We start from the raw sequence: 144,179 nt of genomic DNA, 5'->3' as shown, positions 1-144,179 counted from the left end.
GGCGGGGGATATCCCGGTCCCCACGGGACACACTGGGGTTAACTACCTTACCTACTCTGTACTCCACGTGGAAATAAGCAACACATAACCCGCACTGGGAAATCAAAATGGCGACTGCTCAATCGTCCGGCCAACAGGGCCTACAAGCGCATCAATATCACTCAACTGACCTCAACTCGCAACGCCTGGATGCAATATTCCAACACTTCTGGCAGAAGTTAGAGGAGCGTATCCAAGCATCTGAGGCAGAGCGGCAAACGGCTGCTCACACCACCAAGCCACCAGACTGGAGTGTGCCTCCGCAGGGAGAGAGAGCACAGCAAGCTCCCAGGCGCAAAGCTGCCCGCCTACCCGTGCCGAGAGCTACTCGAGACCTCCCCGCCAAGCATCAACTACCACAGCGGAGCAACCACAGTAAGCTGCATAGACCAGCCAAATCCCCTACCTGCTCCAGGGCCAGACAGGCAACTCACTGGCACAGAGCAGTGAAAAGGAGCACACCGCTGACACCAAGCCCCATGCCTAGAACACCTTCCATACTAAGGTCATCCACGAATCAAATAAATGACTCACCTCAAAGACACCCACCGCGCCCGGAGACTCATTACATCGAAACCCCACCAGACGGACACACGTGGCGGGTCGCTGCACAGCCCCAACAAGGTATCGGATGAATAGCCCAATGTATACTACACCCCTGGCTCAACGACCGGGAGACCTGACACGGCACGTTAAACCACGATACCGGAAAATGACCATCGCACTGCTGAACTGTCCAGAGAAGGACCTGAACCTGGGGGACCCCAGGGGACTTTCTAACATGGTTCCAGCTTCTTATTCCGCATATGCATGTAATTGTAGCTACTGGTAGATTAACTAGCCTGATAGGTACAACCATTACCATAATTGCACTGCATAGTCTCTGTGTAATAGTAATGCTTCAGTGATGCTCTAATGACATATCAGACCAAGCCTGCTTATACGATTTATTGTTGAAGTAGAAACTGCTTGCAAGTCAGAACCGACCTAGTCTGTATATAATGTGAAACCACTTTAAACGCTGCAGCAGCGGTACTGACATAACTGACCACACCTACCTAGTAAGTTGACCCACAGTTACTGTTGCCGCTCTACCGACTTAACTAGCCAAACTTACTTACCTGTATGTATATGGGCATTACTTGTGTCGTTGATAGACTAGACTATACAGTAACTAAACTTAACTATAACTAAACGTAACTACAGTTGCTACATGTCCTTAATACCTCACAGCACATGTACTCAGGGCCGCCACCAGAAATTTTGGGGCCCCTAACTCAGCTCAGGGTCTGGGCCCCCTCGGGCCCGCCTCCAAATACCGCCCACTGGGTCCACACACAGACACACACTGATACAAAAGGACACAGATACATACTAACAGACACACATACTGAAACAGACATGCACGCATACAGGCATACATACTAACACACACATACTGAGACATACACACAGGCATACATAGTGACAGACAGACACATAATAACATACATACAGACACACATACATACAGACACTGACATACATACATACATACGCACACACACACACACACACACACATTCATACAGACACGGACATCCATACACACATACATTCATAATGGCATACAGACATACAGACTGACATACATGCATATATACAGACATACTGACAGACATACATGCATACAGACATCCATACACACAGACCTACGTTCATAATAATATGCAGACATACATTCATACTGACATACAGACATACATATATACATATATAATGACATACATATATACATACATAGACATACATACAGACATACATGCATACAGACATACATGTATGCATACAGACATACACAAACATACATAGACAGACATACATACGTAGACATACATTCATGCAGTCAGACAGACAGACAGACATACATGCATACAGACAGACATACATACACATACATGCATACAGACATACATACATACATACAGACACAGACATGCATACAGACACACAGACATACATACATACACATACAGACATACACATACATGCATACAGACACACAGACATACAGACAGACAGACAGACATACACATATATGCATACAGACACAGACATACATACAGACATACACACAGACATACATACATACAAACAGACATATACATACATACAGACATACATACATAGACATACACACAGACATACATACAGACATACACACATAGACATACGGACAGTCATACATGCATGCAGACAGACATACATACACAGACAGACATACATACACATACATGCATCCAGACACACAGACATACACGCATACAGACAGACATAGACATACAAACAGACATGCATGCATCCAGACAGACATACATACATAGACATACATGCATACACATACAGACAGACAGACATACATGCATACAGACAGACATACATACACATACATGCATACAGACATACATACACAGACATGCATACAGACACACAGACATACAGACAGACAGACAGACATACACATACATGCATACAGACACACAGACATACAGACAGACAGACATACACATACATGCATACAGACACAGACATACATACAGACAGACAGACACACATACATACATACACATACATACAGACAGACAGAGACAGACATACACATACATGCATACAGACAGACAGACACAGACAGACATACATACATGCACACACACACAGCTCATTTTCCAGCCACCCTCCTGTCTCTTACCTTTTCTTTGCAGGAGGGTGGCTGGGGATGATGGGAGTCGGCGCTGCTCCCTCTTCATTGCCGGGCTCTCCCTCTTCACGGCTGGGCGGGCGGGCGGGCAGGCGCGCTCCTCCCGCGCGGAGTGAGCTGGGAGGAAGTGAGCACTTCCTCCCAGCAGCACTTGCGGCTGCTTTTTTTTTTTTAATTTTTTTTTTTATTAAAGGGGCCCGGTCGCGCTATACAACGGCCACAGCGCTGACCGGGCCCCTGAAGGAGGGGGCTCATCGGGTGGCCTTAAGTGTGTGGGCCACCCGATGGGCCCCACACGTGGGGCCCGGGCGGCCGGGCCCCCCAGGGCCGCCGGGCCCATGACAACTGTTATGGTTGTCATGCCCTGATGGCGGCCCTGCATGTACTATCTCACTATCAAGCTTGTTTTTCTTTTTAAAAAAAATAAAGTGCAGCCCATCTTGAACTTATATGTTAACACATTGTCCTTACCATTGTAACTCCTGTTATAAGTCATTGCAAAAGTTTGTACTTAACACTGCACGCCTAAAATAAAGAATTTAAAAAAAAAAAATCCTTTTTTGGGTGATTTTTTTTGTGCTTAGAAGGGGCCGGGTGCTCGGTGTTCTTCATGGATGTGACGCATCCAGGGCCGGATTAACATAGGGGCTGATGGAGCTGCAGCTCCAGGCCCAGGCCCATGGAATAGGCCCATTGATTTAAAAAAAAAAAAAAAAAAATTTTATTTTTTATTTTTTTTACACACACTACTCTTAGGTTTGCCACCTGACTGGTATTTTACTGGCACAGCCGGTATTTGAGGCTGCCTGACTGTGCCGGTATTGCAGTGATACCGGCAATACAAATGCAGGTATTTTTCTCAGAATAAATGGAGATTACTCTGCAATACCAGCACCGGCCAGTAGGGGTCACTGTGTGTGGAGAGAGGCAGGGGTAGGAAGTTACAGCATATCCCTGTCTCTCTCTACTACTCACTGATCCGTGGGGGAGCAGCTACACAGCAGAGTCCAGACAGCAGCTCTACAGTAAGTGAGGGATGGGGGGAAAGGCAGCAGGGACACATGGAGACACTGACACAGTAGGGGACACATGGGGACACTGAGGCACTAGGGGACACTAAGGGACATATGGGGACACTGAGACACTAGGGGACACAGACACTAGGGCACATGGGGACACAGACACTAGGACACATAGGAACACTGAGACACTTGGGGACACTGGAAAACATAGGGACACTGAGACACTGAGACACTAGGGGACACTGGGACACATGGGGATGCTGAGACACATGGGGACGCTGAGACACATGGGGACATTGGGAGACATTGGGACACGGAGACACTATGTCCCCATTTCTCCCAGTGTCCCCATGTCCCCCAGCCAGTGTCCCTAGTGTCTCAGTGTCCCCAAGTCTCCCAGTGTCTGTGTCCCATGTCTCTACGTGTGCCTAGTGTCTTAGTGTCCCCAAATGTTTCAGTGTCCCCATGTGTCCCAGTGTCTGTGTTCCTAGTGTCTCAGTGTGCCTAGTGTCCCCATGTCTCCCAGTGTCCCTATATGTCCCAGTGTCCCCATGTCTATGTCCACAACTGTCCCCATGTCTTCCAGTGTCCCAAGTGTCTGTCTCCCAGCCAGTGTCCCCTAGTCTCCCAGTGTTCCCTAGTCTCCCAGTGTCCCCTAGTCTACCAGTGTCTGTGTTCCCATGTCTCTGTGTCCCTAGTATCTTAGTGTCCCCTAGTGTCTCAGTGTGCCTAGTGTCCCCATGTCTCCCAGTGTCCCTATATGTCCCAGTGTTCCCATATCTATGTCCACAACTGTCCCCATGTCTCCCAGTGTCCCCAAGTGTCTGTCTCCCAGTGTCCCCTAGTCTCCCAGTGTCTGTGTTCCCATGTCTCTGTGTCCCTAGTGTCTTAGTGTCCCCAAATGTTTCAATGTCCCCATGTGTCTGTGTCCCTAGTGTCTCAGTGTCCCCATTTCTCCCCGTTTCCCTAAATGTCTCAGTGTCCCCATGTCTCCCAGTGTCCCCATGTCTGTGTGTTCCCATGTCTCTCAGTGTCCCCAAATGTTTCAGCGTCCCCATGTCTCTCAGTGTCTGTGTCCCTAGTGTCTCAGTGTCCCCTTTTTTCCCCCAGTTTCCCTAAATGTCTCAGTGTCCCCATGTCTCCCAGTATCCCCATGTCTGTGTGTTCCCGGGTCTCTCAGTGTCCCCATGTCTCTCAGTGTCCCAGGGTCTCTCAGTGTCCCAGGGTCTCTCAGTGTCCCAGGGTCTCACTGTGTCCCCAGTATCCTAGTGACATGGGGGGACACTGAGACATTGGGAGAAATGGGGACACTGAGACACTGGGAGACTAGGGGACTGGGCGACATGGGGACACTGACACTGTGATACTGTCAGGGTACCTGTAGTCTCTACCTCTGATAAGAGGAGAGACTTAGACGTTTTCCCGTTCAGAAGGGCTGTTTCCTCCGTTCCTCGCGGTTCCTCCGGTCGGTTACACGCCGGCCGCGAGGGATCCACGCCCTTTTATGACGTGACGCTCAGTAGCCGACGCCATGACGCCAAGCCTGCTCGACCTGTCACTCAAACCCTGAACACGAACCAGGACTCGTCGCAGTGGCGGATCCAGAGCCTGATCTCGGGAGGGGCACTTGTAGATTATTTAAATAAATAATCCAGACACAATAACCACTACAGCTCAGTGTAGTGGTTATAGTGCCAATAATGCCAAGACCCCCTCCCGGAGTAAGTAGTCAAACTGTTTAAGAACTGTTTGACAACTTACCTGAGGTCCTCTGGGAAATGGGGCTGTAGTAGGGCAGAGGAGCAGTGGTATGTGTGAGTGGTGCAATGTGTGAGGGGTGCAGTGTGTGTGTGTGTGAGGGGGACAGTGTATTAGCAGTGTGTGTGTGTGAAGGTTGCAGTGTGTACGTGAGGGCGGCAGTATATGTCAGGGGTGCAGTGTGTGTGTGGGTCAGTATGGGTGTGTGACAGTTACAGTGTGTGTGTGGGGCAATGTATGTGTGTGGGGGCAGTGTGTTTATGGGGGGCAGTGTGTGTATGTGGGGGCAATGTGTGTATGTGGGGGCAATGTGTTTATGGTGGGCAGGGGCAATGTGTGTGTGTGTATGGGGGGCAGGGGCAATGTGTGTGTGTGTGTATGGGGGCAGGGGCAATGTGTGTGTGTATGGGGGGCAGGGGCAATGTGTGTGTGTGTATGGGGGGCAGGGGTAATGTGTGTGTGTGTATGGGGGGCAGGGGCAATGTGTGTGTGTGTATGGGGGGCAGGGGTAATGTGTGTGTGTGTATGGGGGCAGGGGCAATGTGTGTGTGTGTATGGGGGCAGGGGCAATGTGTGTGTGTGTGTGTGTATGGGGGGCAGGGGCAATGTGTGTGTGTGTGTATGGGGGGCAGGGGCAATGTGTGTGTGTGTGTGTGTGTGTATGGGGGCAGGGGCAATGTGTGTGTGTGTGTGTATGGGGGGCAGGGGCAGTGTGTGTGTGTGTATGGGGGCAGAGGCAATGTGTGTGTGTGTGTGTATGGGGGGCAGGGGTAATGTGTGTGTAGAAGAAGGATAGGGGGGAGGGGCGGGGCTTTTTTTTTGTTTAATGTGTGTGTGTGGTTTTCTTTTACATTTAATAATTAAAATTAATATAGAATTTATGTCCCCCCTCCCTTCTTACCTTTACTGGGAGGATTCCCTGGTGGTCCCAGTGGGGATTCCCTGGTGGTCCCAGTGGTAGGAGTGAACTCTAGCCCGCGCTCCAGGGCTAGAGTTCACTCTCGCGAGATTTGGAGCGTTGCCATGGTTACCGCGGCAACGCTCCAAATCTCGCGAGAGGAGGACCCGGAGGAGCTGCTGGTAACAGCTCCCGGGTCCTCTCTCCCTCCCCTGCCGGTCGGCTGTCAGTAATGTGCCTGGGGAAAAAACCATAACACCCGAGGCCGACCCCTCTCTAGGCCTTAGGTGCTGTAGTTTCCCTGCAAACTAGGACAGTTACTTCGGAGATGCCCCCTCTTACCACAATAAAGGCACAAACCCTCCCTTCTGCGGTATGTCCTTTCAGCTTCAGATAAGCCTACAGCACCTAATTGCATGGGTTCGGGAGGTGGTTGAGTAGGGGGAGGTAACGCTAGTAGTGCAGTACTGGGTAAAGCAGGTAACCCCTGTGTATTCATTCTTCTTTGACTACGCCTCTCTCTTATACGGTTGTCAATTAGAATGATATAATCTATTAGATCATCCAGAAGAACAGGCAATTCCCTGGATGCTATTTCGTCTAATATGTAAGTGGCCAAACCCTCCTGAAAAGCTGTTACGAGGGAGTCGTTATTCCAAACCACTTCAGCTGCCAGAGTGCGGAATTCAATGGTATAATCCGCTACTGATCTACTGCCCTGTCGGATCCTGAGCAGAGCTTTGCCAGCAGAAGCAACCCGGCCGGGCTGATCAAACGTACGTTTGAAAGCTGTTAGAAAGTCTGCAAAGGACATTGGGGACGTGTTCTCCCACATGGGGTTGGCCCATGCTAGAGCTTTTCCTGACAAATGGTTGATCAGAAAAGCAATCTTGGCTCTGTCAGTGGGGTATGAGCGCGGATTCATCACCAAATGAATATCAATTTGGTTTAGGAAACCACGGCACGATGCTGGATCACCGCTATAGCGCTGAGGTGGCGTCATGTGAACCACGTGAGCAGGAGCGGTTACCGGATCAGGGCTGGGTTCTGGCCCAGCAGCAACAACTTCTTGAACGGCAGGTTGCAAGTGGGCAGTACGAGCCAGTATGGTTTGTAAAGCCTGGGCAAACTGATCCATACGATGGTCTAAACCATCCATTCTAGCCTCCTGATTAACTAGGAGCTGTGGAATGTCAGCAGGTTCCATAAAGGCCCTGTTGTAATGTCACGATTCCGGGAACCCAACACGCTAACAGACACACACACACACAGAAAAGATGCCGTACCGGACCTTAGAGTGGCCGGGCTAAGCACCCACAGAATAGTCAGGAGACAAGCCGAGTCAGGGGAACCAGAAAACAGGATAACGATAAACAAGCCGAGGTCAAAGGGTAGGAGAAAGTCACAGAGTCAGATTAACAAGCCAGAGAGTACGTAACCAGAAATCACAAGTTCAGAATCAATACTATACAGCAAAGACCACAACAGGGCAGGGAGGAACAGGAAAGGTGAGTATAAATACCCTAGGTTAAATTCTGATTGGATAACTTCCAATCAGAATTAACAATCACACGTGGGAGATATCTAAGCCTCCCACTGTGATTGTGGTACTGTTGCTTTAACGCCGGGTCACTCACGTGACCCCGGCGTTTGCATAAATCAACGACCTTCCAGCGTGCAGCGTTATACATGCTGCCGCTGGGAGGCGTGACGGATGCGAGCGGCGAGCGGCGGAGAGGAGACGCCGCTCGCCGACAGGTAGGAGGAGGGGAGACCACGGGCGGCGATGGACTGAGGGTGAGTGCTGCGAGCTGCGAGCAGCCTCCCCTACTAGCCGCCCGCGGACCCCTGACACTTAGCGCTACAGGCGTTATTATCTCGTCCTAATAATCCACCAGAAGAGATGCGTAATAATTCTATCTCTCCTGTAAGTTCAGGTTTAGAGGTAGCCACTGTAGGTGCCTCCTCCCGTATTACCCCACCTGTACGTTATGGTGGTTCTCCTGAGAAGTGTCGAGGTTTTTTAAACCAAATCAGTATCCACTTCGAATTACAACCCCGTTCCTATCCTACAGATAGGGCAAAGGTCGGTTTTATTATCACCTTACTCGTTGAGAGAGCTCTGAGATGGGCCAATCCCTTGTGGGAAAACGATAACCCGTTAGTATATAATTATAATGCCTTTGTAGCTGCTTTTAGAAGAACTTTTGACCCTCCTGGTAGAAAGGTCAATGCAGCCAGATTACTGTTGCGCCTTAGACAAGATAACCGAACACATGTGGATTATGCACTAGAGTTCAGGTCCTTGGCGGCAGAAGTTAAGTGGAATGAACAGGCTTATATAGACGTATTTTTAAACGGATTATCAGATGTAATACTTGATGAGGTTACTACTAGAGAGCTTCCTGAGAATTTGGAGGATTTAATTTCTTTTATCTCTCGCATTGATGAACGCTTAAGAGAGAGGCAGAACACTCGAGATAGAACCTGTAGACCTTCCTTCAAACTAGCTCCCTCATTTCTAAGTCCTGAGACCAAAACCTTACCTTTTCCAGAACCTATGCAGATAGGCAATACTCATCTCTCAGAAGAGGAGAGACAGTACAGGAGAAGGGAGGGGTTGTGTATGTACTGTGGAGTCAGAGGTCACTTACGCCTAAATTGTCCTAATCGATCGGGAAACGCTTGCACCTAAGTTTCTCTAGAGGACAGGCCTTGGGTGTTTCTATTTTGTCCTCTACTCATAATTATAAAGATCATAGGCTTCTGCTACCCGTTTCCTTAACTTGGGAGAGGGGAGTAGTAGAGACTGTGGCATTGATAGATTCCGGAGCTGCTGAGAGCTTTATCGACCAAGTTTTTGTCACTAAGCACAGTATTCCATCTCAGTTAAGGGAGACGCCCTTGGCCGTTGAGGCCATAGATGGTAGACCTTTAGTTGAGCCTGTGATTTTTCGTGAAACCATACCCGTTAACTTAACTGTTGGTATTTTACACGAGGAAGACATATCTCTGTTACTCATTTCATCTCCTTCTGTTCCCATAGTCCTGGGGTATTCTTGGTTAAAGAGACATAACCCTATTATTGATTGGGAATAAGGGGAGATAATCTCATGGGGTCAGAATTGTCAGAAGAACTGTTTACAGAGAGTCTCACCGCTTTGCATAGTTAATACACCCACTCAGTCTACCGACTCTACAGAAGTACAAATACCGCCACTGTACCTGGACTTAAAGGCGGTATTTGACAAAAAGAAGGCCGATACTTTACCTCCACACAGGACCTTTGATTGTAAGATTAATCTACTCCCTGGTACTATGCCTCCCAGGGGCAATGTATACCCTTTGTCTACTAAAGAGAACTTAGTCCTAGAGGAGTATATTCGTGAAAATCTAGACAAAGGATTCATTAGGAGATCTTCCTCCCCTGCCGGGGCTGGGTTTTTTTTTGTTAAAAAGAAGGATGGTACGCTGAGACCTTGCATAGACTACCGAGGTTTGAACTAAATAACCGTTAGAAATGCCTGCCCGATTCCTTTGATTACCGAGCTCTTTGATCGTTTAAAGGGTTCCAAGATTTTCACCAAGTTAGATCTCAGAGGGGCATATAACTTGGTAAGGATTCAGCAGGGTCACGAGTGGATGACGGCGTTCAACACTCGATATGGGCACTACGAGCATACCGTAATGCCTTTTGGTCTCTGCAATGCGCCGGCAGTATTTCAGGACTTGATCAATGAAGTTCTTAGGGAATTTCAACATGACTGTGTTATTGTATACCTGGATGATATACTTATACATTCTAGGGACATTGAGACTCACCACAGACAAGTCAGAAGGGTTTTGCGCAAACTTCTTCAACATGGCTTGTACTGCAAACTGGAGAAATGTAGTTTTGATCAGTCTCAGACAAACTTTCTTGGTTATGTGATTTCTGGGGAAGGGTTTAAGATGGATCCGGATAAACTCCAGTCCATTTTAGACTGGCCCTTACCTAAGGGTCTCAAGGCCATTCAGAGGTTTATTGGATTCTCCAATTATTATAGGTGCTTCATTAAGGGTTACTCGTCAATTATTGCTCCTATCACCAATATGACCAGACAGGGGGCTGACACTAAGAATTGGTCTACTGAAGCACTTCTTGCTTTCAAAACTCTCAAAGAACTTTTTGCTTCCGCACCAATTTTAGTTCACCCTGATACTACTCTGCCTTTCCTACTCGAAGTAGACGCCTCAGAGACGGGTGTAGGCGCTATCCTGTCCCAAAGGTTAGGTGTGGATAAACCATTACATCCATGTGTTTTTTTTTCCAAAAAGCTATCTGGCCCGGAGAGCAGATATGACATTGGCGACAGGGAACTACTAGCAGTTATCATGGCTTTAAAGGAGTGGAGACATTTATTGGAAGGGACCTTACATCCTGTTACTATTTTGACGGACCACAAGAACTTGTCCTATATTGGGGAGGCCAAGCGATTGTCCTCCAGGCAAGCTCGTTGGTCTTTATTTCTCACCCATTTCAATGACGTACTCACTTATAGACCTGGTTCTAAGAATTCTAAAGCCGATGCTTTGTCTCGCCAATATGAACCTTCTACTGTATCTGAGCCAGTGTTATCCTCTATAGTTCCCAAGTGCAATATTATCGCCAACACAAGTCTTAAAATTCATTCTCCACTGCTTGACCAAATCATGAAGTTGCAACATCTGGCACCTGGGCAGACTCCTGTGGCAAGACACTTCGTTCCTCCTGAACTCCAACGGGAGCTCTTACAGTGTTTTCACGAGAGTAAGGTGGCAGGCCATCCTGGCATTCGCAAGACATATTCCTTAATCTCTAAAGATTTCTGGTGGCCTTCTTTACGAAAGGATATTAAGAATTTCATTGCAGTGTGTGAGATCTGTACTAAGACTAAGCAACCTCATACTCTTCCATGTGGTCTATTACAGCCCTTGGGCATTCCAGAGAGACCATGGTCCTGTTTGGCCATGGACTTTATTGTTGATTTGCCTAGTTCTAAAAGACAGACTGTTATTCTCACTGTAGTCGATAGGTTTACTAAGATGGCTCATTTTGTGCCTTTACCTAAATATTCGCTAAAGAAATTTTTCGTTTACATGGGATACCTTCCGAAATTATTTCCGATAGAGGTTCCCAATTTGTTTCACGTTTCTGGAGATCCTTCTGTTCTCAATTAGGCATCAAATTGAATTTTTCTTCTGCTTATCACCCTCAGTCTAACGGAGCTGCTGAACGTACCAATCAAAAAATTGAACAATATTTGCGTTGTTTTGTTTCCGAACATCAGGACGATTGGGTCGGTTTGATTCCTTGGGCAGAGTTCGCACACAATAATCTTGTTTGTGATTCCACTCGCTCTAGCCCCTTTTTCATGAATTATGGCTTTCATCCTTCCATTCTTCCCTCGGTCTCTCCTTCCCAAGGGGTACCGTCGGTTGATGTTTATGTTGCCAATCTGAGGAAGTTGTGGGATCAGACTCGACAAATTCTCCTACATAATTCCATGTTGTTCAAGAAACACGCTGATAAACGCAGAAGGGCGGCTCCTGTTTTTGTTCCTGGTGATAGGGTATGGTTGAGTACTAAAAACATTCGTTTAAAGGTTCCTTCTATGAAATTCGCTCCTCGTTACATTGGTCCTTACAGGGTCCTGACTCGTATTAACCCGGTTGCGTATCGCCTAGTACTTCCATCTGCCTTACGCATCCCTAATTCTTTTCATGTTTCCTTGCTGAAACCGTTAATTTGCAACAGATTTTCCTCCACTGTTTCCTCCCCTCGCTCTGTTCAGGTTGAGGGTCAGGAGGAATACGAGATCAACTCCATCATCGATTCTCGAATTTCTCGAGGGAGGTTACAGTATCTTGTCGACTGGAAGGGATATGGTCCTGAGGAGAGGACTTGGGTACCTCAGGAGGATGTACATGCTCCTCGCCTCCGCAGGGCTTTTCACTCCCGCTTTCCATCTCGTCCCGGTTGCTTCCGCCCGGTGGGCGTTTCTGAGAGGGGGGGTACTGTCAGGGTACCTGTAGTCTCTACCTATGATAAGAGGAGAGACTTAGACGTTTTCCCGTTCAGAAGGGCTGTTTCCTCCGTTCCTCGCGGTTCCTCCGGTCGGTTACACGCCAGCCGCGAGGGATCCACGCCCTTTTATGACGTGACGCTCAGTAGCCGACGTCATGACGCCAAGCCTGCTCGACCTGTCACTCAAACCCTGAACACGAACCAGGGGGTGTCGGGGGTGTGATTACCTCCTAGAACCGGGGTATTTAATAGAGCTTCCCGCATTTGCTCATTGCCCTGTCGTGGTTCTAGCCAGTCTAGTCACTCAGTGCTCTTGTATGTCTATTGTCTCTTTGGTTCTGACCCGGCTTGTTTGTATTACTCTGCTTATCCTTTGACCCGGCTTGTCTCTCGCTTACCTGTCTTCTCGTTCCCTCGACCTCGGCTTGTCTCGGCATTCTCTACTTACTCCTTACGTTAAGTCCGGCCATTCTAAGGTCCGGTATACGTACCTACTACACTTTGTACTCTGCGTGTTGGATCCCTGTCCCGATCCTGACAGATACATAGGGATACATAGGGATACTGAGACACTGGGTGACTTGCGAGACTGAGACACTGGGAGACAGGGAGACATTGGGAGCAATCCATCTATACAGCAGAATCAAACTGTGAGTAGTTTGTTGGTGATTTTACAGAATTTTCTCTGATGTCACTCCTTGTGATTATACAAATGATTAAGGCTGGTATTTTTTCCCAAGAAAGGTGGCAACCCTAACTACTCTTCACATACTCTTGCTTAAAGGAGCACTATAGGGTCAGGAACACAATCCTGTATTTCTGACCCTATTATGTTAAAACCACCACCCTGGCCCCTTCTTGCCTCCCTAAGTATAGTAAAATATAACTTGTATTCAAGTCTGCAGCTGCTGGCTCTGCCTCTGAACTGACTGTCTGCTGACATCATCAGAAGTGGTGGTCTGAGCAAATTACAATACTTGCCCATAGGATTGGCTGAGACTGTCAACTAGGCAGATCAGGGGCAGAGCCATCACAAGTCCAACATAGCCCTGGCCAATCAGCATCTCCTCATAAAGATAAATTGAATCAATGCATGCAGAGGGTGGAGACACTGAATGGCAGTGCTGCACAATAGGCAGTACTGCCCCAGGAAGCACCTCTAGCAGCCATCTAAGGAGTGGCCAGTGGAGTTATTTTCTCTGAAAAGACAGTGTTTACTGCAAAAGGCCTGAATGGAATTATTCTACTTAGCAGAAAACATACAATAAGCTGTAGTTGTTCTGGTGACTATTGTGTCCCTTTAAGTTTGGAAGCTTAAAGGAACACTATAGTCACCTAAATTACTTTAGCTAAATAAAGCAGTTTTAGTGTATAGATCATTCCCCTGCAATTTCACTGCTCAATTCACTGTCATTTAGGAGTTAAATCACTTTGTTTCTGTTTATGCAGCCCTAGCCACACCTCCCCTGGCTATGATTGACAGAGCCTGCATGAAAACAAAATGGTTTCACTTTCAAACAGATGTAATTTACCTTAAATAATTGTATCTCAATCTCTAAATTGAACTTTAATCACATACAGGAGGCTCTTGCAGGGTCTAGCAAGCTTTTTACATAGAACTTTATGCTTCAATCTTAATTAAACAGAACTTGCAATAAAGAAAGCCTAAATAGGGCTCTCTTTACAGGAAGTGTTTATGGAAGGCTGTGCAAGTCACATGCAGGGAGGTGTGACTAGGGTTCATAAACACAGGGATTTAACTCCTAAATGGCAGAGGATTGAGCAGTGAGGCTGCAGGGGCATGTTCTATACACCAGAACTGCTTCATTAAGCTAAAGTTGTTCAAGTGACTATAGTGTCCCTTTAAGAGGGATGTATGGGAACAAAACTTGTGTGGACTGGCTGACAATAAAATTAGTTTAGGTAATGCAGACGTTGGTCTCTCTAACACTGTGGCATGTCCCCTTTCTTCTACACTCACTACATACACCTTTTCTCTCTCTCAGGAATTTCTGCCTGCTAGTAAGAAGGTAAGGAGACAAGTGGACCAGCGAGTGCTAGGGGACAGTCCTTAGAAAGCATGGAGTGAGTGCATCATTAGACACATTTATGTCAAGCTCAGGGTGCTGCCTGCATAGTATGCCCTTAGTTGGACAGCCTGCATGATTGGCGGGCAGCCTGACATGCATTCATGCCAGACTGTCCTTCAAATTCGTTGGACAGACATGCCCCCTTTTTGGGCATGTTCTCCCCTTTTGGCAGGTCTGGTTACGTGATTCACACCAGTGGTCCACCCTTTTACCCCACCCATTGACTTCCTGCTTCACTGGACACAGCTGTTAGGGGGTATGGATTTACTTGAAAGATGATAGCATAATTTAGAGAGAGATTAGCATAGAGTATGTGTTTTCTTATAGCTGAATCCTATGAGTTTCCCTCCAACACCATCTCCATCAGATACATGACGTTTGGGAGGTATGACTGTTTTTGTGTTTTTGGTCGATAAGATTCCGTAATTAGGCCCATCATAATTGTCAGCACCAGGCCCACTGTGCTCTTAATCCGGCCCTGGACGCATCATCCCAGTGAAGAAACTCTCCCTTATAGGCAGCCTAAGCTTTTGGGGTGGCATCTCTGCCTTCATGGCACTCCCATGTCTAAATTCAAGCCCACGACAATCTGCTCCTTGAGGTGTCCTCTTTTTTAATTACCAGAATATGGTCTGTATATCTACATGTGTGTCAGTGTGTGCATATGTGTACCTGCGTGTGTTTCAATGTGTGTGTGTCTGTACACCTGCATGTGTGTCAGTGTGTGTGTGTGTATCTGTGTGTGACAGTGTATGTGTATATGTTCAAATGTCAACAATACACACAAACACACTCCTGCATTCAAACGTCAACACTACATACAAACACACCTCTGCATTAAAAATGTATTATATATATATATATTTATTATATATAAACACACCACTGCATTCAAAAACCATTCTACAGACAAATGCATGGTTGCACTCACACTACACACAAATGCACGCTTGTATTCAAATGCCAACCCTACATTCACACAAACATACTCCATATAACAACATGCTTACATTTACACACACTGCTCAGTGCTAAATGCAACCCTGCAAGCATGGGAAGTGGTTGACCCTCAGCTGTCAAAGTATTGTGGGAATTGTACGACAGATGGGGATATACTTTTGGGCTATCCTTGTGATGGGGGGGCCCAAAAAAATTCATGCACCAGGGCCCTCCACTGTGTGTGTGATTGTTCCTTCCCCCATCTCCTCTGCGTGTGTCATATTTGTCCCCTTCTTAGGCCCTCTCCGTGTCATTGTCCCCTTCCATGGGCCCTTTTGTGTGCCCTTCTTTTTCCCCCACACATATGCGCCTGCTTACCTGCCTCCAAGTAGTGCAGCCAAGGTGACTGCAGTAGAGGAGCTTCTGTTTCCTCTACCCGGACTGACAGGAAGCTGTTCAGTTCTCTCACTGAGCACTTCCTGTCAGACCGGGTAGAGAATAAATATCCTCCACCACGGCACAGTCTGCTCGGCCATGCAACGTGAAGTGACCGGCAGGAGGACGAGCGCTGAAGCTTGTATATTGAGCCCTCGAGTAGGATCACCCAAAGACCGCCACCTGTGCAGCCTATGCAAAACGCCACCCCTGTAAAAGTGCTCCTGGGGCCAAGGCCCCCCTGTAGGCTATGGTTGGGCACTGACACTTTCTTATCCGTGCCTGTCTGGTAGCCATGGTGGCCCACATTGTTTTAGTGAGCCTTGACAAAAAACAATTTTTAGTGGAGTGTTTCCCAGTTTCAAGACCTGTGCAAATATTGCTTACTTTCTAGCACGAAGTCCATTATTTATAGAGCTTTATGCTTCAGTTTATGTATAAGTTTGGAACTATCAGGAAATGCCATATTTCTGAATAACAAGGTAATTCACCAAAGTGTGAATTGTTGCAGTTTCAAATGAATTTCAAATTTCAGGCTAAAATAGCTAAATTGAAAACCTGGCAGACACAGAGGCTGTTCCCATTTTGGCTATTTTTGCCTAAAATGTTCAAATTAACGTGGAATTCCAGCAAAGTCACGATATAGTGAATAACTCTATACATCTCGGGAATGTGCACTTACTGATTTTTTTAATGCCCGTAATATTTGTATTGGTTTTGTCCTCTGTGCTTCTTCTTGTGATTTTGTAGGCTCCTTTACTCATGAGCTTAGTCTTTGCCACAAGGAGACTTCGCTGGCTGATATCTCTCAGTCTGCCTAGACTGCTATGTAAAGCAATGCGTCTTCAAAATCAATAGGGATAGGAATATTCTCATTTGTATTCATTTGTGTTCCCTTTCTGAGGTTAAAGCTTTAGAAGATTTGAATCCTCTTGTGTTCTTGCCGATTACCTATGGGACTTGCACGTCTATTGTCACAATGTTCACGGGTGTTTCTTAGGAGTCACACCTTACTCACAGAGCAGCGAGCTCCCTGCCACAATTTATCCCACAATTTAACACACGGTCAAGCGAACAGGAGAGTCTAGATTATCATGGGACGCTAACATTGTCGGCTCATAGCCCAATGGAGATGGTGTGATATACATTACTGAATGTCCCTGAGAAACAGTGTGTCGTTATGGGTAGTTTAATAGAATTACGAAATATATACAGACAAAGAGAATGGATTTACCACGAAAATCAAAATATATTTAAAAAAAATGGTAATATCCATTTATACCCAAATATAATCTATACTTTCTATTTTTTTAAATATTATTTTATAATGTTGTATTAAAGTACAACTTGGTATAAGCTCATTGTGGATTATTTGAATATAATGAAAAGCTAAATAAATTTTTCCTGGTAAAACAAATCCCAAATAAAATTAGTGTTGCTTTTTAATTTCATTAACTAATAAATGAGTATATCCCATCATACCATTTCTTATTGCTTAATATTTGTGGATATGTAGTATGTTTAAAAATACATTTACCAACTTTAACAAAAAAGGAACACTAAAATGTACTGGTTCACATTTGATGTACCTTTTTTTTCGATTTAAAAATAATATGATGCTTTATTATTCTAATTTGGACATGTATATGCAATTTCACCATTAGTTATATTTATCTTTAAATTTTATGGCAAAAGTAGCAGTAAGGTTGCTGTGATGAGATATGTCCAAAATAGTGGCTTTAGATGTTTTAAGGATTTGTTTTCACAGAGCGGCGCACTGCCACAATATTACTGACAGTACAGTAGGAAGTTGATGGAGGTGGAACTGTTACCACACTGCTCATGCTCAAGCAGAAGACAAATGTTTCTTCTCTTTTCCCAACTTAGATCAACAAATCGGCCCTGACAGTTAGCTCATTGCATGGCTGCAAGGGGATTTATGAAGGAGGAAGTGTGTACATGGAGCCGCTACACACAACTCTCCTTTTACTAACATGAAGACATCTTATGATACATTAAAGAGTTACTCCAATCAGCATGACAACTCTCAAGATGGTGACTATCCAACAAAGGGATGCAGAGATTCCATACAAATGGAGATCACCCTGTGCATTTATAGTCGACAGTGGAGGGCAAACAAAGAAGCTGATGTCAACATCAGAGGCCGATGGCTTTTTGCAAGCCTTGCGAGACCCTGCTCCTTCTTTGTTGACCAAAGAGCCACAGTCATCACTTACCTGTGAGGTGTACATTATACCAGATTTTGTTCCAAGCGGTTCCTGTGCTCCTGGCTAAGAACAAGCTACAAATCTTACTTGAAGGACCATTGTGCTCCAATCCGCTTCCTAGCTGCTTGCAGGGACCCAGGAACACCTCCGCCCCAGTCGCCGAAGCTCGACTGGGGTCTCTCCGCAGCTTTTCCACCCTACCAGGCTGCAGCTCTCCTTACAGGCAGGTATCGCCCCCCCCTGCCTATTCCGCTGCAGAACCTCTTCCAGGCGGTTATCCACCTCTACCTGCAATGTGATTTCTATTGCCTTTACAAAGGCACTTGCGGCTCTCTGGTCTAGCTCTCTTGATTTATCCCAGGGCTAGAGGGATCGTGCAGCCAGCCAACAGGTCCGAAGACTCTGTCACTGGGATTCCTAAAAATCCACACATAACGCAAGTTCCAAAATAAACTAATATACAAACCACTATAGTCTTTGGACTGGCCCAAATGCTTCTTACATGTAACTAATTGTGACAATTCAATAAAAATACAATTAATCAAAACATATTAGAAAACATACAGGGAATTTTAATAACACAATAACATACAGTTGCAAGAAAAAGTATGTGAACCCTTTGGAATGATATGGATTTCTGCACAAATTGGTCATAAAATGTGATCATCTGATGATCATCTAAGTCACAACAATAGACAATCACAGTCTGCTTAAACTAATAACACACAAAGAAGGAAATGTTGCCATGTTTTTATTGAACACACCATGTAAACATTCACAGTGCAGGTGGAAAAAGTATGTGAACCCTTAGACTAATGACATCTCCAAGAGCTAATTGGAGTGAGATGTCAGCCAACTGGAGTCCAATCAATGAGATGAGATTGGACTTGGAGGTGTTGGTTACAGCTGCCCTGCCCTATAAAAAAACACACACCAGTTCTGGGTTTGCTTTTCACAAGAAGCATTGCCTGATGTGAATGATGCCTCACACAAAAGAGCTCTCAGAAGACCTACGATTAAGAATTGTTGACTTGCATAAAGCCGGAAAGGGTTACAAAAGTATCTCCAAAAGCCTTGCTGTTCATCAGTCCATGGTTAGACAAATTGTCTATAAATGGAGAAAGTTCAGCACTGCTGCTTCTCTCCCTAGGAGTGGCTGTCCTGTAAAGATGAGTGCAAGAGCACAGCGCAGACTGCTCAATGAGGTGAAGAAGAATCCTAGAGTGTCAGCTAAAGACTTACAAAAGTCACTGGCAAATGCTAACATCCCTGTTAGCAAATCTACAATACGTAAAACACTAAACAAGAATGGATTTCATGGGAGGATACCACAGAGGAAGCCACTGCTGTCCAAACAAAACATTGCTGCACGTTTACAGTTTGCACAAGAGCACCTGGATGTTCCACAGCAGTACTGGCAAAATATTCTGTGGACAGATGAAACCAAAGTTGAGTTGTTTGGAAGAAACATACAACACTATGAGTGGCGAAAAAGAGGCACAGCAAACCAACATCAAAACCTCATCCCAACTGTGAAGTATGGTGGTGGGGGCATCATGGTTTGGGGCTGCTTTGCTGCGTCAGGGCCTGGACGGATTGCTATCATCGAAGGAAAAATGAATTCCCAAGTTTATCAAGACATTTTGCAGGAGAACTTAAGGCCATCTGTCTACCAGCTGAAGCTCAACAGAAGATGGGTGTTGCAACAGGACAATGACCCAAAGCATAGAAGTAAATCAACAACAGAATGGCTTAAACAGAAGAAAATACCTTCTGAAGTGGCCAAGTCAGAGTCCTTACCTCAACCCAATTGAGATGCTGTGGCATGACCTCACGAAAGCGATTCACACCAGACATCCCAAGAATATTGCTGAAGTGAAACAGTTGGTCAAGAATTACTCCTGAACGTTGTGCACGTCTGATCTGCAACTACAGGAAACGTTTGGTTGACATTATTGCTGCCAAAGGACGTTCAACCAGTTATTAAATCCAAGGGTTCACATACTTTTTCCACCTGCACTGTGAATGTTTTCATGGTATGTTCAATAAAAACATGGCAACATTTCATTCTTTGTGTGTTATTAGTTAAAGCAGACTGTGATTGTCTATTGTTGTGACTTAGATGATGATCCGATCACATTTTATGACCAATTTGTGCAGAAATCCATATCATTCCAAAAGGTTCACATACTTTTTCTTGCAACTGTATCTACAAAGGGATGGGGAATTCAATAACCAACACAAAATATCTCTCCTGCCTGCAGAAATAGTAATATGCAAACCTACCTGAATATGCAAATTAACAAGGTTTGCTATTCAGGTAGTACATATAGCTGTTGCTACCAACAGAGGGCGCTATACAGGCTCCATAGCCAAATCCACTTAGTTAGTAACAAGGAACAGCAGGACTACAATGGGCACAGGGTGACTTAGACATAGGAACAACTTAGGAACCTTTGTAAAATGTCCTTCTGCTCCCAGTGACTACTGTCACGCTCTTACTCTTCCTAGTACTGGGAACCTGTGGTACTCTTAATTTTACAACTTACACCCTCTACGGGGTAATGGAGCATTCCTGATTTTAAAGTACCTTCTACATTTCTACAGGGAGTGCAGAATTATTAGGCAAGTTGTATTTTTGAGGATTCATTTTATTATTGAACAACCATGTTCTCAATGAACCCAAAAAACTCATTAATATCAAAGCTGAATATTTTTGGAAGTAGTTTTTAGTTTGTTTTTTGTTTTAGCTATTTTAGGGGGATATCTGTATGTGCAGGTGACTATTACTGTGCATAATTATTAGGCAACTTAACAAAAAACAAATATATACCCATTTCAATTATTTATTTTTACCAGTGAAACCAATATAACATCTCAACATTCACAAATATACATTTCTGACATTCAAAAACATAACAAAAACAAATCAGTGACCAATATAGCCACCTTTCTTTGCAAGGACACTCAAAAGCCTGCCATCCATGGATTCTGTCAGTGTTTTGATCTGTTCACCATCAACATTGTGTGCAGAAGCAACCACAGCCTCCCAGACACTGTTCAGAGAGGTGTACTGTTTTCCCTCCTTGTAAATTTCACATTTGATGATGGACCACAGGTTCTCAATGGGGTTCAGATCAGGTGAACAAGGAGGCCATGTCATTAGATTTTCTTCTTTTATACCCTTTCTTGCCAGCCACGCTGTGGAGTACTTGGACGCGTGTGATGGAGCATTGTCCTGCATGAAAATCAAGTTTTTCTTGAAGGATGCAGACTTCTTCCTGTACCACTGCTTGAAGAAGGTGTCTTCCAGAAACTGGCAGTAGGACTGGGAGTTGAGCTTGACTCCATCCTCAACCCGAAAAGGCCCCACAAGCTCATCTTTGATGATACCAGCCCAAACCAGTACTCCACCTCCACCTTGCTGGCATCTGAGTCGGACTGGAGCTTTCTGCCCTTTACCAATCCAGCCACGGGCCCATCCATATGGCCCATCAAGACTCACTCTCATTTCATCAGTCCATAAAACCTTAGAAAAATCAGTCTTGAGATATTTCTTGGCCCAGTCTTGACGTTTCAGCTTGTGTGTCTTGTTCAGTGGTGGTCGTCTTTCAGCCTTTCTTACCTTGGCCATGTCTCTGAGTATTGCACACCTTGTGCTTTTGGGCACTCCAGTGATGTTGCAGCTCTGAAATATGGCCAAACTGGTGGCAAGTGGCATCTTGGCAGCTGCACGCTTGACTTTTCTCAGTTCATGGGCAGTTATTTTGCGCCTTGGTGTTTCCACACGCTTCTTGCGACCCTGTTGACTATTTTGAATGAAACGCTTGATTGTTCGATGATCACGCTTCAGAAGCTTTGCAATTTTAAGAGTGCTGCATCCCTCTGCAAGATATCTCACTATTTTTGACTTTTCTGAGCCTGTCAAGTCCTTCTTTTGACCCATTTTGCCAAAGGAAAGGAAGTTGCCTAATAATTATGCACACCTGATATAGGGTGTTGATGTCATTAGACCACACCCCTTCTCATTACAGAGATGCACATCACCTAATATGCTTAATTGGTAGTAGGCTTTCGAGCCTATACAGCTTGGAGTAAGACAACATGCATAAAGAGGATGATGTGGTCAAAATACTAATCTGCCTAATAATTCTGCACTCCCTGTATAGCCTTCTGTGTCTGATAGACTCCTCATTACTAATAGGTTTTCTCAATTTCTAACACATTGACTATTTCCTTATGTGTCTATATACAAATTGGTAGATTATCATGCAGAACCCATGTTGATTGGAGCAATTGTTACTCATCCGCATAATATTAAATTAATGAAAGTGCACTCTAGTGGTTATGGTTCTCAGAGTGTACCTTTAAACGGTATTGACTTAGATGAACATTATTGCTCATACATTGAACATGGCTTAAAATAAGAACCTTAATTGAATAGCTGTGGTATATCAGATCCAGTGCCCACGTGGATTGGTATACATTGGTTAAGTAATAACAATCTATGAGGGTGTATTTAGTGACAGAGATCCTCTATACGCATTATAATCGTGTAATTGTAGTGAGACATTTTCTTGAGGCGTGCAAATCCCTACCCTCCCAAAAATCCATGGGCATTAATCATATCCCTATATTGCTTAGAGGTGGTAGCCATGCAAAGGAACTGTTGACGTTAGTGGCATACTAGATCTATAGACTTCACATCTTCAGTCCAAAGGGGATAAATAAAAAAATTGTAACAAACCTTCGTTGCTTTCTTGATAAAAGATAATTATTGAAGTGATTCCCTATATATTAGATGGTTGTGATTTAGTAGGGCATAGATGTGTTAGCTTTTAAGCATTTTGCAACCTTGAATTTTTGTTTTTTATTTTAATTTTATTCAAGTGCCATCCTGTAATCTACATTCAGCATAGTAGTCCATTTGGGCTAGCTCAGTTTGGCCAGACTGACAGGGTTCTTTACTGAAGTCTGAATGGCCTTGTGCCAAATGGGGCAAAACCACGTGGCTGCGAACAGGACCGTTGAGACTGTAAAATCAGGAATTTGTTCAAAGTATTCAACAGTGTTCAAATATTGCAATTCAGGTACACAAAGAATGCATCAAATCCAGCAGTTTTGCACGCTACAGGCTAACAGTTAAAAACCCTAGCAAGCAGCAACAAAAAAGTGTTTTGTTTTTTTAAATGAATCAATCAAAAAGCGGGGGTCAATAAACTGGTGACTGTCGTTGCTGCCCAGTTTCTAGAAATGTCCCATCACACTGAACAGATAATTGCCCACATACTAATGCCCACCCTGCAATTGGGGGTTGCTAAATTTATACTAGGGGGAACATAGAATCCCCTCAATCCCCAGCCATTAGGTTCTCTCCATATATTATTACAGCTACCAACCTGCCACCAGTGGTTGGGGAATGGGGTGGGGGCAATAGGTTCCCCCTTAAAATTATAATAGCCCCTAGCAGCAGCTAATGGTTGTAGCCTGGGCTAGGCTCATAAGGTCCCTGGACAAAATAAGTAGCCGCTACCCACTAACTACCAGTGGGGGCATGTGGCGATATAAAGATGTCTTCTGTTTTTAAATTTAATAGCTCCCAACTGCTGACCATTTTTTTTACTTAAAGTCTCAATTCTTATAGGTGGGGGAAAATAGGGGGACTATGTTCCCCTCATAATTTAACAGGACCCATTCCCCTGGCATGAAGTCTTTCTAGTAATTGGGCTTGACTGATTTTGGCTTTAGTAAACATGAGAATTGCTGTTGTAGTTGGAATTCGGTCATTTTCCCAGATTGTGTCCATCCATCTGATTTAATGAATAACCCTATAGGAGTCTAAACTTTGATTTCCTGCTTTGTCAAACGTCTAGCACAGGCTGCTTTAATTTATAGTTTATGTATATCGTATCTTTTTATATTGGATTTCTTTAGCTAAGCATTGTGTACTTACATTGCCCGGAGCTACAGATTTCAATATGATGTGGTTGCCATTTATTGGCATGCTGTGAAGTAACTTATTTTTTTTGCACAGTGTTTAGTTTACATATGTTTACACTTGTTTCTAAGTGTTCCATTTTTCTAGACACAATGTATCCTGGGGATAATATTTCAGCACACCTGTCTCTCCAGTCTGATTCTTTCCCTATGGCTATGGTTTTGCTGTATATTGCAGATCACAGTTTTTATTTCAGCTCACTTTAATAGGGTGTCCTCAAAGGGCACCGGGACCAAATATAATTTTTTTTTTATATATAATAATAAAATTTAAAAGATGCTCCCCTCAGCACAAATCCTAAACTTCGAAGTGTCTCTCACACTACACACACTGCACCCCTCACAACCACACACACTGCATCCGCTCACAATCACACACTGCATCCGCTCACAATCACACACTGCACCCCTCACACTCACACACACTGCGTCCCTCACACTCACACACACTGCGTCCCTCACACTCACACACTGTACCCCTCACAATCACACACACTGCACCCCACACACACTGCACCACTCACTATCACACACCCTGCACCCCTCACAATCACACACCCTGCACCCCTCACAATCACACACTACATCCCACACACACTGCACCCCTAACAATCACACACACCCCACACACACTGCACCCCTCATTATCACACCCGGCACCCCTCACAATCACACACTGCACCGCTCACAATCACACACTACCCACACACACTGCACCCCCACAATCCCACACACACTGCATGCCTCACACACACACACCCTGCACCGCTCTCACCCACACACACACACACACACCCTGCACCCCTCACAAACACACACACACACCCTGCACCTCTCACACACTGCACCCCTCAAACATACACACTGCAGCCCTACCTACACTACACCTCCTTACCTCACACTACTGCCCATAACCCCTAGTACAGGCCCAATACCGGAAGACCCCAGGTAAGTTGTCAAACTGTTCTTAAACAGTTTGACTACTTACTCTGAGAGGGCACCATGGCACGTCTAGCACCATAACTACTACAGAGGGCTGTAGTGGTTATTGTGCCTGTACTGTTCCTTTAAATAATCTACCAGTGTCCCTCCCGAGATTAGGTTCTGGATCCGCCCCTGTATAGTGTCAGTCACAACCAGAAGAGGTGTGGCCAAGGCTGCATACACAGAAACAAAAGTGATTTGCGTAACTAATAAATGGCACTTGTACAGTGAGACTGCAGGAGCATGATCTATACACCAAAAAAGGCTTTATTAATCTAAAGTTGTTTTAGTGACTATAGTGTCTCTGTAATACTGCTCCTTCCCCTTCTAGGTATGATGTTGTCTGGCTATTTAATGTCACCCAAGTCTTTTTTTCACATTGTCTTTACCTCACTGTTCATCGTCTTACCCTCTCTAACATTCTTCTACACCTATATATTGTTTGAATTCACCTTTTATGCCATGCAGATGAAAGTCCCTGTGAGTACATTCATGTACTTGCACCTTTCTGCTTAAATAACGCAGTAATTACATTTTTCAAGCACAATTCTGGCTTGAGTGAACTCATTTGGACTTTATACATTTGACTATGAAATAGTATCTTGTAATAACAATTTTTTTTTTTTAACAAACATAATTTTGGAACAACAAGCTATCAGGAGAAACTCCCTTTCTTGAGCCTAATAATACATTTCTGAGCAAAATGACACATGCAGGGTTATTCGCCAAAATGAGAATTCAAAGTAAACGTCAAATTTAAGCTAAAAATAGCTGAACTGGAAACATAGGCGTGTGCCGGGTGTGCCTGGGCACACCCTAATCCCCGCGGCACGCCTATGGATTAAGTCCTGTAGGAACGGAGTTCCTGCACTTTTTATGAGCAGGAACACCGTTCTTGCAGGCACTCAGCGCCCCCAAATGCCCCCCTTCCTCCCCCTGTCATGGGGAGGCAAGAGGTGATGGACCCCAAACCCCCCGGTCGGGCGCCTGTCTTCATCTCAGCCGCGGTGAGGGAGGTGTGTTCTCTCTGCTCCCTCTCACCGCGCGCGCCATTTGCTGATGCCGGAGCCGGAATATGATGTCATATTCCGTCTCCCAGCTACAGCAGACAGCCCGTGCGGTGAGAGGGAGCAGAGAGAACACAGCTCCCTCACCGCGGCTGAGATGAAGACAGGCGCCCGACCCACTGGACCCCAGGGACAGGTCCACGCCAGCACTCCAGGTAGGGAGGCTAGGTGGACATTTTTTAATTAAAAAATAATAATTTGTGTGTCTGTGAATGTGTGTGTATACGTGTCAGTGTATGTGTGTGTGTGTGTGTATGTCTGTGAATGTGTATGTGTGTCTGTGAATGTGTGTGTGTATATGTGTCAGTGTATGTGTCTGTATGTGTGTGTCTATGTGTGTCTGTGAATGTATGAGTGTGTGTCAGTGTATGTGTGTGTGTGTATATGAATGTGTGTGTGTATGTGTATCTGTGAATGTATGAGTGTGTGTCAGTGTATGTGAATGTGTGTGTGTTTATGTGTGTCTGTGAATGTATGAGTGTGTGTGTCTGAATGTGTGTGTCTGAGTATGCGTGTCAGTGTGTGTGTGTGCACATATATATATTATATATATATATATATATATATATATATATACACACACACACACATTGGAGTGTATATTATTTTTTTTGGGGGGGGGGGGGGGAATCTTGGGAGAGTTCCCACACTTTATTCCCCAGGACTTTATTCTCCCCTGTCGGCTCACACAGAACCGGCGCTATCTGAGTGCCGGCTCTGCTCTAAGCCTCCATGGTCCGGCGGGGAGATCAAAGATCTACCTCACCGGCCCACAGCAGCATGGAGGGAGGCAGGAGAAGACCCGGGGAACTCCAGACAGCAGCTCCGCCAGGTTCCTCTCGCGATATCTTAGCGTTGCCGTGGCAACGCTCAGATCTCGCGAGAGTTAACTCTAGCCCCGCAGGCTAGAGTTAACTCTCCACTGGACCACCAGGGATGGCACATGGCAGCAAGGATCCCCCTCCCTACATAAGGTACGAAGGGAGGGGGGATATTTACTAATCTGCCCCCACCTCCACAATCCCTCCAAACATACAGAACACACACACAAACAGCACCTACAGAAATACAGCACCCTCACACAGCCCCCACACACATACAGTACACATACAGCACCCACACACAGCACACTAACCACACTCTCACAAACACACAACACCCTCACACACAGCACACTAACAGCACCCTCACAAATACACGACACCCACACACATCACACAAACAGCACCATCACACACACAGCACACTAACAGGACCCTAACAAACACACACACCCTCACACCCAAACAGCACCCTCACAAACACCCTCACCCACATAGCACACTAACAGCACCCTCACACTGTCAGGGTACCTGTGGTCTCTACCTCTGAAAGAGGTAGAGACTTAGCTGTTCCTCCATCCAGACGGCCTGATGGCTCCCTTCTCCACGGTCTATCCGGTCATGCAAGGCCGGCCGCGAGGGAGTGACTGCCTTTTACAGCATCTAGGCAGGAAGTTGTCATCAGGACACTCCTCCGGAACGACCTGTCACTCAATTGCTGCAGGACCAATCAGGACGCCTCGGAGGCGTGGTTACTGCTCTGAACAGGGTATTTAACAGAGCTTCTTTCATTAGCTCATTGCCCTGTCGTGGTTCTAGCTTGTTCTAGTCACTCAGTGCTTGTGTATTCTATTATTCCTTTTGGTTTTGACCCGGCTTGTTTACCTTACTCTGCTTATCTCTGTTACCCTTGATTCGGCTTGTCTCTCGCTTACCTGTCTTCTGTTACCCTCGACCTCGGCTTGTCTTTGACCATTCTATACTGTACTAATTACGTTAGTCCGGCCATTCTAAGGTCCGGTATACGTATCTGGCTACTGTTTGTACTCTGCGTGTTGGATCCCTGTCCTGATCCTGACACACACACACATCACACTAACAGCACCCTCACACATACATCACACTAACAGCACCCTCACACATACACACACACACAGCAGCACCCTTACACACAGCACACTAACAGCACACACACACAGCAGTGTGTGCATACACATACACATGCGGCGTATGTTTGTGCTTTAGGGTGCACACCTTAATGCAATAGGCTGCGCACGCCTATGACTGGAAATAGTTGTCTATGGTACCAATTTGGCTACTTTGCCCTTAACTTTGAAAATAACTTTGAATTCCCTTCAGTGAATAACACTAATACAATTTAAAGCTGAGTTGTGGTACAGAGGTTAAAGTGACATCAGTGCAGATAAGTACAAAGTCAGATTAGGGTATGAAGGAAAAAACAAGACACCAATATACTTATAATGTGTAAGGATTTACAGAGTGTGGAGGAAAAAAAGAGAAACAAACAAACAATAAAACAGGACAGGAAAAGATACTACAAAGGGGAATTAAAAAATATACCTATATTCAAGCATCCAGAATATGCATATACACACACACACACATATATCTACACAAACATATACATGTTTATGCATATATATATATATACACACACACACACACACACACACACACACACACACACACACACACACACACACACAACTACAAATGTAATTATATATATATATATATATTGTATTTTTTTTTTTTTTTTAAAGGACCACAGCTTAATGAAGTGGTCTGGGTGCCAGTTCCAGCTAGGGTTAACCCATTTTTTTTTTTATAAACAGCAGTTTCTCTGAAACTGCTATGTTTATAAATTGGTTATAAACATAGAAGTTTCTCTGTCATTGACAGCCGCTAGAGGCGCTTGTGTGATTCTCACTGTGCACGCAAGCGTCTATAGGAAAGCATTGTAAATGCTTTCCTATGCGACCGGCTGAATGCGCGCAGCTCTTGCCGCGCGTGCGCATTCAGCCGACGGGGCGGAACGGAGATCTCCCCGCCCAGCGCTGGAAAAAGGTAAGTTTTACCCCTTTTCCCCTTTCCAGAGCCGGGCGGGAGGGGGACCCTGAGGGTGGGGGCACCCTCAGGGCACTCTAGTGCCAGGAAAACGAGTATGTTTTCCTGGCACTAGAGTGGTCCTTTAATGGAACATGCATAAACAGCTTAAAATGATAGCAAGAGTTTGCTTGTCTAAACCATAGACATCCCAACGCACTGTTCTTTGAATTGTTGTTCATAAAGCTTTAAAAAAAAAAAAAAAAAACACAGCTTTGCTCTGTTGTTCCTTTGTAGTGTATCAATAAAGTTACTTGAAGCTCCCCCTTGCTGAATGATCATGGGGAAGAGCCGGGCTCGCAAGTTTAAGCCTCCTTCATTCTCTCCCACGGTGGCAGCTAAGAAGCAGCCTGACAGGTCCGGCGATACCGAGGATGATAAGAATGTGGATGCCGAGGAGCTCCTGCAGAATGTGAGCACACACACTCCATGTTGGAGAGGAGAGACAGACAGAGGATAGGAAGCATGGCTGGGAGTCCATGTTGGGGGAGGTAGTATCCCTTTATAGCAATGCTCTGCAAACTATGGCTACCACGTGTTATGGTCTGACTTTACCCAACACTCTCAGACAGCTCAGTGGCTGGCTGGGCATCATGGGAAATGCAGTCCATACCAGAGTGGCAAAGGATAGCCAATACTTTTATAATGTGTTCTTAAATATTGAGGAAAGAATACACACTGAATGCATGTAACAATAAATATAATAATAATAATAATTATAACAATACTGGGACATAATTGGTGAGTTCTATCGGTGTTCTTATACATGAGATAAAATGTCATTTATCCCACAAAATACACATTTTATGTTATGTGATAGAATTAGTGTGTGATTGTTGAAGTTAGAAGTAGTCTATATAATGTAAGCGCGATTGAGCAGGGTCCTTTTCAACCTATTCTTCCCTTAAGTTTTTTGTAATTGTCCCATTTATAGTTAAATCCCCCCTCTAATAATATTGTAAAGCGCTACGGAATCTGTTGGCGCTATATAAATGGTAATAATAATAGTCTGTTAAGGCGGATCTATCAGTTGGTGGGGTCTTTGTATATTTCGTAAAGATTTAAAACTGACAGGTCCAGTGGCCGCGGCGTGCAGGGGGTAGGTGAGTTTTACTTATCTCAGGCAGTCGCTGCAATTCTTAACGGCATTTTTTCCCCAGCTGCTGGAGATTCAGTTGCAGTGAGCCATGTCTGTGTTGTACTCTGACGCATACCGATGCCGCGAGATACTCCATAGACAGAGACTGAATCTTATAGCAGGTGGGATTTGACAGCAGAGTTCCACCTTTTGTCTTCTCAGGCTTTACCATAAGACAATGTAGTCCCTGTTTTGTCTAATGGTATATTTGGAATTTTGTTGGAATTTCAAAGACATTCCAACACAGTCTTGATCAGTATTTCATAAAGATTATATCTTTGATCTCCTGAAAAGTGACAACCTGCGTTAAAGGTATCCTAAAGTGCCAGGAAAACAAAGCCGTTTTCCTGGCACCATAGGGTTATTAGGTCCCGCAGGGTTAAATTCCCTTTCAGCCACTTACATGAATCGGTGCTGGGTCAGGCTCCTCCCCTGCTGACGTCAGCGTCATGCGCATGTGCGGCAATGGCTGCGAGCGCATTAGACCTCCCCATAGGAAAGCATTATCCGATGCTTTCCTACGAGGAAAATCTGACACTGGAGGTCCGTGAGGATGTCCAGCGGCAGATAACGGACAAAAAGTCTGTTTGAATTCCAGATGCGCCCCCAGTGGCTGTCTGGTAGACAGCAACAGAGGGCAGACTTAGAGCTGCAATGTAAACATAGCAGTTCTCTGGAACTGCAATGTTTAACATTGCAACACTAAGTGCAAAAGGGTCACAGCACCCAGACTACTTCAATTAGCTGAAGGGGTCTGGGTGCCTACAGTGTCCCTTTAAGGTGATGTAGGTTTAGAGTGTTAATTTTGGGTAGTGCTAGGGCAGCATTGAGATCTATGTAAGATTAGTGGTAGTTACTGTCATGGCGTCAGTATGACCTGATCTGTCCTGATTAGGGCTTCCGAACTGCATGGAGGTAGACAGTGCATTATTCCCCCACCGTACAGGAAAACTGCAATATGCTAGCTGGTCACTCCATTTTGTGCAGCTTGAGTGATGTCTAGTTTCAGGTCAGTTATTCTCAGTCAGTTAATAATTGCAATTAAAGGAATAATGTTCTAAACACATATGTATTTTTAGATCCCTAAGCCCTTTCGAATGTAAAAAAAAAAGTGACATTTATCTTTCATCCAGCAGCATGGCAGTCTTGCTGTGACCGCCGCTCCTTCTTTGTGTGAGATCGTGCAGAACAATGACAGATGAAATGCTCTAACTATTGCACATGCACTACAATTGCTGCTTTGCACCAATAGAATTATTCTGATGGAAAAGCATTACCGTATATACTCGAGTATAAGCCGAGTTTTTCAGCCCATTTTTTGGGCTGAAAAACCCCAACTCGGCTTATACTCGAGTCATAGTCTGTATTATGGCAATTTGCATTGCCATAATACAGACTGGGGGGAGGGGGGTGCTGGCAGAGCTGTAACTTACCTTTCCTGCAGCTCCTGTCAGCTCTCTCCTCCTCTGCGCCGTCCGTTCAGCACCTCGGTCAGCTCCCAGTGTAAATCTCGCGAGAGCCGCGGCTCTCGCGAGATTTACACTGTGAGCTGACAGAGGGAGCTGCACAGACCGCGCGGAGGAGGAGAGAGCTGACAGGAGCTGCAGGAAAGGTAAGTTACAGCTCTGCCAGCACCCCTCTCCCCCACTGAACTGCCACTGGACCACCAGGGAAGGAGAGCCCCCCTCCCTGCCATATATCAAGCAGGGAGGGGGGACGAAAAAAAAAAATATAAATAAAATAAGAATAAAAAAATAATAAGAATAAAAAAAAAATTAATAATAACAAAAAAAAAAGGGGTATAAGGACCACTATGGGAGGGAGGGGGGGGATAAGGACCACTATGGGAGGGAGGGGGGGATATAAGGACCACTATGGGAGGGAGGGGGGTATAAGGACCACTATGGGAGGGAGGGGGGTATAAGGACCACTATGGGAGGGAGGGGGGTATAAGGACCACTATGGGAGGGAGGGGGGTATAAGGACCACTATGGGAGGGGGGGGGGGGATAAGGACCACTATGGGAGGGAGGGGGGGGATAAGGACCACTATGGGAGGGAGGGGGGGGGATAAGGACCACTATGGGAGGGAGGGGGGGGGGGATAAGGACCACTATGGGAGGGAGGGGGGGGGGATAAGGACCACTATGGGAGGGAGGGGGGGTATAAGGACCACTATGGGAGGGAGGGGGGGTATAAGGACCACTATGGGAGGGAGGGGGGGGTATAAGGACCACTATGGGAGGGAGGGGGTGGGATAAGGACCACTATGGGAGGGAGGGGGTGGGATAAGGACCACTATGGGAGGGAGGGGGGGTATAAGGACCACTATGGGAGGGAGGGGGGGTATATGGACCACTATGGGAGGGATGGGGGGATAAGGAACACTATGGGAGGGAGAAGGGGGATAAGGACCACTATGAGAGGGAGGGGGTGGGATAAGGACCACTATGGGAGGGGAGGGGGAAGTAAGGACCACTAGGGGAGGGGAGGGTAAGGACCACTAGGGGAGGGGTGAGTCAGGACCACTGGGGGGGGGGTGAAGGAACACGGGGGTGGGGAGGTAAGGACCACTGAGGGAGGAGGAGGGGAAGTCAGGACATATGGGGGGGGGGAGGGGGCGGCAAAAAATTTTTTGCCTACGGCGGCAAATATCCTTGCACCGGCCCTGCACACACTGCATTCACACACTGCATTCATACAAACACACACACTGCATTCATGCACACACACACTGCACTCATACACACACGCTGCACTCATACACACACACATACGCACACACTGCATTCATTATACACACACTGTAAATAAATATTCAATTAATATATTTTTTTTAGGATCTAATTTTACTTAGAAATTTACCAGTAGCTGCTGCATTTCCCACCCTAGTCTTATACTCGAGTCAATACGTTTTCCCAGTTTTTTGGGATAAAATTAGGGGCCTCGGCTTATATTCGGGTCGGCTTATACTCGAGTATATACGGTAAGTTGTTTTTCTAAAGGAAAACTTAAAATTGTCCGGCATCGTCATGACACCAAACGTACGTTTTTCTAGTCCTCACTAGGAATTGCCTCAAGTGGCAGTTTGCATACTTTTGTCACAGTGCAGGGACAACTTCTAACACCAAGACCACTACATTTAACTGTAGTGGGTTTGGTGCTTAGAATGCCCCTGTAAAGGTAATCTGGTGTTTTATTCTTTTAATATCCAATTTATATGATATTTTCTTTTACTTAAAGGAACACTATAGTCACCTAAATTACTTTAGCTAAATAAAGCAGTTTTAGTGTATAGATCATTCCCCTGCAATTTCACTGCTCAATTCACTGTCATTTAGGAGTTAAATCACTTTGTTTCTGTTTATGCAGCCCTAGCCACACATCCCCTGGCTATGATTGACAGAGCCTGCATGAAAAAAAAAACTGGTTTCACTTTCAAACAGATGTAATTTACCTTAAATAATTGTATCTCAATCTCTACATTGAACTTTAATAACATACAGGAGGCTCTTGTAGGGTCTAGCAAGCTATTAACATAGCAGGGGATAAGAAAATCTTAATTAAACAGAACTTGCAATAAAGAAAGCCTAAATAGGGCTCTCTATACAGGAAGTGTTTATGGAAGGCTGTGCAAGTCACATGCAGGGAGGTGTGACTAGGGTTCATAAACAAAGGGATTTAACTCCTAAATGGCAGAGGATTGAGCAGTGAGGTTGCAGGGGCATGTTCTATACACCAAAACTGCTTCATTAAGCTGAAGTTGTTCAGGTGACTATAGTGTCCCTTTAAAGCAAATGTGTAGAGTTACAGATAAATGTAAAATATATGTTTATTTACTAAGAAAATTAAAAGTGGCAATGTTTAACCCCTTAAGGACACATGACGTGTGTGACACGTCAAGATTCCCTTTTATTCCAGAAGTTTGGTCCTTAAGGGGTTAAGGCAAAAATCAAAAATATCCATAGCTTGGATATTTTAGCTTTCATTTTTGCAATTTTGATTTTAATTAGTTACAGTTTGCTGTATAGTGCACACACCCCACAGTATTTAATCCATATCCAATTCCAGCTGAACTCTAAATGGTAGCTGCACAGACACTTCATGTATATTTACACCTTGCTTTGCAAAACTCTCCAAAATGCTAAAATCATCTGTGTTCTTTCCCAGCTCCAAAGTCCTTCTGCAGAAGTAAGGGAGTTTGCATGTGCCAGCATCTCTACTCTTGTCCAACAGAAACAAGTTATCCCTGCCTTTCTGCAGAGAGATGCAGTCCGATGCCTTGGTCCATTGCTACTTGATAAATGCTTGTCTGTCCGCGAGACTGCTGCTGGTGCCTTACGGTAAAAGACAAAAACAGCTATAAAATGTTGGTGTGTGCTTCTTGTGCTAATGCATTCAGTTATTTTATGTTTTTTTTTTTTAGGAACCTAAGCACTTGTGGAGGGTATGATGTATGTGATGACATGGTAACAAGGGACATCATGACTCCATTGGTGGCTTTGCTAAAAGAGGTAGGCTATATTCTTCTGCAAAATAATTGCTCTTAACACCTTCTAAAATTTGTGTGTTATGCGTTGTTATTGAACATTTAAAATGTAAGCATTAAAAGATGTCCATGCACACTATTGCACAATCATGCATCACGGTCTTATTTGTGTGTATATATATATAAGTTTCTGGTCTGTGCCTGTTGGCTTTTGTAAGGAAATTAACTGTGTGAACGGGTAATAGGGGAAGGACATAGAGGGAAGCTAGTGTAGTCCCACATTCTTACTGCTGTATGGCTCCTTCATTGATGCCCTACATCTACTGTGTAAGTGAAGCAAAGCATTTTTAGGGTAAAATTGTCCAAATGTAGTTATGGTATCTGAAGTAAATGTTTAGGTAATTGTGTGGTTTATTTTTTTTAACCCTTTTCTAAGCACATCTTTGTGCTTGGGTGAGGAAAATTGGATAGACTGAAATTGTAGCACATTCACTGCACACATAATGTGTGGGAGATTTGGAAATTATAGTAGAAAAGATTTACTGGTCCTAATATACCTAAAACAATGACTTCACTTGCCTGCTTGCACTTGCCATAGTGTGTTTTGTAAAGTAAAAGTCAGATTGGTGAGGCATTTACAGTTAGGATAGAGTTGTAGGGTGATTTGGGCTTTGCTGGGTTTAGTGTTAAAGGTCCAATACCCTTGATCTGTATTAAAGCAATTGATCCATTAATGGGATTTGATTATAATCTGGCTGGCTTTATATGGTTGTGGTAGATATGCATAGCAAATGTGCTGCTTTTAGCAGCAAATCATACAGCATTGTTTGAATGTTAGGGCACACAAACTGAGATACCAACATTTAATTGCTCTTCTGTGTTTATGAATAAAATAAAGATATGTTTTTAAACTTTTTTTTTTCTTTTCTTTTTAATGACTATAAACAGTGCACTACAGGCTTAGATGCAAATATGGAGCCTACAATAAACACCAAAGACCTGTCAAAGAAATGTGTGGAAGACATTGCAATCCAGGCTATTAATGTACTTTGGAATGTTTGGTAAGAATTTGTATTTGTATTTTTTTGTTGTTTCCCTCAACCCTTTTAAAATAAACCTGCTTTTTAGTTCAAACAGCAGAAAATTTGTACATATATTTTTAAAATTCTGCAGATGTTTTTATATTTTTAATTTAATTTTGAATCACTGTAAGCACTTTTATTCACTTAAGCTTATTTTGTTTTAATTTGGCAAACCGACAAAATAGGGCTTTAAATTGTAGCTGGTAGCTGTGCTTTAAAGTTCTGTGAGAGCGTTGATGTAGCAGGAATATGGTGTGACTGGTCCTAAGCTTTGTATCCAGAGCTGCCCTCTTATATCAAATACCCATTCTTCTTTGGTTTTGCCGTCTACTCATACATCCTCCATGCCTCCTCCAAACACATTGTTACAAAACACACTTTCAGCCTGAGTAATAGCTTTCTGCTAACAGGTTGTCAGACTCTGTAGTAAGTCCTCACTGCCTCCAGAAAGTAGCCCTAAGCTTGGTCAATGGAATATCTGAAAGAACCAGTCTTAAACTGCTATTTCTAAAGGGTCTTTTGTCAAATTCTTTATTTTACACTGGGACTAGTGTTTTACGACTCTCCCATTCCATTTGTGGTTAGAAATGTAAGTAGTGCTAGGGTTGCAAAACTGATTATAAACCCAAGGCATTATGCCTGTATTGCCTGTGGCTTATCAATATACAGTATTCAAACTGTTCAACTGGAACATATAGGCCCAACACTGCAGCAAGGTACCCTTCAACCAACAGATGGCGCTGCACCAAATTAAATCAATGTTACAGGTTACAAGTGTGCTGACTGCGTCCATAGAAGTGCCCATAATCTATACCCAGGTGGCTAGCTCTCAAGCCCTTAAACTAGCATCTAGTATTTTTACAACATTTCTGAGATGATCAGAAAGCTGGTTATGTGTTCTTTGTAACATAAAAGGAACCGCAACAGGAGCATCTATTATGAAAAGGGAGCTTCTGTTATATAAGGGAATTAACAACTCCTGTCTATGACTTGGTAGGACTTGAAGGTCCTGCTCCTTGAGACTAGAGATAGCAAGTACCAATGCTATTCCTGTCTCTTTGGTGTTTGGTGCTGAGCATGGATATCCATGCATAGCACCAGTCATTACAAAAGCAGAGACAGTCTTTCAATTTTCCTGCATTTGATATTGTTTGCCTATAAATTAGGGATCAACGATTATCGATCTGGCCGATTATTGGGTATTTTCGGCAATAGCGGTATCGGCCAATAAATATACCGATATTGCCGATAATACATACCAGGACCGCCGGGCCCATTACAAGCATGGCGGTCCTGGGAGGCCCAGCACACTCTTACTTACCATCCAAGCAGCTCCCTTCAGCTCCCCTGTCTAAATCTCGCGAGTCCCGCAAGATTTACACAGGGGAGCTGAAGGGAGGTAAGTAAGCGCTTGCTTGGCCTCCACTGCACAGTACATGCCACCAGACCACCAGGGGGTGGCATACTCCCCTTCCTGGTCAAGTAACAAGCAGGGAGGGGGGACTAAAAAATAAATAAAAATAATTATTTAAAAAAAAAAAAATAAAAAAATATTTAAAATAAAAAATGCCTCCCCTACCCCCCCATTTTACCCAAATGACCTACAGAAACACACACACACTACACAAAGACACGGCATTCACTATATACACACACTCTGCATTCATTATATATACACACCACACACACACACACACTGCATTCATTATATATACGCACACTGCACTAACACTCTGCATTCATTATATACACACTGCATTCACTTTACGCACACTACACAAACACACACTCTGCATTCAATATATATATGTCCAGACTCTGGCACTCAACCCAAAAATGAAAAATCAAAAGTATATTACCCGGGTGCCTCAAGGCCAATAGGTACACAAATTCAGACAGGAGCACTCACTTGGATTTTCCAATAGTGTATTCATCAGTCTACATCAACGTTTCGACCATTCAGGGTCTTTATCAAGATCTTGATAGATAGATAGATATATATATATTGAATGCAGAGTTTGTGTAGTGTGTGTGTGTGTATATAATGAATGCAGAGTGTGTGTTTGTGTAGTGTGCGTAAAGTGAATGCAGAGTGTATACAGCTCCCCTGTCTAAACACACTGCATCCACTACATGTGGCATGTATATTTTCTGCATTTACCTTTAGAAATAGTTTATTTTTCTCTTTGAATTCTGATTTATTAAAGACTCACCATCTGACTAACATAGACTATTTTTTCCGCGGTAATGCTATTTTATCGTTTGAAAAACTACAATTCAAGCATACATTGATGGATGAATGTATGATGGTTATTGAGAAATTGAAGGAATTATACAAAGTAACAGACACCGACAAAAATGACAAAATATTGGAAATTTCACCACTGGAAAAATTATTTTTACATGACCCAAATAGGAAAGGCACGATATCATTGTTATTTATTGCACAACGCCAAACCTTCTGTTAAACTCACACATGCTGTCCTGGGAAGCGGAGCTGGGTACCCAATACAAGTTATCTTAATGGTTTCGCTTTTTTTCAGCGCTGAAGGGAATTTCTTTTTGTTCCGACCATTTTGAAAATAATTTAAAATTTTGATATCGTTGGTACTTGGCTTTGTCCAGGCTACATAAAATGAATAATAAATACACCAACCGGTGCTGGAGAGACTGTGGCGGATTGGGCAACATGGCCCACATATGGTGGTATTGCCCAAAAATATCCACATATTGGAGAATAATATATGACTTGATCGCCAAAGTAGACAGCAGCATTGACATTTTAACATCAGAATTAGCTTTATTTAAAAAAAAAAAACAAAAAAACCCTGTGTCCGTCAACAGAATTAATAAAATAATAGGCCACATCCTGATAGCCGCCACTTCGTGCTTACCTAGGTACTGGAGAACTTAACATACTCCTTCGATTTAATGAAGTGCTAAAGCTGGTCATAGACAATAAGTCACACGAACTGTCACACAGAAACAACTCGCACATCTTTGCTACACTAAAATACCATTGGGATTTATGGGAAGTTGGAATTAAATGAGTTTACATGCCTTGTACATTATTTTATTGATTGTAACATTGGATGGACCTCCCCTTTCCTCCCAAGTTTCTCCTTCCTTTCCCCTCCTTTATTATACTGTTCTTATAATTTTTTGTAAAATTTGCAAAACTTGCAATAAAAACTATTTGAAAAGAAATTGTTTATTTTTTCAAAATGGTAAATGTACAGAATATCGTTAAGTTATCGGCTATCGGCCTGAAAGTTCAGTGTCGGCTCTAAAAAAATCAATATCGGTCAATCCCTACTATAAATCTACCCATGGCTTCCCAGCTGTTAGTTTGAATAGAATTCCTTTGAAATAATGACTGCTAGAGTATGTTTCGAAATGTAGAACATCATCTGGTGGGATAACTGTTGCACAACCCTGTTACATATTATACACGTACAATATTGAATGCTGCTTTGGAGTACAGCAACATTCCTTATATTAAGTATCTGAAATGAAATCAAATTTGAGCTCATTTTAAGCTGTGTGGTTGAATACTTCGATTACCTTTTCTTTTTTTTTTTTTCTGTTTCGTCTGTGTAGTGAAAGCAGCAGTACAGCGTTAACAATTTTCAACAAAGAAAACTGCGTTGAAATTGTTCTTCAGTGTCTGAGCAAGTTCCCAAATAACATGGAGTTGGCTATTTCAGCAGGTGAGCATTATGTGGAAGTATTATGCTATGGAAGTATAGAAATGAGATGCTGCACAATGTACACACAGACAGACAGAGACAGACACCACCACCCTCCACCAAATGCTATGTCTTCTTATGTGCTGTTCCACCACACACAAGGTTATGAACGGCAGGGGGGAACAAAGGAGGAATGGAATTTGTTTATCTGTGTGTGTGTATTACATTTTAACCTCTTTGAGTTGAGGTGGGCCCAACACATTGCTTCGCAATTCAACTGCCACTCAAAATGTTATAACCCTTTTATTTTTATATTTTATTTTATTAAATCATTATGTAGATAATGCAATAAGAAATGCTAAAAAACATAAAATTAAAAAATACCCCCAAAGTTCCTAGTAGAATCTCTTGTCTGGTGGGTCTCCCAGTAGGTTAAGCAACTTCCTATCTAGGAAGAAACCTCCAGTGAGTCTCTCATTTTGTTCTGTGGGGTCTATTCATATCCCATAAAGCTTTTTGCAGCAGATGTTTATGGGATAAGTAGTTTATCCCTGACATTAGATAGGCGAAGTGCTCTAAAAAAATATAGAAGCCATAGTACGGCTACTATTAAACTTAAAGATAAAACAATTTGCTGTTTAACGAACTTGACTACATGTAGCAATCTGTGGCTCGGCTGTCTCTCTGGAGAGAACTCATATTGCAGCCACCGACTGAGAAAGAGTAGGCCAGGAAATGCATAGAAATTAGTGGTTTAGTTATATTAATAATTTGCATAAATACACAAGGATATATCACACACAAAGTAGTATATTTTTTCATAATTAAGATGAGTTTTTTTTTTGTTTTTTTTCCCTTTAATCCAGTGACTGGAAGAGAGGCAAGACTATTAAATAGCCTTTTAAAGGAAATTGAAAAGCCATTTCATTTATTTTTTTTTTTTTGAAACCGTTTCACACGTGTACGAAGTTAAATATTTCTATGTGTCTGCCTATGCAATAGTGCATTTAACGGTTTCTTATTTTCCTGCATTATGATGTATTTATATTTTGGTCTCCTCTCAGCAATTGTTTTTGTTTATCACAGCATATTGTTTGCAAACGGTCACAGAAGACAATCCTGAGCTGCTGGCCTCTTTTGATGCCAACTCTCTGAAGACCCTGGAGTCTGTGCTGTTATCTCCAGCTGGCAACATGGAAATGAGACACCTTCAGACATTAGTCGGTGGTAAATGGAAATCTTTGTCAATATTGTGGCTACAACCTCAGCCAGTCAATTGTGTATTAGCACATCTCTGTAATTTTTCTGCGAAAGTTGTTTGTTTTTTTTTAGACACCAAAGTGGTCAAAGTACAGAAGAATTTCTGTAAATAACTTGAACTTGCTTTTGTTCTTATCAGATTGTGATTATTGCTATTAAAGGGATACTATAGTGCCAGGAATACAAAGCTATATTCCTGGCACTATGCCTGCCCCCACCTCCCTTGTTAATAAAGGGTTAAATAAACCTTTATTTACTTACCTAATGCCAACGCTGATGTCCCTCGGCGTGGGGCTGACGCTCCGCCCCCTCGCACAGCCTGTTACGAGCGGACTCTAATGCACGCACATTAGACCTCCCCATAGGAAAGCATTGAATCAATGCTTTTCCATGGGGGAAAAATCTGACACTAGGTGTCCTCATGCTCTCGTCCTCAAAATACTGGACCTAAGGTCCGTTTGAAACCCGGAAGCCTTCTAGTGACTGTCTGGTAGACCGCCACTGAGGATAGATTTACTGCTGCAGTGTTAACATTGCATTTTCTCTATACCTCAGATATCTGAAATATAGAAATAGTCTTGATCGCTTAACCCCTTAAGGACCAAACTTCTGGAATAAAAGGGGATCATGACGTGTCACACATGTCATGTGTCCTTAAGGGGTTAATCTATTGCTACCACCTGTGCACTTAACCTTGTAATGTGCCCAGACCGAGGAACAAATAAGGGAATAATGGTAGCACACCAACAATACCTCACATAAAATGCTTCAAATTAAGAAGTACAGATATTCAATGACATATATACAAAAAAGAGGACCTAGAAAACAGAAATCTAGTGTAATATTGGTAAGAACTCATGATATTTACAAAAAATCCATATATTATACTCGCACAATATTACACAGACTCAAAGGTATGTGCAAACATAATATGCCACAAATGGCTACTAGTAAAGTTCACGACTCAGTCCACCATTCTTTAAACCAGCTAGATAGAGGGGGTTCTCCACACAACAAAGTCTATCCTGGGAAATGTCTGACATCAGTCAGACCATCAGCGAATAAGAAATGAAATTGCCAAGTTAGCTGTGTCTCGTATATTACAAAACTCTCCAGGAGCACTGCATAAAATGTCCATTATTAGCCCTGAGCCCACTTAAGTAATTAAGAACAAAGTCAAATCTCTCATTGCAAAATTTGGGACAATGCATATTTAGAAAATTCTAAATCACTGTGTGTGGATATTGCATTGGATTCAGGTTTGGGGTGAACGCTACTTGTATGGGGCTGATACAACATGGTGTAGGGTTTTATAATACTCTGAATTAATGTAACAATTTGGTGTTCTAATCTAACTTATAGAACATTGTAGGCTTGGAAATAGGGTGGCTTTTAAGATGGTTTCAAGTCAGTATATGTGGAAGGGCATATCATGTATCTTTGAGAGGAAGTCCCCAGTCCCTTTTTTTTTTTTTTTTTTTTTTTCCCAACCCGCAACACCCACTCCAAACAAGTAATGTTACCTAGTTAATCATTTCATTGCTGGCTAGTTCATATCTGTGTATTGAATAAATGTATAAATTTCTATGGTGGTTTTTATGATAATTATGGACTTTATTTAATAGGTGCTTCCTACTATTATTGGATAAAAACAGGGGGGTAGATGCAGCGCTTCAGTAATCCTTGACAAGGTATATGTGAAGAGAACCAGAGAAGGAATAATAGTGTAGTATTTAAAACTGTAGTGGTGATAAATGAAATAAAATATGTGCACTCACACTTTCCTGGAGCTTCAATACAGCTCCAGTGTATGCGCCTGGGCAGAATAATCCCCGCCTATGGATCAAGTGCAGAGGCAATTCTTCGAATTATAGATGTGGTAGGGGGTATCGTGTAATGGAGCCGTAAAACTTGGCTCCTCTGATAGCGCTTGAAGTGGTATGATCCCCACTCAAGGATACAGGTGTAAAAGCAAATTCTTCCCTCCGTGTATATTTGGAGATAAACAAACAGAACCACAGTAGTGTACACCGTAAAAAAGGAGTGTAAGCAGAAATAAATAATTTAAGCCTACTCACATGCTAATGAGCAAGTTCCGGTTTGCTCAATCCAAAGCGCTTGGGTGGTATGATTCCCCCACCAGGGATATAGCTCCAAACAATCCGACAGCAGCAAAGTATGGTCCAATTAAAAAAGTACTTTAATGTTAAAAAAAATATATAATAAAAGAAATACAATATATAATAAAATAGTGATTAAAAAGTTATAAACAATACACTTAACGCGTTTCTCCTTGGATAGGCTTTATCAAAAGTGTACTGAAGCGCTGCACCTACCACCCTGTTTTTATCCAATTTTCTGATCGGAAATGAGAGACTCCGTATTGGTGTTCCCACTGCTTTTGGACTATTATCACTTTGCTTCTGCGCTGAATTTATTTTTGTGTGATTGTGTACTTCCTACTGTTATACTTTAAGTCATACAATTCAAATGTGCATATGGTAAATATGCTTGTTCTAATTTCCAAGGTGCTGTTTGGAATCTGAAAGAGAAGATTCCTTCCTCCAGTCAGGCTGACACCATAAATGCTATTTTAAGGATTCTCGCTGAAGTCCTGTCCGTGGATTCAGGTGTTTTCATAGCAGAGATGAAAGAGACAGAAACCCAACATTTAAGTGCATCTGCAGCAGAGGCCGAAACAGAGGAAGCAGCCGCAATCCTTGAAGAGGCCACACTGAATGAGGAAAATGGGATGGTAGATGGTGCAATTAAAGAAAAGAAACCAAATGACATTTCTGACTTCATTCCAGTGAGTAAATCAATATTTTGGCAGTTATTATTTTGTGTATTTCTGCAGTTAGATCTTTCCTATAATGTTCTTTTTAGCGATCTTGGATTAAGTTTCTTTTTATTAAAAAGCTCCTTTTTTAAGTCTCTCCACAATCCCCAGCCATGATACAAAGGTGTCAAGAAAATATTAAACAGAAGGATAGACCATGTCAAACTTAATTTATTTTTTTTCATGAGAAATTGTATAAATCAGGTTTTTTTTTTTTTAGTGGATGCAATCTACTTGTAGTATGCTGAAACATTTTATACGGTTCCATACAGAAAGCTTGCTGTTACTGTGAGAGGTTTATAGGAGTGGTTGGTTGAATAGAGAATGGAATATTAAAATGTCCCTTTTAGTTATGGACAAAAAAAAAAGAGAATTTCTTTTACTGGTTAGTTGGCCATTGGTAAATGTAATCCATTATCCTGGGCCCTGCAGAAACATGCTTGACACCTTGTTTATGTCTCAGGTCAACTTCTCTTAAATCTGGTTATAATTTTTTGACATAACACAGGGGCAATAATCATAAGGCAGAAGAGACCTGGTAATGGAAATTGCTGTCGCTGTTAGGAAACAAAATGTGCATTGATAACTATACTTTTCTAAAATCTATAAGCTACTGAGGAAGAAAATAGCAGTTAAAAAAAAAAAAAAAGTTTTCATAAGAATGCAAGTAAACTTACGTAGCCTCCGAAGTGACCTGTTTTAAAAGTCATAATGATTTTTGTAATGGCTTCTGATGTTGATGAGAACCTCTGTGTCATTCTGACCTTTCTCCATGATAAGATATCTGGGTATAACTCATTGGCAGTCAACTCCAGAGTGCAATCAGTTCACCTTCCAGTAAAAAGTGAGTTGGTTAGGTTTAAATGTGAGTGGTGTTTTGTACCTCACAGCAGACATTGTTCTATTTTTATTTTTTTGGTAATGGACTATAACGCCCCTCATGGCAATTCCATGGACTTCCAAGGGGAGAGAGAGAGTATAAATCCCACCCAACAGGGCCCTACAAATCATAGGAGACAGAATAGAGTATAGAAGTCTCCTATGACAATATTATAGTTCACTTATTGTCCCACATGTTTCAGCATTGTGCTTCATTCTCTTATTATTCCACTGTGGCTGATTAGGCGCCTAACAAATGTAGCTTCACACCTATAAACATCTTATTGCCATGAATGTGTAGCACAACACTTTCCTTAACCACCTTAGCTCTATTCCTCAATGTGCAATCCTCTGGTCCTTTGACTTAAAAACCACCAGGTCGGCTTTAAACAACTGCTGTAAACAAATGTTGTTTCCTGTTTGATTTCTAAAGGAAAGTTCAGAGAGCATTTCCATCTAACTGCCTAACTGTACCATCTTTTTGCGTAATAAGCCGCTGCCATTGGGGGCTTAGGAATCCACATGATATTACTATTCTTTCTGGTCCCTTCAAAAAGATTTATACTTCTAGTTTGTAATTTTTCCCCCCACACCATCCACAAAGAGTTTTGTAACAATGGTGCTGGTTCTGAGAGCCAGAAAAATTGCATAAATCTAAAAGTGATTACTAGAGCTCAGTCCAGATGCATCCACTTGGCTGTGCTGCTAGTGGTTATGGTGCGTATACTATTCCTTTAATTTCGTAAAAGGGGCATATATTTCATGACTATTCTCATGCTGATTATTTAGGCTGTTACATGTGTCCTGTTTCTTTGTTCAGCATCTGGCATTATGACAAAGTATAATGCGGTTATTCAATAAAGTGAATTTCGAATTTAAGTAAAAATAGCCGACACAGAGAAATTGTCTATGCTTTCCGTGTGGCTTCTCTGGCCTTGAATTAGAAATTCAATTTGATTTTTGCAATTTAGTGAATAGCCCTGTAGGTGTTTTGTCTAAACTCTTTTTTTGGGATGTTAATGTTAGACTGTTTTTTTCCATTGAATAACATGTTTAATCTTCGGTTGTTTATTTATTTTTTTATATTGTATCTGCTCTTTTTTTTTTTTTAATTAGCCTGCAAATGAAGAGGTGAGGCAAGTTTCAGCTTTACTGGTGGCACAAAGAACTGCATTAGAGATGATAGTCAACATGTGCTGCAGTGAAGGTTTGTGTGTTTTTTGTTTTGTGTGTGTGTGAATATATGTAATTTGCACGTTTTATAATCTATTATAAATGTTAGCCATGTTTTCATGGACAATTCATGTAACAGGACAAAAATCTTTACCCTTTAGACCCTTCAGATGATGAATGGGAAGCAATGTCAAGCAGTGATGAGAGTGAGATGTGCATTGAGAATTCTGTGACCAACATTGGAGGCCAGCTACTAACACCATTGTGCTTGTCTGATGAAGTTCATTCTGCTCTTCTGAACCACACTATTCCAAAGAAGGTAAAGGGATCTTTTTATACTACAGAGTAGCATCATTCTATCATTCATGAAGTTTGTCCACAAGGGGCTGGTTCTTCTAAATTTGCTACATTATTTATAAATCATAATGTGACAGCTTGCATAACATATCGTCTGAAATACATAGATAACTCTGTATTAAGCACTTACATTTTTGTTTTGTGTTGGTTAATTCTTTAAAAAAAAAAAGAAAATAAATTCACACCTATTTTGTTCATTTAATTTATTTTCAGGTTTTTGAAAAGACTGCTTTTCCCAGTAGCTCCGCTGTCGAGATCTGCAAACAGGCTTCAGCATGGAAACCGTTAATTGCAAAGTAACATCTTGATTTATTTGTTTTGAGAACATACCTTTTTTTTTGTAGTGTGCCTATTGAGTTTCCTTTTATAAAATTGTGTTTTTTGTTTTTTTAAATAAATGTTAAAAAACACTAGCTATGATTTTCTGTCGCCTTTCTGCTTGCATATAATAAGGTGTCGTCGATCAAATGCGGCAGTGTTATGTCTTTGGCAATGTCCTGCTTGGAAACCTTGGGTCCAGGTATAGAGCAACTAAATCATTAGGATTTCTGTCATCTGTGCAATTTTTAGTTGTTGTTGTTGCACTCTAAGGAACATGGCAACTACCGCTCCATCAAGCGGTTAAGTTACCAAGAGTCTATGGGTGCCTCCCTTATTTTTGTCAAACTGCCTGTAAGTGGTTTGACAAAAATGGGGTCTCCTTGAAATTCAGAGACCACTCGGTCTCCAGGCTACCTGAGTGACATGGAATTTACACTAACTTGCCTGAGCGAGTGTTGGAGGAGAATTGATGTTGATAATGCAGAAGTATAAATTCCACCCCCTTACAACTGGGAAAGGGGCTGTCTCAAACTTCTCCTTTTTCCAAATACCTTAACAAAAACAAACAGGATTCTGGCATGGTTTTTGGCCAGGAATTTTCTGTGTTCGTGATATGAGGTCCTGTCATTGTTTTGATTCCTTAGGCTGTGCTGGTTGATCAGGTATTCTATTTGGTTGTGTTTGCAGGATGTACACTGTGCAGCTCCGAGCACTGACCTGCCTGCACAATATCCTGTCTATGCTCGACATAGAAGACTTGGGAGGGGCCTCTGCATTACAAGAGCTGGCTCTGCACCTCTCTGGGGTAGTCTTCACTCAATCAGGTGGGTAAAATTCACACCCGTTTAAAGATTTCTAAGGCAAAATAAAACTGACCTGGCAAAATTCTCCCAAGGTCATTTTTGCTTTCAGTTTTTATAATGTCTGGCATTAAATTTCAAATTCACTTTGAATTCTTAGTTTAGTAAATAACCCGGCTTTTGTAAATTTACCTTTTAGACTGTTGTTCTTAATAATTTACCTTTTAGACTGTTTTCATTAATAATTGGTGCTGAATATTCCTTATACCTCTGCTAACTAATGGTTTAATAACTGATAATAATGATATGGCTAGTGAGTGAGTCGCACATCATTGACTATGTATTATTAGTGTAACAGTTCCCAATAGAAACAACACAATGTTGCATAAGATTTCCTTATTTCATAAGCTTTTAAAAGAGGAAAATGTAACCATTTTTGTTTATGACCTATCCCATAGCTTCCCCGTTTTTAACGCCAATTACGTCCCCAGATATATGTGATATTTTGATTGAATGTTTCAATAAACGGGGTAATTGGTTCTGCAGATCTTGCACCACAACACATACACCACAAAATTCAGCTGAAGCAAAAGCCCCCTAAGTGAAGGTGATTAATTTGAAGGAAAATAATTGGCTTCTTTCTGAACCGGATATTTGAGAATGAGTTGGGATCTTCAATATATCACTGTAGGAAGGTTAATTTGAATATAGCAAAAATGTTCCATCAGTTTTCACATTTACTAAAAATAAAGACTTCATTGCAAGTTTTTGCGTTTGAGAGAAGAGTCCCCCAATTAATGATCACATTGTCCTAGATGAATTGCTCTGAACGTGTTATGTTTTCTTTTAAATTTTTCTTCAGATATTCCAAAAAAGGATGATTTTTTGGAAGCAGCAAGTAGTGCTGTACGTGCCTTGCTTCAGACTATGGCATCCAAAGGAATACCACAGGTATGTGTCTAAATCAAGCCATGGTTATCCTTAAATGTGCCACTAAACTTTTTTTAAACTCTTTTGTGAAAAGAAACATAAAAAAAAAAAAGTTTATTTTGTTTGAATGCATAATGACTGTTGGCTTGGAGATCTCTTGTGGGAATCTTAGATATAAAATGTGACGTGGCAGGTGGGCATTTGAGTAATTAAATAACCTCCATTTGTTTAAATATACATAGTGATTTGGGAGCGAGCACAGGTAACCTTTTTTTCTTTGGTTTTTACTGTATGTTTTGGGGCTGATGTTTACTATGGTCATTGTTGCTGCCCAGGAGTGATGGGAGTTTGAGCGCAGGAGTTGTTGATTTTTGTTTTTGTATTCACTTTTGTATCACACAGCTATATGGGCCGCCCGTCCCATACATTCCTTATTAAGGGTTAATAAGTATGTAGGGCTGGATATAAAAAATACCCCTCTCTGTCACATTAGAGATATCTTTGCCAGAAGCTCAAGGAAGCAAGGTGAAAGGTTAGTGTAGGACCCACCTGAGAGGTTTGCCTTGACATGGCAGGTGGGCTAAACTCTCTCATGGCCACCGGAGAAACAAAATAACCTCCATTTGTTTAAATATATAGGGATTTGGGAGAGAGAGCAGGTAAAAAATGTCTTTATTTTTTACCGTATGTAGTGGGGCTGATGCCAATTTCAAATTCGAAATGCAAATAAATGAACCCAAGCTGGAAACTTTATTATTTTTTTTTTTTTTAATTTTATACCAATATTTGTAATAATACAAAGAAATTAAAAAACTTAAAGGGATGGTATAAAAAAAAAAGAACTTTATATAAGTAGTTAAGATATAGACCAAGTAACTTAACACTAGCCCAATATAGTGGATCCACAGCAGTAGGGAGAGTTCTTGTGGAACGGCCGTTAAAAAGGATGGTCACGAGTGTAGGCTTGTAGTCCAATGGAACATGTGGGGAAGAAACAAAAATAAGAGACTCCAATGGTACCGTATATAGATGCACTTAAATATTAGGATTATAATAAGGAACTACTCACAATATCCAGAGCTAAAATCCAGCTCTGATGTGGAATGATCCCCACTCAAGGATATATGGAGTACTTCCGATATTTAAATGTATATGACAGTACGGTAGTCCAACAGCAGAGTCGTCCAATCCAGAATAAAAGAAATAAAATATAGTGCTCACTGTATCTTTTTAAAATAAAAATATGAAATATACTCACAGTATATTGAGCAGGCTCATGGCTCGATAAATAGCGTATGCGTGGTATTATCCCCACCTAAGGATTCTTTGTGCTTCTTTTAGGCGATGAAAAATAATGTAGTCAGGTCAGGATATTTAAAATAAAATATAAAGTGAAAGAAAGGAATATGACAACCAAAGTATATAAAGCCAAAAAAATACTTTATTAGCACAAATTAAAAGGTTTCTAGACTCATTTCACCTGAACAGGCTTTTTCAAGTAGAAACTAGTACAAACCTAGACCTGACACACATGAGTTTATATAGGATACTTTAATTGCATTGAGATTTGAATATTCCCGCCATAATTACATCATCATAATCTTAATAGAAAGATACATAATAAAAATTTAACTTTGCAACATGGTTAAAGGTAAGTAAACTATTAGGGTATATTATAGAAGGTTTCTTTTAACGGACCAATATAGGCACCCAGACCACTTCAGCTCAATGAAGTGGTCTGGGTGCCAGGTCCCTCTAGGGTTAACCCTGCCTTCTGTAAACATAGCAGTTTAAGAGAAACTGCTATGTTTACATATTAGGTTAATCCAGTCTCTAGTGTTTGTCTCATTGACAGCTGCTAGAGGCTCTTCCGCACTTCTCACTATAGTGGTCCTTTAATATTGTTTAATAAAAACTAGACTTTAAAATGCTTAAAATAGAGTATAAAGAGAATCTCGGGTGGAACGCATGCGTCATAGATCGGTGGGACGCATGTGTGTTAAGGAGGAGGGAGCAGGAGCTGAGCCGTCGGAGAGAGAATCGTTGCGTCACCACGGGAGAGGAGCCTCGTGGTGATGGCGATGAAGAGATACATTTGCCGATATACTGTCTAGTCAACTTGGCAGAACAGACCGCATAGGCAAGCATATCTCAAACGGGTCACAGGATCAAGACCCGAAGGAAATGCAGAGAGTAGACTGACGCTCGCCTTCAAGACTTCTCTAGGGCTGCACCTATTCTGTGGAACTCCCTTCCCTCCTCAATCAGACTTTCACCCAGCCTCCACTCCTTCAAAAAATCTTTGAAAACTCACTTCTTCGTTAAAGCGTATCAATTAAACTGTCAGCAGGCTTTTCATCCCCCACCCCATGACTCCTTTCCTGCAACTGTCAAAAATGACCTACCAAGCACTCAATAAACCCTTCTCTAACAAACTATTTAATTCCCCTACTTTAACCCGTTTGTGTCACTATACCCCACTCCCTCTAGCATGTAAGCTCATTGAGCAGGGCCCTCAACCCCCTCTGTTCCTGTACGTCCAGTGGTCTGATTATGTGTCTGTTAGTCCACCCATTGTACAGCGCTACGGAATTTGTTGGCGCTATATAAATAATAATAATAATAATAATAATCTCTTGCACAATTAGTAAAACTAGGCATAAACATAGGACCCAAAGGCACATACATAAAAAAATTATGCAATAACAGATTTGACAGACTTGTATAACAAAATGTAAATCGAAAAGGCTTATACATAAGCAGATATATGTAGTGCCAATGATATAGGGATATGTATAATAAAAACAATAGAATAACATGAAATATTGTGTGCATTTTGGTGCAAAAGGATTAAATGAGACATTATTATATTTGACATTTGTGAATAGTAACAAATATAGATATGAGTATAACTGAGAGTTTTAAAATTAAAATATATGGGTAAAAATGAATAAATAGTAAAAATGAAATGTAATAAAAACACTATTAGTAAAATCTATAATCGATATTATTATAAAAAAATTAAAAAGGTCAAAGTCTTTATTTAGACCTTGTGGGGCAATAGTCTTTAGATTATATGCCCATTCCTTTATTTGCTCCCTAAAAATTTTTTTTATATATCTCCTCCTCTCCATGAGACACTGCATGTATCTATGCCTATGCATTTAAGATATTTAGGATTTTTACCGTGTTTTAAAAAATGTTTTGATACTGAGTGGTTCTCATAACCTTTTGTAATATTCCGGCAGTGTTCTGCCAGACTGGTCTTAAGATTTCTGGTGGTCATGATGACATATTGGAGCCCGCACAGGCATTCCATTAAATAATATACATTTTTTGTATTACAATTGATGACTTATTTTTTTTTTTTTACGGAGTGTTTTTTGTGATTGACTTAAAAGAAGTGTTTATTTAATGGTATTGTCTGTACATTTACAGAATACACATTTTGTTGCATTTAAAAAAAAAAACCTTTAGGTTTGGCCATAAAGGAGGAGGAGCATAGGGAAGGAGTAGTACAATTGTGTTTAGTGTAATTTTTTTATAAGGATATATTTAAAGCTGGGTGCTCCTCTAAATATAACCTGTGGTTTGTCTGGAATAATTCCAGCTATAGTATCCTGTTTTAATATAAGACAGTGTTTATTAATGATTTTTTTCATTACATGGCTTTTGTTATTAAAATCAAAAATAATTGGCAATGGTGGGACATTTTTGTGTTTTTTTTATCTCTATACTCTAAAACAGGCTTCCCCAAACTCCGGCCCTCCAGATGTTGCTGAACCACGATTCTCCCACGATTCTCAGCCTATCCATTTCATTCATAGAATCATGTTGTAGTTAAGCAACATCTGGAGGGCCGGAGTTTGGGGAAGCCTGTTCTAAAAGATCTGGACTGATTTTTTTTTTTTTTTGATTTTTTTTTTTTCTCTAATACTTTTTATCGTTTGGTTTAAATTATTGATGGGGTAGCTTTTTTTTTTGTTTTTTGTTTTTTTTTGGGTGAATTGTTTTTAAAACAGGTTATGTGATTGTTTCTCAAAATCCTTTTTTTTTTTTTTTTTTTTTTTTTTTTTTGAATTCTTTATTTTTGTTGTGCTTAAAGATATAACAACGCGTATGTGGTACCCCAACGGCATTCCACAAACTTTGCAATGACAGTTATAACAGTGGGGTACATGGTAGGACTTGCACAATTTTATATTAACATGAGTGGTTCGTTCTAGTACTAATAGCTTGTATGTGGGTAAATTACGTGAGACAATAGATGTAGTCAAAGTCATGTATAGTGTTTATGGAGTTACAACCACAGATTTATTCGTTAATAAGCTCACTTCTAGACAAAACGATAAGCGTTCAAGTGTTGCATGAGTCAAGTTCAGATTAAATGAACTAGCACTATCCTGGTATTACAGTACGATTCATACTTTGTTGAGCCCCCAGCATAGACACAGGTTAACTAACTCGTCTAGGGTATGTGTAAAGGCTTGTCACTGCTAGGTAGTTAGACACAATGCTATGCATACACAAGTATTTTGCGCTATCTGGATGCAGGAAAAAGCCTAACTTAAAGCCTAAATATGACTCCTCCACTCTTTAGACTAAAAAGCTAAGTCAATGCTCATGAGAAATAATTAGCAGTAATAGATTACGTTGTGAGCTTATTTAGTTTCAGTTACATCTTCCCCTTCGGCTGCCCCAGTCTCTCCGATGGCAGGAGCTGAGAGTCGTGTAGGGATCTGCATGGTTGGACTGCTTGAGGAGGCAAGGGGTTAATTCTGTGTGGAAGTCCTGAATTGAGGGGAGCGATAGTCTGCCACTACCGGGGGCTGTGTGTCCCATTCCTCCTGCCCCACGTCTCACAGAGTCCTCCTCAGCCTATGTCTTTAAGGGTGTGGGCGGACCGTCCTGTTCCCAGGTATAATGTGGGTCCCTCGCGGGTGCGAGTGCTGGCTCTTCCCCGCTGCTTTGCCGGGACGTTGTGTGGTAGAGCCTTGCTGACATGGGTAGGCAAGTCTGCGATGGTGCCGGGCTGTGGATTGGATGTGCTGTGCCTTGTGCTGGGTTGTAGTCGCTGGTGTACATCTCCTCACCTGTGTTCTCTCCGGCGGGGGAGCGTGTCGTTTGGGGCGCCATTTTTAGTGCGCCTGGTTCGGATGAGTGAGCCGCCTGGATGGGAACTGCAGGATAGAGCCATGGGTGCAATTTTAACCTGAGCTCGTGAGTTGTTTAGTCTCTCTTCCAGCTTTTTCAACATGCTTCTGCGGTAGGGCGCGCATGTGGCTGGCACTCGGAGGCCATTTTGGGGGATTCCGTCGGAGTGTTCCATGTAGCAGGGTAGTAGCTTTTTGGCCCCGCGTGTCGTGGTCTGACATGAGCCGCCGCGTGTGTGTGCAGACCGGGGACACGCCAGACCCCGGCCGGAGACCCGGGAGAGCGGCCGTCTCGTCCCGGCTCAAGCTCCTCACGCCTCGGGTCGTAGTCGGGTTACAGAAGGCTGCTTTAAGGGTATCCCCACGTACCTCAGGATCTGGGGATCGGGGTGGGTGTTGCGGGTAGATTTGCCTTCAGTTTGCGACGTTTTCCGACCCCAAAGCGGGAGCTCAGACAGACGCGTCTGATCCCGTCGGCGGTCCGGCCCCACCCCAGTTTCTCAAAATCCTGAGTGCGAGAGCAGTTCATTCGAAGATGAAGGAACTGACTCTTTAGTGTTCCATGGAGCCAGGGTTTGTGGTGGCAGCTGGACATATCTCTAACATTATTGGTGCACACTTAAATACAAAAACTTTTTTTTTTTTTTTTTTTTTATTTGATTATTTTGGATACATTTCCAAGTCTAAAAAATATATAAGAGATTGACTATATTCCCAATTTAAAACAACACCTTTTATTATTCAGATTTAAGTATTGTAAAAACTGGTTAAGATAGTTTTCACTGCCCTCCCAGATAAAACAAAATAAAAAAAAAAATTATTTTGTCAATGTTTCTAAAATATGTGACCAGGTTTGCCTTCCAGTCATGCCCGCCCAAAATGGCCGTGGATTCCCACTCTGCCATAAAGAGGTTGGCAAACCTTGCGTATAGCTGTACTGTTGTGAGAGACTCTGTGATCTCTCTCAGTTCTATGTTATAACAAGCTATTTTTAACTTGTTTGCCATTCTTATACATGTTTTTGTATTCCTCTTTCTGCATTACAGTCTGTGCCTTGCAGTTTACGTCCAACTTTACATTTTTACTTTTTGTCTTTTCTCGTGTTTTCTTGTTTGCAGTGTATGACCCCAGAGCAGATAATCAGTCTTGGTGAAGCTTGTGCCCAAAGCAGCCATACAAGTGCAAGGGTGAATGCTGTCAGTATTATAGGCATCACAGGAAGTGTCCTGGCAAAAGCAGATAGTACAGTAGACATACTGAAGGTAATAAAGCAGAGCTCCACAATGAGAAGAAAAATGTTTTTGAAATGTTTTACTATTAAGATTAAAAGGGAACAGTGACTTCCCAGGATTCCCACGTTTTAATATGTTTGTTGCTATAGTTAACAAATGTTGGTGTGAAATATAAAATGCAGGAATTCACACTGTTTATCTCTGTCTTGGAGCTGAGTGCCTTGATCTTGACCCCTGTCAATCAATCTGCCCTTTGTACCTGATAGTCCGCATAGAGCAAGAAACAGAAAAATATTTGTTACTCTTCCAAATTAACGTGTACCTGGACTGACTAACACACACGATAAAAAAAATATATAAAAATGTATGTATATTTACACTGATTGCTACAATATTAAAACCACTAACAGAGGAAATGAATGCCATTGATTACATGTTACAGTGGCACCTGTCAAGGGGTGGATTATATTATACAGCAAGTGAACAGTCCATTTCTGAATTTCATGTGTTGGAAGCAGAAGAATTGGGCAAACGAAAATATCTGAGTGGCTTTGACACGGACCATATAGTGATGGCTAGATGACTGGGTCAGAGCATCTACAAAAACATCAATTCTTGTGGGGTGTTACTGGTATGCAGTGGTTAATACGCACCAGAAGTGGAGCATGGAAGGACAACTGCTGATCCGGTGTCAGGGTCGTGGGCGCCCAAGGCTCATTGATACATGTGGGGAGCAAATGCTATCCCCTCTGTTACAATGAAGAGCTACTGTAGTTCAGATAAAAAAAAGTAATGATATAAAGGTGTCAGAACACACAGTGCAATGCAGCTTGCTGTATATGGGGCTGTGTAGCCACAGACCAGTCAGATTGGCCATGATGACCCCTATCCTTGGACAATGTCCTGCTTGGAAACCTTAGGTCCTGGCATTCATGTGGATGTTACTTTGACATGTGCTACCTACCTAAGATTGCTGCAGACCACTATACCCCTTCATGGCAGTCGTGTTCCCTGATGGCAGTGGCCTCTTTCAGCAAGATAAAGCACCCTGCCACAGTCTTGGCCTCCAAATTCCTCTTCAACCAACTGAGCAAAACTGTTGGATTTGCTAGCTGGAACAACAAATCCAATCCGTGGAAGCCACACCTTGCAACTTGAAGGACTTAATGGATCTGCTGCTAATATTTTGGTGCCAGATACAACAGGACTTGTTCAGAGGTCATGTGGAGTACGCCTCAACACATCAGAGCTATTGTGGTAGCACAAGGTCAACCTAATCAATCTGAGGCAGGGGTTTTAATGGTTTGTGTGTAAGTGTTACAATTTAAGCAAGTATTTGAGCTAATTAGAGATTCTATAATAAACACAACAAACAAGGGGGTAATCCCAAACAGCAAATGAAGAGCTAAACAAAAAAAAAGTAGTGTTTTTTTTTGGTTTTTTTTTCTAATTTGAAAGTTTTCAAACATGCATGTTTACAGTGATAGTACACACTTCATAAGATAAACTGATCCATATAGACCCCTTTTTCTTAATTCTCTGTTATGTGATCATTTCTACCTGGTTTTTGGTTCCCCCTTTAGTCTATTGGAAACTTCCTCCTTGGAGTTGCTACCAATGACTCCTCTCTGGTTGTGTCTGGTGCTGCACTGGATGCTATTTTTGATGTGTACGCCGATGGTGAAGTAGCCGAGAAGGCAGCTGTAGAGATCAAATTGCTGCAAAACTTAAAGAAAATTCAACCTGCATTCAAAACAAAGGTATGCTTAATGAATACATGTCACATTAAATATAAATAAACCTCCTACTTACTCATTTGCATGTGTCTTCTTTGTGAAAATTTGAAAAAACAAACAAAAAAGCCCAAACCAACTAAAAATAGACCAGTACTTGTTTTAAATTACAGTAACCATGACCACTATTTCCAGACTGGTTATTTCTTTAGCACTTTGCTGTGATACACTTACTTTTTTTGATTTCTTTTTTTTTTTATAATATATACACTAATCTGAAACCTGCTCAGTAGCTGTAGGTATTTTCCACTTGTAGTGATATGTATGCTGACTATGGACTACAATGTAGGTTGTTTTTTTTTTGGGGGGGGGGGGGGGGGAGGTTTTGGTTCTGGGTTTTTCGGTTAGATTTTTCCCAATTTTGCCATTTTATGGTGGCATGTAGAAGATCTTGCCAGGTGTATTAATAGAAAAGTGACCGGTCTTAGTTCTCTTATCCTACAAACGTACATTTTAAATATTCTGTTCTGTTTGTTCACACAGTCTTTATTCCTGTCTCCAACAGATACGAAAAGAAGGCAAAGAAAAATATAGCATGGACCAACTGTGCGTCTTGGACAACGTCAGGACAAATTTGAGGCGCTTCATACCTTATTTGGAAAATGTAGAGAAAAAGTTTAAACCCTGAAAAGTATGAAAGATTAAAAAGCCCATACATTTTTCATAGGGAGAGCTAAAGCAGCAAAAAAAAAGACCTCTATTTGTATAAAATATATATATATATTTTTTATGAACTTATGTGACAGGTGACTTTTTTCTTTTTTTCAGTTCATAACAGTGCCCATCTGAATCTAGGATAGTACTCTGAGAACTTCCTGGTTTATTTTTATTACCTTTGGAAAGGGAAGCTGCCCTATCAAACCTCTTGGTTTTATATTTGCATAGTTTCATAGCTGAAAAGAGATTTGCGTCCATCAAGTTAAGTCTCTCACATTTGTTTTTGCTGTTGATCCAAAAGAAGGCAAATAACCCAGTCTGAAGTGCTTCCAATTTTGCAACAAACTTGGAAAAAAATCTTTCTTGACTCCAGAATGGCAGTCCGATATCTCCTTGGTTGGTTTGTTGTCCATTTTGAATTTGAGAAACGATATCAAGACAGCACCGGAACTTAGCAGTGTTTGGAATCAGGGGTTTTAAACATATAGCATTTATGTTAAAATTATTAAAAGGTACAAAAATTAAAAAATGCAGGGATTATAATTGCTGCTTTTACCAACTATACTCCTAAGTGAATCAGAAACCACTGAAATTTGGTGAGGTTCTTAATGAAGACTGTATTTGTAATTTCGGACTATTTGTAGTTAAGAATTTTGAATGTCCTTTGCAATATCAAGCTTTTTGGGTTGATGCAATATGAACTTAAGATTTATTGAAAAACCTTATAAGAATAAAGATTTTATTTGGAAATTTAAATGTTGTATAGTGTATTCAAACTGCTGAAATATAGTACAAGAGCTTCCCATAGTTTTAGAACACTGTAATCCAACGAAGGTGACTAATTCTGTGGCGTTATTCCCTACAATGAACTGGGAATTGTACAACGATCACCTCAGTGCAGCTCAGGTACCAAAATATCTGCCTGAGCCCAGTGGGTGTTCCAATCCTGAGTAGCTGCTGAAATAACTCTGCTCCCTTCACAGTGAAGACACCACATTAAACACTACCGTCACTCTAAACCTTAACCCCTTAAGGACCAAACTTCTGGAATAAAAGGGAATCATGACGTGTCAGGCACGTCATGTGTCCTTAAGGGGTTAAAGGGACACTATAGTCACCAGAACAACTACAGCTTATTGAATTTGTTCTGGTGAGTAGAATCATTACCTTCAGGCTTTTTGCTGTAAACACTGTCTTTTCAGAGAAAATGTAGTGTTTACATTACAGCCTAGTGATAACTTCACAGGCCACTCCTCAGATAACTGTTAGAGATCCATCCTGGGTTGTGGCTGCCTAAAATGAATCCAAACATTCAGTGTCTCCTCCCTCTGCATGCAGACACTGAACTTTCCTCATAGAGATGCATTGATTCAATTCAGAAGAAAAGAAAAAAAGGTGGAAGCTACAGGAAAGACACTCAAAAGATGGGGTTAACCCACAATGGACTACCAGGGTAGTAACAGGAAAGAGGAGACAAGCTATGAGTGCCCTTAGTGGATCAAGATATCATTAAAATTTAACTTTTAATAGTACGAAAAATATAAAAAACAATTGGAGGAAAAAATAAGAAATATTGAAAATAACTTTTAGTGAATTTACAGTAAGTGTAAATGTATGTACAGCAAAACAAAAGAAAAGAACCAAAAAATAAGTGCTAATCAAAATCTGTAAGCTAGATGGTGAATACACGTATACCTATATTATAATGGTATATTTGTGCACATAGTATCGCGGCACATCTGCCCCAAATTGCAATGTGGGTGACATTCGATACTTCAAGTAGTGTGCAATTCGGAGAACACTGAATTGGGGTCTAATGGGCAGCTGCTGCCGAGTTTCTGCGCATGAATCAGCCCTGTGACCTATGTAAAGAGATCTTCAATCGCTGATAAAATGTCCAGCGTATTTGACAGGCCTGTTAAACGATCACAGTCAAGATGAGGATTAATCTTTCTAGTGATAAATCATAATTAAATGAAGTGCTGTACAAATATACACAGAAGATATGGTAGCTGTATGCAACTGATAGTCCAATAGCAATCAGTGTAACGTGTGAGCGACCAAATAGACAAAAACAATCAAACACTGAAAGTGCTGGTAATCAAACCTGTGACCTATGCAGAGAAAGACCTATACTCGCTGTTAAGATATCCAGCATACTTATTGACAGGTCTACAATGGTCACAGTGCAGATATGGTTCCTTCTTTAAAGTGATAAATTATACATAAATGAGGTGCTAAACAAATGTACACTAAAGATATAGCTACATTAGATACATAAAAACACAGAGGACCTGTTCATAAGTTTTCAGGATACCTCTGGTATAAGTAACTTGCAACAAAATAAAGTTGCAGTTAGCTTGCAACAAGACAAAGTTGCAGTTTTGTAGTGATAAATTATACATAAATGAGGTGCTGTACAAATATACACTAAAGATATAGCTACATTAGATACATAAAAACACAGAGGACCTGTTCATAAGTTTTCAGGATACCTCTGGTATAAGTAACTTGCAACAAAACAAAGTTGCAGTTAGCTTGCAACAAGACAAAGTTGCAGTAAGAACTGAAATAGTAACAGTAATGATTTACTTGGTAAACGGAGTGGAATGTTGCCACCAACTGCATATGAGAAATGGAGCTAAAATAGCCCAAACTAAACCACAATAACTGTTATAGCCAGCAGACACAGAGGGAGGGGGTAGTATCACAATCGAATGTGTACTGAAGGTGAAAGAATAATGCACAATGGCATAGATCTACCCCACAATATAGTCTGCACCAGTCATAACAGGAGTGGTGAACAGGATCCTTCAGAGAGTGCAGTCATGTTGATCTAAGGACCACACACTGAGCTGTTGCACTGAATCCAATGGCCCCTACGTTGAATTTGCTTCAAATTCTTACTTTATTGATTAGTTTTGCTACTTTTTTTTTTTTTTTTTCTCTTTGCAATGCTAAACAAAATCCTGTATATATACAGGGTAAAGATTAGATTGGGTTATTCTATACCAGGGGTAGACAACCTTCGACACTCCATTAGTGATCTATCTCTCCCATAATGCTCTTACCGCCATAGCCCTGGCAAAGCATCAGGGGAGATGTAGTCCACATCTGGAGTGCCAAAAATTGTCTCTCTCTGTCCTATCCCAACGTGTCAGTTAAAATCTTGCTGGGCTGGCCAATAATAACAAGGAATGTCACCATCAACACAAGCCTTATAAAGACAGTAATATGTTTTATCATATTGCTGTGATATTGTATTATATTAATAATGCAAACTTTAAAGCTGGCACTCGAAGCACGATAACTATTACAACGTGCTTTAATGCTTATGGTGCCGCCATTACCCACCATCCCTCTGGTTCATTTCCAAAAGGCATTGCACAAATTGAGGGTCCCTCAGGATATGTGGCATGTTGGTATTGTGAAGTAATACAATATCAATTTGTTCATATTTGACAGCACTTATTGGCAGAGCTTAGTCAACCAATAAATCCAATCAAACAGTTTGACACAGAACCAGGAGACATGATGACACCACAACCACTACAGTAGGCTATAATAGTTATGAAGAAAAGAAAAAAAAAAAAAAAAAAAAAGTAGCAAAACTAATCAATAAAGTAAGAATTTGAAGCAAATTCAACGTAGGGGCCATTGGATTCAGTGCAACAGCTCAGTGTGTGGTCCTTAGATCAACATGACTGCACTCTCTGAAGGATCCTGTTCACCACTCCTGTTATGACTGGTGCAGACTATATTGTGGGGTAGATCTATGCCATTGTGCATTATTCTTTCACCTTCAGTACACATTCGATTGTGATACTACCCCCTCCCTCTGTGTCTGCTGGCTATAACAGTTATTGTGGTTTAGTTTGGGCTATTTTAGCTCCATTTCTCATATGCAGTTGGTGGCAACATTCCACTCCGTTTGCCAAGTAAATCATTACTGTTACTATTTCAGTTCTTACTGCAACTTTGTCTTGTTGCAAGCTAACTGCAACTTTGTTTTGTTGCAAGTTACTTATACCAGAGGTATCCTGAAAACTTATGAACAGGTCCTCTGTGTTTTTATGTATCTAATGTAGCTATATCTTTAGTGTATATTTGTACAGCACCTCATTTATGTATAATTTATCACTACAAAACTGCAACTTTGTCTTGTTGCAAGCTAACTGCAACTTTATTTTGTTGCAAGTTACTTATACCAGAGGTATCCTGAAAACTTATGAACAGGTCCTCTGTGTTTTTATGTATCTAATGTAGCTATATCTTTAGTGTACATTTGTTTAGCACCTCATTTATGTATAATTTATCACTTTAAAGAAGGAACCATATCTGCACTGTGACCATTGTAGACCTGTCAATAAGTATGCTGGATATCTTAACAGCGAGTATAGGTCTTTCTCTGCATAGGTCACAGGTTTGATTACCAGCACTTTCAGTGTTTGATTGTTTTTGTCTATTTGGTCGCTCACACGTTACACTGATTGCTATTGGACTATCAGTTGCATACAGCTACCATATCTTCTGTGTATATTTGTACAGCACTTCATTTAATTATGATTTATCACTAGAAAGATTAATCCTCATCTTGACTGTGATCGTTTAACAGGCCTGTCAAATACGCTGGACATTTTATCAGCGATTGAAGATCTCTCTTTACATAGGTCACAGGGCTGATTCATGTGCAGAAACTCGGCAGCAGCTGCCCATTAGACCCCAATTCAGTGTTCTCCGAATTGCACACTACTTGAAGTATCGAATGTCACCCACATTGCAATTTGGGGCAGATGTGCCGCGATACTATGTGCACAAATATACCATTATAATATAGGTATACGTGTATTCACCATCTAGCTTACAGATTTTGATTAGCACTTATTTTTTGGTTCTTTTCTTTTGTTTTGCTGTACATACATTTACACTTACTGTAAATTCACTAAAAGTTATTTTCAATATTTCTTATTTTTTCCTCCAATTGTTTTTTATATTTTTCGTACTATTAAAAGTTAAATTTTATTGATTCAATTCATCTCTATGAGGAGATGCTGATTGGCCAGGGCTGTGTTTGAATCATGCTGGCTGTGCCGCTGATCTGCCTCTTTGTCAGTCTCAGCCAATCCTATGGGGACACATTGTGATAAACTCAGGCTACCACTTTTGCTGATGGCAGTGGGCAGGTCTGAAGGAAACCGGGACAGAGCCAGCAGCTCCAGACTTGAATACAAGTAAGATTTCTATATTTAGGGAGGCATGAGGGACTCTGGGTGGCTAGATGGTGGTTTTAACCCTAATGGGTCAGCAATACATGTTTGTGTTCCTGACCCTATAGTGCTACTTTAACCCTGTGCACTACCCTAACTTTGTACTGTCCCTTAAAACCCTTATTCTACAATAACCCTAGCCTAAAATGTAATCTAAAAGATGCATGTCAAAGCATGTTTTTTGGGGGGGGGGGCAATTTACTGCTTTCTCTGAGTTTTGAGGAACTTTAAAAACAAAGATAAAACCATTGAACTGTTAGCATAACTAATTAAGATACTTTGAGAATTCCTCAATAGTGCAGGTAATGAAAGTGTTTCTATATTGAACAAAATGGACATACATGCGGGTATCTGTTTGTACCTGGGTAATTCTTAAACTATGCTAAAATAATATGACAAACTACACTGAGACAGTGCCAATGCAGTAGTGGCACTGATAACCACCAGTGAGCTGTTATGTTCTAGTGACAGGAGTTTTCCTTTACGATAAATGCAAGAAAGAATTTGGAACACTTTGAAAAGTGTCTACTTTGGGGAGTTCAAAAACCTGTTCCATTTTAAAACTAGTATGAAAATTTTCCATTTTTCTTTGTATAATGCAGCAGATAATTGTGCCATCACAAGTATATTCCGCTAACTAAGAAAGTTGAATATTCTGCAAGTATGATGGCTCACTTTCTATACCAGAATAAAAGTGGTGGAAGAGACCAGTCAGAAAATACCGTTCTGGTGTCAAAGAAATGTTTTGGTTTTTTTTTTTCAAAAAATTGCTAATATTAATAAAGTGTACTATGAAAAGTATCAAAGTGGCAAAGTCAGTCAGAACTTGCATGCAAGAAAAAGATATCACTTGCAGTGTTTCAAAATCGGGTCTTATAACTTTAATACCACAAAACACTGAATAAGTATGATTCTACATAACTGGATATTAATACACAAAGTAAAGAATCTGGAGTAATGCCTTGCCCTGGAGACACCTGACTGGCAAGGTTTTTGAAGCCCACACAATTTAGGTGCAGTACAGCAATGAAATTAGAAAGATGAAACTGAAAGAGTAGGTTGTTGAGAAAATCTCAACTTGTGATCGAAAGAAACATCAACCGTGCTGGCAGTGTGTAGCAAGCGGGATCAAGCAAAGCAATGTCTTGAAGGCGAGCATCAGAGGTGGGACTACGGACAAAAGACAGATGTAAATCTTCAGCAGATCATAAGGGCCTAGACGGGACATACTTGTGTATTAGGGAGGATAGATCAGTGGGAGCGGCATTATGTAGAGATTTTAAAGCAAGAACCAGAATTTTAAATTGAGCCCTATATCTTACAGGAAGCCAATGTAGTGACTGACGGATGGGTGAGGTGCGGCCGGACAAGAAGACTAGCCTCGCCGCCGCATTCATTATGGACTGTAACGGCCCAAGTTGGGAGCACGTAAGACTACTGAAAATCGGATTACAGTAGTCAAGGCAAGAAAGGACAGTGGAATGGACCAACACCTTAGTCGCATCTGGTGTTAAGTAGGGTCGGATGCATGCAATGTTTTAGAGATGGAAGCGGCAGGATTTGGCGATAGACTGAACCTGAGTAGTGAAGGAGAAGTCAGAGTCAAAGAGAACACCTGGGCAGCGAGCCTGCGTGATGGAACTGATGGTAGCACCGTTGCTTTGAAGGGAGACAGGCACAGGAGTGTCAACACTTGAGGGAGTAAAGACCAGAATTTCAGTTTTGGTCAAGTTGAGTTTAAGGAAGTGGGCAGCCATCCAGTTAGAAACCTTGTTATATGTGTAATTTCCCAAAAAAAGAAAAAACACAATTTTCAAAATAAGCTGAAATCCTATACATATGATGTACTCTATAAATCAAGACACATAAATGAATTTATTTTGAACTACTTTTTCTAAGCTGGACATATCATGCACACACTATTATTGCCAAAACTGTGGAATTTTTTTTTTTATATTTTTTTTATAATTAATGAGAATGTATCTATGTATATGTGATATCAATTAAAGCCCTGTTTGCCCTCTAAAAAAACGATATATAATACGTGTTGGTGCAATAAATGACAGAGATGTAAATTGCGTTTGAACACAAACCGCAAAATATGCAAAAATGGCTTGTGTCCTTAAAGGTGAGACAAGCTTCTGAAGCTGTGTCCTTAAGGGGTTAAGGACTGAGACAAATGTACATGTTTTCATCAAGATAAAACATAAAAAAACTTTGAATTTTACTATGTCTGTTCAACTGTAATTCACCTATTTAATATTAAGTGCACCCAGACTTATTATATATCATTTTTTTGAGGAGAAATAGGGCTTTCATCTAACATCAAATATTTAGCTATGAAGCATTAATTAATATGAATAAAATATAAAAACGTGAGAAATTAAGAAATGTTGTAAATTTTTTTGTTCTGCATGACATTTTAACTGTGAATGTCATAATACTGTTTGCTTTTACTGCAATAAAATACACATATTTGTATTCAGCGATGTCAAACGTGTAAAACAGTACCCCCCTATGCATGGCCGGACTGGGAAGAAAATTCGGCCCGGGTATTCTTTAATTACAGCGGACCACTAAAAAGGAGGTGGGGCCAGATAGGGTGTGTCTTGTCATCACCAATGACAAGCACGCCCCATCACAAAGTGAGCATGTTGGTTCAATGCTCTTCCAGGGTAGACCATGCGCAGAGCTCTGTTGAAGAGCTCTAGCATGAGAAAAAGACCCTGTATTTGTTCTGCACAGCGCCAGCAAATTTAATAACAGGCTTGCACTGTGTTTGCTTGAAATTTGTCTCTGGTGTCTCCAAAGATGGGATACCAGGAGACAAAAATGCTAGGAAAGCATTGAGTGATGGGTGCTGTGTTTGCGTGAGGGTACTATGTGGGCAGGGGTGCAGTGTGTGTGTGAGGATGCTGTGAGTGTCAGGGGTGCAGTGTGTGTAGGTAAGTGAGGGTGCTGTGAGTGTCAGGGGTGCAGTGTGTGTGTGAGGGTGCTGTGAGTGAGGGTACTGTGAGTGTTAGTAGTGCAGGGTGTGTATGAGTAAGTGAGGCTGCTGTGACTTGAGTGATTATATCCCCTCTCCCATATTACCTTATGCCTGGGAGGGGGGAATCCTGCTGCTGCCATCCATAGATGGTGGTCCTAGTGGTGAGTGAACTCTAGCCTGTGGGGCTAGAGTTCACTCTTGCGAGACCCGGAGCGTTGCCATGGCAACGCTCTGAATCTCGCGAGAGGAACCCGGCGGAGCTGTAAGTTAGAGCTCCGACGGGTTCCTCTCCTGGCTGTCTCCCTCCCTCTCTCCCCGCCGGCCGCAGTATACTGCATGTGGGCCGGTGAGGGAGATCTTTGATCTCCCCACCGGCCCATCGTGGACTACTGCAGGGGCGGCGCTCGAATAGTTCTGGCCCTGCAAAGACCGGCATGGGAGATTCTGTGATCTCCCTGCTGGCATTGTCCCATGGCCACCGCGGCCCACCGGGCATTTGCCCGATGGCCAGTCCGGGCCTGCCCCTATGTACAGGTCTTATGGTGTTTGGAGAGTTATAGGGTCAAATATAGCACATTACATTTTTCAGTTTATACACATTGAAATTTGCCAGACTCGTTATGTTGCCTTTGAGACCAAATGGTAGCCCAGGAATGAAAATCATCCCGTTGATGGCATACCATTTGCAAAAGTAGAAAACCCAAGGTACTACAAATGGGGTATGTCCAGTCTTTTCTAGTGGCCACTTAGTCACAAACACTGGCCAAATTTAGCGTTCATATTTGTTTGTGTGGGAAAAATACAAAAAACTAATTTGAACTCCAATTTTGGCCAGTGTTTGTGACTAAATGGCTACTAAAGGAGACTGGAAATCCCCAATTTGCAATACCTTGGGTTGTCTACTTTTGCAAATGGTATGCCATCATGGGTGTATTTCTCATTCCCGGGTTACCATACGGTCTTAAAGGCAACATAACCAATCTGGTGAATTTTAATGCGAAAAAAATTCAAACACAAGCCTTATATTTGACTCTTTAACGTTTGAAAACACCATAAAACCTGTACATGAGGAATACTGTTATACTCAGGAGACTTCGCTGAACACAAATATGAGTGTTTCAAAACCGTGTAAGTAACACAACAATTATATGGTCAGTGTAAGTGCCGTTTGTGAATGAAAAATGCAACAAAAAAGTCAATGATGATATCATCGTTCTAAGACATTTTACTGTTTTGAAACACTAATATTTGTGTTCAGCGAAGTATCTCGAGTAAAACAGTACCCCTATGTACAGGTTGTATGGTGTCTTGGAAAGTTACAGGGTTAAATATAGTGCTAGCAAATTAAATTCTCTGGACTTTCTGCCTGGGTTATCAGGCAGGTCCCGCAAATTGTAATTAATAAACAAATAAATTAATTATGTAAAAATATTACATAAATATATACATAGAATAAAAAATATATAAACGTATACCATATTATGCCACCCGCCGGCGTTTAGAGCCGGGTCCACAAGGACGGCATAGTACGCCCGCCGTCCTTCAGGGGTTAAAAGAGATTCCATGTGTTTTTTTGGTTTACAAGTTAAAGGACCACAATTGAGTGGTCTGGGTGCAGTGCCTCTGCAGTTTTAACCCATTAATGTAAAACACTGCATGAGTAAACATATCTTTAGTGACCATTGGAGGCACTTCCACAGCAAAAAGTCAGTTTCACTCAGTCACGTGATCAAATGCAGCTCATAGGAAAGCATTTAATTGGATGCAGGTGCGATGCTTGCTGCATATGCTCAAAGAATGCTAAATTAGTCGAAGGCAACAGAATCCAGCTTACATGTCCGAGCCATAATCTCTTAGCCAAAGGCTGCCTAAACACCATGGGAGCTACATTTTTATTTTTTTAAATTTTTTTTATTCTTTATTTTGGTTGTGCATGTGGTTACAGGTTATTAACAGACGCCACAACAGCGTATTTCAAGATTAACAGTAGTTACGTAGTGGCATAGAAATTCGCACATTTTTTGTTGTATATCATGCTTGACTAAACGGTTATGTCGTCGAAATATGTTTAACTCGTATAAAATAAAACAAAATAATCCATGCTTAACGTTGAGTACGTTGGCATTTGTAGTAGGCATACTGATGAACACATTCTTAAACTTGGGGAGCCCCCCTTCCCTGTATTTGGCTACAGCCTGGTTCTGCTAGTAGGTTTGTGGGTTTAAGCTCCCTCTAAGTTTCCATTAGGCTGCGATTTGCAGGAACCGGCTGAATTTGCACTTAAACAAGATCCTGATTCATGCAGGGGTTTACCGCTCAAGACAGATTATGCACGTGTAAGTAGTGCAGGTTGGGGTGCGTCGCTTATGTGTCAGCACAGGATGGATCACTTAGCGTGTATAGGCTTGTGTATGTCAAGTTAAACTAAACTAGGCTGACAAAGAAACAAACGGTTAGGCAAAATTATGAATATTAATATCATTACCAATATTAACTGGAGACCTGCTGAAGGTGGGCATTGCAATGTCCTGCATGGTGTAGGCTGTAGGCACAGGACCCCAGCTCCACTATTCATTCGGGTTATTTCCGTTCAGCCGGTGCCTACCGGGTATACAGAGCTGTCCAGTATGGGGGTGGCTTGCTGTCGGCTCTGCTGTGGTTTGGTCGTGCAGCTTAGGACTGATGTTTGTGCGGTGGTACAGGGCACTCCACGTGAGCTTTGTGCAGGACGAGTGTCCGCCGCCTGCCTCCTCCGCCCATGGGAGCTAAATTTTAATTCACAACCTGGCTACAGACAGTCAGAGAAATGACAATTGGTAGTGGTATCCTTACTTTGTGTCTCCCTGGGTGTCCTCTCTTTCTAATGCAATTTGCTTTGTAGTTTAGGTCACACTTGGTACTCTCTGTGACTAAGCTATGTGCATACATTTGATAAGGAAGTATTTTTCTGGCGTGAGGGGGCATGGCTAAAGAGGTAAACTTATGGTTCAACATTTTGCAAAAACTATAAAAAAAATACAGCAAGTTAATGAGGCCAAAACCTATCAAATGCATTTAAGGTCAATTGGTGCCAGGAGTGTCCCTTTAACACTCATCAACCTCTCTGCTTACTTTGATACTGTTGGCCACTCTCTTCTTCTGCAAGCCCATCCACAACTTTGGACTCTATGACATAATACTTTCCTCTTTTGCAACCCATCTTTCTGGGCACTCATTTAGTGTCTCCTCTGGTGCCACCTCCTCTCCTATACCTTTCTCAGTTGGTGTTCCCCAAGGTCTTGTTTTTAGTCTTTTATTTACTTATATTTGCCCCCATCAAATAGTCTTCATCTATCTCCCTGCACATCAATGGGACAGCTATTGGGACACACTGGATACCTGTTCCCTTCAGGATCCAATTCAAACTGCAAACACTACAAAGTCCTCATTAACTCCTCTCCTTACTACATTTCCGATATACTCCATAAGTAGACTCCTTCTCATTCCTTTTTCTCAGAAAGCAATCTTCTCCTGACATCCTCTCATTTCCTCACTGCCAACCGTCATCTGCAGGATTTTTCAGGGGCTGCCTCATTGCAAAAGAATTCCCTACCCATGCTATCAGATTCTTCCCCTAGCATCCAAGACACACTTTTTAAGATAATGTACCATCTTCATAGGTGATGTTTCTCACAAAATAATTGGCTACCCAGTTTCCTCACCTCCATTTTTACTCTCTCTCTCCTTCTATTGTTCTGTTCTTCCACACAAGACGTTTACTAGCTTTATTGACACGCATTTTATCCATCAGTCCCTCTAACATACTGTTATTCCTCTTGCATGTTTATACCCCTTTTTTATACATTATAAGCTCCTTTCAAGAAGATCTAATTCAACTACAGCTTAATGTAGTTGTTCTGGTGTCTATAGCATGTCCCTGCAGGCTTTTTTAATATAAACACTGCATTTTCAGAGAAAAGGCAGTGGTTACATTATTGCCTAGTAACACCTCTAGTGGCAGTCATGCAGATGGCCACAAGAGGTCTTCCTGGGTCAGTGCACGTTCAGCATCTCCATGCCCTGAATGAACATTCCTCATAGAGGTGCAGTGATTCAGTGCATCTGTATGAGGAGATGCTTACGGGCGCAGCATGACATTTTGTCGCACATGCGCAATAGCCAAAGCATTTGATTGGCTGAGATCATCAAAATGATCCAGATGATCTCTGGCAGGGCCAGATGCGGTGAAAACGGCATGATGTGTGAAAAAGGTAAGTAAAATATCTTTGCAAAGGGAGGTAATAATTTGCCAGAGACCATTCCCAGAGCAGAATCCAATTTAAGCAATTGAAGTCCCTCATTCTAGTCGTCGGGCATTTTTTTTTCTTACCTCCAAAACCCCTGTTTAGCAAGAAACCATCTGCCCCCTTTCACATTCCTATGCAATTTACATTACCCCTTATGTCATCTGACCTTGCAACCAAGTGGCCAATTCATATATGCACTACACAAATTACGTTAAATGGCAATATTCTATTGTGCAACAATGAATTATGCACACTTGGGACAACCCCCTCCAGCGCCATCATGGCCAAAAGGTAGATGTGGCGGAAACAGCCACCTACTTGGATTATTTGCTCTTCTTTTGGATTGTAGATTTAGCTAGTTCGGTAATTGGGGTCCGCCGAACGACTTATAAGTGTGGTGTTCGTATACTGAACAAACCCCCGAACAGTTGGACCACCCAAGGGAGTCGTGTGCTGCCAATTGACCCTTTTGACCTCATTAACACTTCAAAACTTCAACGTTCTAAATGGTCGGTTTGTATGGCCGAACACGTGGCGGTGGCCATGTCTTAGCCGCAAACACATACAGCGGTGTTTGGTCGTCAAGACCATGGAACTATAATCGGACATATGACGGCGTGAACACCGCTGAGACGTCCACCGCCACGTATGTTCGGTTCCATTCGTCTGAGAAGAGCAGCGTTCGATGGGAGCAAACTTTAGTACGAGGGGCACATAACCAGCTTATATACGAACTGTTATATATTACTTTTATATATAACAGTTCGTATATAACGTATATATAAAACGTTATTTTATTGTGTTTCGTACTCCCAAAAGAGACCGACCACTCAGCCTGAATTCAGTGAACACTTTTGGGCAGGCGCCTCGTGTGCGGTCGGTCTAAACTATACCCCAGTGGCGTTTCGTCTGCATTTGTGGGATCTGAATGCTTTCAGGATATGTTAAGCGCTCAGATCCAGACTATCCGGGGATATAGGACTTGAGGGTGTACCTAATTGTTAAGGTATGTTTTTGGAGTGTCCTTTATGTATATGTCCTGGACCTGAGAGTTAATGTAATTATGTGTGTATTTTATAACAGTCTCCTCTCAGGTCCAGTGGGGAAATGCCCCTGGAATATGTTACATGATACTCCTTACATGGGGACACACATCAAAGGCCATGTGTGGCTCCCATTTAACAGTTGACTCCCAGACCTGTGTGTCGGCCAGTAACTGGGGGATTGAGATTCTTCTGTTGAACAACGCTTTCTTTCATGCTTTACAGAACACAAGTGGAGATATTGGTTTTATTATTTCAGCTCCGCTGAAATAATAATGTGTTTAGTGTGTTTAGTGATGAGGTACTAATGTGTTTAGTGATGAGGTATGTGTGTGAGGGGTGCAGTGAGTGTGTGAGGGGTTCTGTAGTATAAATATATATGTTTGTGTGTGTGTGTGTGTGTGTGTGTGAGAGTGGTGCGGTGTGCAGTGTGTGTGTAAAGGGTGTAGTGAGGGGTGCAGTGTGTGTGGGGGTGCTGTGTGTGTAAGTGGAGGGTGATGTGTGTATAAGTGGGGGTGCTGTATGTGTGAGGGGTGCTGTGTGTGAGTGGGGGTGCTGTGTGTGTTTGTGTGTGTAGTTGATGTGTTTGTGATGTGTTTTTGAGGATAATGTGTGCGTGTGTGTTTGTGAGGGTGCAGTGTGTGCATGAGAGAGCGAGAGAGTGATGTGTGTTCATGCATTAATTCTCAGGATGAGAATATAATTTTGCCTCTTTATAAATCACTGGTAAGACCACACCTTAAATACGCTGTGCAATTTTTGGCACCTGTTCTAAAGAAGGATATTATGGAACTAGAAAAAGTTTGGTGGTGGGCTAGAAAACTAATAAAAGGAATGGAAAGTTTTAGTTATGAAGAAAGGTTAACAAAATTACACCTCTTTAGTTTAGAGGGAAAAAAAGCGCCTCAGACGGGATATAATAGCATAAATATATTCGGGGCCAATACAAACCATTGTCTGAAATCTTAAGAAAGGAGATTTAGTCAAAGGCAAAGAAAAGTTTTTTGTTTTTTTACAGTAAGAACAATAATGCTGTGGATTTCTCTATCTGAACAACTGGTTTTACCAGACTACGTACAGATGTTTAAACAGCAACTGGATGCATACTTGCAAAAACATAATATTCTGAGAGTTTTTTTTTTTATTTGTTTGATAATAGCATTTTGATCCTAGGATATATCCGACTACCATGCATGCGCGGCAAAACGCGTTGCTGTGCCAATCAACATCTCCTCATAGAGATGCATTGCATGAATTCATCTCTATGGGGATCGTCAGTGTCTCCACATTAGGCTGTAGTTACCATAGTGTCCCTTTAAAGTGTCACTGTCCCAAATTATGTAGCTGTAGGGTTTTTCTCTCTTTAAGTAGTTCAGGCCCTGTCAGTGCCCCCACTAGCAACACCCCTGCATGCAATATTGAAGGGACAGTAGTCTTAGTTATCTTATATGCATGGAATTGTCATCATTAAAGGCCTAAAATTATTAAACTGTTACAGCTAATCATATTGTACCAATATTTTCTGCATTGTAGTCAAAGGAACACGTTATATTTTTTTCTGTACTGTGGTCAAAGGAACACATGATATTTTTGGTTTTCACTGAATGGAGATTTTTTTGTTTTATTGTTTTTTGTAACTTGAAAATGTAATGGGCAGTTGCAAGTTAGTGCAGTGTGATTACCTCAATGCCTAGACTTGCTGAATACATACAGTGTATCGGACAGAAATTAAAATCTGAATGTTGCTTCTTTTACATCTTCACCAGCATTTATTGAACACCATCGAGAAGGAAACTAGCGCACATGACAGGTGCATGAATGCACAGATCTGTTCCACTGTGCTGGGCATATGAACACCCCTACAGGTCCTAACATAAAGGGGATGTGTGCTGCAGTCTCTCAGCACCAATCTTCTGGAAATTGGAAATCCGAGGAGATATGTTGAGAAGTCTGTAGGTAGACTACTATAGGAGCAAGGAAGCCATGTTGGTTTGTGTTTGAGATAGTTAGACAAGAATGCAATGTTTTACAGGCCTTGGTTAGCCTACTGGGTTATTTCCTGGGAGATTGCAGTACCTAATGCATACTAAGCTACCAGACTAAGACAAACATGTATGTTGTGCTGGATGCATTTGTAAATGGCCATGGAATGAGATCAGACAGTGTTCAAGGCACATGCTAATCGAGAAACAGAAACTCTGATCAGCGCAGGAAATATTGATGGAGGATGCAGGAATATATAGTGTCACACATTGCAACTGCAGCTGTCTCCATCTCTCAAACCCAGGTGAGTAGGACCACCCACATAGATCTGCAAGCTTTGTGTGCAATAGATGGCCTTTTATTTGTGCCTGCCAGTGTTTTCCTATGGGACGGTTAAGGTGCAGGTGTTATATTAAGCTATATTAAGCTGTTCCACTGCGGCACAATTTGTCAAGATTTAAGGCTGTCAAGGCAAATATTTAAAAAAAAATTTAATTCTTTATTTTTGTTGTGCAGTAAAAGAACAATATATCAGTGATCATGACATTGCTTAGTGACAGGAGAAGTATCCAATATTACATGTCTAAAAACTGCACAAATTACTGTGATAAAGACAGGCATACGTCATATGTTTAAAGCGATAAGTAGGTACTAGGTTAGCATGCAAGCTAGAAAATCTGGATGTGAAGATAAATAACAAGGAAATAGTTCATAAAATATGCTTATTTACGCAAAGTAGCTATGACAAGGTAATGTTATAAATTATAAGTGCCCCAGCTCTATTGTAAAAAAGCTATGATTAAACCTAATATTAGAGAGATGAGTCATACACCCAGAAGGCCACCGATTAGACTGTGAACGCCAAATTATCAAAGATATGCCCACACCCAAATCAACAAAGCATGCCTAGTTAATTAAAATAAAAGAGAATAAAAGCAAATAATACTATGCATTGCATATGACACCGGTGTAGTGTGATTAGTTCCACAGGAGACTCAATCTCAGGCCACCCAATGTCTATCTGGGGTAGATCATGGGCTCGTTACAGTGTGGCAATCTTTTCGCATTGGGGCCAAGGTGGAGGTCTCAGGAGCATCAGGCTAGAGCTGCAAATATGCCTAACTGCGACTCCAAGGATTCCTCTGGTAATTTGGCTTCTTGGGATGGAACAGAATAAGGTCGCTGCTTGACCAGGCCTGATGGTTCGTTGCACCTGGCTGATTAAATTTTGCATCGACCCGGGCTTCTCAGCCATGTTCAGATTCACCTCATTCCTAGAGTCAGGTTATTTCGGGGAGGATGGGCTTGCAGCCCCTGTAGGTCCTGATGTTGCTGGCGTTGCACCAGTACAGCTGAGTGGTGCTATGTCTGATACTCCCCTTCTCGGCAGTCGGCACTCTGCACCCCAAATGTCTTGATACACATGCACAAATGTACCTGGAAATAAAACCATTTTATGCCCACAACCAACAGCCCTCCCAGAGAAAGTAAATGACCCTGACGCATTTATCAAGTGTTCATTGATTTTGCCAGGCTCTGTCCGTAGTGTCAAAATGACATGCATGATTATTTCTTGCTCATTATCAATTGGTCATTTCGCACTGTACGTGCACACAGATGGTATTCATTTCACATATTATTATTATTATATTTAGATAGCGCCAACAAATTCTGTAGCGCTTTACAATGGATATATTACGTCTATTTACACTGACTTGTTCTCTTATAGAAAGTTACAAGGAGAAGGGTTGCAGCCTATAACAAAATACATATGTACAAGTTTCAAGGCTGCATTTAAAAAAAAATAAAAAAAAAATAGTCTTATCGTATTTTAGAAAATATATACAACATATGATACACAGAGCTGAAAATATAAAGAGTGAGTTATACAGTGTTCTAAAAAAATTACATTCTGGAATGATATGCTACTCATTGTACGGATACAGAAGTACATTTTGAGAGAATATTTAACAGAAATAACAGTCATATAATAAACAGTAGGAGATAGGGAAAGGAGAGGGGAAGAGTACACCAGCCAGTTGTCCCAATGGAGCTTCAGATAGATACAATGTGAGTACCAATCCAGCACTTTCAAAGAGAAACAAACAGGATTGTAAAATCCAAACATCCCATGCCTCTCTCCAGAAATCATTTCCCAAATGAAGGGACCTGGCCATAGTTTAATACTTGCAAAGCCAGTTTTTGACCAAGGGGGAAGGATGACCAGGAACTGAAAAATCATTCCAATATAGAAATTAAAAAACAAGTAGATAGTTAAAGTCCTGGAGATGATATTTACAATGAAAAAAAAGTAGTCTAGTCAACCAGTGCTGTGGCGACAAAGAATTTCTAGATTGAGCAGAATAACCATTTAGCATATTGTAGCCAGCCACTAGAGGAGGCGTTAACCCTGGCAGGTAATTATTGCAGTTTATAAAAACTGCAATAATGACATGCTCAGGGTTAACGGTGATGGGAGTTTGCACCCACACCACTTTAATGAGCTGAAGTGGTCTGGTCACCTACAGAGTCCCTTTAATAATAAAAAACAATATATATTTAAAAAAAAAAAATCTTTCATTAAATATAATAAACTTTTAGAAAACGAGAAGTGAAAACGTGATGACCGTTGGCCTTTAAAACACATGTACCAAATAAACTTTCAAGACTGACAATGTATTCTAGGAATCATAGATTTTCTACAGGGTAATGAGCAGCACATGAAAAGTGCTGTGCTGTAGTATGTTGCAGACATAGCTTGCAAGAAAGAAACCAATTAACTAATTATGGCAGCTCATTTGGGAACTCTCCTCTATTGATTAAGTGATTTTCCTTCTGCAACATATATATTTTATATAGTGCTAGCCAGCACTTTTCAAATTTTCTCCTTTAACCTGGTGATGTGAAATCTGTCTAAGAATAAAAGTGATTGCGCTAAACACAATATCAAGCCATTACCCCTTCAAAATTTCAAGAGGCCATTCGAGATGTTTTGGACTCCATTACCCAGGAAGGAGAAGCAAATTCGGTAATTAAAAGTTTTGGGTTTTTTTTTTTTTTTATCCTTTTGATTGTTTGTATGTCTAGGTTCATTTAACTTCCAGATTGAAAGTTATTTGCTAAATTAAAATCCACTCGGCAACATTCTGGCAAAAATAAAGTTAAAAACAAGCAAACCGCAGTTCTAATTTTGGCTATTTCATCCGAATATGTTTTCTATTTTGAATTCAAATTGGAGTTGACTGCCTAAACTCCGGAGTGAATTACACATTTTAGGCCAAATTAGCTGCTTAGCAAAAAAATATCGAAGTCCGCTACTAGGGCTATTCTTTAACGTGTGAATTTGTCAGGATTTCAAAATAAATTTCAAACTAAACTTTAAAGCTAAACTGAAGACATTTCTGACTTGATACATGTGTCCACTCTATCTATCTTGTCTTCAATTTTTCAAATTCAACCTAAACTTCTGTCAATTCACACTTTTTAGTGAATAACTCTGTAGGTTTCCATTTTGTGCCTTTTTTAATATCAAATTTACTTTAATTTCAAACTTTATTGATCTTTGTCTGTAAGGACAGCCCAATGACCTCTACCCCAAGTATAGTGTGTATTTTTTTTTTTTTTTTATTGCTGTCAAAAAAAAATGAAGACAAACTGTGCTTGCCCTCACTTGACGTCACAATCTCCTTCCCCCCTAGCCCATAGCTTCGTTTGAGCAACCCTATTGGTTAGCCGCTTACGTCGCCGTCTCTCACGTCCAACGTAAGCGCAAGAGCCAACTAACGTGACGCCCATTTTGTGGGCGGGCCTGCGAATGAGGCTGGCGCATGCGCACTAGGAGTGAAGAGGGAGGAACCGCCATTACTGTGGCCGGTGTGACAGGGGACAGACCTCATCAAGCGGGCATGGGACCCCCACACGTTGCCGGGCCGTAACTCCTTGGGGGGCCAGCGTTAACTGTCGCCAGAGTTTTGGATGGGGATCAGTCGCCTGTCCTATCAGTTTTAATCCATATTTAAAGGGGCAGTATACTGAGCAGGAGGCAGTCACACAGTGAATGAGAGTTGGTATCGGGTTAAGGGAACAGAGGGGTGTGGGAGGGGTAGAAGGGACGTTTAATTGGGAGTGGAATATAAAGGGAGGTAATTTATTCACTAGAGGTAACTAGGTGTCTGCTTTTTAAGGTTGCTTAGTTTAAAGCAAAGGCAGTAAAGAAGGGGGTCACCCCCAAAAAAATTCCTTGGGTCCACCACCACCTGTGTATTATATTTGGGGGTGTTGGAAAGGGATTTGGACCGAGTTTGGGGTTTGAAACCAAAAGGTGTTGGTGGCATTGGGGCAAGGTTGGGTTCATTAGTATTGCAGAGGTAATAACAGGCAGCTGCACATTGGGCAGCCCAGGGGGAGGTAGGACAAGGGGCCTAGGCTCCATTTGATGGATCCTCGGATTGCCTGGTTCCAGCCAGAGCAGCTTGGCCCCTCGAACAGCCTGTGGATGCAGATCTGGGAGACCACGCAAGGCCTGAGGAACCTGTACTTCAACCAGAACAGCCCTGCTTCTCCCGCACACAGCGGATCATCATCCAATAGCTCCTCAGGGTGCGAGGCCACCATGTATCGGGACAATGGGCCAGCTCAGGCGTTTTCCATCACCGCCACTCAGCCACTGGGTGAACAAGGAGACTTTCTACCCCTGGAGACCACCAATAACAACAACAACCAACTGCTGAGCCACAGTCCTGGGGGTTGGAGGAAGGGTCAGGATCATAACCGAAACAAGAGGAAAAGAGACAACAAGGCCAGCACATTTGGACTCAATTACAGCCTGCTACAAGGTCCAGCTGGGAGTAATGTTGCTGGTGGCTCATATAATGGGATCCCCTGGAAATCTAGGAACTATAGTGACGAGGTCATAGGGTGAGTTGTGTAACATCTTGCTCTTACTCTAGGTCAAATGTGGTGTTTTAAAATGGAACTATGGGAAAACTATAAGGCTGAAAGTCTGCTGTATTCTTTCAAAGCTTATGTTCGGGTACATGTGTGTGACACTGACTGAATGTCGGCAATGCTTGTAATGTGTATGTAGGCAATGGGTTACTAGAGCTAAGATGCCCGTTGTAATTTAAATGTTATTTTTTAATGTAATTATGTAATTATTTTTTAATGTAATTTTAAGCAGCATATGCTGGAATTCTTTTTTACACATTATGTCAAACCTATAGAACAATGTACAACTAATATTTTACTTCTGGTCTCGTGACTTTAAGTTTATATCTTAATGACTAGCTTAATTTTATATAGCAGAACCATAAAAAAAATCTAAACTGAAGCAATCACACATTCTGTTAAAAAAATAAATTAATAAAATGCAGGGTTGTTTAATCCCAGACCACTAAAGCATTCGTGACATCTGGTATGGTCCTGTTTGGATTGCGTCAATTGGTGGAGATCGTTAGCTAGTTTTCGCAGCCAATTAATTTCACCTAAAGAGGCATGGCATTAATATAATCTATTGCAGGAAGGGAACCTTTAAGGGACACTAGATTTAAATATACAAACGTGTATTCCTAATGCCATATTTTCCTTAATATTTAGAGTCAGGGGCCCCCTAAATTAAAAAAAGCTTTTTTTTTTTTTTTTTAAAGGAACACTATAGCGTTGGAAATACATCTGTATTCCAAATGCTATAGTGCCTGGATAGCTGTTTAGGCCTATAGCCCCAACCCACAATATTTAAAATAAAAAAAAATCCTATGTTATTTTTTTAAAACTAAAAATATAAATAAAATACATTATGTTGGGGATAGACTGATCTGCTGTGGCAGTTTTTATTAGAGCAGATTATCAACATATTTTTGAAAATTATTACTTCGTTTACTGTTGGTACTAATAACTTGCTTCTCCCAGTCACCGCATGCTATCTTACACATCTGTAAACTCCAGCTGCCAGTCAATAGAGGACCTACATCATCTCATCCCTCACCATGAGCACCTCCATGTAGAGCTTAGCTGAAGACAGGGAGGTGAGACAGTAAGTAATATATTGAGCTTACTGAGAGTTGATGGCAATCACACTCCTATCAGAAATAGAACTGTGCATGCTTGGATCTCACTGATCCCAGCATACACGTCTGCCTTAGAGTGATAGCTGTGTCATTGGTCAGTATGTTCAGTTTTTTTGTAGACGTTTGTTGCTTTTTCAAAACTTTAAATGTACAGAATATTGGCGTTAGCAATTGGCCTAATTGATGACTAACTTGCTTTTGGCTTTGGGACAAAATATCGGGTAATCCCTAATTGTTACCTTTTCTCCATCATGACGTCTGTCTGTGTTGCTGTACTTCCTCTTTGGCTGACGTTGAAAGAGATCTCCGACAATATAGTACTTCACCATAGAAAATCATTGGGAGGCTTGTGTGCATGCCTAGTAAACCTTCACCAGTCAGATGGTGTCTCTCTGAGACCATGTGATTGATATAGGAGTTTATCGGCGGAAACTTGTCTAGTGACGGTCTGAGCAGCATTTGATTGTATAAGACGAAGACGCGATGTAGTGGGAGGAGAATCAAGCGGCTGGGACGGTCAGTTAAAAGAGATCTGTCACTCTTTGCACGTCTTTGCATATGCTGCAAACATACCCAAAGTTTAGATTTGGTGTGGGTCCATTGTCTGCAAAGTTCAGGGTAAGTTAAATGGACACTTTAGGCAGCCAGACAGAAGTGGTTTGAGTGCACTGTCCCTTTTCACTATGCAATCTAAAATGTTGCAGAGAAATTACAATGTTAGTATTGCAGGATTAGCCAGCCTCTAGTGCAGACATAGGCAACCTTCGGCACTCCAGATGTTTTGGACTACACGTCCCATGATGCTTTGCCAGCATTATGGGAGATGTAGTGCCGAAGGTTGCCTATCCCTGCTTTAGTGGCTTTCTACCAGACAGCCAGTATAGGCGCTTACTGCTTTTTTACATGGTAAAAACACAGCTGGATGTCCTCACACTTTGCATGAGGATGTCCAGTGTCTACAAATCCTCTCCCCACTCCCCCCACCCATAGGAAAGCATTGAATCAGTGATCTAAAGAAGACCTAATCCGCACGGTTCTCTCCACACATGTGCATTTGGTTCCACTTGAGCTGCTGCCATTTTTGTCTTGCATGTTTTCTTGAGCTGCGTCAGTGCTGTACTTTCACACCTGTGCAGCAGTACAACACTTAATCTATGGATGGTGCCACGAGAGCAACCATAGATCGATACCTTAATCCCACAGCTGTCACTTGTGCCATTGAGCAAAGGTTGATGGCAAAGCTCTGCCATTTGTTTGACTACTTATCACTGCCAAGGAACTCCTATCTCCATAAAAAAAAAAAAATATATATATATATATATATATTGCACCTTAATGGTGGTGTTTGCACTATAGGGTCAGGAATAAATGTTTGTATTCATGACCCTATAGTGTTCCTTTAAAGTGTTACATTCTTGGCAAGATCACCTCTAAATTTAAATTTGGTTTGGACCTGCTGTTCTGGTAGGTGCGACTAGTAACTGAGCAAGATAACAAGGCTTCTTAAAGGATAACTATAGTGTCAGGAAAACGAAGTGGTTTTGCTGACACTGTAGTGCCCTGAGGGTGCCCCCACCCTCAGTCTCCCTCCCGTGGCGCTGAAGAGGTTAAAACTGCAGCTTACCTTTTTCCAGTGCCGGGCTTCCTCGGCACTGGTGACCTCTCCTCCCTCGCCGACGTCAGCTCCCTCTGTGCCGCGCGCATTCAAAGTGTCCATAGGAAAGCCTTTTTTAATGCTTTCCTATGGACGCTCTGTGTGATTGAGGCTTTAAATGACTCCAGCGTCGCAGATGCGCCTCTAGTGGCTGTCCGGAAGACAGCCACTAGAGGCTGGCTTAACCCTGCAATTTACATATAGCCGTTTTTCTGAAACTGCTATGTTTGCATCGGCAGGGTTAAAACCTGGGGGACCTGGCACCCAGACCACTTCATTGAGTTGAAGTGGTCTGGGTAATTATAGTGTCCCTTTAAACTTTAAGCCGATTCAAATTCTCAATAATGCAGATACCCTGCACATCATTGAATTGGTGATGTTGCTATTATTCATTTATGCCTACAGGTACATTGTAGCTTATTTCTGTCTAGTAACAGAGGGCATGTACGATTTATGTTCCTACATAATCCAAAGCTTGCTGTCCTGAAAATGGAGTGGAAACTTCTCTGAAAGTGAGTTTCTTTTGGAAGTTCTTTCCTTCGCTTCTGTGGCACGATTCAACCGAGAACACAATTCTTTGGTGTTTACTGAACACCTTTTTTACCTCCACAGCACTTCTGTATCAAGACTGATTCACGCTTGGGCATTTGCAGAAACTTTCTGTATGAAAGCATACATGATTTTGTTGTATTCCTTCCATAATGTTTTTTACATGCTTGTATATCCATGTGGAATTACTTTGCATTGTACGCTCTGGTTATGCCAGGGCAGCCATAATTAAAATTAAACTGTGTGTTTTTAATTTTAAATTGGCTATTGGGTTGTGCAAAAGTCTTAGTTGTGGCTGTCTGCAAAGCTAAAGGGATGCGCTTGGCTGAAGTTGATCCACAGAAACACACCGGGTGCTTCTATCTTGTGTGTGAGTTGATGTATGCCGCCTCTGCTTACTTGTTTACCTCATGGTATCCGTACCGTCCTATCTAGGTATTCCTCCCAAGGTTGCCACACCTTGGAAGAGGTGGCCGTAGTCTTCCGTACCTGCGCTGTATAGTTGTCTTCTATTTAATGTATCACTTTGTGCATAGGAGGGGTGTCTGGGCTGAGCAATTGTTGGGTCAGTGCTCTTCTGGCCGCTAAGGTCAGTTTGTTAACTAATTTCTGTTCTCTTGTCGTCAGGTTGTCCTGTGGTTTGGCTAGAAGGTATGTCCATGGGTCTTTATTTATTGGCCGTTCTAGTACTGCCGTCATTAAGGTCTCTGTCCGCCCAGTGTCTTACTACCTTGGTGCATGTCCACTACATGTGGATGTATGATCCCCTCTCTCCGCATCCCCTCCAGCATGTGTCTGTGATTTGTTTTTCCCATTCTATATAGTTTGACCGGGGTGGTGTACCACCTCAGGAGGGTCTTGTATGCCTGTTCCTGAAGTGTTACGCATATGGACACTTTTTAGCTGCTGCTTCCCATATGTCCCTCCAGTCCTCCCCTTCCAGTGTTTGTTGTAGGTCCTTTTCTCATTGGGTAATGTAGGTGAGGGACTCTGTGTCTCTGTCTGGGGTGCTAAGTTAGGCGTATAGCACGGTGATCAGGCCCTTACATGTTGATTCTGTCATGCATAATTTCTTATAGGTCAGTCAGGCCCTGGCTGCCTCTTATTCCAGGGTGTTTAGCGAAGTCCCGTAATTGGATATATCTGAAGAGGTCTCTTGTTTGTAGTGGCGCATTTTGTTTTAACTCCTCAAATGTCTTGAATGTGTCCCCGTTGTATAAGTGGTAGTACCTCTGCAGGCCTTTGTATTCCAGCACTTTAAAGTCTCATGCCAGGCGTAAATGCTCTGTTTCTCAGATACGGGGTGAGGGCGTTCTGACTAGTGCGTATTTGTGTGTTGGCGTCCCATATTTGGTCCTGCCTTTGGTACCCATATCCAGTACTGGGGGTGGTCTGTTATAGATTCCAGGTCTGCCCACCTTCGTGTATCTGGGGGTGAGTGCCACTCTATTATCTGGGCTAGTTGTGCCGAGAGGTAGTATAGGTGAAGGTTGGGCAGTCCCTTTGGTTGTTAGTGTGTCGGGCTATCCTGTGTCGTTTGTGTGCCCATATAAACTTATCTATTGTGGTTTTGTAGGAATTGGAGATCTTCTTTTGTGACTTTTATTGGAAGTGCCTGGAAAAGGAATAGCATCCTCGGCAATACATTCATTTTAATAGCGTGGAGTTGTCTGATCCAGGAGATCGTTTTTTCATGCCATTTTTTTAGGTCCTTTATTAGTGTTTTTATCCTTGGCGTGTAGTTTTCCGTATATAGTTGCGTTGTATCAGCTGTTAATCTGACTCCCAAGTATTTCATATGTTGTTGGTTTAGTTTTGTGTGCCGTCAACCCCAGCGGCATGGCCTCCGACTTTTCTAGATTTATTTTATAACCCGATACCTGGGTGAATTCCCCCAGCAGTAGGATCCGATTCGGGAGGGATTTTTCCCAGATCGGTGAGCAGAATTTCGTCCGCATACTCAGACACTTTATATTGTTCTGATGCTATTGTCAGTCCTGTTATGTTTGGATGTTCCTTGATCATGCATAGTAGGGGCTCTAAGGCCAGTATGAAGAGGAGTGGCAAGAGCGGGCAGCCTTGCCTTGTGCCATTGCTTAGTTTGAATGGCTTCGGGGTCGCCCCTGGAAAGGCTGTTTGGGCCTGTGGATTTGTGTATAATGCTCTAACTGCTGTGATGTAGTTTTCTGGTAGGCCTATGTGTTGTAGTAGAGCAAAAAGATAATGCCATTGGATCCTGTTGAAGGCCTTCTCTGCATCCAGTGATAGGACGAGAGAAGGCGTTCCGGCCCACGAGATTAGGTCCACTGTCCGTCTAATATTCTCGTACAATTGTCTTGTTGGTACGAAGCCCACCTGGTCTGCATGGACCAGCCTGGGTAGTATATGTCCCAGCCTGGTGGCCAGGATTTTGGCGTAGATTTTAGAGTCTATTGATCAGGGAGATGGGGCGATAATTGGTCACCTTCGTTTTTGTCTCGCCCCGGCTTCGGGATTAGGATGACGTTAGCCGTGGGCAGCTCTGCATTGGGCCGTCCCCCCTCCATCCACTCTTGATACATAGCTGTCATGTGTGGCGCCAATTCTTCCCGCAATGCTTTATGGTATGCCCCATCGAACCCGTCCGGTCCCAGGTCCTTATTGCCCTCTATCATCCCTATTGCTCTTTTTCTACTTCTTCAATTGTTATTGGAGCCTCCTGGTCCGTTCTTCCTTGGTGGGCCTCGGGAGGTTTACCCTCTCCAGGAACTTTGCGACTGCCTCCACGTGTTCCCTGTTTGTCCCATCTTTCCCTGGGGAATGATTGTATAGTTGGTGTAAGAAATTGGTGAATTCCTTGTCAATATCCTGTGGAGATGTGGGGGTTCTGCCCTGGTCGTTTATGATGGACGTGATATGTTTGTGTCTTTGTTTGGGTCTGAGGGCCCTAGCTAGTAACATGTCCATTTTATTGGACTTTTCGTAGAACAGTCTCCTTAAACGGTTGATATGTGTGTGTCTGATGTTCCGTACTCTGTCTAGTTTGTCCTGTGTTGGGTTCTTTTTGTGTTGCATTTCTGTTGTATGCAAGGCCTTCTGTAATTCTGTTATGGCTTCGTCTTTATTTCCCTGGTCCTTACAGTGTCTCTTTTTAAAGGAGCATTCTGCTGTCGTGGTTATTGTGCATTTGTGCCCTCTATACATTTGTAGTAGATTGACAACTTCTTTGGGTCCTGCTGGCTTCCCACACCCTGTTGAGATGGTTATGGCCACAACATAGACCCCTTCAAAGCTGTCTGGCATATGCCATTCAAGAACTCCTCTTGTGATATAGTTGAATGAGGTAGTGCTTTTATAGCTGCAATGGGTATGCATGTTTCTAAACTTGGTAATAGACTGGAACAATGGATCCTTGCATCATAACTTATGCAAGGGGCATAGGTTGTTCTAGTGTTTGATAGAAAATCTAGAATGTTATTGTAGATCATATTGTGAAACCACCAAACTGCAACCTTTGTTTAAATTGTGCGGTTGTGCTGCTTTTCTCTAGGTTGAGAGAAATTCTAATACAGTTTAACAAATTACTCTGGGATGGTGACATGGCACTCCTGCTACTATAACTAGCAGGATGTAGTGGTTATGGTGCTTTAAGTGTTCAGTTGACCTGTAAAAACATTTGGTTAAGAGCTCCATATAAAAATTGTGAATTTTTCTTTTTTGGGATGTTAAAGGAATACTATTGGCATCAAAACAACTTTAGCTTAATGAAGCACTTTTGGTGTATATATTATGCTCCAGCATAAGGCAACTGTGGCACCTAATGCTTCTCCTGTTTAATACATTTGATCACCTTCTTTAGTTATCTGGCATTACTCTCAAGTATCGATCTGCAAGATCCTTGTTTTCTTTGACACACCCTTACTTTTTAGCATTTATCTCATTCCCTTATCTCCCTTGTAAGGGAGAGAGGTTGTCAGCTCATTGAGAGCTAAGGTTAGGGGGTGCAGGTGGCTGACTGAGGGATGGAGGGGTGGCCAGGCTTGCTAAGGGATGGGGCGGCTGACTTATTGAGGCCAGGAGGGAGATGACAGCAGTCCCACTGGACCCCAGGGAAAGCCAACCCACTCCAGCTCTCCAAAGGTATGGAGACTGGATGGATTTACATTAAAATAAAAAAGTAATTATTTGTGAGTGTCTGTATGTCTGTGGATGTGTGTTCCCTCCAATCACATGGGAAAGGTGTATTTATTTACCATTTTTTTCACGCCGTGCTGGTGATGCTGTGGCTGAGCTCATTAACCCCTTAAGGACACATGACATGTCATGATTACCTTTTATTCCAGAAGTTTGGTCCTTAAGGGGTTAATCTTGACGATCTCAGCCAATTCAATGCTTCTCCATAGGAAAGCATTGGGAAACTATTGCGCATGCATGACAAAATGCGTCAATTTAACTTATCGTAGAGATGCATTGAACCAATGCATCCCTATAGGGAACATTAACGTAGATACTGCAATGTGATTCGCTGACCCAGGCAGCACATCTAGAGGCAGTCTCAGTGACTGTCGCTAGCGGTGTCACCAGGCAGCAATGTAAACACTGCCTTTTGTCTGAAAAGACTGTTTACATTGAAAAGCATTCAGGGACAGGATATAGACTTTAGAACAGCTACATTAAGCTGTAGTGGTTCTGGTGACTATAGTGTCCCTTTAACCCCTTAAGGACCAAACTTCTGGAATAAAAGGGAATCATGACATGTCACACATGTCATGTGTCCTTAAGGGGTTAAGAATCGTATATGTGGTGATTTCTCTGGCTCCTAACTTTTCTAGCTTGCTCCTAGATTCTAAGCAAATGTGTTAAGCCTTAATGTAAAATGTGAGTAGAATAGGAGATGAAATGGCAATATTATTGTTACTCTGGCTGTATATTTGCATAGACAGCCCAATAAATCTAAAATCTCTCTATCGGAGCTAAGCTGGTACCAAAGGGCTTGGCTCACTTGCCAATGAGTTAGCTGTGAATTAGGGATTATTCTAGCCCTAGTGACTGAATAATCTAATCTAAATTTTTTTTTTTTGTAATTCTTTATTTTTGTTGTGCAATATGGGTTACAAACATGCCTGTTATGCCACGACAGCAGTCACAGGTTCATCAACGCAAACATTGTCATGACAAGATTGAGCTGCACATTTTTATAGGTAGATAGGTCTAATAGGTGAGTATGTGTGATCATTGTTATAAGTATGCAAGTTGTTATAAGTTAGGCTTCTTAACATGCGATGTTGCTCTATGCTTGGTACACTTTAAGAAACATGCGATTTAAGGGAAACAAGCTTAGTCTAGTTATAGGGTTCAAACATCAGAAATACAGTTTAGTTCAAGCTTAAATTGTTAACATAGTGAGTTTTAGATATTATAGCATGGTCGAACTAGTGTTGTTTAGCTCAAAGACATCGGGTAAACTTCATTGCCGAGCATAGTAACCGGTGGCACTAAGGTACAGCCTGCACATTGTGTGTTATGGTATGTTTAGGTTGTAGGCTGGCTAGTGTATGTCTAGGGTGAGTGGGTCTCGAGAGTAAATGTTCAGGCAGAGGTGGATAGCCGGTGTCCCAGGTAACCTTAGGGTGGGCCTCTCTCCCATAGTGCCAGTCAGCCGATGCCACGTGTGGGCAAAGTATAGTCCTGTGCCAGTTGCTGGAGCTGCTTGCTCCACGTTCTGGGTGTGTAGAGGAGAGGAGCGGCAGAGAGGGTTGTAGGGTCTCCTGGTGGGTATCTTGGGGTCCTGGCAGTGCCTTGTGCTGATCGGCATTGTCGCTCACCTTTGCCGGTTCGCTGTGGCAGTGTAGTGGTATCTGAATATGAGTAGACCTTAAAGCTGAGGCGTGCACATAAGCAAGATTACTTATGCTGTTTATCTGTCAGCATTTCCTGACATGCATTCACTCTGTGAGAATAGCTGCAGGTGGAGGAAGTGCCAGTAAATATCTGATCCAGACCTCTCCGGTCAGTACGGAACAGTGAGGATCCAAAGTTAACCGGAAAATGCAGTATCCATGCTTGCACGCAGTAATCCCTTCAGTCTGCTCTGGCAAGGCACATACTGAAAAGTCCCATGGGGCCTTGGCATCGCGGAACATGGATGCTGCAGAGACTTCTCCAGTGCCGCTGTTGCTTGTTAGTGGCTGCTGTGTGGGGATGAGCTGCTGGTGCTAGTCGCTTTGAAGATCAAGCCCGATGGTGTCTACAGTCCGCTGTCAGGCACTGCGGCTTGGCTCCCGCGCACATGGCCACCGCCATCTTTGATCTAGGCCCTAAGCCTGTCTGTCGGTGCGGCGGTGTTTCTTCGCGTGGCTGTGATGCCGCTTGGTGGGTACCGGGATCACCCCCCCGGTCCAGAGGGGGGGGGATTAGGACCGGATCCGCCGGTTTTCCTCGGGTTTGCGGGCTCCAATGGGCAGGATAGTGGAGTGGCGGCCGTCCACTCCACTCACCGCCATGTAAGGTCTCGCCTGATGCCACAGGGACCCCACATCTGAGGGACTAACACACTGGAGCAAGCCTCACCTCAGCTCCGGTAGCCCGTGGATAGTGAGGGTCGCAGTTGGTGGTCATTTGTCCACTCCAAAGGTACACTTTTAAGGCTTAGCAGGACATTTTTGGCAGGAGCTGAGCTGTCCTGCGACCGCTCAGCTCGGCGGTCCGGCCCCGCCCCCTAATCTAAATTTTATTAACGACAGGAGGCGAATATTTGCTTGCTTTCTTTCTTTACTGAACCTCCCAGCAGCAAATAAATAGTTAACAGTAGTGTAAAACAATTCAACCAATCAGTGTACAACAGTATTATATGATGTCATGAAGCTCCTCCCAATTCCTCTTTCCTGCTGTAGCCAACGATATCTGAGTATCAACCATGTAAACCATAACTATAACTGTGGACTAAGTCGAGGTCCTGATGTAGTCAACCATGTAAACCTTGAACGGGATTGGTGGAGCCATATATTAAAAGCGTTAGGATTCTTCACACTAAAGGGAAGTAGAGGACAAAAACCATGAGAGTATAGGTTCTCATACTAGTTGAGTGCAAGTTTATGGCATGCTTACTAGGAAGTAACAAATCTTTTCAATGCATTTCATGTAAATGATGTGAAGTGTATCAAACTCCTGGTTAGTGTTGTAGTGTAAACCTATGACAGATGATGTGTGAATGTGTCTGAGACATATCGACTAGGAGAGAATATATAGTAACTTACCTCAGGGCGGGTAGAAATGATACTGAAGACAAGGGTGGGAAAATATTCGCCTCCTGTCGTTAATAAAATTTAGATTATTCAGTCACTAGGGCTAGAATAATCCCTAATTTTATGGCAAGACAGGAGGCTTCATATTTGCTGTTTTAACGCTCCTATATGATAGAAGATGCAGCATGTGGAATAGGTTTGAAGTAGAATGTACAAAAAGTAGACTCCCTGGTCCAATCTGCCGACGACAAAATGTCTGAGAGGGAGCTACCCGCACGAAAGGCTGAGGATGCGGCTGCTCCTCTGACTGAATGCGCACCAAAGGAGGAGTCAATGTTTGCTTGGGCTAGTATCCATCTGATCCACCGTGCGACTGTGGGAGCGGACACTGGTTTGTGTGGTTTGACATAGGACACGAGAAGGGGTCCTGTAGGGGGACGCAGAGTGGTTGTGGCAGCTATATAGTGCCTTAAGCAGAGCGCCACACAGAGTGACTGTCTATTCGGAAAGTAAGGGTAGAATACAGTGGAAGAATTAGCCTTTGTTCGCCTAGTGATGCGAAATGTAACGCCTTCTGGCGAGAAAGCTATAGCGTGGAAATCGAATGCTTGAATGTCGGAGACCCTACGGAAGGATACTAGACATAGGAGTAAGGCTAGTTTGGCAGAGAGTTGGCGGAACGTCAAGTTCTCATTAGAGAGATTCTAAGAGGGAAAAAACCTGAGCGACATCCCACGTAACAGTCTACAAACTGAAGGGTGTTTTCCTATTGATGCTTTGTCAATAGGGTTGTGGGCCGCAGACATAGCTGATCTAAAAACATTAATCGATCTATAGGACTTGCCCTGATCAAATGTAGACAGGAAATTTAGAATTATAGTCAGAGGAGCTGAAAAGGGACCGGTATCCCTTTCCAAACACCAGCTGACCCATGTTCGCCATGCAGCGAGGTAAGCTCGTCTAGTGCCTGGTGCCCAGGAATCCCATAGGAGCGCCTAAGCTGTCTCCGAAAGTCCCGAGACATTCCAGGATCCCCTGAAACGGTCCAAGCTACAAGCTGGAGCCGCCCTTGGAGGGCGATAGGGTGACAGTGCCCTGCTGGATTCCTGAGGATGTCGGGGGATCAAGGCAGTAAAATTGGACAATTCACAGACATTTCTAACAGGGTTGGAAACCAAGTCTGGGCTCTCCATAACGGAGTGACAATGACTATTTTCACTACTAGGGCTTTGACCCGGTAAAGGGTGCGTTGGATCATGGAGAAAGGCGGGAACGCATAAGCTCCTGTCATCGACTGCCCGGGATTGGGGATCTGGGAGCCAGCTGATAAAGGCTTCGGTCTGGCGATTCAGTCGCGATGCAAACGGGTCCAGTGTGAGGGGCCCGCGAAGACAAAGAATTTGATGAAACAAGAGGGGGTCCAATTGCCAGTCGCTTACATCCCTCTAATGGCGAGAGAACCAGTCTGCGACTAGGTTGTCCGTGCCCGGGAGATATTCGTCCAAATATATAATGGACCGAATCCCCTGAGATCGGAGTAACGCCATCACTGGTTTCATCAGTTTCGTGAAACACCATGGTGCGGAGCAAAGACCGAACGGGAGGCATGTGAACTGCCAGATTTCGTCCTGCCAGAGTTTACCTGGAGCAGTTCGTTCGCGTAAGGAGGCAGATCCACGTCCCTGGATAGATCCTCTATTTGTGAATAACTGTGGTAGGGTCGGGGTTGTCCCGAGTGCCAATAATTCTCTGAAGGGTGAGGCCTGTAGCCTGTGAAGGCAACTCTGCTGTTTGTTCGGCCTCGAAAACGTCCAGCTCTCCCAGAAAAATGACTTGACTGGGAACGAAAAACAAGGAGTATTGGGCCTTATTTAGGGTAGTGAAAAACGCTACATGTTTAGAGAGATTCTTCATAAACGAGTCTCCAACTAGAAATCCATTGGCTTCTGGTCCCAGTTCTTGGGAGCTCAGATCGGCTAGTTTAGCATCTAGCTTTTATAGTGCCGCCCTGCGCCTCTCAGTGGATATAGCCACATTTGCATTGCCCAGGAAACATAAGGCTCTCTGGGCCCATTCTCTGACTGTATTGGGGTCAAACTCCCCACAAGTTATGGCTTCGTCAGCTAGAATGAAAATTTGAATGATTGGGCCAGCGATGTCCAGGAGTTTATCCTGGGTTGTCTTGAGGCCCTGCTCAATTGCCTTGCGGGGATCTTTCCTCGTCTTGGTGAGGAAGGTCACAAATAATGGGTCAAACTCTGGTGTGAGAGCCACCTTGTTTGGAATGGTTGGTCGAGGGCACTCGGCTCTGAGTTTCGCCCTGATTTCTTTATCAAGTGGCTTACGTAACCACATCTTGCAGAAGCTAGCAATATGGTCCGGTGGGGCCCATTCGGCCGACCGTGGATGCCTGATGACCCTGGGGTCAAACAAGGGGACACCCGAAGCATCCAGAAGGATGTCTGAGTCAGGTTCCTTCTGCATAGATACTTTAGCATCAGTGTCCTTTGGTATAATGAAAGTCTCCTTGACAAATTCCGATGGGGTATCCCCTAGCGCATTCGCCGAGGGGTCCTCATCAGAATAGCCAAGATAATAATCTTCAACCCTGTCACCCGTGTGGGATGTAGAACCCTCTAAGGGATCGGAGATAACGTGGGCGGGGTGAGAAACAGACAATTTCAGGGACTTGGCAGGAGCCTTACCCTTGCCTGCAGACCTACTATCCCCTTTCCAAAGGCGCTTGCGTGTGGTCTCCTGATCCGAGGGCTGAGAATCCTCGGAATCAGAAAGCAAGTGTGCGGTAGGATTGACTTCGGTAGAAGTCTTGTCATGGAAGGCTGCCAACGCCTTGGGGATGGATTCGGCAATGGTTGAGACCAGCCAAGCTCTAAGTTCTTGTGAGATTGCTGGCTCAGTATTATCAGACATGGTGGGTCTTTAGAGTGGTCTGACCAATAGTTAAGTGTTTAGAACAAATCTGGTATAAAATTCTTATAAATTGGGGGTCACCCAAGTTATTTGCGTAGTTAATATGTAAAGGGCGGCACAATAATAATTAGTGGGGTTACCACTAAAATACACAAGTGGGTTGTATTACTACAATAACAGCAAGTGGGGTTCACCACTAAATTTAATTAGACAGATGGTTATGTCTTATAATATAAATAAGTGTGGTATCACTTTAAGTTACTTTATTTGTAGGAGTGGGGTTCACCCTCTGTAATAGTACTGTTAAGACACCTGTTATAGATTGATTGTAAGGAATGGGTAGAGGGGTAGGGGTCACCCACAGCGAGCACTCATGAACAGAGTAACAAAGTAAAAAGGTCAAGAAAAACAGATGGGCGAAATGAGTAATTGAAAAAAGGGTGTTAGCACTTTAAAAGTGCTAAAAACAACAAAGAAATAATGTACTTACCGGATCCGACGATAGAGGGAGCGAGCGCACAGAGAATAGAAGAAGACTGCGATTTAAAATGGCTGCTGCCAACAAAAGGGCGGGAGGAAGCGCGTCTGGTAAGATACAGACGCGGGAGGGCGGGGAGCCGAAAGGGCGTGAAACTGAGCCGCGGACTCCTGGGAATTTGAGTCCGCGGCACTGACAGGAATATGTGATAGAATTGAGCCGCGGTCTCCTAGAATTGTGGGGGGAAACCGCGGCCACTAAATAAAATCATAAAAACAAATGGTATAAGAAGAAAATAGCGGAAGCATCCGACGATTAAAGGAATATCAATATAAATAAAAACTTAGAAAATTATCTTGGAAAATACATGTGTAATATACATGTTGTGTGGAATCTTGATGGAATAAATGTGTTGAAAACATGAAATGACCATAAATGCTGGGTTTACCAGAGAAAAGTTTATTTAAAGTGAGAGATGAATGTATGTTGTTAGAAAAACTATAATAAGAACAATTATTCAAATATTGTATTAAAGGCATAAACCATATAGCAATATAATTGGAGTAGACTCACCTGGGAGGCAAGCGGCAAAGAAAGAGGAATTGGGAGGAGCTTCATGACATCATATAATACTGTTGTACACTCTGGTTGAATTGTTTTACACTATTAACTATTTCTTTTTTGCTGGGAGGTTCAGTAAAGAAAGATAAAGCAAATATGAAGCCTCCTGTCTTGCCATAAAATTGCAGGGCTGTGCACAGGTGAGCTAATGTAAGCTCCTGCTTAGGAGCTGCTTGCAGACTCCACCTGCAAGGTAAGAGTAGTTGCGTCTGTTGCCAGAGTGTAGTGCGGGCTGATGTCAGACCCCTTAAGGACACATGACATGTGTGACATGTCATGATTCCCTTTTATTCCAGAAGTTTGGTCCTTAAGGGGTTAAAAAAATAAAAATAAAATAATGCACAAAATCTACTTTATGCAGCCCGGAACAGGATTCTGGGCTGCGCAAGTTGTCCTGGGAATGCACCTTGCCCCAGCACACAATTAAAAATATCTGGATGGATGTGCAGTATCAAGCTGAAACACTGCCCATTTAGTCTTCTGCCACCATGACCACTTCAAAAAGCAAAAGTGGTCATGATGTTTGGCGTAATCATTTAAATGAACTTGTTAAAAGGCTGGGGGCGTGGCTTCGACACCGACTAAGATGGCTGCTTAGAGTCTGAGCTCCGCTACACCTCACCCCTATGAAGCGATCTCCCATACGCAATAGAACACAAATGGGCCGTAGCCGCCGCACAGATAACCCACAGACCCCCAAGAACCCGCACTCAAACCCACAGCAGGGGCCGATGGATGGTTTTCTGCAGCCGCCTCGTGAACCACCGGGTGAGACTGAGAACCCGGGCCCAAGCCCGACCACGCGGTTACCTACCTCGATGGCAAGTGGCGACTCCCCAGCCTTGGACCGGATCAGCAGCGAACTGAGGACCATGGCAGCTGCCATGGCTGCCATGGCTACTAAGGCTGATCTCCTCACCCTCACCACCACGATCCAAGACGCCATGAGAGCTGAGATGGCTGGGCTGCGGTCGGAAGTGGGAGAGCAGGCAGGCCGTATACAGGCCTTGGAACACTCTACTGCCTCACAGGCTGCACAGCACGCGGCTACCGACCTTGCTGTCTCCAGACAGGGAGACTTAATCCTCCACATGCGACGGCACTTGGAGGATTTGGATAATAGGGGCCGGAGGCACAATATCAGGATCCGGGGGATCCCGGAGACTGAAGGGAGGGAGAATCCCCAAGACCTACTCACGGAGCTCTTCACGAGCATACTGGGCGCAGAAGCTCCTCAAACGTTTGCTTTTGAACGTGCACATAGAGCATTACGACCACGGGCAGCGGATGATGGCCCAAGAGATATGATCTGTTGCCTCCAATCCTTCCCTGTTAAGGACATGATCATGAAAAAGGCTAGGACACAGCCCACATGGCTCTTCCACGGTACTCCTATATCCCTATATAATGATCTTTCTCCACTCACTCTGGAAGCAAGGAGGGCGCTCCGGCCGGTGACAACAATGCTCCGCGCAAACAACATCACCTACAAGTGGGGATTTCCTTTTGCATTGATGGCACGCCACCACAATACCTGGATATCGGCTAGATGGCCTGAGGACGTTCCACGGTTCCTACAAGAGCTTAATCTACCACCTACTCCGGTCATGAATTGGATCCTAGGCCCTCAAGGGCAGGAACCTAGGCAGAGGGGTGCTCCCCGCAGACGCGGAGGCGGATCTCCAATGGGTCGTCCATACCAGCGTCGTCGACAGGGCTCCGGGGACCAAGCTGAGTAAGTACTGTCCTCCCCTACCTGGGTCACCCCTTGCGCCTACCGAGCTGGGTCCGCACCACCCCCCCCCCCCCCCCCCCCCCCCCGTGTGACATTGGAGCCTCCTGGGCCAAAGGTATCATCACAGGGCTGATGTGGTTACACTCTATTTGTTTGGGGGGGTGTGGGTACTGGGGGTTCCGGGGCACCGTCCCTATGCAGTAATCCTTATGCCTGTATTGTACCCCTTGCCCCCTGCCAAGACAGTGTCAACGTGGGGGCAACTGGATCCTGGAATCGCAGGACTGCACTTCTGGACGCTGGGGGTTTTGGGAGGGGGTCTTGGGGCGGCATGCATTGGACTATAATTGCAGGCATGGTTGATGTGGGGACTTATGCCTACGATGTGTTTTACTCTGTGATTGGGTCTCACCACTCCCCCATATGCTCTTGTTTGCCCCCCCTCCCCCCCCCCCACCTCTTTTTCCTCTCCCCCGCCTAGACAAAGGTATCAAACGTCAGGAATAAAAAATACAAGCCACATACAATACGTATAAAAATAAATAAATAAAAAGAGGAATACAGAGAAAAGATAGAGAAAGGGAAGGAAAACAATAATAAATAAACGACCCCTCTATAAAAATTCACACTGTAAGCAAGACTTAGGATATATTATTCAGAGCGATAAAGGATACGCCAGAATATGCATGTCTCCCCCCCCCCCCCTTCCCCCCCCTCCTATAAATAAATAAAGCAAAAAAAAAAAAAAAAAAAAATATGCAAAAAAGGAGGAAAAAAAAATAAATATATATATAAAAAATAAAAATCAATAAATATTCCCTGTATATTCCCCCCCCCCCCCTCCCCCAGCTACCGCAGTATCAGCTTACCATCTATTGCGCACTGTACTTTCTATTTTTACATTTTGTAACTAGGGCTGGAGTGCCCCCTACACGGGCGTGCTTGCACATGGGTCTCACTACTTTCCACCCACCCTTTTATATCGTTATTGTTTCTTATTATGCTCACAGTACCATGTATCTAGCGGTACTCACAGCGTTGTATATCCAGCGACACTTTGAATACTGTCACCAATGGTACTCACGGTATTGTATCTTCAATGACACTCACAGTGCTCTGTCTCCAATAGCTTTCACAAGGTTGAGTCTCCAGTAACATACTCAGTACAGTGTCCCCAGTAATACTCGCAGTATTGTATCTCCAGCAATGCTCACAGTAACATGTCTCCGGTAATGCCCACAGTACTGTGTCTCCAGTAATACTCACGGTAATGTGTCTTCAGTAATACAGCAGTGTATAGCCAGTAAAGCTCACGGTACTGTATCACTATCTTCTTTGTACTGTTCACAGTATTGTGTCTCCAGTAATGCTCACAGTAATGTACCTTCACTAATACTCACAGTATTGAGTCTCCAGTAATGCTCACAGGATTGTATCTCCAATAATGCTCATAGTAATGTGTCTCCAATATTGCTCAAAACATTGTACCTTATGTAACACTCACAGTTTTGTGTCTCCAGTAATGTTCACAGTAATGTATCTCCAGTAATACTCACAGTATTGTGTCTCCAGTAATGCTCACAGTACTATGTCTCAAGTAACACTCACGGTAATGTGTCTTCAGTAACACAGCAGCGTATAGCCAGTAATGCACACGGTACTGTGTCACTGTATTGTCTGTAGCACTCACGGTATTATGTCTCTAGTAATGCTCACAGTAATGTGTCTCCAGTAATACTCACAGTATTGTGTCTCCTGTAATGCTCACAGTATTATGTCTCCAATAATGCTCACAGTATTGTGTCTCCAGTAATGCTCATAGTAATGTATATCCAGCAATTCTCATAGTATTGTGCCTTCTGTAACACTCACACAACTGTGTCACTGTATTGTCCGTAGCACTCACGGTATTGTGTCTCTAGTAATGCTCACAGTAACGTGTCTCCAGTAATACTCACAGTAATGTGTCTCCGGTAATACTCACAGTATTGTGTCTCCAGTGATGTTCACAGTAATGTGTCTCCAGTAATAACCACAGTATTGTGCCTCCAGTAATACACACAGTAATGTGTCTACAGTACTAATCCCAGCATTGTGTCTCCAGTAAAGTTCACAGTACTGTGTCTCTAGTCATACTCACGGTATAGTATCTTTAGTAACACTCATAGTAATGGGGCTCCAGTAATGATCACGGTATTATGTCACAATATTGAATCTCCTCCCCCCCCCCCCCCCCCACCTTGGACACCGGGTCCCCCGACGACGACTATGCATATGACACGGGGCAGGCTAGACCTCTGTGGCTATTTGGGGCCTCACCTGGTAGGGATGCAGGACAAAAGTTGTGGCGCTTTGTTATTAACACCGCTTAAATTACATAGTTACTGGCTTTTGAATTATTGAATTATTGTATTATTATCATCCATGGGCTACGGTTATGCCCTTATGGCTGTTCTATTATTCACGCATACGAAAAAATTTTTTACAGATCGCGCTAATTTGTACTTCACGTAACACACTGTCAGGGGTTGGGGTGTGGGGACCATCCCAATCCCATACATACTCTAACACTCTTGTCTGGTGCCGAACCGCACATCCCAACACGCACTCGTGCTTACCCTACACGGCGGAACCTGGGGCCTCCTGATACCTGGCCTAGCTGCCGGTACGGACTCCCTGTGCCTCCGACCGTAGCACGAGTCACCCCCCATAAGGGGGTGGATCTTCTGAGACGCCTTCTGTCTCAGCTGTAACACCCGTTACCACGGGCATTTACTTCTCTTCTCTAATCTTCACTCCTCGTTCTTGAGTCTCTCCCTCCTCTGACCTACCCCCTCCTGCCCTGCACCCGGGGTGGTCTGTCCCTCTGGGCCTCTCCTTGACCCGCGCTAGGGCGGTTGTGACCCCCCCCCTGGATTTGCCCACCTAAGGTGACGGGAGGGTATACTTCATTATAATGGATCCCGGAAAGGGGTGTGCGGAGCCTGGTGCTTATCGCCCTGCTCCCTTGTCTGTCCGCACTATTAACTGCAGAGGCCTGAACATACCTGAGCGACGGACCCATCTACTTCGAGAATTAAAAAAGAATCATATCTCGGTGGCGTTGCTACAGGAAACGCACTTCCGAACTGGGGCAGCTCCCAGATTACATAACAAACATTTCCCGATCAATTATTTCTGCGATCATCCAACATCGCGGAAAGCAGGGGTGGCCATCCTAATAGCAGCGCACCTGGACTTCCAGAAGCTGGACAGTCAGCTTGATTCACAGGGACGCTATCTTTTTCTGAAGGGGACGATCTCGGGCATGATGTACACGTTTGCCACGGCCTACGTACCTAATGCCCGACAAGCTCAGTTCCTCAGAGGAATGCTGAATAAACTAAACAACTTCTCGGAGGGTGCGCTCATCCTGGGGGGGGATCTCAACGCATCCCTGGACCCCATCATGGACACCTCCACGGGACATAGCAGTATCTCCCATCTACACTTGCGTTCTATGAAACGGTCGCTGGGAGATATGGGTCTGGTAGACTGCTGGAGGGCCCTTCACCCCTCCACCAAAGACTACACCTATTATTCGGCGTTGCATGATCGGTACTCCCGCATCGATTATGTTTTTATTCGCCAACTGGGTCTACAGAGGCTCATCTCCGCTACCATAGATCCAGCCACGTGGTCAGATCACAACGCGGTCACAGTGGACCTTGAATCTCCTCTCTATCGGCCCTCGTCGTGGTCGTGGAGGCTGAATGAAGCCCTTCTACTCGATCCTGGGACACGGACCCAAGTTGCCCAAGCTTTGGAACAGTATTTCCAAGAAAACGACGTGCCGGAAACCTCTCCAGTGTCGATTTGGGAGGCACATAAAAGCGTTATTAGAGGCACACTCATCCGAATAGCGTCCCACAAAAAGAAAGCAGCTGCACTCGAAATGGCGGATCTATACAAATCAATCTCAGCTCTAGAACAGCAACACAAACACTCTCACCTAATGGAGACATATGGGAAACTCATGCAGGCCAGACGACAACTGAAGGATCTTCTCACAAAACGTTATCTCAATTCCCTACAACGCAATCGGGGGTTCTTCTATACTCACGCCAACAAGGGGGGGAAATACCTAGCTCATCTCCTGAAGGGGAATGCCCCCCGCTCACAGGTTCGCAGCCTACGCCTCTCTTCGGGCACCTCCACGATCTTCCCGGCTGAGATAGCTGAGGAATTTAAGAAATACTATCACTCACTTTACAATATACACGCGACAGACGACGATGTTGCTGCACTTGACGAAGGCATCCTGACGCGGAACTACTTGCGGGAGTCGGTGGAGAGGACGATCGATCCCGATACAGCAGAGACGCTGGACGGGCTGATCACCGAGGAGGAATTAAAAACGGCCTTGAAATCGACCAAGACGGGCAAGGCACCGGGCCCAGACGGATTTTCCGTGGGGTACTATAAAGCATTCTCGACCATACTGTTACCTTGGTTCACGAAAGCTCTGAATGCGATAGCTACAGGGGAGACCTTCGGAACGGAATCCCAGGCTGCTATTATCACTGTCCTGCCGAAACCGGGAAAAGACCCCACGATGTGTAGCAATTATCGCCCAATCTCCCTTCTAAATGTGGATGCTAAGCTATTTACTAAGGCACTTGCAACAAGACTCAGATCTGTTCTACCGGCACTCATACATATGGATCAGACAGGATTCATCCCCGGCCGAGAGGCAAGAGATAGCACCCTGAGGGCATTCGCAATTCAACATAGAGCACGCACGCAGGGACAACCTCTCCTCCTCCTCTCCACCGACGCTGAGAAGGCGTTTGACAGGGTGAAATGGCCATACATGCTTACCACCCTTGGCGCTATGGGGTTGGGACAGGGGTTCCTCACATGGATACGGGCGCTGTACCACAATCCGCGGGCCGCGGTTCGTGTGAACGGGGCGCTAACGGCGGATTTTGCAATCTCCAACGGCACAAGGCAGGGATGCCCGCTGTCGCCCCTGCTCTTTGCCATGTCCTTAGAACCCCTACTTCAAACTATTCGACAACATCCTGACGTTAGGGGATACTCGTGGCGAGGGGTGGAACATAAAGTGGCCGCATATGCGGATGACCTTTTGTTCTTCATTTCCTCACCTCGCGTCACCATGCCCTGCCTGATGGCCGCGCTTGAGCGATTCGGCAAAATATCAGGTTTCAAACTTAACCTGTCCAAATGCGAAGTACTTAATATTACCATTCCGGAAGCTGAATATTGGGCCTTGGATACCCTGTTCCCCTTCCGCTGGTGTCCCAGTAAAATGAAATATCTTGGGATATGGCTCACGTCGGACCCGAGCGACCTATACCCTCTAAACTTCCCTCCACTCTTGAAGACGATCCTGGCGGACCTGGAAAGATGGGCATACCCACACGTTTCATGGTTTGGACGAATCGCTGTCCTTAAAATGAATGTTCTACCCAGGCTCCTGTATGCATTTCAAACTCTACCCTGGGCCATTCCTCCACATTTCTTCTCCACACTGAGATCGGCAACTCTCCGCTATGTCTGGAAAGGCGAGAGACCGCGGCTCCGCCACGATCTACTTTGCTTACCTCGATGCCGTGGAGGACTGGCATTGCCAGATTTTAAAAAGTACCACCAGGCCACGACCCTCCAGCGCATCCTGGAATGGCATGCAACCACGCACCAGAAACAGTGGGTGACACTGACTAAAGATGGGCAGGAGGCACAACTGAAATACGCCATCTGGGCGGGAAGACCTATGGCAGTTGACAAGGGGAACTCGGTAGGCATCATAACACAAACGCTCATCAGCTGGAAACACGCGAGAGAACAACCGCATGTCTCGCCCACACCTAGTCCCTTAATCCCCATCATCCATAACCCGGCGATAGGCGGGGGCATCCCACCAAGCGCATGGCCCTTTGCAGAGAGCCGCACCCATGTTCCCATATCCACAGTCCTGCGTAATGGCGCCCTGAAATCCCTGGACTCCCTACTAGGACAATCGCCACGGACACCTCTGCTCACACTACGTTATATGCAGGTACAGCACTACTACAATAATGTACGCAACAAGGAGAAACTACACAGAGACCTCACCTGGTTTGAACTGCACTGCGGAAGGGGCTCATCGCTGGGAAAACCTATATCCACCCTCTACCAACACCTGGTGGTGGGACACCTGACAGAGAATAATGTCTTCCGCAGGCAATGGGAGACTTTGTTAAGTACTGCCTTTACATCCCAGCAATGGGAAACTGCGCTGCTCTGGCAGCACAAAAGCTCCGTCTGCACTCAATACCAGGAAACGAACTATAAACTACTGGCCCTATGGTACCGGACACCCATATTACTCCATAGGATTTTTCCAACGACGCCCCCGACATGCTGGAGGTGTCTTGAGGAAAGGGGCACGATCGTACACATTTGGTGGGACTGTCACCTTATAGTCCCATTCTGGGACATGGTCAGGGATGCGATCGTCGAAATCTTGGGAGCGACGGCGGAATGGACGGCGGCGCTAGTCCTCCTACATATTTCGACGCTGTCAATTGCTGGATACAAAAAATCGATCCTGCGCCATCTCCTCAATGCGGCCAAAGCATTGATCCCCCTATACTGGAAGAAGACAGAGATTCCCAAGAAGGAAGAATGGATTCGTAGGGTGGAGGAGATTCAGGGAGCGGAAGCCACTCGGGCCTCGTTGCTTGGTAGGGGGGACAGACATGCGGAGCAATGGCAACCATGGTTTGCATTCATATCTAATGGCCATTGAGAGTTGGAAAAAAGGGACACCTGGCCCAGCGGGATATGACCACCCCTACCCTCCATATCCTCCCTGAACCGTCTATAACTGAACTTGGGAGCAACTCTCCTATCCTATCCTATTCTACTCTCTCTCTCAATTCCTTTTCTCTCTCCATCTATATATTCTCGATTCTTCTCTAGGATCCTCAACTGTTACAAACACATGACTATAATACACGCTAGATGTGGTGACACATTTCTATTAATGTAGGGGCCGGGCGTTTCGGCCAGGTGGACATTGGGTTTGCCTCACACTGCCTCTCACGGAATTGGTTGAGGGTTTAGGGTCTCATACACAATTGACTTGAGTGGCGATGTGGTGTTTGGTAGAATAGCGGCGGTCCGCATGACCGCTAACGCACGCACATACCCCTACAAGCGGGTGACACAGTGCCTCATAGCCACACGAAGACCCATGATATCTAGCTATACCCGACCTGGACTGCACCTCGCTATAGCGACGCCAATCACCATGCCTCACGTACCCCACCACAACTAGTAGGGTACACTTCAGATAAGTAGCGCAATACACAAAGGTGACTTCTAGCTGTCCGCTCTGTTATGTGGCGCATTAGGATGGTGTCATTATATGTTGAACGCTGTTTATAACACTACGTCTTACTTGCCGAATATGTATATGTCATGTATAATTCTGCATGTTAACAATTCACTTATTTTGTATAATACTTTTTCAAGTTTCGAGCAATTAGGACCTGCGAGTCCTCGCTCACGAATAAGCCTGTACACTTGAACCCCTGACCTCGTATCATACTAATAAAACAGATTTATAAAAAAAAAAAAAAACTTGTTAAAAGGCTGCTGAGAGCGTTGGCTGACAGTCTCAGCAAATTACTGGCAACCTATTTTGAAAAATAAATAAATGCAATGAGCAGGCAATAATAAGCTGAGTGTGAGCTAGATCTTACAACTGATCACTGACCACTATTGGTGGTATGGAATAGGGTGTTGTGTAACCAAAGTGATTGCATCATGACATTGGGAGATTGCAGGCACTGTAACAGCTTGAATTCAAGTTATTGTGATGCATAGTGTCACTTTAGGTGACAAGGAAGATTAGGAGAACTTCCTACAGCAGATCTCCTGCTCTACGTCACAGAAACTAGAGTGAATACAAATGGTCACTGTGGAAGAAGGACCTCCAATTCCTTTGCAGTTTAAGTGGTTTATGTTAGCAGGAGATATTTATACAGCGCCATCAGATTCCATAGCGCTGTACCATTTATCTCTCCTGATCGGTTGGGAGATGGTGCACATAGTATGCTTTTGGTAGCAGCTGGGTGTATTATCTTGTATCGTACATGAAGTGCAAATATTTACCAAAATCACTATGTACCTGTACACTATTATTGGGGACGAGATTAAAACGGTTTCCCCCTTTTTTGCCAGATGGACATGAGATGCTTTTAAAAAACTTAAAAAACTGAATACAGATGTTGCCATTGTTAACCTGATAAAGGTAGTTACTATTTGAAAGCAAACTTTTTTTTATATTTTTTCTTGCCAGTGTTTTCGGCAGAAGTAATATGTACCTACCTCCTAGTAACATAAAACACAAGACAAACAAAAAACTGGTGTACATCAGGCTTTCATGGCAACTGTAGATCGTAAACCTCTTAAAGGACCACTCTAGTGCCAGGAAAGCATACTCGTTTTCCTGGCACTAGAGTGCCCTGAGGGTGCCCCCACCCTCAGGGACCCCCTCCCGCCCGGCTCTGGAAAGGGGAAAGGGGTTAAATCTTACCTTTTTCCAGCGCTGGGCGGAGAGATCTCCTCCTCCGATCCTCCCCGTCGGCTGAATGCGCACGCGCGGCAAGAGCTGCGCGCGCATTCAGCCGGTCACATAGGAAAGCATTCATAATGCTTTCCTATGGACGCTTGCGTGCTCTCACTGTGATTTTCACAGTGAGAATCACGCAAGCGCCTCTAGCGGCTGTCAGTGAGACAGCCACTAGAGGACATAGGGGGAAGGCTTAACCCATTCATAAACATAGCAGTTTCTCTGAAACTGCTATGTTTATGAAAAAATGGGTTAACCCTAGAAGGACCTGGCACCCAGACCACCTCATTAAGCTGAAGTGGTCTGGGTGCCTAGAGTGGTCCTTTAAATCTGAGTCCATGGTGCCTGACGACCTGGGTTATCCCATCACTGACTGCAAGATCAAATTTTTTTTTTTTCCTTTTTGTGGCAACTTGGCAAGTGTGTAGATATATATGTGGCACTGGTTTGAAATAGAGCAAGGGGGAATGAATCTTGGTGTATGGACCAGTACAATGTGCGGAATAACTTCATGTATCTATATCTCCGCAGTTTTCTTGAGTGAAGCATTTAGAAATTCATATGTAACGCTGTAGTGATTAAAAGCTCTTTATATGGAAAGGTATTTGGTCTGTAGACTGTCAATTCTGACTGTTTGCTTGTTATGGATTGCTGTTAGAAATCTGTAAGAAATCAAAGGTCCTTTACAGAAACACTCCAGCATTACCAATACAATATTTAAAAAAAAAAATTAAAAAAAATAAACATTTCTTACATTAGTATTTTTTTTTTTTTTTAATATATAATTGGAATACTGATGATCTTCCAAGCCTACGGTGTTAGATAGCAGGGCACATGCACAGAAATCACAGCCCTGTGCTTGCAATGCTTTACATAGAGAAACATTGAAAGGAAAGCTCTTCTGTGTGATTTTTGCTTTCCATTTTGTACTAGGGCACAAAGCAATCAGGAAGAGCACCAACAGTAAAAAGTATTTATCTCTTGAAATGGACAGTTTTATAAAGTATGAGAAAACGTGATATACTGAAGTGATTTAGGACTTTAATAGTGTTCATTTAAATGTAGTTTGCTTGTTAGATTGATTGCATGGTAAAACCTTCTGCCCAATGCGTTCTCCGACTGTCGTGCGTATTTATTGGACACGTCTGAATGTGAGCATTGAGCAGGTTCAGCTAGCTTTGTTTTTCCAGGATGCTTGGTTTGTGCTGAATGTTGTAATGTTAGAATTGTGTGGTACCCTGATATTTCCAATTATTATTGGAGTAAGGTCTAAAGACCATTTTGGTCATTAAAATAGAGTTTTCAGGGCTGCTTCTCCTGGTACCTCCCATGGCTCAAAGTAACCCATTTGGAGAATATTTTGGTGCTTTAGTCGCACTTCTTTCAATATAGTAAAATGTCTTGATATGGAGAACTACTAACATGTTAATTTTCTACTAGACCAACATGTATCTACTGTTTTTAATGTAGGAGCCAAATCCCTTAGTTGGGGGAAACAGGTCTACCCTCCAACTTGATGCCTGTGGCATTTTTGTATTTTTTTATATGCAATGTTTTTTGTGTTCTGTAAATATTTTCAGCAGTCAAAATGCACTATATGAATCTTTATAATAGGATGGTTTACCTTTTGAATAGCTTCCAATGAGTTGTGCATTTTCATACTAGGCAAAATGGCATATTGTGGCATGTGCCGTCATGCCACAAACTCATAGTGACAGCTCCAGTAATGTTCTGAGCAGGAAGAGAACAATAGTTGGATAATCTCAGATTGAAGGGGCATAAGAGGTGACCTCATAATTAAGAGCTAAACATGTATGGATTTCATTGTTTTTTTTTGTTTTTTTTGTTTTTTTTTTAAACGAGTTTCCCTTTTGTGCTGGTGCTGTGGAAGCACCTCTAGTGACTATCAAGAAGTCAGCCATTAGAGGCATATTCAACCCTTCATATTATGCCCTTTCTGCAAAATAAAATGTTTTGTTTAAAGGGTTAAACTAAACCACTGCACCAGACCGATTAATTGCAATAATGTGGTCTGGGTCATTTTAGTATCCCTTTAACTCCAGTTTTGGGTTATCTCTTTCTGGGTATGTGCTTGTGTGGATGTCTTCTTGTTTGGCCTCTGTCAATCCTTAAAGGGCACCCAGACCACTTCTGCCCATTTTACAAACTGCAATAATTACCTTGCAGGGTTAAGTCCTCCTTTAGTGGCTGTATCAGACAGCCACTAGAGGGACTTCCGTGTACTTCGAACACGAAAAGTGTGTTATACAACGCTGGACGTCCTCGCGCTATGTGAGGACCTCTAGTGTCGCCAAAATCCCCATAGGAAAGAATTGAATAATGCTTTTCTATGGGGAGGTCTAATGCACGTGTGCGGCAACTGCTGCGCATGCGCATTAGGTCTCCCCTGCCAGCTGACATTGGCTGGGAAGGAGAGTAGGCAGAGCCTGACCCCGGTTTTAACCCCTTCAGCATGGGAGGTGGGAGGGAGAGGGGCACTGGAGAGTCCCTTTAATGCTGTTAGGGCATTCTGTCCTACTACATAAAGTGGGTTTTGAAGCATCTCAAGCAGCATAGAACGCCCTGCATATTTGGAGTGTGCAGGGATAAATCCCTTCTGTCTGGTGTGGACATTTTATGTGGCGCCTGACCTTTAAATACCTATTAAAAGATTGTAATGTGAGCAGAGTTAAATCCCTCCTCACACCACTAACCAATTTTTGGCCCCAGACTTTGATGAGGTGCTGGCAGCCAGCACTCCATGTAACTCTTTAAATAGGCATTTAAATGCCTATTTAGAGATTGAGATGTGAGCAGGATTAAATCCATGCTCACACCACTAATGCCAGGTATCAATGGGTACCTAGGCCTCCTGCAAGTCAGTGGTCCCAGATTGACAGACAAGCTCTGTTCAGCACTAGAAGTCAACACTGCACAGAGCCCTTTAACTCCACTCATAAAACCATGGCTGAGCGCAATCACGCTAACCTGCATTTTTTTTTCCTGGGGTGCAGGCAGCTTTAGGGAGACCTCAAGGGTCTGAATGGACACTGGCTGGGTTTCCCAGTTGATCTGGATTGTTGTTGCACTTTGCCAGCTTCCTATCACCGATCTCTATATAATCTGATATCAATTCTTATATTATATATTTCTGGAGTGGTTTACCTTAGGGTTAGATTTAGGGCTAATAGTAGGGTTGGCTTAAGGTTAGATTTAGGGGTCATAGTAGGGTTGGTGTAGGGCTAGGGAAAGGTAATGGTTTGCATTAAAACCGCAACACCCAGCAGTAAAGATGATGGGTTCAAGTTAAGGGCGAGATTAGGTTATGCATAGTGTAAGCATTGGGTAATGGGAATGATTGGTATAGGGTTAGCATTGACTAACAAAATGAACGTAGGTCCACTCCTAAACATATTGGGTATTTAACAATCAGGACTGATGTATGAATCTAGCTTGATTTTTCTTTTCTTTTTTTAATGTGTTTTCTTGCTTTAATTCAATAAGCTGTAGTTGTTCTGGTGACTATAGTGTTTCTTTATGGTGTCCTGTCTTTCAGATCCAAAATATAACTGGGTTATCTGTACCTATGGATTGCACTTCTAGGGTTAATTTGCTTTGACTCATTTCCTTGCTGACATATGCTAGATTATCCTGAATGAATTCCCGATGTCTGAAAAGGATTCTGCTATTATTCCACAACAAACGGACATTCAGCACTACCCATTGGTCACATGCCAAAATAGTGTTTGGTGGACACATCCCTCTTTCAGCCTGTGCTGTGCTACTTCTATTTGTTTTTGTCTTGAACAAACTCTCCAGGGATAGATCCAACACTGCTAGTAAATAATAAAAAAAAAATATGCAACACCCCTCCTCTTTATCTCCCTCTCCTGTTCATTTATCCCACTCTCCATTCTGGATCATGCCTTTTCCCTCTGCTTCTAATGCCGTCTCCTTTCTTCCACAAAGTCTTCACACCCACAATTTATTTACATTTTCACATTTATTTCCCCTAGCCATAACATTGTCATAACTCCACTCCTAATTTTTAAAGATTGCAGTCATATCGTAAACTGTTTTAAGGCTGGCCACATTAAGAGTGGCAGGAGGCCAGAGTGCTGCCTGCCAAACCAATTTCCTTCATGCATTTGCTATGTTGGAGGGTATTGGTATGCAGCAGGGATGTTTTGCCACATCTCTCCTGCAACCTTCTATATATGCTCTTAACGCCATTTGAAGGCCTTAATTTTGTTATGAATCCAATTCCTGAATGTTGCAGTTTTATGTATCCTCTTTACATCAGAGGGTAAAGGGAGTTGAGATACAGTGTGCCTGACCTGGTGTATGTATTTGCAATATCCCCAGGAAACACAGCACACTTGTAAGAAAAGGAAATTCACAGGCATTGCAAATAAGTTTTAAGAACCACCTTGTGTCATGTACTTCAGTTTATATTGTGTGTATTTGGAGTCGTGGAAATGTAATCCGACTCGCTGATCTGTACATTTTTCCGTTTTGGGTAGACTTGCTACAATATAATGGGTTATGATCTTTATTGTTATGCTTTGTAGATGGAATTTTGTTTTGAATATATTTTTGTTTCATAATATAAGTGCACATTGCGAACTGGTTCATATGAAGGCAAGTGGTTGCGACGCAGGGGCTAAAGCGGTAACATCCAACAAGGTGAACAGTTGCCTACGTAGATGCTTAATTGTCAGCATATAAGGAGAATTGCAGATTATCGCCTGCGCAGAGGCGTATTCGATCAAAACATATAAGCGTATTTGTACTTTGCAGGATATAAAAAATACTAAAAAGCACAACCTAAAAAATACAAAAGGGAGACCAATAGTGCAGACTGAAAATAAAAATACGTAATATAAAAAGCTAAAAATACACTCACAAACAAACGTAAAAAATAGGCAGGGTATACTCAGTCCTCTTCGGATGCTTCTTCCCTTTTCAGTGTGGGAACAGTTGCGTTATGGTGAGGTCTTCTCTCTTTGCAGCATTACCCTCTTGCTTGGGATTATTATTAGCTCCTGGGAAGTCAAGAGCCTTTTCAACGTTATGGCTCTGAACGTACTCGCTTCCTGTGCCTTTAAGGTTGCAACAGAGACCTTCTTGATTTAAACCCCTTCACAGACTCCAATGTAGTAAATGCATACAGGAGACATAAAGTGCAAGACAACAGTAAAGGGTGTTGGTAAAGGTTCACAACTAGTAGTTTAAACTACTAGTTGTGAACCTTTACCAACACCCTTTACTGTTGTCTTGCACTTTATGTCTCCTGTATGCATTTACTACATTGGAGTCTGTGAAGGGGTTTAAATCAAGAAGGTCTCTGTTGCAACCTTAAAGGCACAGGAAGCGAGTACGTTCAGAGCCATAACGTTGAAAAGGCTCTTGACTTCCCAGGAGCTAATAATAATCCCAAGCAAGAGGGTAATGCTGCAAAGAGAGAAGACCTCACCATAACGCAACTGTTCCCACACTGAAAAGGGAAGAAGCATCCGAAGAGGACTGAGTATACCCTGCCTATTTTTTACGTTTGTTTGTGAGTGTATTTTTAGCTTTTTATATTACGTATTTTTATTTTCAGTCTGCACTATTGGTCTCCCTTTTGTATTTTTTAGGTTGTGCTTTTTAGTATTTTTTATTTCCAATATCAGAGACATTGAGGAGTCTTTTCCACTTCCTGAATTGGGGTATTTATATTATATATATATTTTCCCTGTTTTATAGCCACAAGGGTTGTTTTGCATTGTTTGCAAACCACTTTTTTCTTCTGTGTACTTTGCAGGATATATTAACATGCATTACAGCGTAAATTGCAGAGTGTGCTAGTGCTATTACATATATCTAACACATTATTAGGCGTGTAAGTAATGGTTGTTCGTCATGTAGCAGCGCTTAAACAGTCACAGTGCAGGCATGCAGCAATAAAAAAGGTGTTATAGTTACGAATCAGCACCCATACGCATAATTATGTTAGAGCAGGCTGGTAGCTGCCCTTTAATTGCAGTATGTGAGCTGGTTTGTGCTAATGTTTTGTGTTAGCTGGTTTATGCCATCGCATCTGATTAGCTGGTTTGTGCGTTGCTTTGTGTGTGTGCTGGATTGTGCAAGTGCTTTGTGTGAGCAGGTTCGTATTAATTATGTAATTGCTGTGGCTGTTTGGGCAGTTACCTTACGGTAGCTAATTCATGCAGTCGTTTTGTGTTTGCTGATTCCCGGCAATGCTTTATGTTGGTTGATCCGTGAGGTGTCTCAGGCATAGTAGCATGCAACTCAGTAGTTAGGCAGGTAAGTAAGTAGTAAGGAAACATGGGAGGCAAATGATAATTGTTCCAAAACTTATTGTCATGTCCTTGTTGCTAGCTGTTGCTTGCCTGGCTTATTATGCTTTAAATAAAACTCAAAATCTACGTAGCAGAGTGAACATATCGTTACTGTGTAAGGTTGCATATCGTCTGGTGTAAATGCTCCATTTACTGAACTTAGATATGTGGTGGGAAAGTATAGCATGTAACAGTATGTGCCCTTGGGTTGTCACTGCGTATTTCCACGGGTCGGGGTGTGGCTCAGTCTTCGGTCGTGCTGTTGCTTTTAAGTTTCTGGTGGTTCTGCTAGTGTGAGAGTCTGGTTCAGTTGTTTGTTTATTGTGTGGGAGAGGGGCCGTTATTGCGGTCCGTGCCTCCTGTGTGCATGTCAGTGGTGTGAGGGTGTTTGTGTTACGTTGTCTCCTCTTGTTCAGTCTGTACTTGTTTGCTGTAGTCTCTCGGAATGTTCCCTGGTGTTTGTGTTGTGTGGGATTGGCGTGACATGCGGCTGTCGCCTTGGCTGGTGGTTGGTTGCGGTCGTATTATGTGTCTCTTTCTTTACATTCGGTAATGTGTTTGTCTCTTGTGCCTGAGGTCGGTTTTTTCGAGTGTTAGTGTATGTGGTTGTGTCTTGGATGGGCGGGTGGGGGGGTTGTGGGTTGGCGGTCTGCTATCTAGTCCCCAGTCGCCGCCCCGATCCGCTCAGCCCCTGGGTCCCTCGGCTCCCCGTTCGGGCCTGTCTTTCTCGCTCGTTCCTCTCGGGGGTGTTTGCTGCGAGGCGGCTTTGGAAGGGGTCTGACGTGGTGTGGCGTAGCCAGTAGAACCAGCGTTGTGTGTAGCGGTCCCTTTGTCGCGTGGTGATGGCTTTCATGTCTTAAAATTTACGTGTCGCTTCCACTTCTTCTACCCAGCGTCTCAGTGGGGGTGTAGTGGTCTGCTTCCAGTAGATGGGGATGGTCGCCTTGGCCGCGTTGAGTAGCCTGGGGATAATGGATCCGATGTATGTCCGTGTTGGTATGGTAGTTTTGTGTAGAAGAAAGGCGGCTGGGGTCTCTGGCAGTAATTCATCTGTTACGTCGTGTATAGTTTTCCTGATCGTCTCCCAATATGGGCGGCTCTTGGGGCAAGTCCACCAGATGTGTGCGAACGTTCCCACTGCCTCCTCGCACCTCCAGAAGGCGCCTGTTATCTCCGGGTTCCTTGCGTGGAGCGTTGATGGTGTCAGATACCACCTGGTGAAGATTTTGTAGGAATTCTCCTGTAAGCGTGCTGAGCCCGGAGTTTTCTGTATCAAGGTGATGAGTGTGTCCCATTCTGCCTCTGACATGGGTTCGTCCAGGTCTTCTTCCCACTGTCTGATGCATGGGGGTGCTAGTAGGTATCTGCTCATGATTAGGATCGAGTAGATCTGTGATATAGATCGTGGTGGTTCCTCATCTTGCATACAGAGGTATTCAAACGATGTCGGTTCCCTCAGGAGGGATGGCTTGGGCATATTGTGTCATCTGCGCTCTCTGGAGTGTGTGTGCGAAGGTAAGAGGTATATCTGGGAATAGTTCGTTCAGTGGTCGGATGTCGAAGGGGTTCTGGAGGATGTCCTTCATGCGAACGATTGGCTTGTGTCCTATTGGGTGCGGGGTTGGGCCCATGTCTCCAGCCGGGAAGTCTGGGTTGCCTCTCAAGGGGAGGAGTGGGCCTGGGTCCGTCGTCAGGTACTGTTTTGTGCCCTGTCTGTGCCAGACTTGCATGGTGGCCGCCACGAATGGGTTGTTGACGCGTTTGTGTTTGTATGTTGCTTTAGGGATCCAAGGTAGTGTTCGGAGGTCGCAGTTGGTCGTGTCCGATTCTAGTTGGGTCCATGGTTTCGTGCCGCTGGCCACCGTCCAACTGATGATTCTTGTGAGGTGTGCCGCGTGATAGTATTTTTCAAAGTCCGGCAGTGCCAGTCCCCTGCGGAGTTTGGGCAGAATCAGTTGGGCATGTGCTACCCGAGGAGACTTGCCCTTCCATATAAATTTACGGACTTCCGTTTTCAATGCCTTGAAGAATGATGGTGGGGCTGTTATCGGGACTGTTTGAAATATGAACAGTAGTTTGGGAAGCAGTGTCATTTTGATCGCGTTAACCCTTCCTAGCCAAGATATGTAGTAGGAGTTCCATTTGTGTCGTTCCTCCGTTGCCTTGTAGATGGAATTTTGTACAGCAAGTGTTAATTACATATTCTGCCCCTGTTTTCATATGGATAATTAATAAAAAAAAAAGCTAGAATACATTCATATTAAATTTGCCCAACTGCCAGCACCTATTCATGCCCTCAATCGTTTGTTCCTTGGTTTGAGTCACCTAGTGTAATTGTTTGGTTTTGCTAAATATCTCTGGCTTCATTAGAAAGTATGTTTGATGACCCACAGTCATTGGTAATCCCATTGCTCCTTCTACCCTTTGATGCATAAAACCAAAGTATATTCCTCTCTGCCAAGATAAGGGTGCAGGAGCAAAGGTGAAAATATCAATGTATGCTTGCCATTTTTTCCTATAGCTGATGAATGTATAGTTTTGTTACTTAAATGTTAATGAATATTTGTTACAAATTCTTTTATATATACATATATTACATAATATCTGGTATTCTGCTCTAAGCCTTTTTAGATTACCTACATTTATGTTTAAGCTCTCAGAAGGCTTGAGGCATATCGTGAGGTTGGCGTTATAAATACACCTGAAATTCACTGGGACAACCCTTGCAAAGTCCACAGGCATGCAAAAGCTGTTTCGTTTCCTGAAAAAAGGAAACTGCTGTGTTTCCTAAAACAGCATTCATGACTCAGTCCATTGGTATTTTGGTGACTGGTTGGTTTACTTTAGAATGCTGCAGTCAATAAAACTCACTCACTATCAGTTATTTTACATGTGCCACATAGGAAGATGGTGGTGTGTTTTTTTTTTTTTTTTTTTTTTTTTCGTTTTTTGGTAAAAGCTATGCTTTTGAAAGAGTGGGACAAACTTTCTTGGCTGGAGACATATTAACATTCAGAGTTTATTAAATATAAGTGCTGCACAGTTTATGGTGAGGATGTGTGTACAGGTACATGCCTCGGCTCTAGCATTATAAGGCCTCAGGGATGCATGACTGAATCTGTGCAGGGTCAACCAAGCCTTTAGTTAGAAAGATTATTAGTGTACAAACCATCTATGCTTCTTTGCATACATTTGCAGCAATCTCTAAAATGTCTACAGCTATAAGCAGATATTTGTAAAAGCCTGTCACTCTGTCACAGGAGGGTTCTTATGCTTCCTTGGGGTGGGCAGGGGGGCTTTTATGATACTATTTTCATACAGGAGAGCTGTACCACGTCCGCCTCCAGTCCACAATGCAGTCAGGTTAAGGAAGATCTGGTTAAGGAAGTGGGCTTTGGAATGGAGTAACTGCTGTCACCCCCTGATGGTGGCCTTGGTGCTTCCCCCATGCCTGTAAAATGTAAGTGTTTTACACACAGCATACTCTATGCAAATGTACAGTTGTGGTGGAATCTCGGTAAAAATAAATTTAGTAGGCCGAGATTGCCACGTGGTATGTGTACGTGCATATACTGATGTATCGGTCGGTTGGTTGCACGTGGCAACGATACAATCAGTAGTGTACGGAGCATGTGCGAGAATACCAGATGTAGTATTCCCCTCCTCCATTGTGCTGGACAAGCCATGTGGTCAAACCGGAAGTTAGTCTTTGTTCGGTTGATTGGGTAAGAATGTGTGGGTGGAGCTTATTATGGGTGGAGTTATATGCCTATATAAGGGACTTACACTGTTGTTCGGGGCTCAGATCTTGTTGTATTTTGGTGACATTAGTCCCTCTGAGTCCCGGTCGGTGAATCGAATAAAGAATCTCTTCCTTCCTGAAGAAACCTGTGTCCATCTCTCTGTGCTCGGCTTCCGTCAGTTTCTCCGGTATCACAGTGACTTACAGGCTCACTGCTTTCTTTCAAAGAATGTTTGCCTGAATCAATTAAGTAAACTTACAAAAGCAAATCTGCAACATGTATTGGCATGCACAAGGGTTTCATGAATGTTCTTTTACATAACATAATGGAGTACAAACTTGTATGACCGTTGTACGACTGAATATCTGGGGAACATCCTTTAGACCAAGAAAATAAGTTCAGCGGGTGTGGGAATTTTCATTTAGTCGTTGCTCAAACGTACAAGAACGTAAAAGCACATGGTCTCTTTTAAAAGGACACATGCCATGTGTGCCATGTCATGATTCCCTTTTATTCCAGAGGTTTGGTCCTTAAGGGGTTAAAGGATCACTATAGGGTCAGGAACACAAACATGTATTCCTGACCCTATTGTATTAAAACCACCATCTAGCCCCCATGGCCCCTCATGCCTCCATAAATATAGCAAAATGTTACTGTATTCAAGCCAGAAGTTGTATATCTGCAGTCTGTTTACCTAAATAAATAAAGCAGTCTGCTGACTTCATCAGAAGTGGTAGCCTGACCCAATCACAATGCTTTCCCATGGGATTGTCTGAGACTGACAAGTAGGCAGATCAGGGGCAGAGCCAGCATGATTCAAACACAGCCCTGGTCAATCAGCATCTCCTCAGCTGAATTGAATCAATGAATCTCTATAAGGAAAGTTCAGTATCTGCATGCAGAGGGAGGAGACACTGAATGTTTGGATGCATTTTAGGCAGCCATGACCCAGGAAGGATCTCGAACAGCTATCTAGGGAGTGGCCAGTGAAGTTATCACTAGGCTGTAATGTAAACACTGAATTTTCTCTGAAAAGACTGTTTACAGCAAAAAGCCTGAAGGTAGTGATTCTACTCACCAGAACAAATTCAATAAGCTGTAGTTGTTCTGGTGACAATAGGGTTCCTTTTAAGAAACTACACAGAAATTGAAAGCATTAACCCTGCGCCCGAAGAATACAACATTCAACAGTATTCTTTGTGCAATGAAGTTTTTCTAGGATTCTATAAATGTGAATGGATATTAGGATAAACACTTGTAGTGTGTATTTTGTTTTATACACTATAAAATAACAATGGCTTTGCAGTACTTATTAGGTCCACAATTGAGTGTTTCTCCCCTTAACAAGTTTCACATCTCAGCCTCTATGGCGGGCTGGCCTCTGCTGTCATTTACCAATCAGTACTGTAGTTTATTTTTTATTTTTCTGCCGTACCGGATTCAAAAGTGTAAACTACAGTGTTCCAATACTGCCAAAACTTCCAACGTGTTTCAACTGTCCCAGCAGCTTCCTCAGGGCTGTAATGTACAACCTTAACAAATTTTATATTTTGTGAGTGCAAAAAATCCCAAGAGAATACTGAAGATGGACAACAGCTCAAATAACTTGCCCTTCAATGGGTTCCCTGCTCAGTTCTCAAATAGGTGTTGGCTCCTTTTGTGCCATTACAGAGAGAACCTAAATCATTTTGTAAATTGGACAAATTCAAAATGCAGGCTGGCTCCCTCTGCAAAAGAGACACAAACCCCAGTGATTTGTTTCATCCTTTACCCCTCTATGGACCGTGAGCAAGGGGTCCATGTCTAGATACCCCTACTACCTTAGAGGAAAAAAAAGCGGAGCACAATGGAACACTGATAATTTACATATGGCTTGCCTTTCAGTGGGTCTCTGCTCGAATATCAAGCTGGTATTTGGCACAAGATGAGCCAAAACCAGTTTGAGAACAGTGTGGACCCAGCAAGGGGCAAGCCATTTGAGCTATAGTCTTCAATTTTCTTCTCAACTTTTTTATCAACATGTGTGCTGAGCTGCAGTATGAGGCTCTATTGAGAGCTTAACCTAACCAGTTTCACTAAACTGTGAACAGGGCTAGGTGTAAACTGATATCAGCCACAGTACAGCTGCTGTCAGTTCATTGTGCAGCACAATCTTGCTACATTTATTGTGCAGCACATCTGCTAATAAGGGAGGTGATGTAAGCATGGTTATAGAGCGCTTCCTCAAATGGTCCACCTCCATCAATCTCGTTGCAAGTTAATGGGACACATATTGCCCCAAACACTCAAGCATGCTGTGTTGGTGTTACTGTTGACTCAGGTCTTTTTCTCCTCACATCCAGTCTGTCTCCAGATTCTGTAGTTTCCACCTTAAAGGACGACTATAGTGCCAGGAAAACAAACTAGTTTTCCTGGCATTATAGGGTCTTTAGGTCCTCCCCCCACCTTCAGGGTCCCACTCACGCCGGGCTCTAGGGGGAGGAAGGGGTTAAACGCTTACCTTTCTCCAGCAATGGGCTCCCTCAGCGCTGGGGGACTCTCCTCCCTCTTCCGACGTCATCCGCTGAATGCGTATGTGCGTCAAGAGCCACACGCGCATTCAGTCAGTCCATAGGAAAGCATTTCTCAATGCTTTTCTATGGATGGCAGCGTCTTCTCACTGTGAAAATCAGTGAGAAGTAGGGATTGACCGATTATCGGCCAATAGAGATACCGATATTGCCGATAATACACACCAGTACCGTCGGACTCATTACAAGCCCGGCGGTCCTGGGGGGCCCGCAGGAAGCGGTTACTTACCTCCCAGCAGCTCCCTGTGCAAATCTCGCAAGTACCGCAGCCGCAGAGCGTTGCCATGGGTTACCATAGCAACGCTCCGTGCGGCACGCAGACCGGGAGCTGAAGGGAGCTGCTGGGAGATAAGCAACAGCTTCCTGCGGGCCCCCCTGCAGTGTGCGTGTGTCTGCATAATGACTGCAGTGTGCGTGTGTCTGCATAATGACTGCAGTGTGCGTGTGTCTGCATAATGACTGCAGTGTGCGTGTGTCTGCATAATGACTGCAGTGTGCGTGTGTCTGCATAATGACTGCAGTGTGCGTGTGTCTGCATAATGACTGCAGTGTGCGTGTGTCTGCATAATGACTGCAGTGTGCGTGTGTCTGCATAATGACTGCAGTGTGTGTATAATGACTGCAGTCATTATACACACACACACGCACACTGCAGTCATTAGACAGGCGCGCACACATCGTTCCCCTGTCTACACACACTACATCCACTACATATGGCATGTATATCTTGTGCATTTACCTTTACAAATAGTTTGTATTTTTTCAAAATGGTAAATGTGCAGAACATCGGCAAGTTATCGGCCTGAAAGTTCAGATTATCGGAATCGGCTCTAAACAATCAATATCGGTCAATCCCTAGTGAGAAGCGCGGATGCACCTCTAGCGGCTGTCAATGAGACAGTCACTAGAGGCTGGATTAACCCCAATGTAAACATAGCAGTTTCCCTGAAACTGCTATGTTTACAGCTGCAGGGTTAACCCTAGAGGGACCTGGCACCCAGACCACTTCATTGAGCTGAAGTGGTCTGGGTGCCTATAGTGGTACTTTAAATATTGGCTGCATTTGCCCTTCTGTAACTCAAACAATTAAAAGCACTTGTTCATGCACTCCTTTCCTGAATTGAAGTACCTTAAGCTAGGGAAAGGAATCACAGTAGTAAAGTCCAGTCACTTAAAACACACACCTTCAGGAAAGCTTACCATCTTCCTGGGTTTCTCTCATTTCACTGCTTTCCACCAAACATGGAATCGCGCTACTGTGCATGCGCGAAACGGTTTTGGCGCCAAATTTAAAAATTCGAATATAAAGCTGTGCAGAACATTTCTGACTCCAAGGGTGGGTGTACAGTTCTGGTTCTCCGTGTCACCAGCCCTACTACACGCACCTTAGGTGATTTAAGGTGAGATTTAACTCTTTAAACTCTCCTTTTATTCACCTATAATGTTGCATGCTTCAATTTATATATTTATACATATTTTTTTATTTTACTATTCTGGTGTTTACACAGATATGTCCAGTCCTATATCTCCGGATAAAGACGATAAAGACAAGATGTCAACATCTGTCCCCCAAAAAGCCACAAGCAAGTCTAAGCACTTATGTTGTCTGCAATGTGCTGTACCTCTACCTGACGGATGCTGCAAAAATACATTTTTATCAGTGCTCTACAGAATTGCTAGAGAAAGCAGACTGATATGGCATCCTCCTGGGCTGGTTTCAGGATAATTTGTCCCAGACATTTGAGTCTTTTAAAGATGCTGTGAAGAAAGAACCGGCTATTCAAGACAAACTGCCTAAAAAATGTAGGAGGAATAGATCTCCTTCTGTGTCTGACTTCTCTTCAGGAGAATGCTCTTTTTCTTCACCTTCTGATATTTCCAGCCTGGAGGAGGAGGGCTTTCCACCAGAAGAGCTGAAGAATTTATTAATGAAGTGACGACAGCTGTACAAGAAACTGAACCTACCAAGGGTAAGGTTAAAGGTTTCCCGATGTCACCTAAAATCTTGGATCTCCTTCATAGAGAATGGAAGAATCCTGAAAGACGTGCGTTTATTTCAAAGCATTTTAAACTGCTGTTCAAGCTACAGTCTGAAGAAAAATGGGAAGATCTTCCTAAAGTAGATATTCAGATTGTCCAGCTGTCAAAGAAAACCACTATACCCATTGGCGAAGTCTCTGGACATAAAAACCCAATGGACAAACAAGCCAAAACTTTGTGTAGAAGAATATTCCAAGCCGCAGGATCAGTGCAGAGCCGAAATTGCAGGTTCAGCGGTTCTCAGTGTTTGGCTACAAGCCCTGGAAGATTCCCTTATGGGAAAATCCGATACAGATCCTTCCCATCTCATGTTCCTACTGAAATTATCCAATGAATTCCTTTCGGATGCCTCTGAGTTTCTTCGTTCATCAGCAAGAATTATGGGGTTGTCGTCAGTGGCCAGAAGATCACTTTGGCTACGAACATGGACAGCTGATTCAGCGTCTAAGGCAGCCTTATGTGAATTACCCTTTGAGAGGAACAAACTTTTTGGTACTCCTTTGGAAGACATTATTAGACAGATGTCAGAAACAAAGCCCTACCTCTGGAATCAAGAACCCAGGGATATAAAAGATTTCAGTACAAGGGTCAGAAGTACTTTCGTTACCAAGGGCGGTTTCGCAGGTTTCAAAAACATGGTGGAAACAGCAGCCAGTGTTCTAGACAAGAATCCAACAGGCAAGACAAAAAGAGGAAGTTTTGACGCCAAAAGAGTGGGAGGGCGCCTTCGGTTCTTCGCCCACGAATGGAAAAAGAGTACTTCAAATGGGTGGATTATAAGAACAGTTTCAGAAGGTTACAGAATAAAGTTTTCGACAAGACCACATCCATCCTTACTACTGTCAAGCTATCCTTCAAGGAAAAAAACAGAGGCACTCCTAACAGAAGCTCTTCTTCTTTTAAGAAAAGATGTGGTAGAGAAGGTACCCAAACGTTGGGAATTTCAGGGAGTTTACTCACACTTTTTCCTGGTTCAAAAACCAGATGGATCCTTTCGGATGATCCTAGACCTAAAACAAGTCAACATCTGCATACCGTACCAGAAGTTCCGTATGGAAAGTATTCTGTCTGTAATGCACATTTTACAAAAAGGAGATTACATGGCAAAGTTAGATTTAAAAGATGCTTACCCCCATGTACCGGTTTCAGAATCTTCCCGGAAGTTTCTCAGATTTGCGGTTCTAACAAGAAGGCGAAGGATTCTCCATTTGCAATTCAAGGCTCTTCCCTTTGGCCTGTCCTCAGCTCCTCGAGTTTTACAAAGATCCTGGCACCCGTAGCAGCAGTTTTACGTCTGAAAGTTATCTCGATTGTTCCATACCTGGACGATTGTTTCTTGCAAGCCCAATCAAAACAACTGCTAAAATTTCATCTCAAGATTGCGATGAAGGTTTTAAAAGATCACGGGTGGATCCTGAACCTGAAAAAAATCCAAGTTGACTCCGTCACGGAGTCTAGAATTCTTGGGTCTTCGGGTAGAATCACAGTCCCTCTCTCTTTTTCTACCAATAGAGAAACAAATGAGGATTTTAAAAGCCGTATCAAAGCTGCAAAAAAAACTAAGCTCAATCAGGGATGCTATGAGGTTACTAGGCCTCCTCACTTCTGCAATCCCGGCAGTGGCCTGGGCAAAGGCAGAATCAAAACCATTACAATGGGACATTCTTTCCCAATGGACCCGAAAACAGGAAGATCTAGACTCTGCCTTCCACCTATCCGAAGTGGTAAAAAATCAACTGAACTGGTGGAAAGACCGAAGCAACATTTCAAAAGGCCTATCGTTTGCACAAAAACAGTGGATTACGATAACCACAGATGCCTCCCAGACTGGTTGGGGCGCCCATCTAGGTTCTCAGTTCCATCAAGGTATTAGGAACAGAGAAGAGGCATGCGCTTCCTCAAATTTCAGGGAATTAAAAGCGGTTTGGAAGGCACTGGTATCCTTCAGTTCAGTCATCACCAATCAGACAGTGAGGATTCAGTCGGACAACGCCACTACAGTGGCTTATTTAAATCACCAAGGAGGCACAAAGGTAAAAGCTCTACAAGATCTCTGCTACCGTATAATGTCTTGGGCCCTAGCGAATCTTCTCGCAATATCAGCTATGCATATCAGAGGGTCTCTAAAAGTTATTGCAGACGACCTCAGCAGAAGTCATTGGTCTCAGGCAGACTGGGCGCTATGATACCAAGTTTTCTTGGAGCTGGTTTTACGCTTCGGCAGGCCAGAGATAGACTTGTTGGCCACAAGGATAAACAGAAAAGTACAGAGATTTGCTTCTCTCCAAGCAGGAGATTACCCAGATGTCCTAGACGGTCTATCGAGGTCTATCGATCCCTTGGAACTTCGACTTGGCTTATGTTTTCCCTCCTATCGCTCTTATACCACGGATTGTTTAGAAAATAAGATGGGAGAAGGCAAGAATTTTAGCAGTCCTGCCCTTCTTGCCGAACAGAAGTTGGTTTTCAGAAGTGGAAAACATGACCATCTCACGTTGGCCTCTCCCAGTCTCTTCAAACATATTAGAGAATGTGACTCTTCCCGTAGAAACCCTGGAAATGTTTCACCTGACGGCATGGTTGCTGCAAGGATGATCCTTCAAGGACATGGTCTTTCAGACCATTTATGTAACGTTTTGTTGTCTTCTGTCCTCTTGTCCACTTCGAAAATCTATTTCAGGGTTTGGATGAAGTTCAGAACCTGGTGTTCACTTCGAGGTTCGGATCCTGCCAAAGCATCAGTCCCGGAAATCTTTATTTTTTGCAGGATGGGTTTGAAGCTGGCCTAGGGGTATCTACGCTGAAAGGCCGGATTTCAGCTCTTAGTCACTTCCTGGTTTGTGACATTGCCTCAAACATGCTTGTACGAAGGTTTATTGAGTTCATACGGTTGAAGAGGCCTCCCAAGTTAGTACCTTTTCCTACCTGGGATTTGTCTCTGGTGCTTCAAGCCCTTTGTGAACCACTGTTTAAACCATTACTTCAGGTCCCCATTAAGCTGCTTACCTTCAAGACGGCCTTCCTGGTAGCTATCACTTCCGCTAGGAGAATAGGTGAGATCCGAGCTCTATCTTCTTCTCCGGAGTTCACCATATTTCATCAAGAAAAAGTGGTCCTGCATCCCAGGCCTTCTTTTTTGCCTAAGGTTATCTCAAGTGCTGCGATTAACCAACCTATTATTCTGCCGGCCTTTTGTCAATCACCTACATCGGATCTGGAAAGAAAGTAGCATCTCCTGGATGTTAGAAGATCCCTGAAGATCTACCTTCAGAAGACTCAGGGGTTTAGATCCTTAGATCATCTTTGTCTCCTTTCAAGGCAAATACAAGGGTTGTGCTGTCTCCGGACCCTCGTTGGCTAGATGGCTGACAAATACCATCAGGTTGGCCTATCACTCTAAAGGGATTCCTCTTAAATTCCCGTTAAAGGCTCATTCCACTAGGGCTATGGCAACCTGCTGGGCTGAAAGAGTAGCAGCATCACCTGAAGACATCTGCAAAGCGGCTACTTGGTCTTCCTTGCATACCTTTATCAAGCATTATAGGCTGGACATATTCTCATCATCTGAGGCTGCTTTTGGGCGTAAGGTGCTGCAAGCTGTGGCCTGCTGAGTCCCCACCCTTTATTTTGTTGCAGGGATCTTGCTATATCCCACTTGTGAGTACTGCCACTATACGAAGGGAAAAACAGTAATTTTACTTACCGTAAATTCCTTTTTTTCTTAGTATAGTGGCAGTACTGGCTTTCCCTCCGCTTTCATATGGATTAAATGAATTTGCATTATTCAGTCTCCGTTTGGTTCTTTTTTATTACTGCTGTGTGATTCTGGCTTGCAGGTTTTATGGAGGCAGCAGGCGGAGCACAGCTATAAAATTCAAAGAAGGGGGAGCTTCTTGTCCAAGACCGTAAGGAACATCCCACTTGTGAGTACTGCCACTATACTAAGAAAAAAAGAATTTACGGTAAGTAAAATTACTGTTTTTCCCTTCGTATAGTGGCAGTACTCACAAGTGGGATATAGCAAGATCCCTGCACCTCTTGTATGTTAATTACTAATTACTTGTCAAATACCCCAATTTTATAATAGGAATAAGTTGGCAAAATAAAATTGTGATTTTTTTTTTTTTTTTTTGCAATTTATTTTTGTCTTACTGTCAACAATTCCCAGAAAATTTACCTTATTCATCTGCAAACTGCTAGATTATCTTTTACCAGGTTACATTTTCTTCTGCGGTGTCAGCTTTATAAATAGTTCTTATGCGCTAGAGAATTTTTCTGTATCGAACAGCTGTTAGTGCAGTTATGTCACACAGATTTTTAGTTATTTTTACATCTTGAACTGACTACACATGTCGCCAGGGTGTGATGGGAGAAATCTTGCTACTAGCAAGTTGTTTTTGTTTTTTGTCACTCGGATGCTGCTTTTCCTTTGACTACATAATTCAATAAATTTAAACTTCGGATACTTCTGACACTGCGTTGGTGGGGTTTTATTATTTATTTTTTCTTTAAAGGGACACATAAAGCATTATCACAAATGTGTCCCTTGTAGAAGCTTTATGTTGCTTTGTGTCACAACAATTTTTGTACAAACAATTGGTTGTGGGCGGGAAACTATGCAAGTTGGTTAATTGCAGTCTGCATATACAGGACTGCTGCAGACAATGCTATGAACATATGCAACATTTCTCTATTAGATGTTGATGTTCAAGCATGTGGCTTCAGGGCAACAGCCCTTCATCACTCCACTGTTTCGTCTGCCAATTATATCCTTTTTTTTATTTTTATTTTTCTCTTCTAAACTCTAATTCCATTGAATAACTGTGATAGTAGTATAGAATGTCAGTGTGATCTCCAGAGTGTTTCAGCATGTAATCCATGCGTGTGTCCAATATTTAATTCATCTGGGTTACTGATCCCATGTCACATGGGGCAGCAAACTCGAAATGTTCAGTCAAAATGTATTTAAAGGATCACTATAGTAAACATATAAAATTAAGAAAGACAGGTCTCCTTGCCTTCTTTCTTTTATATGAACTTGTCCCTAATAAAAATAAATTTGAGCCTTTTTTTTTTTTAAAACTTAAAACTTACCTCCATTCCAACGCCCCTTGCCAGGCCACGTCCCTTTTTTGTCAAAATGACGAAATTGCAGGGACCAATAGGATGCTTTGCTTTGAGAAGCATCATTGTGCTCTGGTGTGCATGCGCGGCTTTGCGCTGCACCAATCAGGTTCTTCATAGAGCGGCATTGAATGCCGCTCTATGAAAGAACTGAGCGCTCTACTGCGCAGTATGTGCGTTCGGGAGTTGACTGACAGCTCAGCTCGGTGTCTGCCCGCCCCTCCTACGGCAACCCTCCAGCCCAGAGTATGGATGCAAACACTATATATAGATCTTTCTCTCTATATCTATATTTGTATACAAACACACACTTTTTATATAAAGATTGTTAAACATATACACACACACACACACTATCTCTTTCTCTTTCTATCTTTGACCCTCCCCTCCTGCTCAGTCATCGGTCTTCAGCCTGTCGGCTCGAGCCGATGCTGTGTGCAGGAGATCTTATCTCCCACACTGTAGTATCTTCATTGCTGACAGGCTCCGGGGTACTACTGGACATAGGAGGCGCGTTCACAGTGCTTCCCATCATCTGTCTGCTGATGGCAGGTTTGTCTTCACCCAAGCGTGAAGACGTCAAACGTGAAGATGAATGCAAATTATGCATTCATCAACTCGGAAGTCCCTCTGGTGGCAGTCTGAGTGCAACACCTCCAGTTGCAAACACTGTATTTTCTCAGAGAATAGTGTTTACATGAGAGGCTGCAGGGAGCTATAGTTCTCACCTGAACAACCTCATTAAGCTGAAGTTGTTCAGGTGACTATAGTGTCCCTTTAATGAACTCTGATTTGTAACTAAATGTTATGCCATATTTTGTTTACATTACAAATAACATTCTATTTTCCCCATAGTATTGTTTTAGACCCTGTAGGGGTTAATCCCATATAATTGCTGTTATTTCTGAAAGCTATAAAACTGTCACACTTTTGTGGTGTTTTTTTTTACTCATTCTGGAAATTTGGAAGTTTTTAACCACTCTTGTGAAGCTTATTTCATAGAAGGAGCAGCCAATAAACTTCTTGAAAAGTAACAAAGAATCTTCAAATCTCTACCTTTAAAGACAACTAACATAAAAACAGGACAGTTAAAAATGATTTCAATGCCCGTGGGAGCAGATGGTACTCTAACTGGGACATAGTCTATCAAGTATCACCAGATATGTTTTATTCTTTATAGTAACACTGTCCAGAAAAGTACAGTATAGCAGTATCTTTATAATGTAAACTACTTGTTACATTTCAGCTTTAATCAGATTTACTTAAATACCAGGTTTTTGTTTTTTGTGTCTTTAGCCTCCATGAAGAGATAATAGACTTTTACAAATATATGTCCCCGCGACCGGAAGAGGAGAATATGAGGATGGAGGTTGTCAGTAGAATTGAAAATGTCATTAAGGAGTTATGGCCAAATGCAGATGTAAGTATAACTTTGACAATGAGCTGTCCCTGAGTAGATGAGCACAGTGTCTCAATTCATCGACTGAGTGTCAGCTTATCTTTAAACTGCTTAAATACTGTTTTACATGAATTGCACATTAATACTTAATAGTCTGGCATTATATGTACATAGCCCATAAACTTTAGACCTGTTTTCGAACCTATAGGGCAAGATTTAATGCTTTAGCGAATATAAGGCTTCTAAAACAATTGTACAGGCATATTAAAGTTTATTTTGTCTTAAAATGTCTTTTTACTGCTTTAGGTGCAAATATTTGGAAGCTTCAAAACAGGACTTTATCTTCCTACAAGGTAAGAATCTATTTAACAAAATATCGATAACCTCGAAAATTTTGAAGGGACACTAGAAGCATCAGAACAACTTCAGCTCTTAATGAAGCCGTTTTGGTCTATTAATCATGCCTCTGCAGTATCAATTCTCTGCCATTTAGGAGTTAAATCACTGTTTATGCAGCTCTAGTTACACCTCCCCTGGTTGTGACTCACATTTTCATTTTCAATGAGTGTTAAGTTGTTTTAGACGTTTATCACTTGCGCTAAAAAATGAACGTTACTCACACAGGATGCTACTGTGGGGTCTAGAAGGCTTTTAAATGAACAGGATATAAAAGTCTACATTAAGCAAACTATGCAATAAAATAAGCTTTAAATATGAAATCTCTATTTACATGAATTGTTGAGAGGCTGTGCAAGCCACATGCAGGGAGGGGTTAGTAGGGCTGCATATAGAAAGCTATTTCACTCCCAAATGGCAGAGAATTGAGCATTGATGTTGCAGGGTTTTAATCTATACACCAAAACTGCTTCATTGAGCTAAGTTGTTTTGGTGACTATAATGTCCCTTTTTAGGTTTGTCCTCAAAGAGCAAACTTTAAATGAAAACAACTGTATTTTTCATTAAAGGAGCCCTATAGTGCCAGGAAAGCAAACTCGTTTTCCTGGCACTATAGGGTCATTAGGTGCCCCTCACCCTCAGGTAAAATGTGTAGAGTGGACATTTTTAAGATTTGTTATTTGAGAGCCATTATTCAGAATAATCTTAAAGGCCACCTGTCGTGTCCAAAACTAAAAAAAAAGTGTGGGAAACTACTACATGCTTAAAACTTAATATATACAGTGTTCTTGCAATTATTTCAATTTAATTCATATTAAAGAATAGATTTTTTCTCCCATCTGTCCATAATATGGCTCACTCTATGCTGAATTGGCTTGCCTGCTTGAGGAATCTTCCCCCAAGCAGGGCAAGTTGGTGAAGAGTGTGGGCAGACTGGAGGCGAATATTACAGAAGTTTAGCACCAACCTCTGAGATCACAGGGAGGAGGAGAGGGTCATGGAAGTGTTAAAATGTTAGTGTAGTCTTAAAGAGAACATGGCATTTTCTTCTGAGGAAATTTAGAATAAATGTGGCATAGGGCAGAACATCAAGGTAAGTGTCAAACTGTTCTTACAGTTTGACAGATTACTGGACTACCGCACCCTAATGTGCCTAGACTATGCATGAATGTTGCTCACTGAGGTTCACCTGGGAAGTAGCTATGGCTAATAAATGTAATTGTTTCCTCTTAGCGATATCGACCTAGTGGTGTTTGGGAAATGGGAGAATTTACCACTTTGGACTCTAGAAGAAGCTCTTCGGAAGCATAAAGTAGCTGATGAGAATTCCGTGAAAGTTCTTGACAAAGCCACAGTGAGTTGATTTTATTTTATTTGGTTGTAGCTTTTCAGGTGATATTGGAAGAAACCGTAAATCCTGTTGCTCACTTTTATTTTATTTTTTTAAATATTTTTAGGTTCCGATTATTAAGCTGACAGATTCCTTCACAGAAGTTAAAGTGGATATCAGTTTTAATGTACAGAATGGGGTAAAAGCAGCCCAGCTCATCAGGGATTTTATCAAGGTAGGCATTCTGATAAAATAAAAAATTGAAGACGCAATGTTCAATGCTTTGTGTAGTCGAACTTGAAATGGTTGTCTAAAAAGGTTGTGTATTGAAAAACCTCAACTACTAGGTCCATTTTTATGTGGTCCTTCAGTAGTGGCTAACATAATTGTTATGTTTAACCATCCATGGGAGTTGCATTTCAGAAACAGCTGATGGTTTTTTGTCTTTTTTTTTTTTTTGCGTAAGAAATAACTTTAACCCCTTCCTGACCTCGGACGTGCAGGGTACGCCCGACAAAAAACGGCAGTTAATGACTGTGGACGTACCCTTGCACATCCGTGGCTAAAATGACCTGGGTACTCACCTGGACTGGCGATCTCGGTCGGGGGGAACTGCCGGAGACCCTAGCAGTCCCCCTGCAGCAGCTCCAGCCTCTCTTGCCCTCCAGGGCCATGTGATCACCATGATCCCATGGCTGCAATAGGAGTATATGAAGCTGCCTGCAGTGGGACTGCCTGAGCAATCAGGCAGTCCCCCTGACACCTAAAGTGTAAAAAAAAAATATGTATAATGTATTATAAAACCATTAAAGCATTTTATAATATATTATACATATGATTGCATTATAAGTGTACTTTGAGATATATGCATAATATAAAATGCTTTAATTATTTTAGAATATATTATAAATATATAGGAAATAGTGTGTGTGTGTGTGTGTGTATTATATCAAATAAGTGTGTGTGTGTGTATTATATCAAATAAGTGTGTGTGTGTGTGTATTATATCAAATAAGTGTGTGTGTGTATTATATCAAATAAGTGTGTGTGTGTGTGTATTATATCAAATAAGTGTGTGTGTATTATATCAAAGAAGTGTGTGTATTATATCAAATAAGTGTGTGTGTATTATATCAAATGTGTGTGTGTGTGTATTATATCAAATGTGTGTGTGTGTGTGTATTATATCAAATACGTGTGTGTGTGTGTATTATATCAAATACGTGTGTGTGTGTATTATATCAAATACGTGTGTGTGTGTGTATTATATCAAATACGTGTGTGTGTGTGTATTATATCAAATACGTGTGTGTGTATTATATCAAATACGTGTGTGTGTATTATATCAAATACGTGTGTGTGTGTATTATATCAAATACGTGTGTGTGTGTATTATATCAAATACGTGTGTGTGTGTATTATATCAAATACGTGTGTGTGTGTATTATATCAAATATGTGTGTGTGTGTATTATATCAAATACGTGTGTGTGTGTGTATTATATCAAATACGTGTGTGTGTGTGTGTATTATATCAAATACGTGTGTGTGTGTGTGTATTATATCAAATACGTGTGTGTGTGTGTATTATATCAAATACGTGTGTGTGTGTATTATATCAAATACGTGTGTGTGTGTGTATTATATCAAATACGTGTGTGTGTGTGTGTGTATTATATCAAATACGTGTGTGTGTGTGTGTATTATATCAAATACGTGTGTGTGTGTGTGTATTATATCAAATACGTGTGTGTGTGTGTGTATTATATCAAATACGTGTGTGTGTGTGTGTATTATATCAAATACGTGTGTGTGTGTGTGTATTATATCAAATACGTGTGTGTGTGTGTGTATTATATCAAATACGTGTGTGTGTGTGTGTGTGTGTGTGTGTGTGTGTGTGTGTGTGTGTGTGTGTGTGTGTGTGTGTGTGTGTGTGTGTGTGTGTGTGTGTGTGTATATATGTCCTGATGAACGCTCCATGAGGAGCTGAAACGTTGACGTCCTGAACTGAATAAAAGAAAACTTGTATTATTGAGAATTCCTGGAGTGCCGGTATTTTTTGGATATATATATATATATATATATATATATATATTAGATCAAGTACAACTGTACCCCTCAAGTTTAGGTTTTATGGTAATTTTTAAAGTTACGTGGTCAAACAAAAGATTTGTCAATTTATATTTTTGTAAATTGCTACTTGCTAGATTGGCTGTGTTGCCTTTGAGATGGTATGGCAACCCAGAAATTCAAATTAACCCTATCATGACATACCATTTGTAAAAGTAGACCAACCCTATTCAAAATGGGGTATGTCCAATCTTTTGTAGTAGCCACTTGGTCACATACACTGGCCAAAGTTAGCATTCATCTTTGTTTGTGTGTGAAAAATGCAAAAAAAGAATATGAACGCTAACTTTGGCCTGTGTTTGTGACTTAAGTGGCTACCACAAAAGACTGGACAATACCCCATTTTGAATACCCTGGGCTGTCGACAAATGGTATGTCATGGTGGGGTTAATTTTAATTTCAAGGCTGCCATATTGTCTCAAAGGCAACATAGCCAATCTGGCAAATGGCAATTTACAAAAACAGATATTGGCAAATCTTATGTTTTGACCCTCTAACTTTCCAAATAACCATAAAACCTACACTTGAAGGGTACTGTTGTACTTGTGAGACATTACTCTAAACAAAAGAGTGTTTTAGAGTAGCAAAATGTATTATGCTGATATCAACTGTAAAATGGCAGTTTGTGTTAAAAAAAAAATAAAAAAATTAATATATATGATTTTGTCATCCTGATGAAAGCCCATATATTGGGGCTGAAACGTCGATATTTTAAATGATATAGAATAAAAGTTAGATTTTATTTTTACTATCAAGTCCTTGGAGTGCGGTCATTTCCAATCATTTTTTTGTATCCTGTGCCTGACCAGCACCGGGCATTTACTCTCTAATCCAGGATTATATTTATATAATTTTGGCCAGGGTTTGTGGCTACTAAAAAAGAGTAGACATACCCTATTTTGAATACTGTGGGTTGTCTACTTAAGAAAAAAAACCAAAAAAAAAAAACCACATATGGATGGATGGATGGGGGTAAATTATATTGGCCAGCTTCAAAAATGATCTAAATAGGACATGGATGCATGATGAAGAGCTGAGAAAATTCCAAGTTGGAAAACTGGAATGCGCACCCTCCAAATAACGTCTTTTAACCCCCAGAGAATCTGACACACCTATACGTGGGGGGTATCGCTGTACTCGGGAAATGTTGCTGAACACATATTGGGGTGTTCTTTGGCAGTAACCCTTAAAGTTCTCCGTACAGGTATTCATAAATTGCTATGTGTCAAAAAAAGCACCACACTTTGCAGATGCGTAACAGATTTTAGGGGTCAAAGTTAGAAAAAGTGTTTGGGTTTTGTTTTACATTTTCATCATATTTTATAATTTTGTTTTATAGTAAATTTATATATGATGAAAATAATGGTATCTTTAGAAAGACCATTTAAAGGGACACTCTAGGCACCCAGACCACCCACTACCCTTAACCCTGCAACTATTGCAGTTTTTTATAAACTGCAATTACATTGCAGGGTTAACTCCACCTCTAGTGGCTGTCTACTAGACTCTACTAGACAGCCACTAGAGGGCACTTCCGCATTTATAGCAAATATTTTATTTGCTAGAGCGTCGCTGGACGTCCTCACGCTGTGTGAGAACCTCCAGCGTCGCTCAATTCCCCATAGGAATGCTTTCCTATGGGGAGACTTAATGTGCATGCACGGCATTGCGCATTAGGTTTCCTCGGCGGGCGGGATCAGACTCGCTCACCGGCTGCCGCGATTACTGGGAGGAGCGAAGCCGTCCCGAAACCACCGCCGAGGGCAATCAACGGGGTATCACGTAAGTGACCTGAAGGGGTTTTCACCCCTTCAGCTACCTGGGATGGGAGGTGGGAGGGAGAAGGGTACCTGCAGTGCCAGGAAAACTGATTGTTTTCCTGGCACTGGAGTTTCCCTTTAATGGCGAGAAAAACAGTATATAATGTGTGGGTACAGTAAATGAGTAAGAGGAAAATCACAACTAAACACAAACACCACAGAATAGTAAAAACAGTAAGAAAATTTAAAAGCTGTCTGATCACGAAGAGGTTAAAATCAAACCTTGAAAGGTTTGTCCAAACTTGTAGAAAACAGTCCAATTTTTAACACATACAGGGTTATGAAATGTATTGTCGAAGTAGCTGAACAGGAAGCTAGCATAGTTTTTTTTTTTTTTGGCCAATTTTTTTATATATATAAAAAATTATATTTATATATTTTCTTTTAACTATGAATTTAGTAAAACAACCTTGATAAAGTTTATTTTGCAAAACATTACAGCCTGTTTCAGTGCATTCAGTTTAATCACTTTTTATTTTTTTCCTCCTCTTACCTTTTGGTGTTGCAGAAATATCCGGTCCTTCCTTACCTGGTGCTGGTTTTAAAGCAGTTCTTGTTACAGAGAGATCTTAACGAAGTGTTTACTGGGGGAATAGGCTCTTACAGTCTGTTTTTAATGGCTGTCAGTTTTCTGCAGGTGAGCTTTCATTGATTGTCATAACAAATGCTTTTATAAAATGTTACATTTTTTTTGTCCAGTAACTTACTTACAGATCTTCAGTCTTATTACTGAAACATCTTCCAGTTATTTAATTTCCTCCCCCCTGTTTATTTTGAATCTTTTTAGCTGCACCCGCGAGAAGATGCCTGTAGTCCAGAGGCCAACTATGGTGTCCTGCTCATCGAGTTTTTTGAGTTATATGGAAGGCACTTCAACTATCTAAAAACTGGAATACGCATAAAAGATGGTGGGTCTTACGTAGCAAAGGATGATGTTCAAAAAACCATGCTTGACGGTTATAGACCTTCAATGCTGTACATTGAAGACCCATTGCAGCCTGGTAAGTACAATCATATCTTACAAATGTGTTGGTTTTTCCTTCTTCATCCATGTTTTTTTCCCCCCCCAAGTATACAGGGAGTGCAGAATTATTAGGCAGATTAGTATTTTGACCACATCATCCTCTTTATGCATGTTGTCTTACTCCAAGCTGTATAGGCTCGAAAGCCTACTACCAATTAAGCATATTAGGTGATGTGCATCTCTGTAATGAGAAGGGGTGTGGTCTAATGACATCAACACCCTATATCAGGTGTGCATAATTATTAGGCAACTTCCTTTCCTTTGGCAAAATGGGTCAAAAGAAGGACTTGACAGGCTCAGAAAAGTCAAAAATAGTGAGATATCTTGCAGAGGGATGCAGCACTCTTAAAATTGCAAAGCTTCTGAAGCGTGATCATCGAACAATCAAGCGTTTCATTCAAAATAGTCAACAGGGTCGCAAGAAGCGTGTGGAAAAACCAAGGCGCAAAATAACTGCCCATGAACTGAGAAAAGTCAAGCGTGCAGCTGCCAAGATGCCACTTGCCACCAGTTTGGCCATATTTCAGAGCAGCAACATCACTGGAGTGCCCAAAAGCACAAGGTGTGCAATACTCGGAGACATGGCCAAGGTAAGAGAGGCTGAAAGACGACCACCACTGAACAAGACACACAAGCTGAAACGTCAAGACTGGGCCAAGAAATATCTCAAGACTGATTTTTCTAAGGTTTTATGGACTGATGAAATGAGAGTGAGTCTTGATGGGCCAGATGGATGGGCCCGTGGCTGGATTGGTAAAGGGCAGAGAGCTCCAGTCCGACTCAGACGCCAGCAAGGTGGAGGTGGAGTACTGGTTTGGGCTGGTATCATCAAAGATGAGCTTGTGGGGCCTTTTCGGGTTGAGGATGGAGTCAAGCTCAACTCCCAGTCCTACTGCCAGTTTCTGGAAGACACATTCTTCAAGTAGTGGTACAGGAAGAAGTCTGCATCCTTCAAGAAAAACATGATTTTCATGCAGGACAATGCTCCATCACACGCGTCCAAGTACTCCACAGCGTGGCTGGCAAGAAAGGGTATAAAAGAAGAAAATCTAATGACATGGCCTCCTTGTTCACCTGATCTGAACCCCATTGAGAACCTGTGGTCCATCATCAAATGTGAGATTTCCAAGGAGGGAAAACAGTACACCTCTCTGAACAGTGTCTGGGAGGCTGTGGTTGCTTCTGCACGCAATGTTGATGGTGAACAGATCAAAACACTGACAGAATCCATGGATGGCAGGCTTTTGAGTGTCCTTGCAAAGAAAGGTGGCTATATTGGTCACTGATTTGTTTTTGTTTTGTTTTTGAATGTCAGAAATGTATATTTGTGAATGTTGAGATGTTATATTGGTTTCACTGGTAAAAATAAATAATTGAAATGGGTATATATTTGTTTTTGTTAAGTTGCCTAATAATTATGCACAGTAATAGTCACCTGCACACACAGATATCCCCCTAAAATAGCTATAACTAAAAACTACTTCCAAAAATATTCAGCTTTGATATTAATGAGTTTTTTTGGGTTCATTGAGAACATGGTTGTTGTTCAATAATAAAATGAATCCTCAAAAATACAACTTGCCTAATAATTCTGCACTCCCTGTAGTTGTGGATCTAAGAATTTTTTTGTTTTGCCTGTATTGCAGGCAATGAAGGATGGTTGTATGTTTAGCCATTAGAGGCATCCTACAGTGCATTAATTACCTATTCATAGCCAGCTACACATTTGTGCAACTATCAAGGATCAAAGAGAAAAAGTGCTTGATTTGTAATAATCTGTGATGTGTATAGGAAGTTGTTCCATTATTAAACAGAAAAAACTGAAATCACATTGATCTAATTCGGACCCTTAAAGGGACACTGTAGGCATCCAGACTACTTAGGCTCATTGAAGTGGTCTGGGTACAGTGCTTGTCTTGCCCTTAATGCTGCAATGTTAAACATTGCAGTTCCAGAGAAATTGCAGCACTAAATCTGCCCTCAGTGGCGGTCTACCAGACAGCCACTAGAGGGCTTCCTGGTTTAATACTGACCTTTGGTCCGGTATCGTATGCTGGATGTCCTTGTGCTGTGCTTGAGGACACCCACTGTCAGATTTCTCCCCATAGTAAAGCATTGATTGCTTTGCAATGGGGGGTCTAATGGGCGTGCAGATTTTGCCGCGTATGTGCATTAAAGCTCGCTGTTTGCGGGACAGAGGTGGAGCTTCGACCCAGCGCAGAGGGACATCAGTGCTGGGATCAGGTAGGTAAGTAAAGGGTTTTTAACCCATTGTTCACTGCGGATGGGGTTGTCCGAGAGCGGGGGAGGCAGGAGAAGCTATAGTACCAGGAATACAGCTTTGTATTCCTGGCACTATAGTATCCCTTTAACTCTGTACAAAGTACCTTTTTGGCAGGGATTTACAACCTCAAGTCTTTCTAGGCAGGAGGAGACAAGTTTTTAGCACACTTGATTTGGGTACTTTCTGCCCTTTATCTCTACAGATCCCTTCAAGCTCCATAGTGTCAGATGGAGATTGTCAGACAAAACACATTTTCAAAGCTGTTTATAGGGTCCCCGACAGATCCTGTACTTTTGCAGAGTTGTGCCAAAGCCACTCTTTTTTGTTGTCTTGTCTGTATGCGTAGGGTGTTGGGAAGTAATCCCTTGGCCTTGTCCTGACTGCTCTGCACCAGATTTTCATAAGGATATCGAAGACTGTTGAGGGAGAGCTTAACACACAGAGGCCTGGTTTCAGAAAACAATACCCCCCAAACCATGCTACCACCACCATGTTTCCATGTTGATAGCGGCGATGGGTGCCTGTTTTTCTCCAGATATGATCATTTGAATTGAGGCCAATCTTGTCTTTTTAGGTGCTTCTTTTTTTTGCAAATTATTTTTAATGTGTCTTGCAGTGAGGTGAGGCTTCTGTCTGGCTAGTCTGCCATTAAGGTCAGATCAGTGGCATTTTGCTGTTTTGTTAGTCCTTTCACAAGTTTCATCAATTTCCACACATGATCTCTGGAGTTCACCCAGAGTGACTCTTCTATATTTCCTCCAAAAACCCTTCTCCCCAATTGCTAATTTTCACCGGGCAGCCAAATCTAAGAAGAGTGCAAGCTGTTCCAAACCTCCATTTATAAATTATGATGTCCACTGTGGAATCTTGCATGCAGCTGAATATATACTTTTGTATACTGTACACTACTATGCTGGCAGTTCCTTTGCTTGGATTTTGCTCTGATAAGCATTTACACCTGTGAGACCTTGTACAGATAGGTCTGTACCTTTCCATATCCTGTCCAATTTATACAATTTAACAACTTCCCTAAGATGATAGAGAAATGGGATGCATCTGATCTAACTTTAAAGTGTCATAGCAAAGGGTCTAAATACTGATGTCAATGTGATATTTCAGTTTTCAACATGTACATAACATTTAAAAACAAAAAATCCTCCTCCCCCCCCCCCCCCCCCCCCCCCCCTCATTTCCAGGCTGCTCAGTGTTTTAACACGAAACCGGGGAACTTGTAGTACAACTAGTGTAATACTTATGTAGTTGGTGTTTTCTATATTATCTGGGTTATTATAGAGGATTGTTGGAAATTCAAGGTTAATTCAAAATTAAGGCCAAAGTAGCCTCAGGTCGGATGTGCCTCCACTTTGGCAACATTGGCCTTACATTTTTGAGTTCACCTTGATTGGTTTCCAGGTGAAAACTCTCAGGATCAAAGTTATTACCATGGCCTATAGTGTCATCATATTGCTAGTTTGTGGTTTTTGTAACACTACTGATGGCAAAGAATATTCTGGACAGTTGGATTCTAAAGATGGCACAACAGATGTATAATGCAATACGGTTCAGTGCAGGAGCTTAACTGTTTCCTTTCTTTCATCCTAGGTAATGATGTTGGTCGGAGCTCCTACGGAGCCATGCAGGTGAAACAGGCATTTGACTATGCTTATGTTGTTTTAAGCCATGCGGTTTCACCCATTGCCAAGTTTTATCCCAACAATGAATGTGAAAGGTATAAACCATATTCTCTCTATCCATGCTTCCTTTTGTTATTTGTAAATATGTATACTTAACCAGCCCATGATCTGTTGTGGTCTATAAAGTCTTCTTTGAAGCTGTGACTGGCACATAAAAATGCATGAAATGCGTTAAAATCTTAATTGGAAGTGGTATTACTCATGACATTTTTTTTTAATTTTTTTTAAATTTACAAACAGCATTTTGGGACGTATTATTCGAGTGACACAGGAGGTAGTCACTTACAGGGAATGGATATCAAAACAATGGGGGCAACAAAAACGATCTGAACCTGCACATAATGGTAAGAATTGTAAAATAACTTTTGGTCTTTCCATGGTTTATAGATTTTACTTAGTGAATTATGCTAGCAGGAATGGTATAAAATTAAACTGAAGAAATCTGTTCAGTTAAATTCTACTGAATCTCATGCTCCTTGTAGATAGATGTAACATTGACACGGTTATAAGCGTCAGTTCTTATTAACTTCTGTGTTTATCTATGCCAAATAAGAGCCATCTCTGCAGTTATAGCTTTGGCTTGTGAAACACTTAGTTTCCAAACAGCCCTTAGACCATCAGCACTCTAAAGTAAATTTCAGGAAACCAAGGTTTCTTCTTTTTTGTTTTTATCTAAAAATGATACTTAGAAGTTTTGTATAGTCTCCACTCTTCCCAAAACCTTGACAGTGTTTCAGTGTCTAGTGAAATCTGCTTTTTTTGTGTGTGCCTCTACTTATGAGTTATCCCCTCAACCTGTTGGGGCTCAACCCATCCATTAGTCGAAGGACTAAAAGCTTTTTCTCACGATTGTACAGATCAGCACTTTGCAGTGTATTTTAAGAGATATAAAATATATATAATACTAAATTATTGTTTGAAACTAGTGATCAATCACCATTCCATGTATGTAACTATAATACATGTAAAATTAATTTTTATAGCTTAACCCCTTAGGCAATTGAAAAAGTTCTGAAACAAAACCTAGAATTTGAGTGATATATATCTTGTTAAACCATAATTTACATTTTTCATATTAAGTGCACCCACATTTAGTATATACAATTTTTGTTCAGGGGAAATATGACTTTCCTTTCACATAAAATGCCATGCAGAACTTATAACATTTCTTACTTTAGACTTTATATATAAAAATTTGAACTGTGAATGCCGTAACACTGGTCACTTTTTACTACAATAAAACACTCCTATTTGTGTCTGAGTACAGCAGTACCCCATGTACAGGTTTTATGGGTTTTTTGGTAAGTTACAGGGTCAAATATATAGCTTGCGAATTAAATTCTCTGGACTTTCTGCCAAGGTTGTCATACAGCTCTCCCAATATATAATTATCACAATTGTGTTTAAATATTTCTCTACTATACTAAGAAAAAGAAAAAAAAAAAAAAAAAAAATATATATATATATATATTCTTTTTTTTTTTTAAGTGTGTGTGTATATATAGATACAGACACTCAGGCGGTTCGTTGTTGCACTTGCTTTATAGGCAGTAGCCTCATCCTGTTGAAACCACGTTTCAGGACAACTTTCCACTACTGGACGTAAACATTTTTCATGTCCTGTTTCTTGCACCGTTTTTACTTGTGCCTTTGTGAAATTACTCATGATGAATCTCACAAGAATGTTAGTAGTTACATTTTTGTTGCAGGTACATATAATAGTTATTTACATGTTAAATCATAATCTAGCTTTTCAGCCTACCCTGTGTTTTACAGACTCAGTCCCCTGCAGACAATCTGTCAATCACGCTGATCTAATTAATGTGATCACGGTGTCATCTTGATCACGTAACTGGATTGGCTGCAACAAACTGCCTGGGTTGTCGGGCAATATTTTCCCAGTCGGATCTGGTCAGGAGGGAGAGTATTGGGCTGGATGGAGTGCCCAATCATTGGGGCATAGTATTCTGCCCTAAAGTTGTTAAAGCCCTCTTGTTGTAGGATAGCATGGCACACTCTAAAATTGGAAAGGGTTAAGAATTGTACAAACATACGTAAATTACAAATTTACCTGTTAACTTTTTACATTTTCAGGAAATGAAGTAACCTTGATAGTGGACGTGCACCACCTGGACAAGCGTAATAATAATGTGTCTGACCAAAATACTGCTTCAGGACAAGCCAAAAATAAGACCTCGGAAACTGTTGGTAAACACTCCTCCAACTCATCTTGTCCTGTGTCTTCATCCTCTTCCACACTTTCCAGCTCGAGTGATGTGGTGAGTACGTTGTTTAAAGATTTATTGATCTGCTCTGAAAAGTGTTTTCTTGATAGACTTCTTTGGTAGAGTACTCTTCTGCATACAGAGTGTCACTTGCTTGTTGGGGTATTTTTATTTATTTATTTTTGGTGGTGTTAGTATATTAAGTAACCAGTCAGATGGCTATGGGATGTGTTGTTTCCTTTTCTTAAAGGGTTAGTCCAATCAAAAAAGTCAATCCTCTTCGCTGAAGGGAACATGGGTGGCAGGTAGGGGGGAGTTCCACTATTGGTTGCCGGTATGCTGTGAGACATCCCATACAAGAAACGAATTACCAGCCTAGAACTCTGGTGTCTGTAGCTTGCAAGTGCAGTATTCCCTTTACAATGATGCCTTGAAAGTCCTCTAGAGACAGTCACTCAGTCACTAGAGGTGCTTTATATTTCAATGCAGCACTTTGGTCAGCATTTTCATGTTCTGCATGAGGATGCTGAATGCTCCCTATAAATATGCATTGATTTATATAATCTGTGAGGAGATGCTGACTGGCACAGTGCAGGGTTTTGTTGCATATGGGCAATAGCCTCCCCATGTTTTCCTATGGCCAGCCGCAGCGAGACCAGTGTGGCGATGGAGAAAAGGTAAGTAAATCTGCCTTTTTATCTCCCAAACTTAGGGGTGCTGGAGACCTAAACATGTAGTCCAATACTATAGTGTACCTTTTTAAACTATGTGAAGGGCTGCACATTTAGACTCCAGGCGCCAAGATCACTTAAAGTTGTTGAAGTGATTATGGTGCTTGGAGTAATCCTTTAACATACCTACAAATCAAATTTGTGCTTTTAAACTAAGGTGAGATCTAGATTAACACAAGTCATGTATTGAAAATCTAGGTCTTTTTATTATTGTCTGTATGTACTAGTTATATCTCTATGCTTCTCGTCTCTCCACCGTCAAATTTACAACCCTATAACTTTGTAAATATAAAAGATATGAAACTGCAATTTTACATAGGTTCATACCTCAAATGGCCCTTTCTGGATGGCATTATCATGATCTATACACTAAAGCTTCATTAAGCTAAAGGTTGTTTTTTTCTTTTTTCTTTTCTTTTTTTGCTGACTGTAGTGTCCCTTTAAGTTCAATTTTATAGGTGGGTAGCTCAGAAGTTTTCAAAATTGTTGATTTAATGTTTCTATTTGGGTATTTACACTGTGTGCCTGCCTTTGTGCAGACAACGGTGACCGCTTACTTTGCATGACACGTGTCTCCCATAGAAAAAAGTCATTAAACGTCTGTGCATTCAGGACTCAGACGGAACTCCTTTCAAACCTACGAAGCATCCCAGTGGCCGGCAAACCAGCGATAGACTGGCTGTTCAGGAAACATGTGCAAAATCCACACAGCCCAGCGGCAAACTGCAGATTAACCAGAGCATCAGTTCTTCTAACAGCAGCAACAAAGCCCAGGTGTGTAGACTTGCCACACTCTCTGCAATACAAACCATAACACTTTGAAACTAAATTTGACCCCACACATAAGCTTTATGCAATGGACAATCTCAATCCACTAAAGGAATAAATCAAATTTTGTTTTAAACCGGACACAAGAATATAAAAGAAAAAAGTATTAGCGCTATTTGAGTGATACGTATATTTTAAAAGTATATACACCAGATGTAAGTAGCTGCTAAATCACCGTAATATCTTTTTAAACAGAAATAGAACAAAATAGATGTACCGGTGCAGCGCTTATGTGAACAGAAGAAGATATGGAGTAAAATAAAATATTAGGGGGTATACCTTAGGTTTCAATATCCTCTTTTTGTATTCTTAACCTTTCTGTGTGTACCTTTAAACAAAGCGTAAAAAAAATACACAACATAGTGCAACAGTGCAACCTGTATAATATAAGTGAATAGATTTAGAACAAATGGCAACTTACACAAGAATATGTTATGGACTTACTGTGTACAAAGTAATTGTCTAAATATATGTGGTCAGAATAAATTGTATACATTCTAGTTATTAGATGCTACTGAAGCGTTAAGGCTGTCCCATAAAATAAGTTTTGATCTGTGATTCTTTGCAAATAGAAACAGCCTACTGTAAATTCAAATAGGTGATGGAAGTGTAGTCTTACTCGTCTAACAGTTTAATTGTGTTTGTTGTATTTGTTCCATTCTAAGAATTGTAATCTGAATATGCTTAATTGTATACAATGCAGATACTTGTACGTGGTGGTGGGGCACTTCTTTATTGGTCAGCATTGGTGTGGAATGTGTTTCAAAGATGGCCATTGTTTTTGTTTTTTTTAACAAACCATGCGCATGGCTATCAAAGTTTAAGATTTAAATTTTCCTGTTTTTATTTCCTTATTTTAAAAGTATTTAATATTGCTATTAAAGATTACATTTTTTTTTAGATTTGTTATATATTTATACATGTTTTTAATACTTTATGAAATATATCAAAATAGAAGTATTTTTGCAAAATTGAATTTGAAAAGCTTATCCAACAATATTACATCTGAGATTAGTGTTTGTCTGCAAAGTAACCAACAAAATGTATAGACTTGATGTGTTTGAACTTCCTTTGAGGTACTCAAACATGTTTGGTGTTTGGTAGTTTGTGTAATTACTGCAATTTTCTTTCCCATTTAGCATGGCACAACAAGATTGTTCCGTTCCACAAACTCCAGCAAAAGTTACCAGGGTCAGCAGAACACAAGTCAAGGCTCATCTGTGCCAAGTCGGCATCCGCAGAGTGGCAAAGCACATAACCAGCAGTACCACAGCAAGAAGCGTAAGCACAAGCGGGATACAGACTTGTGTAGATAGCTGTTCTGGGGCTGAACTGAACTTAACCCCTCTCCCCGTTGTGCCGCAGAACAATTAATAAGCAACAACTAGGGCTCTGTTGATCCCAGAAGCTTCAGTACTGTTCAGACTCTTTATTTTAGGATTTTTTTTTTCCATTTCCCAGCTGACCACAAAATGGATCATGAAGATTTGCAACCACAGAAAAAAATCTACAAAAGTCTACAGAAAAAAAAATTAAAAAAATAAATAAATTTAAAAAGTGTCTCTTGGAGGCAAAAAACACATTTAGGAAACTATGACATTTGCACTTCAATTTCAGCTTTTTCAAGCTGATTTGTAGAACTTAAAATCCAGTGTTCATAGCTTGACAATAAAAAAAATAGAGAGAAAAAAAAATAGGAAAGGTGGTGCAATTTTGGCAAAAATCACATTCATGGGAACTGAAATCTGCATGATATATATATTTTTTCTTTTTTTATCGGTTTCAATATTCTACTTTTATTGTGCGTACAACGATACGTTAAAAGTTGCACATTTGCAATGGTGCATTTGCTTTTTACATATAAAAAAACAAAAAAAACAAAACTGAAATCGGATGTGTAATGACTCTCAACCAGTCCGTGAATGAAGCAGTGAGTTGCAGTCCCCCAGAAAAAGGAAACTGCTTGTACCCTATTTGAGTGTTATGAATGAAACTTTTTTTTTTTCTTTTGGCTTCCCTCTCTACGTTTCAGGATGTTTGGCCCCATATGTTCTCTACTGAAATTTTGCTTTTCAGCACAAATTACCACATACCTTATTAGAGATTAATGTAATCCTTTCTTTGTGTTTACCTGCAGAAACATTCAATAGGTGTGCAACACAAATGTCTAATCTTAATCTTGGTTTGAAATTCCAGACCTTGTCCTGCTATGATAAATTGTCTGATATTGTGTAAGATCCAGATATTGTGTGATTATACAAAGCAGGAAATGGGCGCATTTACCATTAGGCTTAATTTTCTGAAGTGGATGACAAGTTTAAAAAAAAAAAAAAAAAAATGGAAAAAAAAAAAAGAATCATCTATTTTTTTTTTTTTTTTTTAAAGGAATGCTAAAACTGCATTTATTTATTTTTTAAATTGACCTTGATTGTCCAACCTGTAGTATACTAAAATATCCTTCATGAACAAGCTCACGCTGTAGTCCCTTCATAGCTGAAGTGCCACAGGCTGGAGGTAATGTCTGCGTCCTTAAGTTTGATTCACACCTGGATAATCTCATTATATCACTAGCCTTGTAATCTGTATTTAGTTGTGTGTATTTGCTTTTGTTTGTGTATTTCTTTTTCTTTTTTTTTTTTTCCTCTCTCTCCCCCCCCCCCTTTGGTGCAAAAAAAAATTCTACACAATGCGGGTTTAGTAATTAAGAGATTTGAAATATTTAGACCAAAATAACAGAGGATGCCAGACCATTCCACACCGTTTCTGTTCACTGATTAACCCCGATTTGGATTTTTGAGTCAGCGTTTGAGTGGATTGTTGTGATAACATTATGACCTATGTTTCATGAAGCCTTGACCAAGGCAGTCATTCTTGCATAGTGGAAACAATGAAATCAATAGGAGCACCGGATCACTATTTTCTGCTACAAACTTCCGTGCAAAGGTGTGAAAATCAGATGTAGAAACACAGTGCTGTGACATGCCGGATGTAACGATAACTTGGTTATTCATGTGGAGTTGCAAAGAGCTAGTATGTAACTCCAAAATGGTGAATAAATAGGTTGATTTTTAAATCCAGTGCCACTGTATTCTGTTTCTACAGGATATTACTAAACCTCCTCTCTCCCCAGGTGAAGCCATTATGGTGATTTATCAGGACTTTGGTTTTAAAAAAATGACTTAAATGTTTAGGAGCATGTAGCCCATAATAGTTGGTACCAAATGATTTGTTGTTGATAGATAAATCGTCCTCTATATAAATTCCTGCATGGTTTTGGTTCTTCACCACGAAAGATCTGTATTTTTAGTCTAAGGGTACTTTAGGAAAATATTTTTACTTAAAGTCTTTTAACAAAAATAGTGTTGACAATGTGTAATTTAACTTGGATCTGGTGATCAAGGGATTATATTTTTTAATTCATTATTTTCTTGCCTTTATTTAACATTATGCAGTACCTTATTTGAGAGGAGAACTATTACAAGGTGATGTTATAAGGCCATGATCACCAACTTAGGCATCTCAGATGTTTGAACCACTCCTAATACCCAGCAAACCTAGTTACAAAATGTTTGGTGTGCCAATGTTTAAAAGGATTGAGCCAATGCATAAAAACTGGAAAAAATATACTTTCCCACCTTTTGATGTTTACAGTGTGAAGCAGTGCCTTTAAGCCCCTAAAGGTTATCCCCATATTTTGTATCCTGACTTGTCTGCTTCTTTATTTTAAAGAGACAATATGCATTTAGACTTTTATGCCCCTACTTTCTGCGACATGGTTCTAAGATTTATTTTCAACTACTTAAATTTCTAAGAAGTGTTGCAGAAGAAATACATATTGACTTTAATATGTAGAACTGCCAGTGGGCCTGGCCAGTACGGTGCTTATTTTAAATAAAGGCGTATTGTAATACAGCAGTTCATTGTTGTGTTCTGTAACACAACCCTAAATCTTTCCCTCAATTCTTCCATGTTCTCCATTCTGCAGTCTTGTTTATCATGCTTTTCAGCACAGGGCGTTTGTGGGAATATAGTAAATTTCTCTTTAGAGACTGTAGTGTTGTACAGCAAGTATAAGAAAGTAGTTACTGCATTCTTTCAGACCGCAAGGTAACTCTGCCCCAGCACTCGTTGTTTTTAAAACTCTGTGTTGGAGACCTGTTTAACATAACATTACTTTTTCATTCTGTGTGTATTGAATATTATTTAGTGAAGGATACAGTCTCTGAAGTCTGTCACATTGTTTTAACCCCTTAAGGACCAAACTTCTGGAATAAAAGGGAATCATGACATGTCACACATGTCATGTGTCCTTAAGCGGTTAAACAAAGACTTAAAGGGTTATCCACTAAAGTGAAAATTTGTGAGAATTAAAAGTAAGTTTTAAATTACATTTTAAATTTAGGCCCAAAATAGTTTAACTGGAATCATTCTCGGTCAGCTCTGCTACCAGTGCAGTCTGTAACTTGAAATTCACGTTCAATTCTTGTATTACCTGACTATTTTCACAATGGTAAATAACCCTGCTAATCCCAAACGGATACTTTTCAATGAGTATTTTTTTTTTTAAAACAGATTTTTCTTAACTTTTATAGGAAATACTAGATAAATTGGTGCATTATTTCTCAGCTAATCTAAAGGAATAACTGACCACCAATATTAACGGCAGAGAGTAGCTGCATCAGTGTCTAGTATATTTACTAAAAGGGCTTTAGTATCGTAGGTGTAAAATTAGGATTGAGGTATCCCGCAATGACGTTCCTTTAAAAAAAATAAATTTTTTTTTTTAATGTTCTAAAACTCCTATCAAAAAATATTTCACACACTGGCTGGGATAATAACGTATTTAAGAGTCATATCTCTATTAAATGATTTTATTAAAAAAAAATTTTACATTTTCCTCACACACCTTTTTGTATCTATCAAATATTTTTTATAAAAACATTTAAATCCTTAAAGTTCTCATCCACCTATTTGAAAAAAATAGAACGTTATTAAACAAAAAACAAAAAACTTTGTATTCTCTTCCGTGTCTTGTGTGTGCACAATGGCATCAAGAAAAAAATACTAATCCTGTATGCCTTACTACTGATGAGGCATGTGTATAAAAGTTAGAAAATAACAGACCAGTGCACACCAAATGTGTATATAAAAAGTGACGTTTACGATGTCCACTTAATACATGGGATTTTATGTTAATATTTGTACTAACTGGAGGAAACAAATTGTCAGTAAGGTAAGAAAATACAACAAATGTAAATATTATTTGGTACTTGACATTTATCACCAAAGTGTCTGCTCTCTTCTGCCGTTTTAATTGTCTGGAACAACATCCCAGCTAGGAAATATAAATTCAGGGAGTTGATCTTGATCAGTGGGGATGGGTCAATAAAAAGTCAACACAGGTGAATTTGCATAGCCAAAATTTCACTCTTATTTCAGTTGTTTAACGTAAAAGGAAAAAAATGGTTTGTAGCAGCTGTTTTGACAAAACTGACCCAATTTGGAGTGGTGGGATGTGCTAATTTATTTTTGAATATCATTAAGATTCCTGCTACCCTCCAGCAAATACACCAAATAACAAATGCCTATATTTGAACTGTAAATTCCCTTGTTCTTACACTCTAGCACTGCAATTGTTTAGATATTGACTTCCTAATGTAAAAAACAGCAGATCCATTTTTCTTCAAAAATATGTAGCCAAGAATACTATAACTCTTACGTTTTTATAAAAGCTATGCAAACCTTTACAGGTTTTTGTTTTTCCTTTAAATAATGCGTAGTCACTGTTAGAAGTTTTATCAAATGCATTTTAGTTTAGTGAAACAACTCTTCCAGTGTGTGTGTAAAAAAAAAAAACAAAAAAAAAAAAAACCTAATATGGAACGGACATTGGCCTTAGAAAGAAATGTTTATTATCCTCAGAATCCTATTGCGAGGACTGTAAAATTTCAAATTACCATCTTGGAAAGTTCACTATGTTTTATATATTGAATACTGAGCAATTGTATTAATAATCTGCAATACATTAAGGTCTTCAGAAAAAAAGTTGTGCTTTTGTTTAATTGGTCA

General features: G+C 42.1%; 2 protein-coding genes across 3 annotated transcripts; both read left to right on the top strand.

Moving 5' to 3' along the window:
- The first annotated feature begins 29,452 nt into the window (after window positions 1-29,452).
- HEATR3 (HEAT repeat containing 3) lies at window positions 29,453-57,998 on the top strand. The gene is made up of 15 exons (XM_063437908.1): window positions 29,453-29,600; window positions 34,496-34,668; window positions 34,752-34,839; window positions 35,763-35,875; window positions 39,497-39,606; window positions 40,672-40,812; window positions 43,374-43,654; window positions 45,680-45,770; window positions 45,898-46,055; window positions 46,307-46,389; window positions 47,102-47,238; window positions 48,077-48,165; window positions 54,416-54,559; window positions 56,113-56,289; window positions 56,828-57,998. The coding sequence occupies exons 1-15, from the start codon at window positions 29,463-29,465 to the stop codon at window positions 56,948-56,950; spliced, it is 2,046 nt and encodes a 681-aa protein (XP_063293978.1). The 5' UTR covers window positions 29,453-29,462; the 3' UTR covers window positions 56,951-57,998.
- Window positions 57,999-76,729: 18,731 nt separating this feature from the next.
- On the top strand, window positions 76,730-140,414 carry TENT4B (terminal nucleotidyltransferase 4B). 2 transcript variants are annotated; one of them, XM_063438498.1, is made up of 12 exons: window positions 76,730-77,464; window positions 123,544-123,667; window positions 123,953-123,999; window positions 125,276-125,396; window positions 125,500-125,607; window positions 129,833-129,961; window positions 130,112-130,325; window positions 134,235-134,361; window positions 134,567-134,670; window positions 136,421-136,605; window positions 137,895-138,056; window positions 139,250-140,414. In XM_063438498.1, the coding sequence occupies exons 1-12, from the start codon at window positions 76,983-76,985 to the stop codon at window positions 139,424-139,426; spliced, it is 1,980 nt and encodes a 659-aa protein (XP_063294568.1). In that variant the 5' UTR covers window positions 76,730-76,982; the 3' UTR covers window positions 139,427-140,414. The 2 variants fall into 2 exon arrangements, with proteins under 2 accessions (XP_063294568.1, XP_063294567.1); XM_063438497.1 differs by having other exon boundaries at window positions 137,865-138,056.
- The last annotated feature ends 3,765 nt before the right edge of the window (window positions 140,415-144,179 follow it).

The sequence above is a fragment of the Pelobates fuscus genome, chromosome 12 (genome assembly GCF_036172605.1).
Source record: "Pelobates fuscus isolate aPelFus1 chromosome 12, aPelFus1.pri, whole genome shotgun sequence".
Lineage (NCBI taxonomy): Eukaryota > Metazoa > Chordata > Amphibia > Anura > Pelobatidae > Pelobates > Pelobates fuscus.
The sequence above is the reverse complement of the archived record's forward strand: the minus strand, read 5'-3'. Positions and strand labels throughout refer to the sequence as shown.

What these genes read in the sequence shown, in the direction of transcription:
- HEATR3 (XM_063437908.1), top strand. Translation starts at nt 29,463, where the DNA reads ATGATCATGGGGAAGAGCCGGGCTCGCAAGTTTAAGCCTCCTTCATTC. An exon ending in AATGTACTTTGGAATGTTTG is followed by an intron (nt 35,876 to 39,496) that starts GTAAGAATTTGT and finishes TCGTCTGTGTAG; the next exon opens with TGAAAGCAGCAGTACAGCGT. An exon ending in AACCTGCATTCAAAACAAAG is followed by an intron (nt 56,290 to 56,827) that starts GTATGCTTAATG and finishes TGTCTCCAACAG; the next exon opens with ATACGAAAAGAAGGCAAAGA.
- TENT4B (XM_063438497.1), top strand. Translation starts at nt 76,983, where the DNA reads ATGGATCCTCGGATTGCCTGGTTCCAGCCAGAGCAGCTTGGCCCCTCG. An exon ending in TATAGTGACGAGGTCATAGG is followed by an intron (nt 77,465 to 123,543) that starts GTGAGTTGTGTA and finishes TTGTGTCTTTAG; the next exon opens with CCTCCATGAAGAGATAATAG. An exon ending in TCATCAGGGATTTTATCAAG is followed by an intron (nt 125,608 to 129,832) that starts GTAGGCATTCTG and finishes TTGGTGTTGCAG; the next exon opens with AAATATCCGGTCCTTCCTTA.